Consider the following 123,242-nt stretch of genomic DNA (forward strand, 5'->3'; position numbering starts at 1 on the left):
CTATGTTCAAGTAATCGAGACTGTAGTTGCATAAAGTGAACTAGAAAAATGTTGCTTTAAAGCACCCTATTGGAGGTGTGCACTGCAGTGAAAAGTGGCCATACTTTAGACCAGTACCTGGCAGAACAACCCTGGCACAGCCCAAGGAATACCTGCGTGCATCAGCAAGGTGAAGCCCCTGCAATCTCAGGCAACAATGCAAGAGACACAGACCTGGAAAACCCATCCACCTGTTGTCATTGCCAGACACCGCAGCCTTGCAGCAACCCGCAGTCCCAGTCAAGGACCACGACCTGCCACAGAGATGGAGCAGGTGGGGATAAAGGGCATGGCCACCATCCGAGGTGCATGCACAGCAGGGAAATCATTGGGCTATATTTACAGCTTACAGTAGGAAAGAAAACAAAATCCTCACAAATCTGAGGCAAAAGATACTCCATTTCATAAAGACCTTTATGCTTAGAAGTTCTTGCATGCTACTGGAATTATCGTTTTAATCATTTTATGTCTAAAGACAGGGTAATACTGACTACCTTCTGCCAGTTCATGAGGTAAATCAGAGAGACAAACAGAAAGTTTGTACCCAGACAAAAAAAAAAAAGTGCAGGGAATTTCTTGGTGAAGAGGTGGAGTTGTGGAAAGGCTCTAACCACATAAAATTTTCAAAGTTCCTACTACCTTGCAACTTCACAAGACGGAAAGCAATTATGTGTTTGGAAATCTGACAGGCCTCTCTTTGCAGTGGTAGAAGTGTACACTTCCAGGCTAAAGCATTATGAAATACCTGAACTTAAGTTGCCACAGTTTCAAGACTTCGACATTTCCTGTCCTTGTGCAATGGTGGTAAAGATGAAAGTACTTCTGCGTTGGACTGGCAGTTAAATAAAAAACAAGACGGCTAAAACCAAACACACACAAGGCCTCTGATCAGTTAAATCCTGGATTAAAAGGGACTTACAAAGTGGATGCTAGTCAACTGAAAATACAGTTTATTACAAACACCAATTTTGTACTAAAAACATACACACTGGTTGATAACCTATAAAAACCATGAACAAAATCTGTCCAGAAGAACACTTCTTAATACCCAAAATAAAAATAATCTTCAAAGATTTAACTTTCCTATTATACAGAATTTCACTTTGAAGAATATAATTTATGCTAACCATCCTTTGCAGATTATCTTGCATTTAAATATGTTCTGGGATAAGAGTTCAAGGCTTTGGAATTCTTGGTATGAAATGTAAAGCCTTTTGATAAAAGGAATGGTCCAAACATAACCCACAAAAGCATCCTTTTGATTTAAGCAGGAGTAACTGTATTTGCATGCTGCCAACTGGTTTGTTACAATATCCACGCTGTACCTACACTGCTAAGTAAAAGTTGCAGAAAGGCGTCTATATAATGAAAAAACACTAGTGAAAATGCCTGCCTGTGTTTCTAGCAGCACAAAGGGATGTAAGTCACTCAGCAAGAGCGGATCAACTATGCTACAACCAACCAAAAAGCCCCCAGAAAAAAACAACAACAACAAAAAACTTAAAAACTATTATTTGCAGCACCAAACCCAAGAGAGCGTTTGCCTTTATTTTAAATGAAAGCATTCCAACAACAACTCAGCACACACCAGTTTCTGCTCAATCCACAGCACATACTAAGAGCACTCTGCCTGCCTACACCACATATTTTGTTCTGGACACAGGCCCTGCTCTTGCTCACTAACCACACGTTTGCCAAGGCCCTCGCTGCAGACAGACAGACAGACGCCCACCTTTGTAGCATCTTTTTCCTACTCCTCTGCACAGACCCCTCGGTGGTGGCTGCCTGTCTAATCAAGAATGCTGCTGTGTGTGAGCATGCATGCACATATTTTGAATAACATATACGTACGTATGTCACAGATCACAAGCTTTCAGTATTAGCAAAGGCATTACGGGTGGGCTTCCTGGTGCTCCTTAGAAGAACCAAGGATTATTTGCATCAGCGATGAGCCCAGCATCACGGAACGGAAACCTTACCCCAAGGCTTCCCAGGTACCTGGAAGCCTTAAAAATGGAGGCCAGAGCAAATACCAAAACTGCAACTGTCCTTGGTGGTTGCTTCTCGAAAGTCTGCAGCTGCCAAGCGGAGGCTGTGTAACCTTGGAGTGATGAGAGCAGTACTGAGTACCTGCTGGAAGATGACACTGAACACAACCCCTATGTTGTGTCTTCTACAGTCATCACTGCTTCACCTACTGACTTTTGCTGAGCATTGGAGATTCTGGCCCTATTTTCCATTTTTTCACGGCACCAGCAGAGGTTCCCTTTAGACATGCCACAACACCACCTTCACCAAACGGGCAGGAAAAGCACCGCATTAACACACACAACACCAGCTCATCCTAGAACTGCACCTACAGCACCATCAAAACCAAGCACAGCTCCTGTGGCTCCAGCACTGCAGACAAGCATCAAATACAGCCCTGGTGTGCTAAGGCGTTCCTTACCTCCACACACTCTATGTGTGGCTGTGTAAGAGGATCAGTGAGAGGTGAAAAACATCCAGAAAATTGCAGCTTCTACTTCTCTCTCTCGACAGAGAAAAGGCTCAAATCCAAGTTACCTGCCTCAGCAGAGGACCTGATGTCCTGCTGGACCTACTTGTGTTCAGGATGCAAACACTGCTCATCTTGCTTGAAATGACCTGGGAGAAAAAGCAAAACAACAGGAGATTCTGCACGTTTCTTCTACAAAAGAATTGAGAAGTGAGTGAGCAAAGCCAAGTCAGAGACTATTGGTCTGAAACCCACAGAATTCAGTCTGCATGGTTTTTCGTTTACTTGCTGTTTAAAAAATCCAAATCCAAGTCCTTACTAGACCTAACAGTTGTGCCCGCCTTTCCCCTTCACTCCTGATAACTGCCCTGTCCATTTCTGGACATTTTGGGTGGGGATAACATGACATCAGAGAGTTCTTCCATCAAAAAGGGTTTGCAAAAGCAAATGAAGGCTGATGGACACTGCGTTATTTCCCTGTTGGCTTCCAGGATGAATGCAACCTTGATGCCACAAGGCTTGTGGTCTGTGATCATCCCTCTCAGGCCCACACCACCAAAACTGGACTTTTTGTTAGCAAGCATTCGATGAAATAACAAACTGATGCTCTGAAGCACACGCACGTGTTGGGGCTCTGCTCTCTGCACACCTTCCACACTCTCCCTCATGAATGCAAACAACCTTCATACCATGTTACTGGGATCAGAGACTCTGCATTTGCTGGCTTCTTGCACTGGCCCTCTGCAGAAAGCAGAGTCCACGAAACGTTGGCACGCAACCACTGGCAGGCACAGATAAGTGGAACAACAGACTCCAAACAGCCACAACTACATTTTTGTTAACATGCCTTAATCCAGGAGCCCCTACCCCTACCACCTGTATTCCAGCAGCAAGCCTGCACAGAAGTTTAAGTACCATTTCTGATAGGTATTGAAACAAGTCAGTAGCTATGATATCCAAATCGACATTTTTGTAGCAACCTCACTTATTTTAACAAAAGTCAGAAAGAGAGAGCCTGGACGACTTATTTAGAGGAAAGTCATAATCTTTAACTGTCACTGGCTCTCACAAGTACAGAATGCAAACACAACATTTGAACAGCTGTTTTCTCTAAAATAGCTGAATATTATGGCCCCTTTTTGAGTCTGATTACTATTTGGATGAATTGGTAAGAAACAGTCTTACGTAAAAGATGTAAAAAAAAAAGAGATGTTACATGAAAATGTTGTTACAGTACTTGACTAACATGAGATAAATGATTTTTTTCCCTCTTTTCTTTTTTTTTTTTTTTTGTTTGTTTGTTTTTTGTTTTTTGTTTTTTTGTTTTTTTTTTTTGAAGCCAGTGTGCTGGCTGGATTGTGACTGCTTTGGTTTGTGCGTTCTTTCTGTAATGTAGTCAAGGAGAGTGAAAGCAAGTGGAATTCAACACAACACATAATTCTAAATAAACATTTTGCTTGTGTTCAGCCAGCAATGAAAGAAAGTAGGTCCAGAGATTTAAAAAAAAAAAAAAAAAAAAAACACACAGAAAACAATGGAACAAAGCCTGGTCCTTCCTACAAAAATGTTGAATTCGGAGCAAACACCATGCAGAATTTTACCACAGTGCAATGCAGGTATTTATTAGTTCTCTTGCTGTTCATAAATCTTTGAGACAAGGACTGGACTTAAAATAAAGTACGTCTTTTTTTTTTTTTTTTTTTCTTAAAGCACCTGAAGCAAATCTGGAGAGTATCTTTTAAAAATATTTTATAATGACAAATCATTCCATTATAATACTTGCCAATACACACTCTGCATGTTATCTATCACAAAAGGGTATTTGCAGAACATAATGAGAAAAGAAGCAAGTTCATTTCTAGTCTGTTCAGGTTTTCCAATCTTGTTCATCAGTGACGTTTCCAACCATTAACCATTTTCCTGTACAGCAGTAAACAACATGACTCACCTCTTTATCTTCTTCTCTTCCTCCCAGAGGGGGAACTGTGGAACGCATTGTTTTGGTCATTTCATATACATGCGCATTGCAACTGTGCTTTTATGCTAGACCAGGCAAAGAAACACATCTTGCAGGTGGAACAGGAGGCTGAGAGTGCTGTATTTAAGCTCTTGGGAGTGCCTTTTGCATTCTGGGCTGACCTTTAGGAAAGCCTTGCTTCACAAACAGGAGCATTATTTTACTGCAGATGCTGCCGTTGGGCCCGAGATACGCAAGCAGTCAAATCTATCACCCTACGATCTTTTAGCTATCTTGGACCCAGGCCACAGGTCAACTAGAAGTACTAAGGCACTGAACTTAATACAGAATTTAATGCCAAAACCAGTGTGAAATGGGAGGAAGTGTTTTATGTGATCCTGTTCTATGCTGCTAAATTTCATAAAAGGCAAAGTTTCCAAAGCAAAGTTTAGAATGCTCTATCACTGCAGTGTAAATGAGGGCAGCGTTAGAATGGGGCAGGCTTTAAACTAACCACCCGTGACAGGATGCATTAATTGCAGGTCATAATAGGACTGCATATCAGTAATAAATCAAAGTGTGTTCCTGCGCTTTAGTTGAGCAACCATAAATGGGTATTTCCAAATAGCAGTAGCTGTATCACGTTTGTGAATTCATCACACTTTTCTATCATCAAGAAAACCAGGTTCAGCTTCACCCCGCCGTTCTTTATCCAACAGGTTCTCTCATCTCGTGTTATTTATAGGAGCTGTTCACATACAGTTAGATTTTGTTAGACCTCAGTATAAGCTGCTTGCTGCTAGCTTTCTAACCCATATCCTCCCTTCGGGTCAGTGAGAGGGCACATATGCATGACTCCACACATCAGATCTAATGATAACAATTATCTATCTTCATTTTACTCCTTTTCCCTCCCTTGCCACTACCACATTCAGAAGACACTGATAGCACAAGGCGAACCACGGCAATTGTTGCAGACATCCAGGAGACCAAATATGAATTTCTCCTTGGCTACTGACAGGAAACCACACATCAGTGCTACTAAATAAAATATATAAAAAATAAAAAAATACAGTATGCAAGTTTTATGATAAAAGTCCTACTAAGTGCAGAATACTGAACACTACTTTCTGCTACATGAGTTAGTAGTTTTCGTTTGGTTAACTTCTCTGTCTTTGCTGAGAATTGAGAGCTGATACCAGCACTTGTTGGCTAAAGCTTATTATATACAGAGGGTTTCTTGAACATCAGTCAGACCATGCAGTGTTTGAAAGCAGAAGGAACTGCTTCTTCTTCAAATGAGGCATTGGCTATATCCATCTGAAGCAGTACCTAAGGTTTCCTAAATCTGAGGCCATGGTGAAAATCCTTGATCCGTGATTCCATTAGGGTATCCACTATTTTCTTGTAGGTCAATACACCAAATTCTGAAGCTGTTTGAGAACTTCTCACACCAATTGTGCTTCCCCTAATTCATTGTACTTAAAGCAATTTACCATTCTGGAGGGCTCCTTCGGGAGGAATGCAGCAGCTTCAGTAGTAACAATGGAAAGGTTCCTCCAGCCTGAAAGACAATCCCATGACAGAAGTTCCAGATATTGATATATTAGCTGCAGCCCACACTGACACCACTGAGTTTCTGATCACTAGCCACAGAAAAGAAGCAAAATGAAGTATACTCGTGAACAAAGAGTAAAAGCAGACAATTCAAAATGTAACGTATCTAAAAATCAAGTCTGACATACGGTGGTAGCATACCAGATCCTCCATGCATCCTTTAGCAAGCAAGGTTTTATTCTCCTTTAGTGAGTTCAGAATAGTACAGTCCGTAAGACCTTGTTGCATGATGGAGGTGATGTTTCCTCCTGGTTGGGAGCGAAAATGTGAGAGTAAAAGCACAGACTACTTGGTCATGACCAACTACGAGGTCCCCAACTGAAGCTGGAGATCATGCATGTGATACGACGGGTGTTTATGTTCGACCAAAGGTGAGTATGAAAATCTCGGGATTTTCATCACTGCAAAGAACCAGGGAAGTTGATTGCATGTCGCACAGTATGGCCTTTGTGCAACGCATCTGAGAGCACAGGCACAACTCAGTTATGGGTGAAGTTTCAAAGAGCATTTCAGTGGCCTTGAGATGAATCTACAGTCACAAGGATTGTTCACTTTCTGCAAAGTACAGATTATGCTAATTCTCATAGCATTGCTTGCTCAAAAGATGCTAAGACTGCCAAAATGTTTGAAAAGAACACAACTGGAAGAAGAGGCGTTATATGCATGAAATAGAACAAGAATCTTTTTTATTCTATACAAAGAATGACTGAGTTTTTACACGTAAATTTTGATGTGCAAACGTAAATAGCATAACTGTTCGTACTGAATCGTATCTGAATTGAGAATTTATCTGAGAAAGTCACTTTAAAAAAAACGCATTCTTCACCTATAATTTTAACTTGGGAAGACTTTTATAAAGGGTGTCTATTTTTAATACAATGCAAGTTTTCACTGTTGAGGAACAGGTGGTTCTGTCTCCGTGCATATTAATTTGCATTATAAAACAATGTCATTTCTTTAGAAGAGGTAAAAGCAGAGCTACAAACTGTCAATTTTCTCTTCTGCTGGGAACAATCACTTTAGAAGGCATATTCACTGTGAGGTACTTATATATGAATCTTCCTGACAAGCATCTCCACTGGAGAAAAAGGGCTGTCAGAAGACCTCCCATTGCCACATACCAGAACAGCTCACGGGGAAGAATCTCCTTCAAAAGGGAGGTAGAACTGTGCCCTCAAAAAACACAGGTGTACACAAAGAGCTAGCCTGGAGAACAGTAAGTACAGTGCAAATTTGTTTTTTGACTTTACCAGTTTTGCAGAAAAGCAGCAATTGTATGGCAGACAGCACTGGAAAAGAGAGCTAGCCCGTTGCTCTATTCTCAATGCCCTACTTCCTCACAGGTTCTCCAAAAAGATAATAAAGAGCAAAAAGAAAAAGATCTCCTTTGTAAATGGCAGAGCACCCTGCCAAGAGAGCCTGCTTCTGCTCCAACCCAAGTTTCTTAACACAGGAAACACTGCCATACGGTCTTTTTAAACGTGGACATCTCAAGTAGGACATCTCTAAGAACGATCATTTTAAGAAGAAATTGACTGTCACAGTAACTGTATGGCTGTGCAGCCAGTGGAATATTGCTGTTTCTTAAGTGACCTTCATGGACTTGTGCTTTGAATACGATATAAGCTTCAAATCATGTTTGTTCTGACGGCAGAGTTGTTTCCTAAAGTCCTCCCATTTTTAAACTTGTCAAAGAAGAGATGCAGTTTTATACTTCCATCTTATTCTTTTTTTTTTTTTTTTCCCTCTCTAAAATCCTTGGTAAATCATTCAGGCACTACAAGCAGCAGACTTGACATGAAGACAAGATTAAAGAAAATGTCAAGATACTTGCATAAGGGAGAACATTTTCTTCACCAGCAAGTTTCTTACAGCAGCAAAAAAGCAACTACTAAAAGCTAGTAAAGAGACATTCTATGCACAATTGAAAATGCCCAGGATTGAGAGCTCCTCCCTGCTGTGTTTCTTGTGCACTGAGATTTTCTCACATCATTTCAAGTAGAGACTTGGAAAAAGAGAAGCTTCCTTCTCAACTGCTAGCAGTATGAATTCAAATGAACGTTTAAAGCTCACTTTGATTAAATCCATGAACCATGAGAAGTTTAGTGTTGCTTTTTTTCCAGTTGTTCCACTTTATGTTCTATCTCGCTTAGCAGATGTTGTGAATACAAGGAAGAAAAGGCACATGATTGAAAAGAGAACTACACAGATGTAAGTATTCAAAAAGCCACTGTTGAAAAAACAATATTTTTATGGGTTATAGTTGGTTTGAGTTTTTTTTGTTGTTTTTTTTTTTTTGCCATTTTATCACATTAATGTTTTATGCATCACCTTTAAAATTTTAAATGATTTGGTTTCTCAGTGACTTGAAAGAGAAGGAAAAATAATTCTGAAGTGTCAGTAATTGTCTGCACCAAAGTTTGCAACAAACAGCACATCAAAGAAGAAAAAGTTACGACACTGCCGAGGCTCCAGAGTGCATTCCATTTTCTGGGGAGGATTTGGCTTGATGCAGGGCAGCTTGAATTCTGAAATGTGTTCTCGTTTCCATGGAGTAATTCTTGTAGTTATGTCTAAAACAAAAGCAGATCCACTCTGATGAATATATATATATTTAAATATTTTCAAGTTATCTTTATATTATTGTTCTAAGCAAAACAACTGTAGACAGCAAAAAGCCTTTTCTTCACAAGCTCCTTTGTTGCCTACTGTAAAATACAAGGCATGTGTTTCTAGCCAAACAATGTAGCTCTTTGTTCTTTATTTGTAGTTCTACTGTCTGGCAATTACCAGAAAAATATAGCTTAATAAGAAATTGAATCTGTTCCACTCAATCAAAATATTGAGTCCATATTAAATATCCATAACATCCACTTAGTTTGCATTCAGAAATTAGGTGGTTTTTTCACTCCCAAAGTATGACTGACGAATTTGAACACATATTTTCATTATTTTTTTTCCTCATTTTAACAAGATGAGGAATGTGTGCTAACAGCAAGGATTTAAACATTTTGCAGCAGTGATATGAACCTTTGGTAAGTATGGTAAGGACAGGAATGAGACTGACAACCACTGATAACTGCTAGGCAATGTAGAATGAACATTGTATTTCTAGATTATTAAAAAGCTGAAAAAATTTGTAATTCAAAGATGAAGTTTTAAATTGCCTACATTTGGTACAGTGGTATAAAAAAGAAAGATTTATATTTCAGTGATACCTTTTATTCTGAATACCTATAGTTGTCTACAAGCTACTTGCCAAATCACAATAAAAGAATTTAAGAAACATAATAGAAATAACACCTAGGGAAAAAAAAGTAAAAAATAAAGATAAGATTTCCAAGACTTCCAAAGCAACAGAGGTGGGATCTGCTGTTCCCAGGACCACAGGGAAAATGCAGACCTTACTGGGAACCAACATTTCAACTCCTGAAAAATGGAAACAGAATCTAGATACCAATGAGGATTAGACCATGCTAATATTCTTTTAGTGGATACCATCATCTTCACAGAAACGTTACATCAAGTATTAAGTAGTCTATATATTTTAAAAGCATTTCAGCTCAGAATTCATAATTCAAATCAGTCATGGAGGCAAGCATCTGCCACTGTGGCAGTGTCAATCTCTGCAAAAACAAGGGACTCCTCACCCATCCTACACCAGCTTGGAATTTTATGTATGCAGCACTCAAGAGGCTGGCTGAGGCGTGGAAGTGAATGGGTTGTGCTGCATGCTGATCTGAAACACTTTGGAGATTTTGCTGAAAACTAAGTAGATTTTGTCATGCAGATATTAAAAAATGCCTCTTGTATTTCTCATCAGCAGGCTGATATTCTTGCTTATTGCTTATGGTAATACAAATAGAAATGTTTCCATGCATGATCAAGCCAAAACTGTTTATTATCTCATTCCACTCTTTCTCCTAGAGTTGAAACATTCAAGCCAGCAGCAATACGTGGATTTAGGTCAAGTAAATCAAGCATCATGCACAAGCAGAGCTCATCTCCACTCCTGCCAACAGCAAGCATAATTTTGCAATCCTGAAATCCACCACAGACAATGCCTTCTCCCCCTAGTGGCTGAAAAGACACTCAGCATTTTTAGCTGAAGGCTTATAAACCTCTGCATTCTGATCAAGTATATATAATGCTACAGGTGGTAACTTAAAGGTTGTACTCTTTAGTGACGAATTGAAATAAGACAGCCCCCCCCTTTTTTTCCCTCATTTCCATGAGTTTTTTGAGCATAACAAGCCCGAGTATTAGCCTTTCAAACACTGGGTAACGAGATTTTTAAGAGCTGCTATCTGCTGTGCCCTTCTTTAAGCCAACATCTTCCCTTGAGGTGCCAGGTGAAAGGTGGGAAGGCTGAGCAGGGACTGGCAGCTGTACCAGACAGAGTGAGAAGCTCAGAAGCAGTAATTTCTAGGCTTCTTTTTAAGATTTGAGCAAAGAAACTGAGGATTTGAGGCAAGGCGTGCTTTGAGGAATGTGAAATTGACTGAAACAATTTCCATTGCGTTTTGCTAATGCAATTTTTGCTATTCCTAATAACTTCCATGAGTCCACAGAGAATCAGGCTCATGAGCACAGGAGATTAAGAGCTGCAATATTTTAATTTTTGTGTTGACAGGCTTTTGGCATCAGCTTCAGCAGACTGATTCACCATTCATACATGTTGGACTGACTTGGACAAAAGCTCAACAGAAAAAACTCTCCGCGACTTCTTTGGAAGTTGGGGCCAGAGATCAGTTTTGTAGCAACACACCTGCAGCAGGGGCTGGTGTGATGCTGTGCACTTGGAAACGTGCAACATTTGGCCTCATTCAGCATGCAGGCAGAGAGGTGAACTGCCCTGGTGCAGGATGCCTGAGGGAGATGAAGGCTGTTTGTTTTGGACTGCCTTTTTTTTTTTTTTCTTTTCTCTTTTTCTCCCTCCCTCCCCTCCCCCCATAGAAATCTTGGCTCAGCAGAGAAGCAAAGACTGGGACAGAGGCAAAATTCTATTTTGTTGATTTTATAATAAAGAACATACATGATCCAGTCCAACTATTCCTGATAAACCTACTTGGATAGAAACATCAATCACAACGAAAATAGCAATGGCAGGTGTTTCAGCTGTCTTTCAGATGCGGACGAAAGAACACAAAGATAAACGAAAACTGAAACATCATCTTCAGTGTATTTCATCAAGGAAAAAAACAGCACTGCTAGCTATCAATCTGAGTAATATTATTTCAGCCCTAACACAGAGCTTTGATTTCATCTAATACATCTTCTATGAATAAATAAATAGACTACAAAGATAATTACATTTAGTTACACATGGATTATTCCTTATGGAAGCCCTTGACATTCATATCAAGATCTTTAAAATTATTTTTGCTCTTATCAGAATGGATTGGTAACTCACAGACTGAACGATCAGATAGTGTCTACTACCTGAAAAGGCCCCAGCCAAAACTAGGGCATGTCTGCTTCTGCTGAATAAAGGAAACAATGAGTTTGTGCGGTATTATCATGTCTGCTTCCTACCCATCAGTAAAATAACATACTGACCCGTCAACAAAGACTTTTTAATTGCTTACTTTGCTCTTTCCAGTAGTTTTATTGCTTCTTCTCTTCTATCCTGGTCCAGATACAGTAACGCAAGCTCCAACAAGGCATTTGGAATTAGATAATGGTCGTATTTTATCTTCTTCTCACTACATTGGAAAAGAGAGAGCCTCAAGATCTTGAAACGATATATTATTTCCTTCATTTAAGAGTTCCAAAAACAAATAAATAGGAGATTAGCTAAGATCAGAAAGAGCAATCAATCTTTATCACACTTGTGTTCGCTACCCAAAGCTACCTACCAGGCTATTGAAAGTGTACTTTACATAACTATCCTATACAATTTATCTCGGGATTTTAAAAATATTCCCTTTATTATGAGGGAATTATTTGAAGAGGTGACAATATTATGCATGTATATATATATTATATTATGAAAAAATTTATATTATGAAAATTTTATGCATGTATAGCCCACAAAGAAGAAAAAATCTCTTAGTAAAAAGTACAGAATTACACTTCCTCCTTACATGGCTAACAATACTGGCAATCAAAATTGTGATAGAGAAACAAATGAAATAAATACTAGAGATACTGTACTCCTCCCCTTTGTATTTGTATTCAGGTTGTAGTTACTTGGCAGTTTCTGAGAAATTCAAGAGTTCTCCTGCACACCAGGTATGACAACTTACTTTAAGTAGATGTAATTAAAATGGCCTTCTGCCTCTGCAATCTTGCCCAAATGCTTGAGGCATAAACCCTTTAACAGTTTTATCACGCACTGGTCATCTGCTAGCAATTCTGTAGCTGCAAGATGAAGCAAATGGCACATTTTAGAAAACTTTAGAGCACTGGAGACTTTCCTCCCTACAGAGAAACTTGCACAGGCAGGTGTGAGTAAAAGCTCTTTACTGGAACACAAGACAGAAGGAACTGAATGATCCATTAAGTTCATTAAGAGCAGTTTCCTGCTATCGCAGACAAACTTGTATCACGAAATACTAGCTAATAGGAATTTCTGCAAAATGTATAATACCACATCTTGAGTTATTGAATTTCAGCTTATCTTTACTACTGGAGTCCTTTACCTACTTCTTCCTCTGCCACCCCAGCTGATTAATGCTGACACATTCTACATGGAACAGTTGTTCCCCTTTGGACTGTGCTGTTGGAGGTCCTGATCCAATTGCAGTCACTTGTACATGTATTGCTAAATCCAAAAGAAACATCTATATATAATGTATCACCAAAGCAAAACTGCGGGAAGATGCCCAAAGACTATACAGCACACTAACTTAGAAGGAACAGGAAAGAAGGCAAAAGGTGATACACTGAGTATGTGCCCGGTCAGATGTCTCAGGGCCACAGAAGAGTTATTTCATAAGAAAAACAAAAAGCAGATCAGTTATCTCTCCTGGACATCTGTTCCATGAACATGTTCATATGCATGCATCTCCTCTCCTTCTAATACAGCCTATAAACTGCTCCCAACTGCATAAAAAAATCCAAAACATTTATAAACCTACCCTAGACACAACTGTGCATATCAGATTTCCATTTCTAGATGTTATTTCTGTTAACAGATTGACATCTTATTGGTGTAACACTGTCACGCAGTACTGTTGGTGTGTTTAAAATACATTGCACTTTTCAATTATGTCTCAGAGTGTTCTGCAAACATGAATCAGCTTCCACAAATCCCTGCAAAAAGTTAGTCTTGTTCACTATTTACCAACTAAGAAAAAAAGGAATAGTGAAATAATTCACTTATCCAAAATAAAGTAGCAAAATATGTGACAAAAAGGGAAACAGTCAAGTGACTTCTACTAAGGCGTCACTTTCAGTGAAAATATTTTTCTGTCTGTTCTCAAACAATTAAAAAGGAGATGGCTTTAGCCATTTCTTCAAGCAGCTCTTTCAACTCTAGAAGAATACTTGTGTAACAATGTGCACAGGAAGACCAGGTCCTAGAAAAGACTGCAACGCAGTGACTTAACCCACATTCCTTTGTCAAGATGGGATTGATCCTTTTGCAGGAAGGTGGAATGTAATAATAAGACCAAATGTTTAGTAAGGGGAGACTTAGTGATTACAGAGACTGGCTGCACTTCTCTAAGAATTTGGGGAAGATTGGCAAGAAATAAATGGCAATTCAACTTTCTCATGGATGGCTAATTAACTGACTGACAAAAGATGTGGTAGCAAAGCCTGTTCCAGGTCAATATTAACTCCTTTCTTATGCTCCATTATAGCGCAAAGGAAGCCCATCCCTGATATCTCAGCTTTCAACACACAAATATCATTCAAGTCCACTCCAAGGACACTCCCAATATCACTCCAAGGTCATGTTGTAAGTTGACAGCACTTTTAGAACAGAAGACTGACAGTCATCTTTTCCTCTTTATCCTTCAAAACTGAAATACAGTATCTAAGGATAACAAAGCTTCATGATCTAAGTAATCGAGTCAATTCATATGCTGATTTTGATCTACCAAAATAAACAGTCCTTAATACATGTCATAAACTATTCCTAATACACATCTGTGGGCGGAAAATAGCTTGCTACTATTGTAAGTTATTGCTATGATAAAAGAGGAAAATTAGTCCTATCTGCGCAAACAGTTTATGGCTTCATAATCTACCTTCCTCCTATGATCAGATTAACTTTCCTAACAAGTGTTTCTCTTTATTCACAGATATTATCTTTAGCTATTGCACCGTAAAATACCTGCTTAAACCATATCACTGATTACCTGGACTTCTTGCCAATGCTTCTTCTGCTTCAATTAAAGTCTCTAACATGCCTTCTGTTAGGTTGGGACATTGTCCAATTACAGCATAGCCATTCCAGATATACATCATTTCCTAAGGTCAGGGAGAGAAGACAGCATTGTTAATTACAGTGCTGGATAAACACAGCTATCAAATACTTGTTATCTCTGTATGATGAAAAAGTTACTAATTCCTTAGCTAAAAACTCAGTTCATCTAAACATATTTTCATTGCAAATGGAAGGTAGCTACATTGTTTGTCAGAACAAATTAGTCCTGGAAAACAATTGAAGAGCCATTTACTGCATTTTGACATTCCGACAAACAGGAACTTCTTTCATAATTCAACTGTTCTTAGGGTAACTTTAACTAAAAACTATTGTTTTAATTCCTGGTTGTTATTAGGGTTCTCCCTTAGAGTACATCACCAGACCAAATGTATTGAAGTGGCAACTGCAAAGAGCAATTGCAAAGCTAATGATGCCAGTTTCTATAGTATTTCCCATTGGTCCTCATGACAAGTTTTTTGTTTTTATGACCTAATATGAATTTGATAATTTAGAGCTTTTATTTAAAGTTTCTGTACAGAATAGCTGACTTCTAGAGCTACTGTAAAACAAGATGTTAGGCTAGAATAGATGAAATGATGTTAATGTTAACTGGTGTTGAACTTACTGTAGTTCAACAGTTCTAGTGTAAATTTATTACCATGGCTTAGATTCACAAGTACTCAAACTACATTTATTCTAGGCTAAATATTTAAGACTTCTCTCCTCTCAGCAAGTCCCTTCATATTGAAAAGAAAAATCCTAAAATGGGATTCTGCACCCATTCCACATCCTGAGTGCTTTCAGCTGTTCAGCTGCGGCATCTGCTGCCTCAGAAATGCAACTGCAGCAGAAACAAAGACTGCAGTGTCCCTATCACCCCAAGGAAAGCCTTCAGCACAGAAACCCGCTTTGTTACAACTCCATTAGAATAGCCCAACCAAACTCCAGGTGTGTATATTTATTGACTCTCTACAATTTCTGAAACCTGAAAGGCAAATCAAAAAAATCTCATCATTTCCTCTCATTTCAGCCTCATGACTTGGTTGAAAGTGGCCACCAGTGAATACTCACGCTGTGCTGTACCTTATTTGCAGGAGACTATGTTTGTTCAAGCAGCAGTGTGTCACATAACCAGCTGGTGGACTGAGAAATGACTACTCACTGGTGTCTCCAAGAGGATCTCCTTGCTCAGGCATTTTCTTAAAGAGTATTTACTAATTATCCATCTGTTTCTCAGATAAAACAGCTCAAGGCACTGCAAATGTTAATGCCACTGAACTTAGCAGACCTGTGGAGTCAAAATCTTTTATGTTCTTTTACTTGGTCTTTGCAGACAGATTTTTGTAAGTGCACCATGTGCTAGACAATGGGGGCCTTATACAGTTGATCTTACCTGGCAACTGGGAACTAGCCAGCACTACAGGCAAAAAATAAAAAATAAAAAATAACTGTATGCAATAGCTCTCTGGAGTATCTAAAGAGACTTGGCTATGTTTCATCCTACCACCCCAAGCTGCTTTGAAGAGCACCACATTGCAAACATTCAGGGGCACATTAAGGAATCGCTTACACAGAGCCCCCAGTTCTAGCATTGGTTTCTTGATTTTTTTCCACTCTTTTGTACCTCAAAGTCTTCTTTTAATAGTCTTAGTAACTGACACATGACAGAAGAGACCAAGGGCAAAGTTCCTCAACAGGTAATTAAAAAATACTGATAGGAGCATGCCAGTCCATAGCTAGAATAATGAGTTACACATGCAACACATTTATGTGTCACAAACAACTGGCTTAGTTCCCTGTGGCTGCTGCATGCCCCAGTTTTACAGCATTCCTTGCATTCATTTGGCTTTGTTTTGGGAACATTCCAGTCTCTTGCAGAGGTTTTACCTTAGAAACACGGAAAGATAGTATTCTAATTATCTTGTTTTTGTTTCAATAAATTAAAAAAAATGTAATGGGTAGGGGGCAGGGGGGCAGAATATTTCTAACTTACCAAAGGCGGAACAGGTAAAGGAACAGGGTTTGAAGAAAGATATCGTCGAGCTTTCCGAATGGCGAACTTTTCTGTAGGCAGTGATTTCCCTGCAATTTTCAGTTTCAAGCTGGGAACAATCCTGAAAGTTAAAAAAAGAAAAAAAAGTAAGGAAAAAAAGTAAGGAGTTTTTCCTCTATGAACGTCTGGGACAACAATATTCAAACTCTAAAAAAAATAAAAATAAAAAAATCTAAGTGAAGAGAACTTTAAAAAGCTGCTACACACCCAGCTATTGCTGTCTCTAGGGAAGCAGAGCAATACATATTCACAAAAGCTGTCTTTATGTAGGACATACATATCTCTTTTAAGCTTCCACTTTAATCAAGCAGCAGAAATAAGGACTCTTCCCCACCCAAAAGAATAAATTAGGTGAGGCACCTAACTTATAAATGGCCCATCTTCACAGACTAAGAAAGAGGCAAGCTTGGCTTTTGTCAGTGTTCCTCGCATTCTCCCAAAGACCAAACTGATTCCCTTTGCAATGGATCCCAAATCCAATGAAATCTGCTTTTAATAATTACGTAAGATATGGAAGACCTGAGAAGTATCAATATATTTTAAGCACGTTAAGAAGTGATATTGAAATTTTATAGACACATTCTCAGAAAAACAAAGTAATTAATTTTGTTCGGCCCAGCAAAAGTTAGGCTTTTTTGAGCTTGATCATTAGAAATATATTAAATTACTGGGTCAATAATGCAAACATTTACTTGCACATGTAACTATTTAATATTGGTCCCAGACTCAAAGCCCAAAAATCAAATTGTAATGATTCAGTCTCCATTAGCTGTTACAGGCATCCATCTTGTAACGTAATCCACTAAGGCTTTCAGATCTTACATGCCATTTTGGTCAATGGAAACAATTGAAAAAGAATGTGAATGGTACATGCAACTACACCAGCTACCGTATGGCTGACAGAATTAATACCTGTCTCTAAAGTATTTCCAGGTCAGTAGAAATCTCCTGTCTGAATTCAGGGTCTTTTTATTCTAAGGGTAGTGTTTCATTCTTCAATTTCTTACCAATTCCAATGCTATTTGTGCAGATCTTCCAGACTGCACAATGAGTAATTCTGCCTCTTTTCCATATATACCGTGACTTGATATGAAACTGTTGTTAACTGAGAGTTAACAAATTTTACCTAAATAATTCAACTTCATTGTCTCCAAAAGGACTGCAGTCATCAGGTCCAAACATACTGAGATAAGCAGCTTTCATGTAAATATAGGTAGCCTGCAAATGCAATCAAGAATATCTGTACAGAAAAATGAATTTACAGCATCACCATTATTGATTTAAAGAACAAAACAGTAACAAAGAGGAAGAACTTGCTGCTTTTGCTCACAAATAGAAATAATCTTATGAAATTTTAGTCAGGAGATAAGTATTTAAAAAAAAAAAGGTAATTTTTTAAAATCTTGAATGCCTTTGTTTTCTTTATCAGCTCATGTTCACATTCCAAGAACAAGCGTACAACTATGTATGATGCTTGTATAAAATACATTTTTGTATTACTCTCATGAATACACACTGGAAACCTTAAGAAAAGGTTGGAGAAAAAAAAAATAAACAAACCATATGTTTTATGCGTCCAGTCACAACTTAGTAGCATATCTCAAATATTAAGTTCTAGAAAAAGCACAATAGTTTTTAAAAGGTTTCCTTATTTCAGATTATGAAATGTACTGACTTCACAGGGACTTGTGAGCAATTATATATTCAGCAACCAAGGAAAGCAAAGCAGCAGAGGACATTGCAATATTTGGAACAGCAGAAAATGACAGTTGTGAGTTCTTGAGCAGTCTTAAAGACTGCTTTAAGGAGTCTACATTAACCATAAGTTTCAGGAGTTTTCAGTCAAAGCTTAAAATATTTTTCCTATCTACTTCTAGCAGAATGTAACAGTCCATTTATGTGACCATTATTTACTTAGTTCATGTAGTCAGTATTTTGCTCCTATTAGGTTGTACTTGCAATAGGTTACCTATTGATAAGAAGCACCTTTGCTGCCTCTAGGCCTGTGCAATAAACTAAAGAACTCTACATAAAGTTTAAAAGGACATATATTAATATTAATCCTACAGCATTTCAGGATATTAAAGCTTCTAGTCGGGTAGTGGTCCATCACTAAACAAAAGTCCTGTGGGAGCTATTCAGACCAATGCATCTGACTGAGAGCGTTGCTGGAATACCCAGGGGCATGAATCCCTGCTCCAGATTTTGTCCAACTGTAAGCATTGTGAGAGCTGCTCTCCGGCTGTTTGGACCTTATGTCAGCTTTGGTTGCACTTGGCCAATATATACCATGTGCAGTAGAAAAAAACAGAGATAACACCTCCTTATCCACCCAGAGTGATCACACTGAGGAGAAACAAACCAGTGAACACCAGTTAACCCCACCCACCCACTCACCAGACTTTAAAGCCTGACAGATTTTCCTGTGGTTCAAGTGAAGGCAAAGGGAAGAAGTCTACCAGGGTTCTGGACTTGAGAACTTCTCCCTTTCAGATGCACAGGGCAAGCTGCATTGCTTCCAGTTGCATTTATTATCCTAGAGGCACCATCATGGCTAATCTCACTCATCACCAGAAGAGCTTGTAATGTTAAGAAAGAAATGACAACTTGCCACTAACGGCAATGTGTTGACAAAACAATCAGTTAATCCACAGCAGAACATCTCTAACAGTCTGTTCTTCATCTACAAACAAGGCCCAAAAGGTTTCCATTTGACCACAATCTGTTCAGATTCTAATGTGCACAATTCACATTGTTTTGAAAAAGCCACAGCAGACCTGTATTTGTTTTATAATTTTCACCCAGCTCACAGATACCAAAAGTCAACTCTATTTGATTAAAAGTTAATAGATAATACAGGGCCTTATACCTGTCATTAAATATTTCCTTCTTGTTCTGCTCAACTTACCTTTGACCAAGTGTTTTCTTTGCTTAGCAGATCTGCATAAAAGAACGCCATCTTCCACTGGCGCTTGTAGGTGAAGCACCACATGAGCTCCCAGTAACACATGTGATGAAACTGCTTCCAGTACTGCTGAGCCTCGCAGCATTCTTCATACCTATTAACTGCCTGAACACAGAGATTTCCAAACACTGCCTTAATCACATGTAAATGCATGTACAACAAAGCTGTAACAGACATTTGGTCTTCATGATCTGCTTCCATAGCTCCTGCAGTTTCCAAATTAAAAACAGCCTAGTATTCCCCAAGATCATGTCTGCTGGCTTCACATAAGAGTTCCTTGGCTCCACAGTCATCCTGGGGTTAGCAAGTTTACCCCTGCAACAGAGCTCCCCATTCCTGGAAGTTTTATGGAAGTCCTAAGTACAGGCAAAATGAATGCATGTACCTAGGGAAACTGGGAAACTAAAGTCAGAGGACAGATGCTCAGCTGACATTTGTCATAGCTCCAAAGACTTCAAGGGAGCTACAGCACTGCACATCAGCTGATACTGTGTCTCGGAGTATTTTTGACGTGTATTCTGCAACACCCTAATTCTTGCAAGTCTCGTATGACTCTCCATTCAGACTTAAGGCAAATGATTACCATGGGATGTTGTTAAAGGTACAACTCACTTCAGGATAGGAAAGACAATGACAAAACTGTGTCATTAATAGTAGTGGATTAGGTTATCACCAGAAATCAAGGATAATGATATGAGCTGGTGAAACAAGCTGGTCAAAATAGTTTTCAAAATTCCTACTCGTATTCATGAGCTATAAATTACATACAGGCCAGAGACACAGGAAGCATTAACTAAAACAGAAACGTTGTTCCTGTAGGAGCTTTTCTGAAGCTTTTGAGGCTTATTTTTTCTAAGAGCAAGTGGATTACTTACCGCATCAATGTTACCCTTCAGTGTTTCTATCCTGCCTGCAAAAAACAGGAATATGGCTCCCTGTAATAAATAATAATAAAAATACGAGTATTCTTTAACAGTTTTCAAGCTGACCATACAGTCTAGATCTTTGTTATTTGGCAGGGAAACATTAAACAATCATACCAATCTGAATTATGATTGATTTTACCTTTGGATAGCGAGCCAAGTAAGGTTTAAGTAGCCTTTCTGCCTCCTCAACATTTCCTTTTCCTGTCCCTAAAATGCATAATAATGCAAGTAATAAAAACAGTAAAAAAAAAAAAAAAAAACAACACACGCACATACAAAACACAAAAAACAGGAGGGCAAAGTACTGATTAGCCATCCTCATCTGGCCGATACAGAAGTTCCTCTATCTGTTAAGTTGGGTATAAATACAGTTTCACTAAGCCAGCAAGCAGGAAGATTCAAACAACATTGTGCTTAGTGACTTGAAAATTAATTTATGAGTAGACAAACACACTTTGAAAAAGCTCTAACAGTAGATGACTGGGAAGTATATTCTTTCAGAGAGAAGCTATCAACTCTAAAAAAAGATAGAGATGAGCAAAGTATTCAGGAACTCATCTCACCCACAGCCATGATTTCAGCTTCCCAGTTAATACACCTGATTAGAGAAGAAAGATTTAGTTCTCATGACTTCTTTTGCTACCCCCATTTTCTCCTTTCTTATGCATTAAACAAACCTCCATCTTGTAGATTAAGATACTCTCTTTGGTTATGATCACTACTGTAAAATCACCCCAAAAGGACGTATATTTAATCTGAGTGTGAACAAGTATTTCACTAACAAATAGGTGTTGAAACCATCTTTTCCCCCTTTGTCTCCCACAAGAACTAATCAAATCCAAGAGTTATTATAAACAATCTTACCTAACACAAAGGTCATGAAAGTATGATAGCAAAGCAACAGCATGGTACACAGCACCGACCTAAAGCTGTATGATGACGCTCCTTCTTGAAGCTGCAGCAGACCATGCTCCTGTGCAAACAAAAGCGAGAAGGACAAAGTATTAGAAAAGAACCAAAGCAAATTTTTGATATATATATATATTTATCCTTTGCAGTGTCATCTATAGATTGCTCACTCTCAAATTTCCAAAATACACTGATGTAAATTATTTGTATAGCAATCAGAGAGATTATATTAACAGTTTTTTATGGAGTAACTGCTTCATCTCTGGAAAACATTCTGAGACAGAGCAGCAATTTGTGATTTATTACTTGGTTAATGTAAGAGAATGTGAAACAACTTATCACCATCACCAAAGTGCTGCTAAACCACTTTTCAATAATGAAAAAAGCACGGTTTTAAAATGCCTGGCAAATAATATTGATCGTCTTTGTGCCGTGTGTCCATGTATGTTGTTATTCACTGCAGAAGCAGGTTAAAGACATCAAGAAAACCATATCAGCAACTAGCAGGGCAAAGGATAGCAGTGCAAAAGGATGTCTGTAAGTATGTCAACAAAAGAAGCCTTGCAATGGTGTTGGCCCTCTACCAGAGGTAGGAAAAATATCACAGAAAGAAGAATGGTCCTATTCTCTTTGGGAAGAGCTACAGCAATCAAGTATCGTGCTGTATTCATATTCAAAGGGAGAAATAAGGATTCAAGCTCCTGAGACAACAGTATTTACCAATCCCCTTCTAGGACTGGTTCCCTGGTGTCAATGGTAAGAATATAAACATGCGAACATATCAACCATGAGATTTGCTTCTTAGTAAACACATACAGTAAGATGTTCACTTTGTGCTGGGGAAAATTCCATTTAAAAGTTGCACTACAACTGCAATGGAAAACTACTGGAACAAGATGTATACAACTATAAAGACATCCATTCAAACCAGCTACACTATAAATAGGGACCCTGAGGGATGTCTCTGGAGCCACTGCAGAAGGTATCACAGGGAGCACTCAGTGCATGATCTCAACACAGATTTTCATCTTTTGTGTGTCCCTGCCCATGGAAAGGTATTACACTACATGACCTTTACCATTTACTGTACAAATCCTGAAGCCTGTAACCATATTCTAATTTTGATCATACATGTATGTTTTTACTTAACTAGTGTTTTGTTTTGTTTTTTAATGTAAATACAGTTATTTTGAGTTTTAATAAATCTTTATTTATTTATTACTGTTATGGGGAAAGTAACACGTACCATTAACACACACACCTGCAAGAGAATTAGCATGACATCTAGCCTGGATAAAATAATGAAAATACTGACTTGTACATCACTTCAGAAGAAATTTAAAAGATAGGAAAATCATAACTGAAAATCAATGACTTTATGGAAAGCAAGCACTCTTGAAATAAAGCCAACTTCATTTTCTGCTGAAAGCAGAAGTTTGATTGATACAAATAACTAACAAAATATGATGCACTCAGCTCCTTCCACCTGCTCAGATGAAAACCACAAATACTTGGATTTTTTTTTTTAAAGTAACACTGTTGTACTGCAAGGTAGAAGACAAAACATTTTGTGGAATGAATTTGTCAGAAAAAAAAAAAATCCAAAGTAGACTTCCAAAGTAGATTTTTTCAAATGAAAAATCTTCAGGACGGATATTTTACTGAGTCTTTACAGACGTTTACTTCAGTAGAAGGCCTTACAGTGTTAGATATCTTCCAGTTAATATAAAAATACAGGTAAAATAGCTGCTGCTCATATTTGTGAATAGCACTAAGAATGACAGAGAAACAAACTGTATTATTTATATAAAACAATTTACTTGTCAAGTTGATCTCACTGATGTATTTTAGTCCAAAAAAATGTATTTTAAGATAGCCAAACACAATATTATTGTCTGTATGAACCAGGAAGGCAGCCCATATCCACCCCATCTGGGACAGCATCTGGGAAAGCTGTAACTGTGAAGAAAATCGATTAAGAAATTGCTCATTCTTTATAAAAGACAGCTGCAAATCTGGCATACATCAGCCTAAATTCTTAAACTGAGTAGTTACACAGGTATGGGAAGCTCACTGAGCAAATCAGTTCGCTGTCATGTCTAGAATCCTATTTTGTCCCACACAGGTAATTAAAGACTGCTTACATTTCACTCTGCTACTGGAATACCCCAAGCTTTCTATATTAAAATAACAATATAATCAGTAAACACAGTCTGAACAAAAGAAATCTAGAAGCAGTTATTACTAGTATTGCAATGCTTGCTTGTAGAGAAGGCTGCAACAAAGCTGCTTCTCCTGAAAACACTCTTGCAAACTGCTGTTGCAAGATCTCCAAAGTGGGATGACAAAGGGTTTTGTAAGAAGCACATTTTAGCTACCATGTCCAACCAGACAGACTCCCTAGGCTCCCTTTGTGACTGGTAGAGATAGATTTACTCCTGGAAGGAACGATTCAGCACAGAAGCCCAAGTCGGACACTCTGATTCACCTTTTTTAAGCACCTACTCTTACTCCACAGGGAGCCTAAAGAAATTAGCCAGCAAACCTAATCAGGTAGATGAGGTGTCATGAGTTGGACAATGCTACTACACCCACATGATCCTCAGTGGGGATCAGCTGAGGATCTCAGCACCAAATCACAGACTGCTACTATTTGAGCCTCTGTGAACAAATTATACTCACTGGTGCCAGTCGGTATAATCGAGTACATTACACTAATTGTTAGGACGCACCTTTTAACACCTGTAAATACCTCCCACACCTATGCCACTGGTGACAGGAGCTATGACAAACCACCAGGATGTGCTTCCAAACAAAGTCTATTGCTACAATATAAAACAGATGTCAAGGTAACAAGTAGCAGTAATTTCTCTAAAATACTTAAACAACAGTAACACAAGAGGCAGGTTACCATGAAAAGCATAAGGTATAACACAAAGGAGGAAGCGACACACTTTTCTTACAGACAAATGTCACGACCCAATGCAGTATCCCTTACCTTTCTATGCAAGTTGCTCAGAACATCCTATGCCCTTTTAATTCCCTATACTGTCACTTCATGACAAGGAAAAGCAATATCCCATTGATGTGATCCTTGTTCCAAGACATCCACTATTCTCTCATTCCAGTGTCCCACACAAGCAGTGGAGGATTCTCACAGTGAATGAGGTGCAAACAAGGACAATGCTCAAAACCATCATTAGACAGCATACAGGCTGGTTCCTATCTATTTCAGCTGTGACTGACTAAAATCCATTTCATTTCCTGAAGTGAAAGCTCTTCAATTATATTTTAAATCATTCTTGTTTAATTACAGATCTTTACAAAGGAAGCAAAACAAGGTCACTGTTCATGTCCCATGACTTGATCACATTACTGCAGGTGTAGCAAGTAGGATGAATAATAGCTTTTATGAAGAACTAATTAAACCAGTAGCCTGGGCACTTGAATGTATTAAATAACTTCAGTTTAAAATTTGCAGGAGACCAAAATGCAAATCAAAAAGATGCTTCTTCAGAAACTGGAACTCAATTTATTACAAATTGAGACATCAAAAATATTCCTCAGCTCAGCTGCTTTGGGAAAAAGTGCCCTCCCACATCAGAAAGTATAACTTGAAAGAAGTTGGTTCTATCTGAAAATTCTTCTGCCTTCCCCAGAAATCATGCTGCCAGCTGACCCTCTGACAAGCTGCACTTAACTTATGGTGGACCCATGTCAAACTTTTCTACAACTTAGCACCACAAAATTTGTAGCGTTCTATAAACTAAGAATGACTGTACATGTCAGTCTGAGGAGTCTTGTGATCTCACACCAGAAGTTAGTCACCATTAAGCACAAAAAGTCCAGACGGGACACATTCTGCACCCGCTGCCCAGAGTGGATGAGGCCTGCCTCCCCTGTTAGTGGCCTAGCCAATGCATGATATATACCTCAACCCACAGAAAATTTCTCACGAAATCAGGTGAAACTGCACTCCCATGCCTTGAATCTCAATATCTAAATGCAGGGTCTATGCCACGGAACACAAATAAGCCCTTAGTTTGACCAACGATACCAGGAGAAAGGAGCTCAGACAGTGAGCGTGGCACAACTGGCACTTTTCGGAGCGGAAGGGAACGAGGGTGGCCTCAGGCTACTTTTATACTTTCTTGATCTTATCCTTCCTACTATTCTGGGACGCCAGACTGCTGTTAAGTTGATCATGCTGTCCCCAGTGCCCATGAATGACTGAGGAAGTAATGCAGCTTTGGGCACATCCTCAGTAACTAGCAGACATGACATGTCTGTGAGAAGGAGAGTTGCTAGGGGCAAGTCTGCCAGCTTCAAGGCAGATTAGTTTTGTGGAAGATATCTTAATACAATTGTATATCCACTTCTAATACACACACAATCCACACTAAAAGCAAACTGTCTTTGAGTGAAATATAACTCTTTTGGGTAAATCATAAGCAGCTCAAGGCTCTCTTGGCTTTTGCACAGCCTGATGCTCACCACAAGCATTTAAATGAAAAAACTGTGTGGTCAAACGCTGATGTACTCAAAATTCCTTTTCCTCTGGATGGTGTGCAGCATATGACACACACACTTTCTCTCTTCTCTTTTGTTACTTTCACCTTCAAGCCTCTTGTCTGTACTGCAGAAGACAGATTCCTTCTGCAAGCTTTGGAAAAGCACCACTGGAAGGGACTATGAATGTAATTGCAATCTTGCTTTTCACTTTGGGCATCTAGTTTCAAACTGTCCTATGCAGAAAGACTTTTCTGGGATGTTAAAATAAATGACCATCAATGAACTTTGATCAAAATGCTTAAAATGCACCTTTTTATGGTGTACAGATACCATGTTTTTGCTTAAATTTATGCTAATCTAGGTCATGCTTCAGTCAGTTATTGAAAAACTGGAACAGGAGCTGACTCATCAACACAAATAGCAGCCCACTCATAGCCATACAACAAACCCCAGGGCCAATGGAAAAGAACAGAAATTCTATTAGAGGGAAAATTTTCATCTGCAGTAATAGAATGAGAGTTCAATTCTGAGTATTTTCAGAATTCTGCTGGTATGCAAATTGCCCTTACATTTTCTAGGAGAATATTTTGCTTTAGATGCATTTTGTTTTCATAACTGACAGGTGGAACTACTTGATTTTTGCCTCTACTGCCTGTGAAACAGCTCCTGGTCAAGCTCCCAGGCATTTCCAAGTTCTAATCCATGCCCTTGCAATAGCTCCTTGCTTTTAAACATGACATTTTATTTTCAGATCTAACATCCCTCCAATAAACTAATAAAGTGGCAATGACATTCACCCACATGTCACCTACAAGTGCAGCTCTGATTAAAGAAATATTTTTCTCCTTGAAACTTGTTTTGAAAATAGAAAACATTATAAAAAAGAGTTGAGTTTTAACTTGTTTATGCTTTTGTTTGATGTCCCACAAACACAGCATTTACCTTACCCAAAATTTATGAAATAAGCATAACTGGTAGTTCAGGTTAAGTGAACCTTAATGCTTTTTTAATCCAAGAACCCAAATTTTGATTGAATCTCATAGTCTGGTGGTGGAATGGGAAATAAGGACAGGTAAAAGGTATCAAGGCCAAGATTAAAAAAACAAACAAACAAAAACACTAAATAATTACCCACAGTTTATTATCCTATTTTGAAACAACGTATCCACAAAATACTAACACAGAGAGATTACTTTCTGGATACTTTCTGTGCCTCTGCTGGACAGAGTAAGTCAAGTTTGTGCAAGCTTACTGGTGCTTCGTTGCTAAACAACTGGCCTTAAACTGCATGCACAGGCAACACAGGTCAGACTTGTAACTCTCTGGGGAAAAAAAAAAGCACTTACTCTTTAGGCAAAGAAGATTTAGGTGCCACAGAAATCATTAAAGACATGGAGAAAAATAAATCAAATGAAACTGGAAGTCTTTTTTTTCCAACTGGATGTCATGCAGGAACCTCTCAGGGTCATTCGGATACTCTAATAACCGCAACTATCAAGTAAGATAATTTATAACAGGCTAAGAATATGATTTTGGCTATGACCTTCTAAGCACAAGCATACATCAAAAGACCAGTAACTAAAAATAATAAAAAAAAAACAAAACCTGATTTTGTCAATACCACTGTATTAGCCATTATCTTGTATCATGTTTCAAAAGTGTATTATCATTGAAAAATGATATCACAACCTTTATAATAGTTCAGACAAAAATATAAAGGAATACCGGACTGTATGAAAACAGTGTCAGCAACACACATGCTGTGATACTAATCAGTGTTTCAGAGTTAATGAGAGGAGGAAGAAACTCCTCTCTCTCTCTCTCGATCTGAAAGAAATGTACCAAAAATATTTATTTCACCTTTACCTTGTTTCCAGAAAACCCAACAAACTCCAGCAATCTCAGAATCCGTGCAGGAAACATGGACAATGTCTATAGAAAGAAATGCAAGAGTTACACAGTTACACACTTTCATACCATCAGCCATCCTGTGGTTTGCTACAGAGGACATCCTGTGCCATGTCACCACATCTGACCCCTTGTTTTCCTGACCAGAACACAAGCACCAGCAGCAAACAGTGGCCTGAACAGCATCCCAGGCTCCACTCACGCATCCTGCCCCACCAACTGTCCTGCCAACAGACAACTCCCTGTCCTTGGTTGCTCCCTCAGTGCCAATTAAATAGTAAATGGAAGTCAACAAGCACCAGCACCTTCTGCTCCTGAGCAAGGCTTCTCCCAGCCCTTATCCCCATGGTTCCCTTCTCATGAGGCTACAACCCACTCCTGTGTGCCTCCCAGCACTGGTCACTGGGCTAACCTAGATCACCTCCACTGGCAGCTGGGCACAGGCACTTTGCTATATCATCAAAGAACATGTTCTTAGCCTGTGTCAGACAAGAAAATTGCTCAATTTATAATTTCTCCATCAGGACGTTCACATGGGCCTGCACACACACAACGGTATTGGCATGTTATGGGTAGCAGTCTCTTTATTTCTATAGTGTATAACTATCTGCCGGTGTTAGATCAGAGACTGGGATCCTGCAGGTATCAACACATACACCTAATTTTAACCCCAAGACTAGTAACACTGATGTCTATGGAACTTCTCAGGAAGTTACATTAAGAACATTTTCAGGAGTTTGCAGACCTTGAGCTCAAGAGAAGAACTGCTATTACATACCAAATTAAACGCTCCAACCCCGAGCTTTACACCTCCCTCAAAATGGAGATGGTTCTCCCCTTTGACATAATGTGGAGATTGTATGAGACTGTCCAGCTCTCTGAAAAAACACAAGATTTTGTCACATTGTCAGTAAAAAAAAATGATTAACACTAATTACAATTCAGTAAGAAAGTAATCCAATTACCTTGACCTACACAGTAGTTCAAAAAAGGTGAATTTGTCATCTCACCCAGATGAACAACATCTACAGCATTTTGTTGGATTTATCAACAAACCATTTCTGTCATATTACTATCAACTCAAAAATATGGAGTCCTGGAGATGAATTCCTGTCAAACAGACATAGTCAATCTGCAACCACATTTCTGCCTGAAAATGTCCCAAGACTGGCTTTTGGGATTTACTATTACAAAGAGACGACGGGGCAGTGCAGAAGACAGGACTTCGCAATTTTTTAATTAATTTGATTTGCATTTCACTAATTTCTAGATTATGTATTCCCATTTTGTGCATGTTCAACCAAAAGAACATAGTGTTATATATAGGAAAAGTCAATTGTAAGAAATTTTAAAAAGTGAGCAGGTATATTGGAAATTATTTATATTTCTAATCTTTTAGGTCTCAACTTGGTAGCGTCCCTTTATTGCCCTGTGTAAGCCAACTGGATTTGAAGCTTCTTTTCCCCCAAGCTTTCCACAGTTATGTGTTTTTCACATTATTGTTTTAGTTCAATTTGCTTATGCATAGGGAAAAAAACACAAACAACACTCTCAATCGCAGCCACACATTTGTATGCAGGCTGTCACATTTTTAACAGCTGGTTGTTGCTAATAGATCTAAGACACTTCACTGTAATTGCAGCCTTTACAATGGACCTGCATTTAGTCACCTTAAACCCACATGAACACGGACACTGTCATCTTTCTCCCTTTCAGTACACTTCTGTGGAACCTGGAATGGATACTGTTTTGTCTGATACACGTGACTTTTTGTGGCTTTTCTGAGCCACAAAATTTTAAGTCCTAAAGTAAAACAAAACATGATGCAAATTTAATTTTCATCTTTTTAAATTTTTCATTAGTCTCTACTACCATGAAAATTTTCTCATACTTTTTATGTACTGACAGCAAGCAAATGTTTCATTCTAAATTACCATATTATTTCACTCTATCTTTTTTTTATGGTAACCTTTCCTCCCTGAGAGTTTTATATCTTTGTAATGTTTACCCCTACTATCTTTGTCAGGGTTGCTGTTGTTGTGGATTACCAACCTGTTCTGTTGACAGCAGGGAAAGGAAAAATCACTTTTTTGTATCAGAAATTATTGTGATAAATATTAATCAATCAAAGCAAACAAAGGCTCATTTCCACATTTTTGCTGCAACCTTCTGCACCACACTCTCACCAGGGCTGAAAACAATTACTTCTTGCCACATCAAAGGTACAGTACAAAAATCATAATTGCCAGTCTCACATACAAACTTCCCCTTTGTTAAAGTATGTTTTAGTAATATTGAAGTTGTTATTAGCATTCTTTTGAGGGAGACCACCTAAGTCCAACTAGATTTATTACACTTTGTTTTTACATATAGTAGAGCTGTTCTTAATTTATTGAGGCACAATAGAGTATGCTTCCCATGGTGTACATTTTAATTTACCTTTGCAGAATTTACTACTGCACTTCAAAACACTTTGCACATGTTGAAAACCTCTCTCCATTACCTCCCAAAAAGAAATATGCTTAGGCAGATGTTTTTGGCTTCTAGACACTAAGTAACAGACATACTGTGAGTTTAGATAAGCAACCCTGCTTATCATTTTTAATAGCATGCACCTTCTCTTTAGAGTAGAATAACTGCCATACTTAACCGGATTAAAGGTCCAGCTAACCCAATATTTCACACAGACAGTGGCATATGCTTGGAAAAACATCCTCTATGAATTGTCTGTTCGGGGACTTCATGATGTGGAGAGACTGCATCTGTTCTATCATGCTAATTAGCCCTGATAAATCTATTTCCTGTACATTTGCTTAAATCTTTTTTTGAAGCCATTTATATTTTCCATTGCAAGCTCTTCATTTTATATTCTCTTCATTTTTAGTTTCATGCCTTTATTATGGAATTACTTGTGCTTCAGCTACTGGGTTTGAACGTTCCAAAAAGCTGCAGCAGAAACTACAAAGAAATGCAATTTCATAAGCCTGATGACCTGCTTCATGCCTGATCATATCTCAAGTAGGCAAACCTTGGCAGTTAACAAGGGAAGGGTCCACTACCTCTTTTTTCTATTCCCTGTCTACCTAATGCAAATTTAAAATCCAAATGAACCATAATATCAATGCCTTTTGTTTTGCAAAGAAGGAATTCGTGTGGGCAGAGAAAGGCTCTAGATATGAGGCCCATAATAAAGGCTGCAATAAATATATCAGAAAGTAATTTGTGAATTGGAGAATTTGACCAGCTGCACTTTTTATGGAAAGAGTACACACAATAGTGTCATCACTCTGACATACCTGTATGTTTGGTAACTGTTCCTGACTTTGATGCCTCCTTTTATGAAGCTAACCATATTCTCATCCTGTTGGAAATGAAAGATGTTCGCAATAAGAATTCATAAGCAAATTTATAAGCATTTATAAGCATTACAAACGTCTTCTGTCTTCCAGAGATGAACATGTGCCTTGAACATAAGCATCATTACACTGACAATATAATTCTCTATGAAACAATACATGCATTTATGACTTCTTTTTTATATTAAAACAGTTTTACTCTTTTCAGATATCTGTTGGCTTTACTTTGATGCATTCTGTGATTTGTATAGCCCCTGTGACCTCTGGACCGTTTGAATCTCCCTAATGGACACAGGGAACTAAACTAATGAATAGCATCTACGGTACATGCACTTGTGGCTGTTTCAAAAAATAGCTTTCTTTCATTTGTCCTTCAGCATGGTTAAGATCTGAACATTTCCTGGCTCAGCACCAGATACAAATAACTGCCTGTCCTCAGGAGTCTACAGAATATAGTTTCACATCCTAAAAAGGAAGCAGGGTAAGTAAAGTTATGCAGGATATGCTCTTTCTGGTCTGAATTAAGTGCCTCCGAGACCCATACTAGTGTGGTAGCATGTTACTTTACTAGCTATAATGAACTGAGAACTTACAAAAAAGTGTATCTGGGGGACCTTTAGTTAACTGCTGTATCCCAAAGAGAAAACTCTTTAGTCTCATAAGTTTCTGGTGGTAGTTTCTTGCTTCATTCATCACATCTAATCGGTCATTCTGGTTTGTTTTGGTATCTGCTATTACTTTGGAATAGGAAGGCTACATGCGTTTTAGCAAATGATTTTTCTGTGATGGTATTTTGAGAGGCTGTACAACCCATTGTGGAGAAAATAGCATAGATTAGGTGAAAACAGCATAGATTAGATGAATGTTCAGTTGTTTAACTGTTATTGTCAAGAAAATGGGGCCCAATTCTGCTCTTCAATATGTAAACAAAGAGACAGAACCTGCCCCAAAGAGCTTTCCATCCTTCTGACAGTCAGGAAGATAACCCAATCAAAGTTACAGAAAACTGTGAAGTCTGTAAGAAAATGAATTATGAATTGGTGTAGGAAGCCTAATGGCCTGAACTGAAGGGCAGGGGCTTACTTCTGCAGACTGCAACATCACCACTGACATGTCTTTGACAGCCATCCTTAAGCAGAGTTGTCAAGAGTGATAAATGAGGACAGAACACCCCATAAGCGAACGTGTATTTTCTGATATATCCCCAGAGACTTGAATCCCAGTAACATGCAGACAAAATAATCACAGAGCAATGCGACCCTGTTTTTCTTTGTTCTGTAGAACAAATTGTGTTAGCAACTGGGGAGGGGTTGGGCATACCTATTCATATGTAAAGGTTCAGTTGTATTTTCCTTCTAATAGAAAAAAAGTACATTTTCATTTGAACAGAAAATGGAAGATGAAAGAAGATGATTTTAAAATGTTTAAAGCAAAATATTTAAATCAATACTCAAGATACCAGCAACAGAGGTAACCAATACAAGAATAGTTCAGCCTCCCCCTCAAAATCCTGATGCTAATTTCTATGTTTTTTCAATTCGGTTTGGTCATTTACATTAAGCATCAAAATTAACTGACTGCAGTAGCTGTTGGAGACAAGTGCTTTTGTTTAATTTTTAAAACCAGTTCATGGGTTCATGAAAAATTAAACACAGAGAAAAAGAGGAAGCAAAAACCAGTTATTTCTCATGCAGAAGAAGACAATAAATTATTTTCTTACTCTTAAATTTCTCATGTATTTATAAACATTTTTTAAAATAGAAAACTGTGGAAACAGTGCTTAGAACCAAGAGGCACTGTATCAAACACATTTTTCTTACTGGCATAATGCAGAAGTTCTGGAAAACATTGCGGCCATAGCTTCAGATATCACCCGAACTGTCCTCAGTGCCACAGGCCACTCATCCCAAAAAGTAGGAATATGAAAATAGGTAGATACACCTCAGCCATTTCAAATTCAAGCATCTTACCATAAAGACATCATTATCAGCATCCTGAAAAACTTCAGAAGAAGCTATTTTGATTACTGGCTTTGCCATGAAGCAATAGTTTCTAGTAGAGGGGCAAGGCAGATAGCAGAAAAAGGTGAAGTTTCATAAACTGAACTGCAAGCAACACAAATCAGAGCCCATCTGGCAACTCCCAGTCATTATAAATCCATCGCCTGCATTTCATTCTCTATCAGCATCTCTGACCTAAGAAGCAGAAGCTCTTTGTAAATGTGACTGACTTCTATTATCCCCTCTGCACAGATGAAGAGGCCTGATGTTACATAGCAAGTTGAGGCAGATCAAAAATAAAAATCAGTTATCCAGGCTCTAGATTGCAGCTTACATTGTTAATGATAGTTGGAATAAGTGTTGCTAATACTGATTTCTCAAACAAATCAAGCTTCATTAGTCCAGTCAGATAAAATTCCAAGCAGAGGGAGAGTTCCCATTCTTTTAAAGACAGGCAGCACTATTCAGCAAAAAGAATGTGTAGAGCTTAATAGCTGTGCAGACCATAGAAGCGTTCAAAAACAAACAAGCGAGAAAGAAGTCTTGGGAAAGCAAACACCAGTCTGACTGAAACAAAATCTCCCTTGCATTCCAGCCTAGCCTAGCTTCAATGACCATCTCTCTCTCTCTCTTTTTTTTTTGTTTGTTTGTTTGTTTTTGTTTTTTTTTTTTATGTTTTTTTTTAGAGATCTGATATCCCAGCACACCGTATTTGAAAATCACTGCTTAGCGCAGCAACGTTTCACACAACCAAAGGGGAATGGAGAAGGGCATCACAGGGGACTCAGTCCAATTTCTAATGAGATAAGCCTTTTCAGATAATCATTGGGCATAACAAAACATGTCACTATCTCATCAGCAAATAATCCAGATAAAATCCAGATTTAATCCAGATGAAGGAGTCATAGATCATTAGGTGAAACCACAGACTTCTATTAATTTTAACAAAGGAAATCTGTACAGTGTGTATTATTCTGTAATGAGTCATGCAAAAAAAAAAACATACCTGGAGGAATGTGAGTGCTGCTCTCTGAAGTAAACATTCAGCATAGCAAATTTCTGCATGGATTTCCTCTAGTGTTACATGGAGCAGGAAAAAACAAAAATCAGATGAAAAATAATTTAAAAATACTTAGACCATTAATAAAGGAATAAACTCATAAATCTCAAACTGAGAAAAATCTTTTCTGAATTGGCTGCAGTGTTTCAGTTCTAGACTATCAAATGAACTCCAAACAATAATGATACACAGAGAAATTTTTCAGGAATAATGACTTCCAGAAATTCTTGGCTCTAAAACCTTTCTAGGCATTTTCCTGCTTCTTTCTAGGTATTTCCTTACACAGCAATTTGTGGAAATACTGAGTCAGCAACCAATATAAAATAGAGATTTTATATATGGTGACACAGCAATTACCAAAACAGTGATCCAGTGATGTTGTAAAGGACAAATCAGAAATTTTGTCAATGAGTCAGCAAACTGTAAGAACATGTTGTGTGAACAATTCAATACAATTCCACTTCCAGCAAAAAAAGAGGAAAATTAGAGATAATGTTACCTTCAGTGAAGTGTTCAAGGCTTTGTCTATGCACAAGGTTGTTGATGGAATCAGCTACTGTAGATTTCTTCCTAAATCTGCAGAAAAGTCAGTTTGGTCATTCTGAACGTGAAGCAAGATGAGAACCCTATCTTTCAGCTGGCCATCTATAGTCACCAGCGTACCTGTAGTATTCACCAACCCTCTGTTGTCTCACTACATATGCAAACTTGAGCATATTCCACATAGACCTCGGTCAACATGATCCTCCTGAGATCTGTCTTTTGTCCTTTGTGCACAGAAATCCATTTTGATGGTGGAAGGGGATAAAGAGGCTTTTGATTCATTCTGTGCGTGCATGTGTGTACAGAACTGGGAGCACTGCTGGCTCAAAGACAGATGGCTACAGCACAACCATCACTAAAGGGAAGAACTGTGCTGCAACTGTAAACGGTAAATAGCCTCCAGACACTGCAGAACCAGGGCAACAGATAGGACAAAAAAGTTAATTGACAAGAAAAATCAGATACTGCAGTAAACAAAAGTTTTCAGGACAAGAACGCTGAAAACCCTAAGTGATGTGGTCTAACCTCATTATTGACCCTCCTTTCATCAGGAGGCTGGACTAGATGACCTCTTGATGTCCCTGCCAACTTCTGTTTTCCTATAATTCCTATGAAATTACACGTCTTTTTCTAACCTGGATGTCTTTCAAGGCTTTTCCATTAATGGACTATTTATTGACTGCATTGCCCCACACTTACTTTTGACAGGTGGCTTGAGCTTCTTTCATTGTGTTTCCTGCATTCATTATGTCCTGAGGATCAAATGTCATCATAGCTTGCATTTCCAGTATGGTGGCATAAGTCAGTGCATGATACATACTGTCTTTAGTTCTGCAAGAAAAAACACAAGATTCAAAGAACAGCTGCTTTGATTTCATAATTACTTACCAAAAAAAAAAAAAAAATCAAACTCCAAAAACTAGGTCCAACTGAACTAGAAATCAAACACAAAGGACATACAAACAGTTACTATAATCAAGAAATGCTAACAGATTCAGATTTGTGCAGGAAAACACGACTGCATCTCCAGTTTCAAAAACAGTGCTAAAATGTTCCAGTTCTGAGCTAAAGATAGGTATTTAACATACCTGAAGTACAGGAATTATCTGCATGGCTAACCATTCAGGGAAATCAAATCTTTTTTTTTTTTTTAATAGATTACCTAAATGAACTCTACAGCACGTGACACAAATCCAGACATCATTCTTCTATTTTAGGACAGTTACTCAGGACAGACTCAAGGAGACATGTAACAGAATACTATAATCCTGGCCAAAATAGCATCTTTTTCAAACAGATCTTCCTACCAGAAGCATTCCAGTCTAAACCAAACATTATAGCTTTTTCCTCCTCTCCGCTTCTGCTAACCTTCCGCCCCATGCATTCCTATGAGATGTCAGATGATGCTTCTTTTACAGAAAGCTTAAGAACTTTGACAAGAATGCAAGGGAAGACAAGTAAATTCCATCTGCAGCCATTACCAGCACCTTTTCTCTGTTGGGAAGGGTTTACATATTGCTTGCATTTCCAGCATTCATGCAGTAGCCATGTATGTTATAACCACCTGCAAATGAATCAAAATATCCTCAGGCCTAGAGGTCCAATCAAGATGACTTGGGAAACAGGTTGAAGAGAAAGCTCAGATGAATTCCTGCCACAGGAACTCTGTGGGGCTTGCTAATTCACCCATGACAAACTCCATGACTTAGACAAACACTGCTAAAGAGCTACATTTGTTATTTCCATTGTTTACACTTTTAGAATGGATCAGATAGTTCCCTACTGCAGGGAATATACACAAATACCTGCAATCAAACAGTACGCCTATTCTCCATACATGCACTTCAGGTGTTTGTTTTTCAAAATGAGTGACCTCGTTGTGCTTTTTTTCCAAGCAGAAAGTGATGTGCCAGCAACATGCTCTTGAGGGCTAACAGCAATCTGGGCTGAGACCTTACTTGAGCAGGCAGATGAACAAGACCACCTCCAGAGGTCCCTTCCCACCTTGGCCACTCCATGATTGTGTGATTTTATTTTAAGGAGAAAAGCCACGCTCTAAAGACACCTCAATTCACCCACTTCCTCTCCCAGGAAGACATTTGCCTCCCCAGGTTTTGATACCTGGATTGTACTGAAAGATAATGTTATGGTAGCCTAAGACAACCCTGCATTGATCTGGACAGTCACCCCAACAGTGATCTGGTAACTCACAGTGCTGGTCTGAATCCATGCATTGATTCTTTCGCTGAGTGGAGTGAAAAACCCTGAAATGTCCTCAGGAGTCCCTGATGTTCGGTTAATATTTTCCGGAGACTAAAAAAATAACCTCTTCTATATCTAAAGTAACCCCCTCTCGATGACACTACACAATGAAATCACCAAAAAGAAATCCTAGTGATTATATGATCCTGACTTGCCTCGTTATATGTATGTTTTGAGATTTAGGGATTAAAATAATACCTGGTACCGGCACAGACAGCATTACACAGATACCTGGTGCTTCCCTCGCCACCCTCCATAACGATGCCAAAGGGCCACTTTTTCCAACGCACATGGCACAGAGCAGGCGGGCTGTACCAAAGAAATGTGCAGTGCACATCTTTAAGCCACAGAGCAGTCCATGTTCTGTGACTGTCCTTAATTCCTTGTTGCCCACACCATGTCCACAGGTTACCTAAAAAGCTTCTCTAAGCAACCTCTAAACCCATCTAGCAGAAAAGCTGTGTGGGGAAATCACCTACTGCTGTAAGTACTGGGAGCCCCTGAACTATACTGACAGCCATCTCGTTTCCAATGTGAAAAAAGAACAAACTAATAATGGAGAAATTAACTTAAAATCCAGCAGAGCCATGACAGCTCTGTCTTGGCCTCCTGGATCAAGATTCTTTCAGTAGACTGACAATGCAAAGCAGAAAAAAAAAAAAAACATATTGTAATATGCCAACCTGATGAAGTGTTCCTGTTCACTTGATTAGTCATCAGCCGCAGCGGGCACAAAGAAACACAATTCATCTCACCTTTATTAAAATAAAACCCTTTCCAAGTTTCACATTCAATGCACAGAAAAGGCACTAAAATAGACCTCTTCCAAAATTTTAGAAATTTGCTTTCAAAATCAAAGCAGATAAACATAAAATCCACTGTACTGAAAGGAAAATTTATACTTTCAAGTATACAATGGTGAAGAGGGATTTTTCTCTCCAACAATTTGCTTCTGATGCAAAATCACTCCTTCCCTAATCAATGGTTTCATCTATTTTGCTTATAGTATTTTACAGGAGATTAAAGTAGGTTAATGTTTCTTATTATGCAACTGGTATTTATCAGCATCAAAACTTAGTATTTTTTTTCTTCATCTGGGAGATAGACAGCAATGCAACCATTTGTAAACAAATGTAGCAGTTATCTAAGCTATTTATACTAAATGAATAACTGAAACTGCCAGTTACATTTTGTTTTAAGGCCTGCATTTTATATGGATGGATTCAGGATGAAATATAACAGCCTTTTTTTTTTTTCCCCCTCAGGACATTGTTGGAGGACATGATTTTTATCCAAACACTTTCTAGACCTTGAAGCTACCTCCATGTGCTCCCCCTTACTCTTGTACTGCTCAGTATGACAATCACACACCTTCTTGGCTAGTTCTCATGGCACGCTCCAACACCTCACTGAGCAGCATCATATTTGCTTTTGCTCTACAGTACAAGAACATTTCACCACACAATGAAGGCAGACATTAAAAGGTTCCCATTCAAACCTTAATAACCTTTAAAAACTTAGAATAGAAAAAATAACATTGAATATTGTAATTTGTATTAAAAAAATTCCAGTGATGGTAAATAAGTATTCTAGAACTCCGCTGTGCAGAGTATAACAGTTGTACAAGTAACCAGCAAAGCAGTACCAGAATGTCTCCGTACCCACCTGTCATATTCATACATCACAGGACTGAGCTTACCTTTCAGACGCAGTCTCTCTGGAATTAACATTCTACCGGCATCTGCAGGGGCTTTGGGGAGACTATTTCCAGGTTAAAGTCAACTGCCCAGAATGAATCACTCTCGTTTTTATAATATTGCAAGCAGCAAGACAGATGTGTTGCAGCTTACCCAATGATCCAGATTGCTCTGCGTCATGAATTTATCTTTATTATTTACTATTCTCCCAAGCAATCTGACATCAGCAAACCATCAGGTGATTATGATATGCTTTCCTTCAGGATAATTGTTAAAATATTAAACATTTGTTTCACAGAAGGGAAGGGGAAATCTCACTGTTATCAACTCTTTCAGTGCTAATTATCTGTTTGCAATTACAAGAGAACGAAAACCTAGTCAGCTTTTAATTGATTTGCTGTATCTTGGGGTTGAGGAGGAACAGAAGATTTGTCCCCACCCCCGAGACAAGTCAGTTTTAGCGTTACCCATTGTCACAGTTACCAGGGTGTATATTAAAAATAAACATTTTGTTTGGGAGCTAAATTTAAGGAATTTCTTGGTGTTCTTAGTCTGAATATGAATATTCTATATAAGAGATTAAACTAATTAAACCTACTGCAGGAACCACAAGAGAACCAGAGCAACGAGAGTTTTAATGATAAGAAAGAAAACTAACTCTAAAACTTAAAAGGTAGCTGAGGAAACAAAATGTTACCTAACATGAAGAAAAAACACTAGACTAAGATTTTTATGAAACAAGTCCTCATCTTTATGGAGCATATGTTTTTTTCTAACAGGAAAAAAGAGCTTTATCTCAACACAAGTCTAGACAATATCCTTAGATATTTCTTTTTAAGCTGCTAAGAGAGATCTTCCGATTTTAATTCTCATCCATTGCCAAAATCTGTTCTCAGCTACACATGGTACAAATCAGTTGGAAATACATTTATCGTGGAAGCCAAATGTGAGTAATTTAGTGAATCTGCAGCAATGTAATACAGAGCAGAGTATGTCCTACAACATCTTAAGTGGCAAAGCTGCAAAATTTAGGATAAGATATTCTTTACAAGCGTGTAAAAACTGAAAAGTATTTCTTTAAACAAAGATAGTATGTTTATGGACTGTGAAAACCAATTTCAAATCTCAGCATGCTAAAAGGCAGCAGTGAGGAATTGATGACTCCCAAAGAAAATACTCCATATTACCACATGTGCCCACTCCACAGCTCTTGTCGTTCCCTGAAGAGATGGAGTGTGTTCATAATGGATATCATCTGTGGGGAAATTTAGCATCCTGGTTCTGCGATGCACTTGCAAAGATCATAAGCCTGTATTTCCCTGCTGCCAAAGGACAACAGGAATAAGGCCTCCTCGTAACAGGCTAACATGAAAAACCTGTTTCAAAATGGTTTTGCAATATGCAGCACACTCAGGTACAAAAATGGAATGGCAGCTCATGAAATGTATTCTGCAGGGCCTGACAAAAGCTGAATGGAAACCATATGTAATACAAGAAAAATGGATTTATGGGGTAAAAAAACACCACAGCCACACAAGCTTTTGCAGTGCTTTGGGATCTCCAAAAGTATCTCCCCATTCTGTGCTAAACACTGAGTAAGCATTTCCAGATGGGCACAGGGGCTTTACCATCAGAACTTAATGACAACAATTATTCTTGCCATTTCAATGATATCTTCTGATGATACATAAACACAAAACAACACTGCTGTGAATAAACCCAGTGTTAGTAATATGCCTGAGCCTACCATTTATTATGAATGTCTTCCACACTGTGTACTTAAATGGGTAAGCTACAGATTCTGGTGCCAAAGACTGAGGCCGATAGCCCAGCAAAGCAAAACAGATTTATCCCTGATGCGTTTCTAACACACGCTCCTGCCAGGGCAGTCACAGCTTGGGGAGGACTTGGGAAGAGGAAGCAAAGGAGATGCAGAACACTGACGACTACACTCATGTATAACATGAGCGAGGCGAGTAAAAGGTAATTGGGTGGAAAGGAAGCTGATGCAACCTGATCGACCTGCTGCGCCTGCTGAGGACATCTGAGGCCTCATCCTGGTCTGTAGCAAATGTAAAGGGTCATAATGTTTGCTGAAAAGTGTTTGCATGTGCCTTCTCTGAACTTCTGCATGCCAGTACCCAGAGCTCTATTACGTGACCCATTAGATCACTGATAACCTCAAACACTTCTCAAGTCATGCAGTCAAGGATAAAGGAGAAGACAAATTGAACTGGCAAAAGAGAGGACCTGTATCACCTGTGAATTTTACTTGTTTGATAATCCAGTGACCTGGAAGAATGTACAATGTCATTTCCTGCTAGCTCAAAAATACATGGTGCAAACTGAGGGAAAAAAATGCAAATTAACCACAGACTTCAAGAATCCAAGAGCACAGGTAACTTAAGGCCAGGGTATGAAAAAAAATCACAGAAACTGATGAGACAATTTTTAGAAGTTATTTTTTGACCTCACTGCTTGCAGCCAGGCAACATGTAATTAGGAAAGAGAATGCATGACCGCAGCACTGAACTGTAAAATAAGCTGTGAGAAAGTTTCTGCAAGCAGTTAGGTATTTGAAAATAAATAAATAATCCAGTCACAAAGTAAACTTATAAATTTAAATTCAAACCTACAGTAACACGTCTCAAGCCTGACAACACCCTGTCAGTTGCTGATTTAGGCACAAAACTACAAACTTGGCTGTATGTGAGAAAATGGGGTGGGGGGTGACAGAAGTCAGACTTAATTCTTTCCAGAGTTAAGAATCTCACATACTGTGCTATAGCTAAATGGTTACTTTTCTGGATAGCAATTCAGTACTTTTTGTAGTTACCTTTGATCAATCACATTACTTACTCAACCACATGTAAAACACTTATTCTGTCTTGCCAAAAACTTAATATATTATTTACCATCCCTTTCTGAACCAAAACCATAGCCTTATCAATTATTGATAGAGAACTAGCTGTCTAGGCAATTCTCGTGAGATGGTGAAGCAAGGAGAGATAAACAAAGGAAAACTGGTATAAGTAACCAACTTACTTTGCTTGTAAAGAAGCCAAAGCATCTGAGAACTTGTTGCTAAGAAATAAATCCAGAGCTGCCATGCACTCATGCAATGCCGTGTTGAGGTCTGATGTTGGTGACCTGCCAGAAGAAGAGAGAATAAACTCAGCACATCTGTTCTCCTTCTACCAGTGCATTACTTCTACATTTCAACTTCCCATCTTCAGTGCTAGCCTTCCCATTGCCTTCCTAATTCTAGCAATTTTATGAGCTCATTTCTCATGAACACAGAAGCACTGGGTGACAACACACACTTTGACTGTGTGTAAGGCTCACAGAGATGAGAGGTTAGTTTGATTGCCTCTTTCTTAAGGATGAGATGTTTCCAAACTGCATCAAATTATTATTTTGGCTGCTGCTGTAACAGCTGCTTTAGTTCAGCTCACATTCAGCTTGGTTTCTGCCCAGTAGACTACTACTGCTCACAGGTTGGCTAAAATTTCACATTGTGCGTGCTCCCGGGAACGTCACTGTCCTTAAGAAGTGATGCTGCACTCAAACAAAAAACTGCTGCTGCATCTCAGAAGTCAGAAGATTATCTTTGTGGCTTAGTCTGACTGTACTTTTCTCCTTCACAGCATTTAGATGTCAGCCTGACCTTTCACGGGGGTTCTCAGCTGATCTTTGGGTTACTGGCAATGGGATAAGACAGGCCAGCTGAAAAAATTTGGCCCAACTTCCTCACTATCAGAACTGCTGGACAAAAAACCACAGAAGAAACAAATTAGACCTTGCACTAACAAAGTTAAAGTAACCTGGTCAGTGTCAGGACAGATGAAACATCTGCATCTAATGATCAAAGAGCTATATTGCATTAATATGTCGTATCCAAGTCTGTACACAAAATTACCACAACAAAATTAAAAAAAAAAAAAATCCTCATTGGGTTTCTGACTCCACCAGCCAAAACACACAGCCTGCTGAAAGGAACACCAGGAAGCAAAATCCTGATATCTTCTTAAGGAAAAAAAGATAGGGGAGCACAGAACAAACAGATAGCATCAGTAATAACCGCTTCAGCTGCGTTTCAGTTTTGACTTTATGAATAATGACTGCAAAGAAGAAAGGGCAAAATTATACACAGGAAAATCGGGATTATAAATCTGAGAGAAACATCACACAACGCCGTTCACAGTGGCTGCTGACTTCACACTTGAGATACGCTGCAAGTCGTCCTGCACCCAGGAGACTCCCCAAGTGCTTTGCAAACATTGATTAACCAAGTCTTGGCATCCGCCTCACACAAAATGCAATATCACGTCTGCCCACCTCCTGGAATCTATTCTGAGCCTCGCTTACCGTAATAACTAAAACTTTGCCAATCACTGTTTGTGTGTATTGCAGTTCTTGCATGCCTTTTTAAACCTGTAGCCCTGAAACAAATAGCAGATTTAGAAGTGCATAAAACATACTTTCCTCTGCTTTAAAATATTTAGACTAGCAACATTTTTATATTTTTGTTTTGATATGTTTCCCTCCACGCAGAGAATTACAAATCAAACTCCATTCAATACAATTAAACCTTTTCACAGTACTCCTTTTAAAACAGAAAGATGATTTAAAAAAAAAAAACAACACATGCTGTTGAAGCTCAAAGCACAAACAAGATGCACTGATTACTTGGCATCTTTACAGGAGTAAGAATTATTAGCACAGTGCCACCCCCAGCAGCAGCAAAACCCAAGTTGTGCACCTCCCCGGTGCTCCAGGGAAAGCATTTGATGTAGCTCCCAGGTAAAGGGCTCACAACCTGAACTAGGGCACACGCCTCTCATCAATGCTACAACTGATCGCTTATAGCTGTAAAGAGGGAAAAAAAAGCCAGACTTCCAACTCGAAAATGCTGAGCCTTTTAGCAAAGTGATTAGTCATGCTTCAGCGAGCGGGTTGCGGATCCTCTCCTGCTTTCCACTGTAAGATCAGCACCACCCCTGCCCCAGAGGGGAAGCCGGGAGCCCGGCCACCTACCTTTCCATCAGCCCTCCGGTGTGCTCTGACATCCTCACCTGCACTGCGCCCGTGGGGCGGCCGGGCAGCAGCACCCAGCAGCAGCAGCAGCAGGCACCGGGCGCTGCTCCGCGCATGCAGGGCAGGGCAGGGCACTGAGCATCTCGCTGCTCCCCGCCAGGGCACCACGCTGCCCCACGCAAGGGGCAGGAACCGCCGGGCACCGCTGGTCTGGAAGGTGCTGGTAGCTGCCAGCCTGAGCTGTGATCTGCAGAGCTGTCTGTCACGCAGTGCGAGCGAGGCAGAAGGCAAGCATCCCTGTGATCAGGGAGCCGAATCAATGACAATGACTGCACGCAGCAGAGGACCACGTCGGAAGCCTGGGAGCCAGGAGGGAGAGTCAAGTGAGGCCAGGCGAAACGCAGGAGAGCTGAGGCAGGAATTGCTGAGAAGCAGACAGGTGAGACAAGAATGTGCTTCTTCCCAGCAAGGAGTCTCCGCAAAACAGGCTTGAGTCCACAACCAAACTGCACGTTGCTGGGGGTTCCCAGAGCTTCAGGAGGCTTTCATGCAATCACGGAGTGGTTTGGGTTGGAAGGGACCTCAAAGATCACCTAATTCCAACCCCTTGCCGTGGGCAGGGACACCTCCCAGCAGCCCAGGTTGCCCAAAGCCCCATCCAGCCTGGCCTTGAGCACCTCCAGGGATGGGGCAGCCACAACTTCTCTGGGCAGCCTGTTCAGTACCTCACCACTCTCTGAGTAAAGAATTTCCTCCTTCTAATCTAAATCTATCCTTTTTTAGTTTAAAACCATTCCTCCTTGTCCTATCACTATACCCCTGACAAAGAATCCCTCCCTGGCTTTCCTGCAACCCCTTTAGGTACTGGAAGACCACTATAAGGTCTCCCCAGAGCCTTCTCTTCTCCAGACTGAACAACCCCAGCTCCCTCAACCTGTCTTCATAGGAGAGGAGCTCCAACCCCTTTATCATCCTCGTGGCCTCCTCTGGACTTGCTCTAATACGTCCATGTCCTTCTGGTGCTGGGAGCCAGAGCTGAATGCAGGCTCCAGGTGGGGTCTCATGAGAGCAGAGCAGAGGGGCACAAACCCCTCCCTCACCCTGCTGGCCACGCTGCTTTTGATGCAATACATTTTTTTACAGTCTTGGTAAAATTCTCTCTTTAGAGTCACGCAAAATGGGTTAGCATAAACAATTGAATCAGTGGAGTGAGCTCATCTGGCCGATTTTGTCCAAAATAAAGCAGTGTATGCTCCCCAACTGCTTTGCTGGCACATCGGCAGCGCTGGTCCTGGGCCCAAGGGCAGCAGCTGCAGCCGGCAGCACTGAGCTCGCTCACCAAGACAGCTGGACTGGGCAAGTTGTTCAGTTATGATCTAATTTATCTAAGTCAGTTTCTCCAAGAGCATATAATCTAATGTCAAAAATTATGTGTCCTTCCTCCTGTACATGGTCCTATTTGTTAGATTACACACGGCAATCCTGGAGATGTCAGCTGCTGAAGGAAGACCCAAAAACCAATAAACAAGCAGATGATAATTTCAGGAAGATACTCTGAGACGTTAACACACCTGATTAAATCTCTTGCTGTTTTATGACATCCTGTACAGGAAAAGCCTGTGCTGCATTTGGTATAAAAATTATCCTAATAGAGCCACAGGCTGCCCTTTAATGGCTCCTTACAAGTCTGTAACAGCAGCGCATACCTGGGCTACAACCAGACATAAAAGACATCACTGCTTTTTTCCCCACTTGGGAATAACTGCTAATTACCACTTACAATTAACCAAGGTGCTTCTACGCCATGATCCTGAGCTACTCGGGAAGGACTGTTCATCATTTTCACTAGCTGTTTATCCCATGTCTAGCTGATATTGTATGGCCAAAATTGTCCTTTGGAGCTCTGCATGGTGAGGGCTCTGCCTGTCCCTGCCAAGGTCTTCAGGACTTGAGCTGGCTGGTTTGCCTTTGAGCATCACTTGTCCAGTAACAATTACACTCTCAGACCTTCAGCATGCAGATTCTCTTCCAACATACATACCAATGTTTTCTTTGAACTAAAGGAAACAAACCGAAGAAATTAAGATCAGGAACATCTCCACATTTAGGCTCTTTTCTCTTCAGTTTTGAAAGCTTCTTTCCGTTTCCTGATTTTTGGCTGCAGGTCTTGTAAGGACAATCAGATGGTTCTCATTGTGGCCTGATTATTTATGAAATCATTGTTATCTGCCCTGGGGACCACAGCTGGGGTGCTTCACAAATCACAATTCCAGTATATCCTGTGGCTTAGTGTAAGACCTGATCCCACTGTACTGCATCCCCACTGCCTCTACTCAGAAGCACAATTACTCAGGACAGCTTAGGGCAACGCTCTTTTTGCTTAAACATCAAATGCTTTTTATCCAAACAGCAACATTGAATGAAATATATAAGCAAGCTAAGCAAAATTAAATCCATGAATCTTAACGAAAAGTAAAGCGTTCTCCAAAGCACAAGAACCAGGATGTTTTGCATGGTCAAAAAAAGGGAGGGGGAGATTTTTTGGAGGATGGGGGTTACAATGTTTCTGCATAGGTTTTATTTTCCTGCACGTGTGATGTTCACTCATTTCTTACTGTAAGTTTTCAGCACATATGCTGATATGACTTGTCATTGGCTTTATGGATTTCTTTAATAAAAAGAATCTTGAAACTCATGCTCTACAAAACGCTGAACCACTGACCCATCGGAACTCAGTATTTATCTGACCTTTGGAGAAAAAAAAAAAAAAGATAAGCCTGAAGTTTGTGGCTACAAACCTTTATAATAATGCTTTTGAAAATAATTCAAGAGCTCTTTCAGTATTGCGAAATGCCGAGAGCAAGTTAAATCAGTCATATCAAAAATATGGACACATTTCTCTGCTAAATCTATGTTATCTGTGTAAATCAGCTTAGGTTGTGTGCATGGATGCCTTAATTTGGAGGAGGAGAATAAGAAACAGAGTTGAACAGAACCAAACTGCCCAGTCCTTGATGGAAACCACCCCAGAGAGAACCAAGTGCTGGTGACTCGGTAGCCACCTCTTCCCCCCACAACCAGGAGACACAGGGAGCAGTGGAAGCACCCCCTCTTTTCACAGCCACATCTAGTCACTAACACTTAAAGCAAGTGAGACAAAAGCATCCAAGGGAAAGATTATCTTCCAGTTCCAAAGGAACTTCTCAGCAAAACCTCTGTAATCATACCGGGGACCTTCTGTCGCAGGGCTTGCACAGCATTAGCACAATTGTGCTCATTAATGACTGGCACCGCTTTAATCTTAGGCAGAAACATCAGCAGAGCTACTCCAGGAAATGCCAAGCTGGGTTCTGCCTTCACCCCAGCGGTACCTGCCTGCAGAGCACGGCTGCCTTCTGCTGCTGCTCTTCCACCAAAGCATTTCTGAGGCCAGCAGGGACTGCTCGGCACACGGCCGTGCTGTGCCGAAGGCATGGAGCACGTCCTGTTCATCTGAAGGGCTGCAGATTCAGCTCACAAGTTTGTTTAAGCAACTGTGATGTATGTGCTCAGATCTGATTTAAGACACCTCCAACACAACACAGCTTGGCTTGCCGACACACCGGGTACCTTTCCACTGCACATCTTCAGAAACACCACCACTGAACAGAACGGAACCAAACCAATCTGCTCCATTATCATGAAAAGAAGAACCAGTCTGGTTAATAATTCATTCGCATTCAGTTTTCAGACAATGCACAAACTTTTTCATAATTTGGAAGCAAATAAGTTTATGCAAGAAAATTAATTCTACCATACCCCTTCCTGATCCGTGTGCCAAGCGAGAAATACCTCAGCATTTATCTTTGTGCTCTTGGACACATTTGTGGCCTGTGACTAACACTCCCGGGTGCTGCAGAAATGTCACTGCTTCTACCAACAACACAGCAATTGGAAAGGTTTGAAGTATGGAAACACAAATGCAATGCAATTCTGCAATTCGAGAGACCTTAGTCAGTACTTCAGGTTGCACAGGGACCATGACACAGTCCTTTTCCAGGGCTAACTCAGCTCTGAAAGTGCCAAGCTGCTGGTGTCTCAGCAACATTGGAAACTTTCTGTTAAAAATACGCTCGTGCTTTTGGCTCTCACGTTTCAGAAACAGCTCACAGAACAATGGGATGTGGCAAAAAAGTCATGGGAGAGGAACAAAGTCCAGCAAAGACTTCTGTCGTGCCCTCGGTCCCACCACTGTTTAACTTGCACCGAGCAGGATCTAGGTTGCATTACGTTGACAGTTCTCATCCTGTATTTGAACAGGCAAACAATGCAATAAATTCATTTAGGTAGATTTGTTCAGACAAATGAGAAGTATTTGTGTCACTTTTGTGGCTCCCTTTCCGTGAGCAGGAGTGTTCTACTGCCACAGCTGCTTACGGAGGGCTAAATGCAGCACTGGGGGAGATCAGTCCCAGTTAGTCAAACTGCCTGCACCAAACACAATGAGAAAAAATTAAGATTATCAACCCAACCTCCTAAAGCTGCACTAACTGGTTGGAATGCACACAGAAAAATCAGCTCACACAGGGTCAATATTAAAAGAAAACAAATACATTCAGCATTACAGGAATTTACAGGAACACTGCAACTCAGAGTAAATTTTCATCTGTAAATCAGTCTGCGTTAATGCTTAACTTTTACCAGCTCCTCTTTACCAATTCAAATACTCTACAATTTATGACAATTTGAAACACAAATGTAATTCATATTATGGCTTTTTTTCTTTTTTTTTTTTTTTCCTTCTTTTTTTTTTTTAAGAGTTTTAAGGTATTTAGACAACCTTACAATACACATTTGCCCTTTTTCCCAAATCCTCTGTCTCAGTTTTACTACGTGTGGTCACCCTACACCTCTGATTATGACTTTTTAAAGGCCTAATCCTGTTCTTATTAAAACCGATGAGAATTCAACAAGAGCTGAGCCAGACCATTGTCCTGCACTAGTACTGAGCACACCTAGGTACACAGCATGCACACACAAAAAGGCTTTTGCAAAATGCAAGTTCATATCTGCCATGTTCATCATAAGAAGCCAGAAAATATCCATTATTTTCGATTTTTAAAGTAGTGCAAGATCAGGCTAGAGGTGAAGTTACTGACATAAGATTCAGCGGGAAGTGAGGGAGCGATACTGGAGAATATTCACTTTTGGTTGGATTCTCCACTGCCTACCAATAATCAACTGAATAAAGAGTGATTGGTAGGTCCCAAAATAGCTAGCCCTACATCCTATTTCAGCGTTTTGCAAAGTCTGGTTTGTACTTTTTCATGTTGGCTTACACTCCGGCTCTTTCAGATTTCAATGAGATGAAAATGTGGAAGGGATGAAATATACATTTTGGCCCAAAATGTATTCTTCCAGCCTTATTTATTCTGAGCTGCAATGTTTTGTTTGTTTTGTGTTAAAAATATGCAAATCTTTTTCTAAATGAACTACTCGGTCATGTTTTATTGCAACTTAAAAAAAGAAACCATGTTTTTGTTCCAACTCCATTGCTGAACTGCTTTATGCTCTCATCAAAATTACATGGAGGAACAACACAAAAAAATTTTGCACAAATAGGGGATTGCTGCTTAGCCTTTCATCATTGCTTTGCATGACATTTCAGAGCATATTTCCCTGAAAGCTTCCAATAAACTAACTTTGTGTTTGAGAAGTTATCTGCACAGCATACTTCATGGTACCTTGACCAATAACAATGCCACATTCTCTCCAATTAAATAAAAATTCAAGCACAGTACTTCAATACAACCCTTTTATAATTCTCTTGAACCTGAGAATTGAATCAATACCCAAGAACAGAAAAAAAAAGCACTAGTAGCAAGTTTTCTTGGCAATCAGTGCTTCTAAAGCCATTTTGAACATTATTCTTAGGCACAACCGCCTGAAGAGGCAGACAGTTATTACTCTCCCCATTTCACAGAGTGAAGAAACAACTGAGAAAGTTACATGGGGACTGAAAAAATAAAAAGCAAGGATGATTTGGGACTCGGAAACAGAGCAGTCTGGGAACTTTCTGGCATTTTTTCCATTTCTGACAAGAAACAGACATTGGTCAAAAAAAAAAAAAATGACGCAGATGTAGTGAGAAGATTTCACCAATTCAGGAAAACAATTTTATTCAGAGCCAAAGAGAAAGAAAGTAAAAAGCATGTGCAAGGTCTGTAGTGCCTTCTATCTGATTTGCATTCAAGATTTAAGCCGTTAAGCCAAGTACATCTGAATGCCCACCCTGATATTCAGGCCATCTTTTCACTATTGCTTGTCCACAAAAGACAACTGAAATTTTGTTATTATCAAAGTGAAGACAAAAGCTGAAAATCTGCAAAATGCGAGGTCATTTTCCATCGCCTCTATTAAAAAAAAAAAAAAAAGGCATTTTGTTTTCAGTTCCAAGCAGTCCACTAGACCATCATGTCCTCCAAACATGACCTAATAATTTCACTCTGTTCCCAAAACACGTCCAAAACCTAAGAAACCACAAGCTCAGCCCTACAAAAGTGTTTTCTAGGATCTTCAATGCGGTTTTAAAGGTGCGGTTTTGAGTAAAATGGGAAGTATAATATGGAAATAGTAATATTTTTCCCAATAATTAGTGAAAACCTGAAACATAATGCAACTTGTTTTCAGCACTTTGTAGCACAGTAACTGAAACATCTGAAGTACCTGACATCCCAGGGCAATTCCAGGCTGGAACACGACAGCTGATTCCAGTAGATGGAGCTACAGAAAGGAGAAGAGGACCCAGCACCAAGTTCTCCACAGCTTCACTAGCACACCCTGACTTTTGGGACAGCCTGCCCAAACCAACACCACTCAACAAGCTGCTGCTGCTTCTGAGCGCTTTTGCTAACATCCTTCTGCACGTTCAAAACATCCTGAAGCACCATGAAGCCAGGGTTGCGATCTCTCAGTCTTTTTGCTCCTGCTATTGTCAGTGCAAGCACAAGAGCTGGAAGCACAACAGTCTTCAAACAATGTCATTTAAAATCATCACTGCAAGCATATGACCTAACTTTCCTCCTGGAGAGTAAAATAATAATAATAATAATAAATATTGCTCCTTTAAAGAGTTGTTGAGCTAGAATGTGACACCAACAAAAAATGAGCGCGACTGTATAGCTTATATAATCTAAAATGCAGGAAATATTTTCTGCCACGGTTTCTGCAGACCACTTAAAGCCTCAGACCGATGCTGTTTTCAACGTTAAAACACGAGGAAAGCACCCAGGAAGAGACGGAGCACAACACCTCTTCGACACTTCTCCAAGAGGCACAAATGGACCCTTGACTGCCCTTCTGAGTAGAGAAATGCCCTCCAGGAACCACAGCCCTGCAAGTTTTACCCCACGCAGCCCGTAAAGCAGATGGCTTCAGAAGTCGTGTCAGCCAGGGAAGCCATGAACAGGCCTCGTTGCACCTGCCTGTAACGTGCAACGTGTCGTCGCCACCGAGGAAGAACGTTATTTGCACACTGATTCAGCCTGCGTAGGAACAACTCCCTCAAAGGCACACAGTGCAAGTTTATGTGCTTTAGGGGCAGGGGAAGGCTTTTAGGGGCACACGTGGAAGGGCTAAGAGAAGCGATCCCCCTGCTGCTGTGGGCGGGTGGCGGGGAGCCCTGTGGTGACTGGGGGTGCTGGCAGCTCGGTGGGGAAGGACTCGCTCCACCGGGCTCTCCCACAGACTTCAGAGGCCGAAATCGCCCCGCTCTTGAGTGAGACGGCGAAGACAAAGTTAAATTTGCATGCAGCTACTGCAGGACTGCAAGCGCAGGTAGGTGATTTGCTTACACCTCCTACGCAAAAAAAAAAAAAAAAAAAAAAAGGTACCTACAAGAGCAAGCCGCCTGCTGCCCCCTCGGTGGTCCCGTTCGAAGGGGGGCAGCAGCAGGGGGAAAGCCATGCCCCAGCCGGGCCCAGCCGCCCCCTGTCCCCCCCTATAAGCCGGGACGGGGCCGTCCCGAGCCCGCAGCGCCGCCCCCGGCCGCCCCCCGGCCCCCTCAGCGCCGCGCTGAAGGCGGCTCCCGCGCCCCGCCTCAGCCCCGCACCTGCCGCCCGCCGCGGGGGGCTCCATGGAGGCGGCGGCCCCGGCTGCAGCCGCTGTGGTACGAGAGGGAGGCCGGAGCCGAGGGCGGCCGCTGCTGGTACTGCTGCTACTGCGGGTACTGCTCCTGCTGCTGCTGCTGCTCCCCGGCGCGGGCGGCCGCCGCAGGCAGCTCGCATGGTGTGGAGCGGCGGCGGGCGGGAGGCTCGGCGCATGTTCGGGCAGGGCCGGGCCGGGCCCCGCCGCGGGGCCGCCCCCGCAGGTGAGCGGCTGAGGCAGCGCCCGCCCCGGGGAGGCGCCGCTGAGGGGCTGGGGGGGCACAGGGCGGCCCGGGGAGAGGGGGACAGGAGGAGGTCTGCGTGCTGGGAAGGGGGAGGTGGGCAGGTGAGCTAATGTGGCACAAGCCCCTTCACCTCAAGGGCACGTTACCAGCTTTTCAATTCAGCCCTAAGCTATGAAGCGTTTCCAAACACAAACTGCGAAGAAATCATGCGCTATTACTTAATACACTCTCGGCTAATTAAAAGATTGTTTTTAAGTTTGTTTTTGCATTATTGATTCCGTTGCGTTAACATAGGAGCCATTAATTCCTGTTGTGAAGAAACGGGAGCAAAATATAATCCGTATTTCCCAAAGTTTTGAATCAACCTACACTGGGTTAGCACTTGTAAAGGGGGGTTCACGTGCAGCCCCCCACACAAGGTGAGCAGGTTGTACTAAACAATTACCACAGCAGTGCACACAGCTGAAATGTATCAGTTAATGAGCAAGTGGAGAGTAAGTTCAAGAACAAAGTAGGGAAAAAAAAAGCAACAAACTACACCCCGGTATGGAATACTGACACAACTGTTACCATTAGTTGCATATATTATAATCAGCAGTCAGGGAGCTTCAGGCTTACAGGGGTAACAGGCTGTGGAAGGAAATGAACAGGGGAAAGAAGAGAAAGGTACACACAGAAGAGGGAGTGGCAGGACAAACAGAAAGGACGTGGTTGACATAATGAAACAATGGGCACATTAATAAGAAGGGGGTGGATGAGGTTAAAAGGAAAAAGAATTTGTTAGCTGAACACTGACAATGTGGTTCACGAAGTGTGAAATACGAGGTCGGTGGCACCCCTGCCTAAAGCTCCACTGCACAGGGTACAGTTTTTTTGAGAGAAGCCAATTGAGAAGAATGCATTTGATCAATTTGAACATGATTTGTCTTAGTCTTAACTAAGTCAAACACTTTAAATAAATGAGGGGCATTATAAGAAATGGTGACAAGCACCTTCACAGCTACATGGCACAGATGCAAAAAATACATTTTTTCAGCATAGGATACTTGTAACATACATAATGCTTTCCCATAGGTGTCAGTTCCCTAGCAGTTCTGCACTGCCTATGTACAGCCCATTTTCAATAGCTAGTTGCATTTCATTAAAAACTTTTTTAATCAGTAGTCACCCCAGCACACAATTATGTTTCCCCCCCCCCAACCTTTAGGAATTCATTGTTGTAGGGACAAAGTTAAAAAAGCTAGAACAGTAAAACAAGGGTTGCATCAATAACTTAACTGCAGTTTAAATGTGTTATTTTCCTGAGTATATCATTGTACGTTCATGAACACACCAGTTACACTTTCATTATCTGACGCAGAAATATTTTCACAAAAATGAATAGCATATTAAAGGAAATTAGAGGTTTTTAATCTCCAACTCTAATATTCAGCACATATTTTACATGCAATTTTCAGGCCTCTACCAAGCTATTTATTCAGTAAATGAATATTAAATGTGAGCCTAAAAATGGGATTTCATACTACAAATTTCTCAGAACCATTTAGAACTCAGAAACATGAATCTTTTAGAAGAGTATTTAAGAACAAGAAGGTGTTGATAGAGCTTCGTGTCATTTTCCTTAACACTTACAAGATGGATTTCACCTAAAGATCCTTTGAACTTTTCAAAATTAGTTTATGAGTTATGTAAACCAGGTGTGGTCACATCTCAAGTGTGACTGCAGTCTGTGGAAAGTGATCCTAAGGACCTTTTGGCTCTGAGTAATACATTTTTAATGACAAAGATGCATATAAGAAGTTTTAACACTACAGTCGCAATGGAATAAATACTGAGTAAATACTGAGTCTGTCCACACAGGAAAATCAGTCTGAATAAGTGGATCAGAATTCTTTTATTGACTTGGGCACTGTCAGACACAAAAGAGAAAGCTGTCAGTATGTAAATGTCCTTACAAGGATCTCTTGCTGGCCAATGGCAGCTGGAACAGACCTCTGAAGTGAAGGTAAGAATTTCAACCTGAATTATCAGCAAACTAAATCGTCAAGCAAGAATATCTTGCTCAGAGAGGTGTTTCTGCCAATTTTTTAATCTAATTCCAGTTGTTTGTATAGTCCTGGAGTGCAACTGGCTGATATACTAACAAAGAAAAATACCATCTCTCTTAACCTTAGAATACGCAGAAATAAAATAGGTTTATATTGTTTCTACTCTGCACAACAACATCTTTCTTACTTTCAGCAGTTACATAATACACTATCTGACCCTTTGTCATTTAGAAAACAGGAAGGAGATTAAAATTAAAAAGTATTTTGTCCAAAATCATTCAATAATTCAGTGAGATAAGTAGAAACAACATCCTGACCTCTTAAATACACATCCAAACAATGCAGCATTTTCCCTATCAGCTCCTTGATTACCTTCTTTAAAAACTAATGCTTTTCATTTTCCATGTCAGGTCCTGCCAGTTCAATGTGTCTCAATTTTGCACAAGAAGAATTGTGTTCTGAGCAAGAAATGGCAATGCAGCTGTTACTGATAGCCCATCACGTGATCAGTTCCTGGTGGGAATGAATAACAGGGAAGATGGAAAGTTCCTTCACTTCTTTCTGGGATATAACAGATACAAGCCAATTCAAAATTCTTTCATTTCAAAATTCAGCTCAAAATTCTTTGAGAGGCTTCCCACAAAAATTCCGAACTAGGAATTCTCATGCCTCACTATCAATATATAAACACAAAAGTATTGGTTTTTGTTTCTTTTCTTTTGTCTCCCTGACTTTTCTGCACATAGAATTCCTTACATTGTGCTGTCCTCTCTCCCTACACAGGTACCAAATTACCATTCGTACAGGGCAGTGTGTGCAGACAGTGGCTTTCCTCTAACCGCAAAGCTCCCTGGAAACAGGAGCTCTCTAGCTCTCTTGATAGCTTAAGAGTTTCACTAGATCAAATGCCAGACACATCCCTAGGGCAGAAAGATGTGAAGATTTTGTTTGCACAAGCATCAGGTGTTACAGCTTGGAAAACCTGTATCTGCCCAACTGGAAATTGTGCCCTTAGCCTCTGCTTCAAAGATTTGTTTTGCCCTCCCCTCACTGCCCTTTTAATTTTAACACTTACATCATGCTGCCAACAAGGAAGGCAACATGCAAGTTATCCTGCACAGAGTTCAACAGGTCAGTAACACCCATATAGGTAAAGTTCCACTCTACTTACCAAAGGAGCGTATTTCAAACTTGCAGAAGGTTACTGTCTACTTCTAGTTCTAACTGTTGACAATTTGCTTTTAATTAGAATTTTTCCTGTATTTTTACAATTGCACAAGGTAAATCCTCTTCCATTTTACAGTAATGAATGGATACATTGGAATGCCAGCCATCACCCTAAAAATGAAATTAAATTCAAGAGTATTCACTGACATATTATGGAATTCTAAAGACATGTCTTGAATTGCCAATGTTTTGAACAGATAAGTTACTTTTCTCATTTTATCCTTTTATATGTTAACCCTGTTCCCTCTATATCATCATCTAATCATCTAAAAATACCACTCTATCGGTATTGCAAAACACGAGGTAGCACATCTGAAGATTGAGGCTAAAGCATAACTAGAACACTCCACTACTGAAGTTGTAGTTTTGCTAAAAATTCAAATTCTGAAACAGTGAATTTTTAATTTCAGTAGCTAAATTGTTGAGAAGTTAGCAGGGAAAAAACAGTAGGCAACATGGTTCTGCAAGCTGATGTTACTTATGCAAAGAAGTGACATGCAGCTGTAGTGTCAGGTGGAAAGGGTGGCAGGGAAGTCTACAAACCTAAGAAAATGTTATGCCCAATATTGAGATCTAACACAACAGATTTTAAGTATTAAGCAGAAGGGCTTGTCACATCAGGTTTCCTCGCTTAAAGTCCTCGATGCTGAACCTTTCTAGACAACTCAAGTCAACTCAATATGTCAGGTCCTTTATTAAGCACCTTTATCACCACTTTATTCCATGCCAATACTTGGCAGTGATGTAACAGATCTTTAACATTAATTGCCAGCATATACCACTGATACAATTTTTAATTAAAAGTTACCTTGCATTGGAAATGGCCAATTTGTCTGCTAGACATTAGATTATCTCTTACATAAAGAGTACAATGGTCTGCTGTGAATTCAATGAACTTTTACATGACATAACCTCATAATACAGTAAATTAGACAAAGATGGTGAGGATATCAAGTTATTGATATGAAGGAGGCATTATGCTGACATATTGAAAAGGATACACTCTGGGTCAAACTAAAGATCTGCCAAACCATATGAATCTGCTTTATGTTGCCAGCAGCTAGTAGGAGATCCGTACATATGTCACAAATGAATCCTAGACACATAAACATCTCGGCACTGCAAGCTTTGTGCAGGCAAAAATCCTTGGGCAAAAGTAGTCTGAATTTTTCTTTGAAGCTGCCACAATTCCTAAGAAAGCAAGTGACAGATGGGATTAATGTGCACTTCAGCTAACCACCAAATTCAAGCAATTTGTTTCTCTGAAAATTAACCACCTCCCATCAGACTACAAACAGAAGACCTTGTATCATTCACATTACATTTACATTTTATTTTACAGCTCACAGCACCCTTTTGAAAAAACAGGCAAACATTTCACACTTATGTACTTAAATTTTATTTCTTCATAATTACAGGCTATTGTTAGAATTTTTAAACAAAAGTCTATAAATAGAGGCTAATCCCACCTGAACAAGTTTCTTTAAAAAAAAAAAAACAGTTAAAACTTCATAAGTAATGCCATTTAGCTCACAGCAGTGGTTTGTTGGTAGTCTGAGTAAAAGTACTATAGTCAGAGTCAGTAACATGAAATGTAACATCAAATGACTCAAAACTTTAAATTCCATAAAGGAAAGCAGGAATATATATATATAATATATACATAATAATATTGTGTTGGTCCACTGAGTATACATTTTTAACAAAAGATAAGAAACTATGTAATCCAGTTAAGCATATGATTTGCAAGATTAGTGTACACTCATTACAAAGATGTATAGATAAGTTACAACGATTTAATCCTTGCAAAATTTTAAGTTACCTTTTTGAGCAGGTGGTTAAATGCTCATTTCCCAGTGCAAAAGAAAAAAAAACCTCTCAGTCTGGTTACTTATTTTCCTGAAAAATTGAAAACTACCAAACTCTTTCAACAGCAGCATTGATAGGTAATAGGAAGAGCTTAAATATACTGAAGCATGGCTGAGTTCTCCCCCCCCTACTCAGTGCTGTGCGTTGAAACTTTTCCATTTTCTCAACAGAAATACCACAAGTTAAAAGTGCAAGAAAAAAAATCTCTTGATGCTTATGCTGTTGTCATCCATTTGTCTAAGATAGGGCAAAAGATTATTCTTTTTGGAATTTTAGTGAAATTGATTCTCCAGAATGGAGTTCTTTCCAAAGTGAACAATAAGTTATTTTCATTAAGTTATTTTCATTAACATTCTATCAATCCTACTCAGTGACCACAAAGAAATTCAGTTTAAGGTGCAACTATCAGTTGGCATTTCAATAAATTATACATACAGGAAAAAAAAAATGTGGTTTAAAAAAAAAAGTCAGACTACATGTTTTCTTTCTATTCTCAATCCCATTTCAATTTCAATTTAGCATCTTGCCAGTTCAGCTGCATATTTCACAGGCAAAACTGGCTCAAATAGCTGTGGGTTCTTGTAATTTGACCGTCATCTTGGCCAACAGCAAACGCACATGAATCTTCCATGTAATTTCTTTATAAAACAAAATAACTGGTCTTAAAACCTATGGCCATGCAAGAAAAGCATTAAAGGTTTCAGTAAGACACACACTTTTTTTTTTTTTTTTAAACTTAGACTCTATGAAGATTGTTATTGCAAGTCCAAACATAGAATCTTCAATGAAAAGAAAAATCTATATGCATACATATAAAATGAAGCACTCCACAACTCTGGCATTACTAATATCTTTAGAAGAAGGATAAAAGGTTTCAAATGGCTAACTGCTTGACAGGAGACAGCCAGCCATGGCAAAATAATTGCTATGTTCACTTTATGCTCAATTACCAACTGCTGACAGATTACAGTCAAACTACAATCTCATTTGCTGCATTTAAAACTGATTTGCTTACAACTGGGAAAAGTTCCTTGTTCTCCTGAAAACTTGAGTGGAATTGAATGCTAAAATTAAGTTATTCAAACAAAAACAAACAAAAGGATTGAATTTAGCAGAAACATTCACACCACTTTCAGAAGTTTAAAACCTTTCTTATTTTCCTGTATATACGTATTTTCTGATTAACATTTAAATAGGTTAGGTATTCAGGAAAAGGGACAGAAACAGTTGACATAAGACAAATCTTATTCTAAGCTTCATGCTTCTGATATTTCAGATTTACTGAGTGCAATAGCCAGTTCCAAGTCTTCTTGCTCTTGCTGTTTTAGTCTTGCCAATCTTTCTTTCTCTTCTCTCTCACTTTCCCTCTTAGCCCATTCAATCATGTCTTCCTCAGTAGAATACTGCATTTTAAAAGACAAAATAACCAGATTAATAATGCAATAACAAATCCTGTTCTTGGCTTAAGTGACACTTACAGTTTTTCAAAACACTGGACAAACTCTAGCCTTCAAATTATTTGTGTTTTATTCTCAGCATGCTATCACTATTAGCTTAGCTCAAGGTTTAACCATCAAGAAATGCACTGAAGATATCCTATTGCTATATTGTGTGTTGTTTTGTTTTTGTTTTAACGAAATACATTGAGTTTCAAAATTCATTAAGTTTCTAAACAGTTACTGGAGAAACAAGTGCTATAATTTAAATGCAAACCGATTTGGATAAAAGCCAGCCTATGCAAGAAAAAAAATTGAATAAATCAGGAGAACATATTGCAAAATAAACCCACATCCAGCACTATGGAACACCCTGATTAATCCTACTTTCATTAGGGATGATTATTCCAGATGACAGTGACTGTAAAAGTTAGCTGTAGAACGACTCTTTATTTGTGCAACTGAAAAACACTTCTGCCAAGAAGGAGAATATTAAGGTAACTGTACAGTTAGAAGCCTAGCAATAATACAGAGAAAGGTGTGACACGAGGAAAAGAAAAACCAGATTCATTCTACATACTTAGACGAGAACGGTACGTTAATTGAATTGCTGTGGTACAATGATTGTTAGGTCAGAAACAGTTAGGGTATGATCATAAAACACAAAAGATTATGCTAAAGTTTGTTTCTATTCAGCATGCAGGAAAAAGCAGAGGTAGGTGAAGCCCGCGTCTTCATGAATGTCCCCGTGTTAAGTCCTAAAAGGTTATCATTATATACTACGGTTAGTTTCTGCTTTCGCACTGCTTCTTTAAGGAATAAACATAGAAAAGCTTGAGTTTTCTCCATAGTTCACTTAGTGTTTTCGGTAATTGCAGATGGAAAAGAATGCTTTTTCGTCTATGAAAATAATGAACACTTGTCCTTCCCCTCCACAGTTCACATTCTCTCCTCTGAACTAACTTCTTAGTTCCTTTAGCTAGTTAAAGTGATAATATGTCAGATAATAGTATGTCAGAAATTGTCATGCCATAAGACACATCAACCAGTGCAAGACAATTTTGAGAGCCTGTCAATCCTCAGTTTACTTCAATAAAGCAAATAGTTTATTATACCTGAAAACAATACAAGCAATACGATTACTGTGAATGCAAATTGCATTTAACAGATATCAAGCTTGAAAGTGAAATGATGCCTTCCAAAACTCCTATTTGCAAAAACTCTAAATAAATAAATAAGTAAATAAAGGCATGCACAAACCTTTAGATTTGCTTCTACTGCTTGGACACCACGACTTCTATGAAATGGATTCTGGTTACAAAGAGACACTTACTACTTTTCACTGCATCATACATAAGGTCTGGAATTTAGTAGCCATTCAAAACTCACCAAATTAGATCTCATTAACACACACCACTCCGATGCTATTTATCCGTATTTCAGTCATATTTCAATATTATGACTAAACAGTTCAGTGACAAAATTAAAGTCACACCTTTGGTTGTATTTTTAACAAATAAATAACAGTGTGCTTTATATAGATTTATATTTTATATCTGCTACATGCATTGATAAAATGAACAACTCTGAGAACACGTATTTAAAATGTCTTCTAAAGGTTAGGAGGCCTTCATGAGAAAAGTCTCAAACTCACAAAAGCAATACAACTTAAACATTAACTACATCATTCTGCAGTGTTTTACTTTAGGACAGCCTCAGTTGTAAACTAAAAGTAAATACAGTTTTACCTGGAAGCAATATCCCCTTTGTATGTGGGATATGTTTTAATCTTTTTAATTAGACTGAAGACTTCAGTGTGAACAATTCAAAGCTGTCAGTATACTGAAACAAATGTAAAAATTGTTTACTCACAGTACTGAAGTTTGCAAAATTGTTGGGGTCAGCCTCTTTACTGACGCTGGTGGGAGCAAATGGATCACAGAATAGATCTGCTTCTTGTTCTTTGGGAATGTCTGGGGTGGGGAAAGGCTGAAATGGATCGCTCGGTTTAAAGGAATCTGAAGAGTCTATTTGATTGATAGGTCTTTTCCCTTAGATTAAAATGAATTTAAAATGAATTTAAGATAGCAGGTAATAACATGCCAAAATAGTTAAAAAAAAAATCCAAAACTACTTGGAATGCAACCTCTTCTGGAAAATTAGTGGAGTTGTAATGAATTCAGAGGAAGGGTTGCTAGTTTAAAAAATGAGAGTATGGTCCACAGCTTCTTAAAGCATTATCTGATCAAAAAGGAACACATGTATGTTAATGATTCAAGAGCACAGTTATGTACTGATGTAACAGTATTTGGGGAAGAGAATTTCTAAGTCTTGAACCCCTATTCTCTTAGCACAGTAATTATTCTTCTGTTTATCAACAGAATGTCCGTGCTAATTCCAGCTCCTTTTTATTATTTGTTTGGATCAAAGTAACACAATTTGATTCAGGACAGTTGTATACTTGTATGTCTTCAAAACAGTAAATACAACATCTTCTCCTATGCTAACACCTAGAATTTCTGTAGTTTTTAAACTAAGAAAATGAAGCCATACAGCAATCACAGGCTATTTTGTTAATCCTTGCCTAAGTAGCTACAGATATAACAGAACCAGACAAGAGCCCCCCCTTTTTCTTTTTTCAGTTTAACCCCAGTCAACTTTCAACACCTTTGAGTTCATTAACCCAAATCCTTCCAAGATCAAGACAAGCTGAGCTGAATTTCTTCCCACCATTCTTCCCAGATGTTATTACTTACAGAAAAGGTTTCATTGCAGTTTTTTGAATTTTTGAACATCCAGAAAAAACATTTCTATAGGGAAATTATACTTCATATCCCTACAAATGTTAATCCTACCTCCAAACCCACAGAAAAATCATGAAATGGGAGAGCTTATCAGTATCGGGAAAGCCAGCGGATTTCAGAGACAAGCAAATAAGCCTTCTGCACACTTTCCAGTATCATGTAGAATTAAAAGGACAGGCAGTTCCTCAAAATGCATTTTCTTGTTTTGTATTAGACTAAGAGATTTACTCAAAACAAACACACTTAACTATCACAATTTATGACTTACATAAGTAAAGTAAGTTATTAGGAATGGCTATCAAGGTATCCACAGTATCATTTTTAATATGTGCAAACCAAAACAGGCTATTTTTCCAGTCATCTATCAACAACGGCGCTGTTGCTCTGCCACTTGGTGCTTGCATTCTAAAACCACATCTTTACACCACTTTGTAGGCACTTCCTAAAGAATGAAGTCAGAAGTCTCCACACCCCCTTTTGAGGGGCCTCCATAAACAAAAATACTATAAAACATTCAAATTATCACAACTAGTCAACTGTTTTAACGTTACTTACAATTCAACTGATTATTTACAAGGCATGAGCCAGATCTCCTAATGGCAACATTAGAAATTAGGACCTGTTTTTAAACTTAGTATTAAATACTCCTACATTTACTGCACTCCCTACTTTTGAGGAAAAAAGATGAATTTAATTTTTCCTAAACACCTTAAGATTCAACTATATAGTGTAATAGTGAAAAAATATGACGCAGTAGTTGTTTGTTTTTTTAAAGAGAATGAAACAGCGGATGGAGAGTTAAAAGAACACTAATATATTTTCCAGTTTGCTATTGAAGGCAAGTAGTGTGTTTTAACCTTGTTATAAACGTAACTTGTTGTAACCATAAGAAGGTGTTATCTTTGACAAGCATGGTGTTTTCTGGAAAAGAATGGTTTGTGTCATGGAACAGACCAGAGGATTCAGCTATCTCTGAACAGAAAACAGCCTGGGTTTATTACTATTATGTTGGCTAGATTCAATACTACAGACCTGGCGAGGCCATCTGGAAAAATTTGATCTGAAGATCTGAGGCAGTCATGTTATCCCTAGTTAATTCATTTTACTCCAGCCATGTAAGCGCTAAATAGTTTTAATATTTCTTTAAAGACAGAATTAAAACCAGAGGTTTTGCAATGGGTAAAACACAATGAATTCTCACTTGAAATATAATTTAGTATGCTATTCATTCAGTCTATCACATTACCAACCATTTAATCTGTAGCCGCTCTGTGTTCTTGCGGATATCTGTAACAACCCTATATCCTCCCACTTTCTAAATCCTTCTTCTCATCCCCCCCCTTCAAAAATCAAAACAGCAACCAAAAAACTGAAGGTCTGCTCCTAAATGCCACACAAAATTTAACTCTGAGGAAAACAACAACAGATCTGGAACAGACTTGTTTTATACCTTCCTCATTCATTCTTAGTTCAGTGTATTTCACCATCCCCTTGCAATTGTCGTACCACCAATATTGAAGAATCTAATGGTTAACAGCATCTCAGTTTCAGCTCTTACCAGGTGGTGGTGGACAGGGCCTTGTGGGAGTTCCTGTTTTAGGGGGCAATGCAGGAGGAACATCCTCGTTTTTGGATGGTGGTTCTTCAAATAAGTTTTTAGTTATGACCACATTGTTGCTGGAACCTGATGTGGAAGAGCTAAAGGGATCCTCGGTGCTGGCCTTCAACAAAGAAAACAGTAACATACACACTTTCAGCGCAATTCTACTTATACTTTCTTTTTTTTTTATTTTTTTATTTTATTTTTTCCAATACTACAGTATTTGTTTAAAAGTGCAAGTTTGGACTAATACAAAAATACTTTTGTTTGTTTTTAAAGACATCATCCAACTACTCTGGGAGATACTAAAACCCCACACTGATGAAAATTATATGAAAATCAGGAATGTTTAGTGTGTACAGCAATAAGAAGTTGAGTACAGTTATAGATGCAAAAGTAACACTTTTGCAGTTACATTCAGCAGATTTTCAAGAAAAAAATTGTCATTTCAAATACAGAGAAAACACTTACAAAGCCACAAAGATTACTTTGCATTTTTCAGTGACACTGCAAGATAATTTACTGTTAAAAACTTTTTCAAGGAAGTTAACCATTATAAATCATTATTAGTGGCAAAACTGTAACAATAAAAGCATCAGAATAGAGAATGTTTTTAGTCTTGTCACTGCAGAGTTCCATGCGTTTTCTGAGTGACAGTTGTTCCACATTACCTTTGACAGTGTGCTGAAGTCAGCAAAACCACTTCCAAAGGATTCATTTCCAAACAGAGAGGCAAAGGGGTCTGTAGCTAAATACACACAAATCAAGCAAACAGAACAGGATTATAAATTAAACATTGAAAAGAACATTGAAAGATCCCACAATAGGAAAAAAAAAAAGCAGCTGTTACTTATCTTGCAGTATAGACTAATTCAAGTGAAATATTTAATGAGCGGGACACTCACTATTTAAGAAGTTTTTACAAAAACTAAATATTAACAACTGACTAAGAACAGTAATTTTCCTGAACAGGTTTAGCTGAGATATCTGTACACACACACAATGTGTATTTTGTGTGTGCATCTGTGGCTGTGAACACACATGAATATGACCATGACAAAGAGCTCACTTCCAACTGTAAGCCCATTTGTGGAATAAACTTTTTAAACCTTTTATGATCTCAGTCTGTAATTCAACAGTGCAATTCATTTGTATGTGCCACAAAACACAAGGAAAAAGTGCCTTATGTCTTGGATTCAAGTATTTCTCAGTAAAACTTTGGGAAGAGAGACTAGAAACAAAAATCAGAAAACGCATGTAAAGTATGTTTGCTGTATATAGTCTACTTTTACCTAGATCATTTGATGTAGTAACAGTTGTTCCACCAGGAGCAAAAGGATCATTTTTCTTCAATATCTCTGTCTAAAATAAAAAAATAACTTTAGAGGGAAATGTGGTTTTCAGCTTAAACAAGTCCTCATACTAAGAATACAATCAAAATTTATTTCAGTTAAAACATTAGTCCAGCACCAAAAGAATTAAAATATTCCATTTTCTTCATAAAGATATTATTACAGGATGTCAGTAACACAAAGGTGCAGTAAAGTATTTAGGATGAATGCAGCTTCAGAAATACAGTTCTCTCAAGAATCAACTGCTACAGACTGTGAATCCCACACTACAGCTCTGACCACTTTTTTTTTTTTTTACTCCTCTATACTTCTTTTATTGTCAGACTGTAGTATGACTAAGAATTAGTTGTATTAGAATATTGTGACTTGGGAAACAATAGCGTGCAGAGTAAGTATTGAAGACTTTTTTTTTTTTTTTTTTTTTTTTTTTAAGGTTTGAGGAGTAGCCTGTAGTGTGTAACATGACCTTGTGAACAGCTAGAAGTCACACCTAAGTACCTCTGAAAGAGCATGCTATTCAGTAATAATCTCCACATTATGGCAAGGTTTCAGTAAGTCTTATTAATAAAAGACCACAAAACCCAAAGCAACATATATCAAGTACAAGCTGACTTCTCAAGGGGAAAATCCTATACCACATCAGATTTTAAATAAGATATAACATACTTATTGATCCTATAAGCTTTGGAAGCAAAAGAGTCAAATGTCTCAATATAACCTGGTCAGATTAATCTTGGGTTTCTTTCAATGTTTAATAAGTTACACCAGTTATCAATGGAGCTTAGCTCACTATACTCAAAAGGTTCTAATTTGTGTAGCAATGAAGCTCCACACTGAAACATTTTTTTTTTTCTTTATTTTTATCTGTTCCCGTTTCTAGAAAGCAGAACAGGAGACAAGACAGAGCCATGGGGTGAGAGGTACCTTTAGTCTACATCACTTCTGAATATCAGCATTTCAAGGCATGTCCAAATGCACAAAACAGTTCATTTTGTCCAAATTATATACAAAAGTAAAAGGCTTGCTATCAAAACTTACTGTGGTATTATTACTGTTGCCAGCAGTGTTAAATGGATCAGTGCTTGCAGTCACAAAAGGATCAGTGGAGGACTGTTTGAAAAAACAGTCAGCTGCAAAAGGATCTGAGCCTTTGAAGGGATCACCACCAAAGGGATCTAAAAAGTAAACATCTCATTACCATTTCTGCTAGTTTTATTTAGCTTGGTGTCTTAAAAATGAAACATTATATTGCTGCTTTCATACTGCAAGAAGGTGACACATTTAAGACTAAGTATTTCTGAAGCATCAAATGTATCTACAAATAATTTGCATACTGTGGTTCAAAAATTAGACAAGCCAACATCTTCCACACATGATGAAAAATGGATCGTAACAATCGTTCAGCTCCAGAATCACTTAAATATATAGTTTCTTTAATCAAACTCTCTTAAAAAAACAATTAAAAAGAAGTATTTTTACAAAATCTAGTTTTTTTTTTTTTACCACTCTCCTACCTTCCTCTCCTTCACTCCCCAAGCACAGTTTATCACGCCCCAAGGCACATTGCCTATACAGCCAGTCTCAGTAGAGACTTCCCATGGCCTCTTTCATGCTGAAAGCGGTAACACTTCTCCCCACATACTGTTCTACTAGGAATCCTTTACAAAAATAAATAAAAAAAATTCTGAAGTTACAAAATTGCTTACCAATTTTCCCAAAGGGATCATCTTTGAAGGGATCACCTGTTTAAAGAAAAAAAGTGACTTGTTTTTTAATCAGAAAGCATGTACTGAGTCACAGTCCTCTGGACACAAAATCATTCCTAGAGCTAAAATTTCACAATCACAGAATGCTATGGGATGGAAGGAACCTTAAAAATCATCTAATTCCAAGCCCCCTGCCATGGGTGGGGACACCTTCCACCAGACCAGGTTGTTCAAAGTCCCATCCAGCCTGGCCTTGAACACCTCCAGGGATGGGGTATCCGCAGCTGCTCCAGGCAGCCTGTTCCAGGGCCTCACCACCCTCATGGGAAAGAATTTCTTCCTAACATCTAATCTGAATCTACACTCTTGCAGTTTAAAGCCATTATCCCTTGTATTATCACTACATGCCCTTGTAAAAAGTCCCTCTCTAGCTGTCCAGTAGGCCCCTGTTAGGTACTGAAAGGCCACTATGAGGCTCCCTGGAGCCTTCTCTTCTCTAGGCTGAACAACCCCAATTCCCCCAGCCTGTCTTCATACAGAAGAGGTGCTCCAGCCCTCTGATCATCCTTAGATGGTATTTGGGGCTCACTCCAATAGGTCAATGTTCTTGTGTTGGGGAGCTGGATATAGGTGGGGTCTCATGAGATGGGAATGAGAGGGAAAATCACCTCCCTTTTGATGCAGCTCAGAATATGGTTGGCTTTCTTGGCTGTAAGTTGCACTCTGTTCATGTTGAGCTTCTCATCAGCCAACAACCCCAAGTCCTTCTCCTCAGGGCTGCTCTCAATCCATTCTATCAATTTCTCACACTCAGAATAATTTCAATGTTTTCAGAGAAACTATAAGAGCTGGTAGTAGACAAAGCAAATATTCATCACGTAGCTTATTACCAACATGAAGCACACAAAAGCAGCCGTCTCTCAAAGATGCCTCTTTGTCGGCTGTTGTCAGTGACCATATTGTGCAGTATTTACCACCACAGTAATCCAAGCTAACCACTGACAGCAGCCTAGTCTTAGTTTTGGCAATTCTCACAGCACCATGGATGGCAGCTCTAAAGCATTCCTTTCTGTACTAGATGCACAGTTCCAATTGCATCAATTTACTCCCTCATTTCATGTATCTATGGTCTCTTAGCTGCAGGTAACTACCAGTAAACATACAGATCACACAAAGTCCAAAAGTTTGACTACCAGCAGCCATACCTTCTCCTCTGAAAGAAAGGTTGTCACATCCTGTAAGTAAGGCTACTTCAATATAAACAAAAAAAGAAATATCTACATGGAAACACTGAAGCTGTTTTAAATTAGTTTAATTTACCCATTTAAATGTATTGAAATCTGCACTGACGTTCTTTTAGAAGCCAAGCGATATGAAATAAATTTAGCTTATTTTCCTTCCAAAGCAATCTGAACTAAATTGGTTAGACCATGTTGACTCCAAAAGCCTGTCAAATCATATTAACGTAGCTGAAAACAGCTGCTTCAACTGCTAATCCAAATTAGCTCCCCTTCTCCCATACTCCAAGTGTCTCCATAGCTCACAGACAGATCACTCCTTCCAACGTTAAAAAAATCAGAGCAACAGCATCCTTAAGTGTCAAGTTCTTAAAATAAAGCACGGCACTTCCATAAGATGAACAGATGGTGCAGTTCCACATTACCTTTTTTTGAGCGCCAAACTCACCGTAAGTAGGCCACAGCCATTCACTCTCAGCCACCCACATCCCCCCCACACCACAGCTCACTGAACCCTCAGTTGATCTGTTTGTGGCTCTGCACTGCTAACTAGATCATTGACATCACATGTAGCACAAGTACACCCACACCTTTAATACCAAAATGCAACCCCCAGGAAAGGGGGAAAAAAAAAGGCCCTCAGGAAGACCAGTGAGGGAAAGTTACAATTTTCACAATTAATGAGAAAGTGCAGGATGAATTTGGATGAGACATGTTCCCACAAAACACATTTCTGCAAATCTGCACTTGTAGAGAAGTTTACTTACTGCCAACAAAAGGGTCAGACTGGAAGAACTCTAAGCTGGCTTCAGAAACTAGATCAGGCAATGGATGAGACTCAGCATCAAATGGATCCTCCTGAAGAACATAAAAGAGAGAGGTATGAGGTTCAAGACACTTGTCTTGTTACCATTTATTAGTTTCTTAAAGCTGAGAGTTTAAATTCTATAGAATTAATCAACAGAGATTCAAAGTATTTCTCAGTAAAAATCAACCTGCTACATAAGATGAATGCTTTGATGACATCATACTCTAATTAAAAACAGTAACAACTGACATTTATTTCTCTGATGTTCCATAGCCATCAAGTAAGTGACATGATGCAAACCTCAAACAGTTTAACTAGGTTATGTTTTGTTGGTGGTAGGGTGTTTTTTTTTTTTATTACATTTTTTCCTCCCTCAGATTTGATCAAACTCACTTTTTTGGTAATAGTTGCAGCTGGGATCTCTTTCTCTTCTTCCACAACAGCAGCTGTTGTTTCAGGACTATTCCTTGCCTATGTAAGGATAAAAGCAATTCAGTATAAATAAATAGAAGACTACACTACAAGTACTATTCTAAGTATCACATAGCTGTAAGAATATGTTAAAAGATACCTCAGTAGGTTCATAGCTATAATAGAACACACTGAAGTGTTCCATAAACCCTGTGAAAGTTATTAAAAAAAAAATCAGAAAACTACTGAGACAAAGAGGGACGTTTAGAAAGCAAGACGTCTTCAGATATTCTGTCCTCTTCCTCATTCCATTTCTGCTGCACCAACTGGAAAACAGCTGCTCTTCTTTAATATTAATTCTATTCTTCAATTTAAGACATTTTGCTTTGGAAACAAATAGACAAATTTTTGTTGCCACTTTCCAGCCAAGCTAACATTGCCTCTTTTTCTGATTATCAACTTTCAGATCCTGAAATACTCCCTCAGAATAACATCCTGAAAGTTCACTTCTACAAGTGTTTAAAAACAAAACATAATCCATCTTAATATATATTTTAATTTATTTTAACTTCACAGCTGCATTGCATTATGATCAAGCAGGCAAAACACTGTACTCACTGGAGATGCATTGTTTACTTGTTCTTCTTCTGCTATACTCTCCCTTTCAGCATTCTCATTAAGGTTAGCAGTTTCACTGCTGCTGTTGCTAAGACTAGAATGATCCGCAGTTCCATTAACAAGTATGTTATGAGTCTGAGAGTGCCAACTAAATTGGTTATTTTCCAATTCTTTGAGCTCAAGAAGTTTCGTCTGCACCTGTAAGCAGAAATAAATGTATATGTATCTATACAGCAGCACACAAATGCTAGAATATAACCATACCTTCTTAAACATAAAATGGAAGACGTGTATCTAAAGTTCTTACTTTCCTTAAGCAAGTATAATAAAAATCATGTTCTTTCAAAGGGTGACATTTGAGAAAGCAGTACAAATCAGGCCTAGAAGAAATGTAGCATAGTTGAAAGAGAGACCTGAGAACCTTCTGCCGAGGAAGCAGACCATATTGCTGGCAGTCACTGGAAACATCAAGACTTGTTCCCTTTTTTCCCTCACTCAAACTCACAAGAAGAATTCCCTTGCAAAGCTTTTTTTTCCTTTTAACTTACTCATTTGAAATTGCCTTAAACTCCATAAATTAAAAAGGCTGCTTAAAAAGAATTCTTGTCTTCCAAAGAAAATTACAAATTCATTATCGAATCCGTAATATATCTTCCTAAGCAGATAGCTACATCCATGTCGTTATTTCAACAACATGCATAATGCAGTACCTCATAGCAAACATCTAAAACAATCTGCAATTTCTGAAGAAATTACTGAACGTGGCAGATTATGCAGAAGGATGCACACAGTTCAGATATTTAGGCATCTACATCCCACTGATTTCTACTAGGTCAATCACCTAATAGTGTTTTCCTTGATTTGCACATCACAGATCAGGTGACAGCAAAGACAATAGCAAGGCATCTTTCAAATATGCTGATTTCAGATCAACCATTAGAAACTCTTGCCTAAAGCATCAAAGGACCTCTTGCTCATTTTTTCTGAGCCAAGAGCAATGAACTCAGGAGTATTTATATGAAAGAAGTCTACAACAAAAACAGGTTTTTAGTACAGCCAGGCATAACCAGTCACTTACATAATTGCATCAGATCCATTAATTGCAATCATCTCTTGTTATGATTATTAGTTATTGATATTGAAATAGCACTACCTTCCTTCTACCTCTGATAAAACAACATCAATTTTTTACTCCTCAGTTCCTAGAAGAAATTCATAGTTTTTATACTTGGTTTTGTGTATGTCATAAGCCTCTTCAACAGAGGAAAGTGTCCTAGCAGTGGAAGTCTTTATAAAAAAAAAAAAAAAAAAAAAAAAAAAAAAAAAGACTGTTAAGAAGTTAGATATGAATCAAGTGAAGGAACTGATCCAGAAGTCAGCCATTTCTAGGGTTCAAAGTTAATAGAAAGGTTGTTTTCAACTTGATAATGACATGGCTCCGGCTCACGTTAGCAGACTGTGGGTATGCGAGAGAAGGAAAAGAATGGTAACAAAAGGGTGCACAAGCTAAAACATCACTGAAGTAATAAATCATCGATTGCACACACAAAGTGCAGTTCTGTGCTCAAAATCAGTACAGCAACCTGTTTCTCAGTATTTAGTCTCAATACAATTTTTTCTTACATTCACTTCACTTTCCTCCTTCAAAAATACACTATGTCATTAATAATTTTATACCAACATCATGTCAGTTAAAGAATAGCAAGACCATGCCCCAGGCCATGGCTAAAGACAAAAACTTAAATTCCCTACACATGTAGTAGGGAATCTAAAGAGGCACTAGCCATTTGTCATTCATTACATTAAGAGAAATTATTTATGAAGTATAATAAATTCCCTTTTATTATCAAAACTTGGAGAGATATCATTAAATACCTTGAGCAATTTAAGTCAGCCTCTAAGAACCCTAACTACTATACAGACATTCTGTGCAAGCAGTGGAAAGGCACGAGCAAACAGTGAAGAAATAAACAAGTGCCTTCCCCTTATGAAAAAACACTAAAGGTTGTCAGCTAAAACATTTTGGGTTTTGTTCCTTTGTTTTTTTTCCCCTCATCTTTTCACACTGCCTTACGGAATTGATTTCCTGTTGTGAATCCTGCAGATGTTGCTGAAGAGGTCCCAGCTGTGCTTTCCCAGACTCTATGCAATGCTCAAGCTCTGCAGTTTCTTGCTGCAGACGACTCAGCTCCTCTTGAGCTTTGGTCAGTTCATCTTCATACGCTGAAATCTTTGACTCCTGGCTTGTTATTTCAGCCTTCAGCATGGCAATCTAATGCATAAACAAATATTTCAAGGCCAAATTAAAAAAAAAAAAAAAAACTCCAAACATGTCCAGCAAATATTGTTTATGACCAAAAGAGGTATGAAACCTCTACTGCAGATATTATAGATCATACCTGAACAAGAGGTTAATTCAGCATTGGTCTCAATAAACTATTCAAGTTGTTCTCCTAACCAACACTGGTATTTCTAATATTGAAGATAACATTTTAGACAGCAAAGAAATACTAAAGATTTACATTAGAAAAAAATCACTTTTTCCCCAAACTCTCAGGAAATCAGTCCCATTGTGTATTGCTTCTAATTTCACTTATATTGCATTATAAATTTGCAGCATTTGCTTGCACACAGTCTTATTTTAGTGATATACATTTGTACACAATGTAGCATCGGTGAGCACCAAATATCACAAACATTGCTGAAATCAGAGATGTATCTCCTATTCTCTATTGTCCACAAAATCCTGAAATTCATGCTGATTATTCTTTAAATTTTTTTCTCCTTTCCCAACAGCTGCAACACACTGCATGGCTACATTCTTCAGAAAGAGGCATTTTCTCTGTCAAAGGCCTTACCAAATGGGCCTCCTCTGCACACTTCTGCCTGATATCATTAAGTTGCTCCTCCAACTTGGCCTTCTGCTCATCAAGATCATTAAGGATTTCCTGGGCTTCCTGTTTCTGAGCTTGCAGCTTTTGCAGATTATTGCTCTCCCGCTTTACTTCATCTTGTAGATCCTGTAATAAAAAAAAGATTTGCTTTGTATTTGTTCCCCAGTCCTTCTTACCACTGAATTCCAAAGTATAAATTGAGGTAATGATTGGTCAGATTTCAGAGTATCACTAAGTTATCTTTCAAAGAATAGTATTCAGGCAAGCAAGTATTCTCATTTTAATTTTAAGACAGAAATAACCATGTTATTTGCTTTTTCTTTTCTTTAGTAAAAATATTCTCACTGCAATATTGAAGACCACACCTCCACACAGAGATTAAGTGTTTTACTCCCAGGGACATAGGATTCTATTTCAAATCTGTAAGTTGCATTTGTTTAGCCTATGTTATCTCTCTCTGGTATTTTAGCAATACATTTTCACAAGTTCCTTAACAACAGAAATTCTTTATTCTGTTCCTCTCCCCTTTGAAATACCTATTCCAAAATACAAACTTGCTGGAGCAGCATGGTAAAGAAGAAAGCCAGCGCCTTATTAACTCAAATGTACTTCCTTCAATATCTTCCCAAACTCAAATTTTTTCCACAAATCAGCCAAAATTTTGTTTTCAGGTAACAGTAATTGTAAGAAATGAACATTCCACACATGAAAATAAGATACATTTTAATTTAAGAAACAGCTGTAGTTACGTATCTTGCATTTTAAATGCATGAAGTAGCATCATACGGTAATTAGTTCGCTTCTGAGCAACAGCAAAGTTTAGACTTGGTTAAACTCCAGAGATAACATTTAAAAGAAAAATCAAGACAAGAATTTTGAAAGAAGAAAGAATTGTCAAAGTCAAGAGGAAGAGGTAATACAGAGAGATCAAAAAAATATTAATACAAAAGGAAAAGTATTAGATGAAAAGAGAAGATTGCAGCCTTTCCAAGAAAATATGGCAATTGAAGGAAGAATCATATACAACACTAAAGAAAGAACAGAGATGAAAGAAAATTAATGACAGTAAGAAAACAAGCTGACATGAATTTCTGATTAGATCATGCATGTGTGTGCTGTTCTAAGCTAAGATCCTGTTGTCATTTTCAGGTGATTTTTATTTACTTATTTTTATTCTGTAGGTGAGACAGTTAATCCACACATGTTAACACCTCCAAATAATCAGGACAAAAAAAATGAGAGAAACAGAAAGGCAGTCGGATGCTAGACAAATGGGGGACCTCAAGACAACTGGAAGACTACCTAAAGAAGCTTCATAAATGCATTTGCAAAAAAAGTTCAAAAACCTATGTATCAAGTTAAGTAAAAACATTAATAGTTAAACATTCCATCCATGTACAGCAGTCAGAGTAGATGACTTACTAGTTATTTCTAATTTATGGAAGACACACCAACACGCACAAAAGGCTCTGACAGCAGCTAGCAACTTAAATAATTGGGAAACTGTTTTGATGCATTTGTTTTTCACATCACTTTGAAAATCATATAGCAGCTGACACACAACATAAGCAACCAGGGCAAGAGGGGGTGGATGTGGAGGTGGAGGTAACACCTTAAAGAGATTTCAGTCTCTTTTCCTCTAAAGGAAGCAAACACTCACATACACACAAGCTAAATACAGATCACCTCCAACCTTGCTACTGCTTCTTGAATCCCAGTAGCTGTCCTAGCCATAGCAGGAGAGAAGCAGCTCTGAAAAGGCCTGACTAAGCCTGATACCTCTCAGAAGTGAGAGAAAACAAAAAAGCAAACAAAAAAAATTAACACACATATAATAAACAAGACCATGATCACGTAGCTACTCCAAAAGTAAAGGTTAGAGTGGACACAACACACAGACCTGGTGCAATCCTCAAACATACATCTTCATGAAGTAAACCAGGCCCCAACCCAAGCACTGAACTTTGCACACACAGTTTTAATTTAACAAATGTCTCAATGTAGGACCTCATTCAGAGCTTGATTGTTAAGACGCTTCTCCCATTGAAGGTGTTCTTTGACGTTTAATAGAAGCCCAGTTTACTTCATGAAGATCGAAGTATTACCCCCAGTGTAACACATTTGAGTACAAACTAGTATTTTTATTGGTAATCCCGGTGTTAGGTTTATGATTATTGTAACTCTCCATTGTAGTGGCAGACAAGGAATTGAGTAGGGATCTCTATTTCCACAGACAGGCAATAGATTTAATAGCTTGCCAGTCTCATACTTAACAAGAAAGAGTAAGGACAGTACAATGTTGAGGGGGGATACTCAGAGGAAAAAAAAAAATCTGCTTATGAAAACTCAGGCCAACAAAGAAGTCAAAAGGCTAGAAGAAAAGGCCAGACTGCTTGGAAGGACATATTCCCAAAATGCTTTTCACTTTTTTGTTCTTCTCTGAAATGGCACTGCAAATGCAGATACATTTTCTTTCCTCCACAGATGTGAACTTATATTAACTAACTTTTGTTCAGGAGTTGCATGCATTTGTTCTAAAATGCTCTTTACAAAGTTTCAGTGTTCCATTTAAAATGGGAAGCAAACCTTTTGGCTTCATGTCAATAAAATTCTAAGGAACACAATCCTTGTTGGGAAAGCCAGGAGAGAATCACCATTTATTTCAGAGTCTTCGTGGGTAGACTGTAAACCCTACACACATGAAGTGCTCCACAGAGGATCTGAGTCTTGCAAAGGTAGCCAAAAGCCCATGGCTTGAGGCAGCACCCAGTGCTCCAACCAATACCTGGCTCTAGAAGAGCAAATGGGTGGCTGGAGAGAGAGGGGATACTTGCTTTCAAATGTTTTCTTACAAGGATCGCACACCAAATAACACGAACTCCACCACAGAATAAATGAGGGAAATGCCTCAGTTTCTCATGATCTTTGCTACTCTTCCTATAGCTTCTTATGAAAAAACACATCCCTTAATCGTTGCTAAGAGAGAGCTAATATTTTAATAAAATAAAATATGTATTAAAATTTATCAATATGTTGTTTTCCCTCCAAGTCTTTTTCCATTTTTGCCTCTTAGCCTCAATTTACATAGTGTATAAATTATTTTATGGAGAAAAACACTTAACCTTTCCTTCCTCCCATACAAATCTGTTCAATCCATCACAAACCTTGGCTATTCGTGAGCTTATAATTTGTGTCTGTGGATACAACCCTGGTATCATGAAACCTACAGTGTGATACCACTAAATTAGCTTTATCAAAGGTGGCAGATTGGAACACTGTGGAACACTGTGTTTGTGAAAACCATCTCAGAAATATCACCATTAGAATAAAAACAGAAAAACATGATGTAAAGAGAACACGATGTAAAGATATTCTTAGTCTGTCACCACTATTCTGTGAAGTTCTAGAAAGTTTCATGAAATATGCAGGTTCTCCAGCATTCAGGAACAAGAAGGAGACCAGAGGTAGGGGGCCACCAGTTCGAATAAATGCTGCAGTCACATCCCATTTGATCCTGATGCTTTCCCATTTTTCTGACAATCCAGTAATAGACCGTTCCTTCTCTGCAGACTGACAGAACTCCAGCTCTACATTTAACCAGATATAAATAGCTTATGTGATCACTAAGAGGTTAAAGATCTAAGACAGTTGCTTCCAACAGGACTGCTCTGGATACAATGATTTCATTCATTCTGTGATGTTGCTGACTGTCAAACACTACACAATAAACAAGCAGATCACACTAATATTGTTACGTTTTAGGCCTTCTATCATTAAAAGTAAGGATTTAATTTAGCTTTGTACAAAGGCACCACAGAGCTCAACCTTCACATGAAGGCAAACATTCTACAACAAACTAACAAAATCACCCTCTGTTCTCATAGAGAAATGCCCAGAAGAATTTTTTACATTGTGAAAAGGGAATCTGCATGGTGAGGAGAGGAATGACTAGTGCATGCACAGACAGAATCACAGACTGGGTCAACTTCTGCATGCATTCCAGCAGCTGCTGAATCTGGCTGCCATTGTGACAAACAGGCCAGCATCTTATTATCTTCCAAGAGGTCACACTATTAATTATCACCCAGGCTTTAAGGATATTAAATAGCCAAGCACAAAAGTCACAATGGTTGTAACACATTGGCTTTCTTCCCCAACCTCCCAACCTCCAAGGCAAAGTAAAATGCAGAAATTTGCATTATTTAGTCTTAATCAAATAACAAGTATTTGAACTAATAAAGATTCCTGAAACAAATGCACAAATAAATGTAAAGGATCAGATATAACACTGAAGGTTTTTTTTTTTCTTAATGCAGCAACTCCATCTGCTTTTGCACCTCGTGATTAATTGAAACATGCTTTGCAGCATTTAATTCAGAGCTTACACCGTTAGCATCCTATACAGTGATGTTGACTATATAATTTTTTATTCATAAAATACTTGTAAAAATCAAATTTTCTATTCAATTATGAAAAGTTCAATATAATCCTTCTAAAAAAAATGTATTTGATTTTATTTAAAATTCACTTATGTTAGGCAAAATTAACTTGTGGCAGCATTCCTCTCAAGCAGGTAATTATTACGACTCTTAAGTAGCAGCCCCATATCCAAGTCCTTTTAACTCAGCTACTTAAGTTTACTAATTTGCAGTACTACAGTATGTTCTTCAGTTTTAATTAGACATTAGCTAGTCTTGCTTAAAAAAATATTATGAAATATTTTTAATTTAAAACTCCATGTAGCCTATATATTTATTTAAATTTGTGAGCTTCTAGAATATACAGACCCTCACCAATCCACATTCATATATCAAATACACTTCAGAGTATTTTTTTTTTTTTTAATTAGCTACCACTCAGTAAGTGATGTGATCTAAAGATTCAACAATCTCATTGCCATTAAAACATCACATTGGTCGGTATCAGATATCTGAGCAATAATTCTGTGCCTTACTTACCTGGACCTCACTCGTCCTCTGTTTGATGGTATCTTCTTTTTCCTTCAGGTCTTGTTCTACATTATTCTTTTCCCTAGAAGACCAGCAAACAATGCAAGAATACTTCAGAACATCAGCTACAGCAGGTACAGTTATCCAGCCTCCTAAACCTGTATCTCTCTTTAAATACATAGTGAAACATTAAACACAGGAGATGCAAGGGATTTCTGCTTTCCAAATTATTTACAAGACAGAAGCCCACATAAGCTTTTTGCATAAAAAAAGATGCCTCTTCAGCCAACTGCACTTTAGTGATAAGAATGGCTCAAAAACGGAAGGGGGCGGGAGGGAGAAATCAATGAAATACTGTCTTCAGTGATCTCACTGTTGCTATGGAGCACTTGTCTAATGAAAACTGCTGGGAAAAGTGGGAGGGATTGCATCAGATTCCATCTGTTAACCCCTGCAAATACAGTAATTCCTACACTAACAGCAGCTAGAAAACATTTCCAGGAGGCCAACCTGGTGGATTATTAACCTTGACTATCATATTTTAGATGTATCTGTTGATAAATTCACTCAGAAGAAGAAAAGTTAGCTTGCCGTAATCAGAGTATGCTTAGGGGACTCCGCACATAGTTATTTGCTGTGTCATATCAAGTCTGTCCCTACAGCCATTTATGCAAACTTAAACGTGACCGCTGATGACAGGGGAATTATCATCAATAAATTCTTGGCAGTCAGATAACAATAGCTTTATAAAGGAAAAAGCCACACTACTCAGAAGTGCTTGTTTAAAAGAAAGCATATGAGAATTAAGAGACTAAAGCATTACGCTTTACAGATTTAGCAACAGCTTTTCTATATAGATACCCACTTTTATAGATTGTTATTAAATTCTGACATATATTGAATAGAATTTGAGCAGTGATGACAGACCTAACATATCTAAATGAAGTACCACAAGGAAAAGCTATCAAATGATATTACTAACGCATATTAAAATTAAGGTAACTTTGTCTGTTAATAGCAGCAGATTGGTAAACAATCCAAAACTGTTAATTTTATTGTTTACTCTTCTCCAATAAGGAATAAGATATTTCTGTCCACCAAGTAAAGGGGGTATCTGCTCTGAGAAAGTTGTCTTTACTCAGGCTAAGCCATGGTTGTTTGCTGTTAAACCATACGCAATGAAAGATGAAAAAAACAGGTGTCACAGATGTTAATCTTTTCAGAGCAAATGCTTGTTTATTACTGTATATTATGTTCTACTATTGTTTGTCTCAGTATCCGATTAACTTGATTGCTGTGCCTAGAGGCAAGGCTTACATGGACAAGAAAACACAAGTTGCAGAGACACTGCAGAACAAGGCTAGTTATTTTGTTAAGTGTGAACCTTCCAGTTCCACATAACTTCTCACTCCGATTCATCAGAATGAAATCATCATGTAAATATGACACAGATCTGCCATTTTCATCAAAGCTATAGCACATTTCTCTAACAAACCAATATTTATTGCATAGTTTTACTTAGATATTTGAAGCATCACAGGGTTGAAAAAAATTCTGTTGATTTTTGCCTTCTGTAACTTTCCATAAACAAAAGGGCTCGATCTCAACAAAGCACTTCCACAGATCTAAACACAAGTCAAGTTGAAAAACGCCATCGAGCTCTCAGATGCTTATCAAGCACAGCAGGCATTCAGGCAGATTATTCCTAATTGAAGATAAAAGATTGAATAATTGATTAGGTAAAAACAAACAACAAATAGTTGTTTGGTTGTTTTTCCAGCCTGAGTATGAAAACTGAGCAGGAAATAAATGCCAGCAGGTGAGCATGACTTAATATACACTGTCACTCATCTATGTGAGGAGACTGCCAGAAATAAAGCTCACTTCCCTTCTATTTCAAGGGAAGTCAGGTACCTAAATCTTGCTATCTGGATGACCCTAAGCAAGCAACAGGCCATGACACCCACTCACAGCCAGCTTACACTGGCAAAATCTTAACACAAACAATGAATTGGAACAAATCAAGTGAAAGAACTATTGTCAGTCAGCACAAGGACAGCTTAGGCAGTAGCCTCAGGCAGAGCAGAACAAACTGAGCATATATAGTCTAAAAAAAGTGTCTACCCTACCCACTCCCACTTGGAGCAACGTGTCTTTGTTTCAAAAATAATACCACAAACCTACTCAATTTACTAATTCTTCTGAATGCTTCTGTTTCTTTTACAAATTATCTACTATATGCCTGTAGGAACGCCCAGCAACTGAAAGAATCAAAAGCAGGCAACAAAATTGATTTATTGGCCGTGTAAGATTTCCTGGATCTTGACGTCCCATACCACAGCACTTGAAAACAAACAAAAATACCTGTGGTCTTGACAAAAACATTTGTAACCAACTTAAAGTCAATTTACGAAAGCAATACAATTTCCCTACATATCTTAATTGCAGTCAGGTCGAGAGACCCTTTTATCAAATAAATTAAAAGGGATTATTAAAAATTAAAAAACAAACACAACAAAAACAATACATGGTTTCTCTAATGCACATACACCATGATTTACAAAAGAAATAATATCAGTAACTCCAGAAGCTTTATAACAATTTGTGAATGGAGAAGTATTTATGAATGGGAGCCAGCATATTTGAAACATTTGTGATAGCTGACAACTGAGGAGGTCCTTGTCAGTAGCGGCATTTTTAAGCTACATAGGAAACAACCCTGGCCAGGCTTCGTGGAGGCTAACGATTAGAACCCACATTAGTTGAAAAGGCAGAAAAATATCAGAGTTCTTCTTCATAAAAAGTGATAGATAACTGCTCATAGAGCTGATAGTTTCATAGAGTTGATAGTAAAATTCTTACCACTAATTTGCTATGAAGCTGTAGCTTTTAAACAAAGTCTTGATGTGAACATATGGCAGGGAGAGGTTGCCCTGTTTTTCTAGAGACATTTTGCCATTTCTTCACTTTTCAGGGACTGACTTACCAGCTATGCAGTCCTTCTAACCTGATTTGTATTCAAGACAATGTAACTGCTGCTGTCCAACATGTGCGAAGGATGGCACCTCTGGTGAGGCATACCTAGTTAAGTTCAACCATTCACACTTTTAGAGCAATGTGGTATTGGTAAAGCTTGAAAGAATCCCACTCATTTGTGGGCTGTAGCTAGCTTTAAAGCACAAAACCAAAACAGGGTTTGCTGGGGGAAGAAAAAGGTTCTATGGCTCAAAAAAATATTAAGAACATCTGGTCTGGCCTCCCACAATGCTGATCAAAAAAGTTCACAAATAGCCTTCCAGAAATATAGTGCAACTGAAACGGAACTTTGAGGCCTTCCGAAGAAAACAGAACTGCTGACAGGTTCAAAACGATTCAGATTCCACAACTTCCCTAAACAAGTCATTCCCTGTACCAGAGGGGATTTACCCTCACTAAGAAGTATTCTGCATTTTTTCCTCATCTAATCCTAAACCTCGGTCTTCTTCATGTTATGTTTTTATTGAATTACATTAAAAAGCTACTGGCCACCAGAAATTTTCCCACACACACTGATGAGCCACAAACACATCACTTCTGTATTTTGTTGTTCAGTCTCTCAAAAAGCTAAATTTTCAAAACATTGTCATTCTTTTGAAGAAATTCCTCTGGTTGTTCTTTTTGTTTGTTTGTTTTAAATGTGCACTTCAAAAATAGACAATTTCTATTACTGGCTCTCAGAATTTCATTGGCTTGCATGTTAGGCTGCAAACACACATGGTAAAAAAAACAATTTGGAAATTGACACTAGTGAGCATTTTCTCTCTAAGATAATATTGGCAAATATATATAGTTGTAAATCAAATTTTAGGTTAATAAATGTATGAATCCAAAATTGGTATTAATACTACCTAAGGAAGAACAGAGGAAACCAGAGCAGGGACAAGCCAGGAGGCAGTGGGAGTAAAAAGGAGTTGAAGCAAAAAACGTTTATCTATTTAGGAAACAGATTGTGCTTTGACACATCGCACAATTAATTCATTCCTACAAGTGACATGAGTAAGACACTCAGATTTCATCATGACAACGCACCTTAACTGACTGTTCTTGACAGAAGGAATTTACAGTAAATTTACAATAGTACCAAAAAATCACTGAAGAAAAATATCTGCTGTCTTGAGAGTATGACAGAGACTACACAGTATATATGAACTTGATTTTCTTAGTCACTTGAAATCATTATCCTAATTACCTTAGAAATAATTTTTGGAAACCAAAGGTCTGCAGACCTCTAATTAAAACGATTTTTCTCAGTACAACCATACAGAAGGGAAGGATTTACATCTTTATCCCCATCAAAATCCTAGCCAAGGTCCAAGTGCAAACTCTCATCTTGCCACTCTGTCTCTGTATTGTTCTTGAGCCTTCCTGTCTCACTTCCCTGCCTCCATTAAGAAAAAGCCCTTAGGATTCCCTCTATAAATCAAGACTTACATGTATAATGCCAATTTGTCATGGCTCCCACGCCCTACAGATCTGCTGTATGCTCATCTACTAATTAAGATGAGCAAGAGTATTTTGATCTCAGGATGCGAGAATATGCAGTTTCCTGAAACACCCAGAACACAAGACAGATCTTTCACTATCTTGCTGTTAATAAATGCACCCATCTGAGATAACAAAGAATTGAGGGGTTAAACAATATTAGAATAATTTTACAGACCTGCTACCATTGATTTTAGCAAAACAAACTACATTACCTTCTATTTTTTCCTCTTACGTATTTAGTTGGCTTAACAAAAACAAATAAACAAAAAAACCAGTAAGCATAACAACTGAACCTGAGGCAACTGTAGCTATCCCTCCTTTACCTACCTCTGCAGATCTACTATTTCGTTGTTTAATGTATCAAGTTCTTTAATTGCAGAAAAATCTGCTACAGAATTGAGTCCTTGAGTACCCTGAAAGATAAAGAAAACATACTGTTAGTTTATAGTTTATGCAGTCTGACAACTATCTTCACTTTAAAAAATAGCTTGCACTATCACAAGAAGTAACAACTGTTCGTAGCATTATTTTGCTAATCTTTAATCTTTAAAAAAATGTTAAAAACAGTCTAAATTAACAGAAAAAAATGCTAAATTAACAGGAAACACCATACATCAAACACATCTACTAATTCAAACAGTTTATCTCCTGTAAACTCTTGAAAGCACGTCTTCCACAAAAGGACATTTCATCATACCAAAAAGTCTTAACTGTAAAATACATTTCACTTTAGAACTACAGCTTATTACCATTCATTTAAAACAGTTTAGTTTGTTTACTACTAATATACATATTTCTTCAACCCTGGTGATCCTCCTGTTGCAGAGTATAGACACTTCATTTGCAATGCTTTAAGTCGTATCTACGTAGGTTAACACAAATCTCCAGAGTACTGACAAACTTCAATAATACAAAGTCATAGCCCATGAGTTCTTATTTCCTTAATATCTTTACAATAAGACAATTACTATGATACAAATTATTTCCATTTCAAAAAAGTATATATAAAAGACTACAGAACAAGTTCTGAAGACACAAATTAGCAAATACTGTAATTGTTCTAGTCTGCCTTACCACAACATGAACATATTTAGGAAGCCAGAGTCACTGTAACTGTGTTCTATAATACATTCACTCCTTGAAACTTTGAATAAAGTTAACCAGGACAAACACAAAGTTCAGAGGAAAGGCATATACATACAGTTAAGAGGCAGGTGATACCGCAAAAAGAAAAAAAATAAATAAAATAAAAGCCTATATATTTTTTCAAGCCTATACTGGGGGAAAAAGTAACAAAGCTTTGGTCAACAAAAGACCTAACCAGTAAATCTGAGCACACAGCAGCAGAGAATATTATTCAGCAGAACTACACATTATTCATGCATATTTTACTAAAGCAAATGGCACGTGTTAAAAAAATACAGCTATTCTTAAACTGGTTAGTGTACAGCTTCTCAAACTGGCAAAATAGCTATTAAGTTCAATTCTATCCCGAAAAAATCAGAGGAGTTTTGCTGAGTTGCTCATGGTGTTCTAACGAGGAAGTTTTTCTTTCTCCTAAGAAGGAGGAAGGAAAACTTGGTGGTATCAGCTACAACTACAAATTCTTTCTGTGCTTCTCTCTCTAGTCAATTGAAGAAATTCTACGCAATAATTCAAACTTCAACAAAACATAGTACAATCTCATCTTCAATTCTTCATAAGAACTTTAGGGAGAGAGGCAGTCCACAAAAGCCAAGTTTAGCTTTAATTTTACAAGTAAAAAAAAAAAAGACAGGAATTGGAATTATTTGCTGCCATTTACCACACTGCAACACCCATGCAAGCAACACTTCAGTTTTTAACTCAAAATAGCAATAAAAGTCAATTCCTGTCAAAATTCCAGAAAAGGAAATTGCATATAAAGTAAAATTTTATGGCTAGTAATACAAGCTCAAGTTTTGTGACTACAAACAGTTTTAGGTAAAGAAATGGCAACAAATACTAGACTGCTGCTCTGTTTCCAATTTATGGCATCTGCATTCAAGCTTCACAATTGAAATAAAAGTCATACTACTGTGGTAATGAAATTCTGTAAATAAACAAAACTTCAGAGAACAGAATTTGTATGCACGTATATTGCTGAACATCCACCAAGAAGGACAGCAAGTTAACTTTCCATACTTCAAAAATATAATGGACTACCATCATAGTTACTGATATTCCTGCTACTACTCTTATATAGGTGAGTCAGAAGAGGAAGCCTAAGTGTTTTTTACTATTTAAGCCACACCACTTCAAGAAAACAAGCTAAAATCCTGTTTCTGCACACTGCTCTTATCCTTTGGTTCAGTTCTTGAACAATAATCTTGCAAAAAGAGTTCTTTCATATCAACCAAGAGGGTAGCATCTCTTTGGAAAAACCTCAAAATGAGCTAGACCTCGAGCTCAATCTAGTAAAATGAATTCTTGCTGAGGATTTACAAAGCTATCTAGAAGGCATCACTTACCTTCTTTCATAGTATTCTTACTCTTATGTTTTATGTTAGCAGTGCAAAACCACTGCAAAATTCAATTGACCTCTAAGAGTTCTGTGACGACAACGTACATAGAGTAGCAGTAAACAATGCTGATCTCATCTAATGTGTTCTGACCACTACATTTTCTGAAATATAATCAGCAAAACCATGGGTATCAGTCCTAATGGAAACCGTCAACTGTCACACCGGGCTACTACTCTGTCATCACTTCCCCAGCAATTTCAACCGAGCAATACAAAGCATCTTCTCTTAAGTTTAAGCAGCACACATTGCCGACACGTAACAGCCACAGAAGTCCACCCCACAAATCATTTTCTGCACAGGAGCGAATTAAGGACACTATGGCAGTTCAGATATGCAAAGCACCTTGGAATTCTTCCAGATGAGGAAAACTGGAAAACCAGCAATAATCTGAGACAGCAACATGTTGTGACACTTCAGAAAAGTGCTGTGCTATTTCAGTGATTATTTAAGAGTCTTAGAAGGATGTTCATTATTAAACCAACAGACAGTAAATATTAGAAAAGCAAAGATTCTCTAACCTTGAGAAAGCAGAGTTAACAAACTGACAGAATAATAAAGATGAAAAGCAGAGTGGTGCAGAATGGAAAAAACAGTCCAAACTAGAAAAGAGACATAGAAAGGAAAGCAAACATACAAAAAAGATTAGTAGAGTTGCAAATAAAGCAATTACTTTTTAAAAACAGAATGTAAAAAGAAATAAGATACCAGTTACAGAAACTCAAAAGTAGTGCCAAATTTTGAGTTTCTAAATTTTTTCAGGTGTAAATTTCTCATTCTGTTCAAGAAAGTTGTAGAATTAGGTCAATGTTTTGCACAACCAAGAAAAGGTAACAAACATAAGACTTTATGATGTGTAAAACAAGTAGGAATTTGCAATGACCTCTGCCATTCAGATAAATATAACTTGAACTGCTGAGATATAGTCTACTGTTGGATTCAGATAGATGGCAATCAACAGGCTATGAAGACATTTAAACTATCTGTGAAGAATAAAATGGTGAATCATTTACTTTTAAAACTTTAAGTATTTAAACTTTATTCAGTTTTGAGACTTTTTGAAAAAGAGAAATGCAAAAGAGGTAATTGAGAACACATTAGGACAACAACATTTAACTTGTGCGTGTTACTTCAGATGCAAACTAAGATTTCTTTAGACAGGAAAGGAATTATTCTTTCAAAATAGAAAATAATGCTTTCTCAACATAAGATCTCTCCGCTTGGTTGGCAGGTGTAATAAATGACAGCTTCATTTCGAAACATGAATGGAGCAGTGTTTTGTCACTTCTTTGCAATCAAGACTTGTTTTCTTCCTGATATTATGATATACTTAGGTCTGCCAGTACTTGAGGTGTTTCCTGTGTAGTTTTTGAAATTAACCTTTTTTGTTTGAAATTTATACCAAACATGCCAAACCTGTCCTTACCTTCTGTAAACTGACATTTCTGTCTGAAGGTGGAATCATCTCTGGAGTCAGAGCCTGAGGTGGATCAATGCCCTTTGTTAATTTCTGATTGATTAAATAGAAAGCCAAAGCAAACTGTTCCTTTGAAAGCTTCCCGCAGTCCTTTATGTCACAGAGAGCCCTGGACAGAGATACACATGAAATAAATCATATAAGTTTCCTGTACTTGCTGTTATTTAGAAATGTAACAATTGCTACTGTGTGATCTCCTCTCCTAAAAAAAATGCAACACATAAGTACAGCAACGAAATAAATACAAAACATTACACAAACATAGAATGCAAAGAGAAAGTGGTTGTGCAATTTCCACAGCTGTTACAGCAATTTTTCGTCTCGTAAAAGGCAGAATCAGGACTGAGTCATAATACCAGAATATTTGTAACTGAAGTTACTGCTGAACTAAAGCACTTCTCACAGCCAACACAAGTTTGTCTAATTTTTCTGACTTCCCTAAATAAAGTTATGCTAATCATGCCTTGAAAAAAATGACATTTTTCCTACCAGTGTCGTGAAATAGTTTATACATGTAGTGGGGAAAAATTTAGAAAAACACACCATCACACAGCAGGTGTCATTACTGACTATAACGAAAGATAAACGAGTCACAGAGTTATATGGGCCATAAATCTTACATGCTAAGAATTTTACACAGATAATCCTCAGATGGCTAGTTGCTGTGCATCTGAATGCTGATACATTATGTTGCCTTAAATCAGGTATTCAGCTAAAGTGTAGTATTTGTTTGTAACCATCTGTTCAGGTTCTTTACCTCCTCCAGCTAGGAAATAACTCACAGCATAAACCTGTTCCTCACCCACCACTTCTGTCCATTACTAGAAGCAAGTAAGTTACCACTGTTAATAAAGATGCCACGCTATCATATACAAAAATAACAGCTTCCACTTTTCATGAAAAGTGCTAGGAAAGAGCAAGAACCATGCCATCGTCTAAACAGCTGTCAAGGAAAAATAATCCCTACCAGATATGTGCAAGAAGAGCAGAAGGCAGTCCTGTCTTCAAGAATAGTTCTCTGGCTTCCACACCTGACACAAATCCATCCATGTCCTTGTCAGTTTTCACAAAGATCTCATCGTACTTAATTTTGTCTGCAGGCGATACAACCCACTGAGGGGAGGGAAGGGGGAAGGAAGAAGAGGGGGGAAAAAAATAAATGCTAAGATAAAGACAGCTCTGTCAGATAGTTATATGCTTTCAAAGTTACATAACTCAAGGACTATAGCACATATTTAAAAAGTAGTATAGATGCCTAGTTTATGAACCAGTTTTACTGCCCAAAATAGTCCTGTACAGACATCCACATGCAACTCCAAAAGCAGAAGTATTTATACCAGTGAAACACCATGGATGATTGATACTGCTCCACCTCTTTGCCTATCCATTAGAAGTATTCCTTGAGGTCCGTATCTCCTAGCACTGAGTTGTGCCCTCATCACTGTACTCAAAGCCCTGCTTCCAGGCTGGCTCCATCCATTTTATTCCTCTTTACAGCTGGAGAGCTTTAGCTGCAGGGACTGAAGAACTGGTCAAGCATGGAGTTAACAGTTGGGACGTTCTATATTGTAGGTTTGAAGCTCTCATCAATGTAAAGATGGGAACTAGAGCCACAAGTCTTACTTCAGCAATTTTTCCAAATACCATACTATTTATTATACAGAGATAGGGTGTTTGTTTGTTTGTTTGAGTGAAAATGGCTTCAGCTGCTGCATACGTGCATGCTCGTGGAGGCTAATTAATTTCAGCGTATAAACACACAATATATGAATTCCAAATGGTACCGTACAAAAAACATACACCAAGACGCTGATCCAGAATGGCACTGCTTTGTAATACATATTGTACACAGGCTTATGTCAGTCAAGCAAACTGACAGATGAAAACCTTGGAACCTCCAGAATTAATGCTGATTTTTTTTTTATTGATCACTCAAATACAGGTGCCCAAATATCCAGGCAGCATCTTATGCATAAAGTACTACAGTTCTTACCTCAGATTCCCTTCTCAGTAATTTTTTCTTTTGAATATAAACAGTAAATTATAATCCACTTGTAAAGACACATTCCCAATTTCTGGATTCTAAAGTGACCAGGATTAAGTAAGATGCTTTTCTGGGTGAGTTAATTTTTTTAATCATTACATTTAGAACACCGGATCTCTGTATTTATGTGGATATGCCAGACCTTTAGTCTTCTTTTATCCATAGCTTTCATTTATCTATTCTGCTTCTCTATTCTGTTTTAATAGCTTTTTCAAACTACACTCATACACAACATACATGTACGTACACATGCATTAGTACAATTTGTTTTAAAAAGTGGCCATATTCAAATCAGTCTTCAGCCAGAACACTTACGTTCTGCCTAAGTGTATTTGGACTACATTCACAAACTGTTTCCTTAGTAATCTGACCTTTGGGTTGCACTTCATGTTTTGAAATAATTTATTTTTTAAATATCTGAAAAATCTTTACTAAATAATTCTTTTATCCAACCATTTATATTTGAAGGCATCTAAAAACAGTAGAAGATAAATTTTGTGCTATCCTTTCTCTTAACCTGGTTTTCCCATCAGCCTCCTCAACTTTATCAACAAATCAATAGGACAAGAAGGAAATTAAAATCGTATATCAAGACGCTTCACATAGGCAGACCTCAAAGCACAGCATTAAGAACAAATCTTTCAGCCCCAATTCACTTCAGAATTGTACCTGTGATAATGGTGTTTTGGCAGCTAAAATGCCTACAGGTGGCAAGGACTGATGTGAATCTTTGGTTGATGTTGAAGATGGAATTAATGGCATTGCTCCTGGAACACTAATGGGTTTTCTCTTGGATAGTGGCACCAAAGCTGCAGGCAAGGACATTGGCACTGGTTCTTTCTCCAACGCACAATACACCAAAAACATTGCCTGAACATAAAAACAAACCATGTGAATACTGGAGAAGGGGGGGACGACACTAGTTAAGACATAAATTTGTAGCATGTTTTCCATTATGTTTTCTGTTATGTTTCTCCTTTACAAGCCCCTTGAACAGAGTTGCAGCTTATTGTCTTCCGACCTGCATTTTTTATTACTACTTATTTTTGAGTCTCACATTAATTTAATACTAAGACTTGATTAAGGTTGTAAATAAAGGTAATAAATGAAACCATACAGGCAAAAGTTAACATACAACTCATCCATTTTAAACTTGTCATTAGACTTCCAAAATCCCAAGACATACTTACCACTGCAAACTCATCGCGATCCAACATTCCATCTCGGTCAATATCACTCAATTCCCACACCTACCAACCAAAAGCAGAATATAGGGATTTTTGCCAGAACTGTACTGTTTGCCTATTTACAACCTCAATAAAAACAAATGTGAGAACAGCCTCCCCCAAGTATATCCAAAGTTCTATTAATCTAACAGCATTAGTTTTCAGTGAGCAATATACATTCATAGAAACCATGCAAAGGAAGAGAATCTGAAGATGGAGACAGAGTGTGCTAATGACACCCTGTCCTAAACAAAGTGTTACAGCATACACAAAACTGGTACATTAACAGTAAGATGCAGTCTCTATCAGAATATCAAAGATTATTTTTGCATTTTCTCACTCTGTAAGACAGTAGTTACAAGTTAGGTGCATTACTACAAACAGTCTGAAAAACAGACAATGCTGAGTGTTGCATAGTTATCATCTGCAAATTAATGATTAATTAAAAAGATTCTTACTCGTCCTAAGATATCCACTGGCAGTTTTGAGTTAAGGAGTACAGGTTTCACCTTATCCCCTGACAATAGTCCATTAATGGGATTTAGGCTGTCAAAAATAGCATCATACTTGGCCTTGTCTTCCAGCTGCAGGAACAGAAGAAAAATACTAATTATGGAAACAATCACTCACAGTTTAAGAAGCACTCGTTATTTCAGAAGTAGTAAGCTTTTTTTTTTGACAGATTTTTTTTCTGTATTTTCTTTTGAGTCATAGGCTCACACAACACCCACTGAGATTTAGTCTTTCACTTATTTTCATAGCTTCAGGTAACTATTCTGAATAAATCAGATTTTTCCCAAGGTTTCCCAAGTGTCATTCCCTTCCCCTCACCCAATCAAATCAGGTCTACTAGACCAATTACAGATTTGACAGAAATGGCAATTTGTCATACTTTGTGAACTATAGTTACCAGCATCATATTTTTCTCAAGATTTGTTTGCTTGCAAACCACATCATAGTTCTAGATCACAAACCAATATTGTATTTACCTTAACAGCCCATGGTACATCACTTGATGCTGTTGCATTGAGTAGCAAAGGACTGCTAGTATCAGTCTAATGAAAAAAAAAAAAAAAAACAGGAAAAAAAAACACATCAGAAGAGAACTGGTTCTGACCTTTCAAAATAACTCCCTTATTTGAGAAGTGACTTCTTCTCAAAGTCTGTACTGCATTTTAGTCACCCATATCTTAAGTGAAGGATACCAAAACTTAGAATAAGAATTTTAAAAAGTTTTTTCCATTAAGGAAAACACTAATAGAACAAATACCATATATATTCTAATTTTACACAATTATATATTTAAGTCCCTGACCAGAACACATAGCACCTTACTCTAATTCTGGATTGTCCTGTTTTCCCCTGCCCTACAACATCACTTCCAAAAATATTTGGTATTTATACTAAACCCTAATTGTTATCTTCAAAGCAGTTCTTATTAATGAGTTAATATGATCATTTAAAATAAATACATCAGTCTTACAAATCTTGGTGGAGGAACAGGCAAATTAAGACTACTCAGGGAAACATCCAATCCATTCTGCGCGCATGCTACAAGTCGTAAAGCCACAAAGAACTCCTACAGGGAAAAAAAAAAAGGTGAAAATTTTGTTACATTCAAACACACAAGTTTATGAAGAGTTAGGAGTTTTTCTAGTATCATTATGTATACAAGGGCCACAAAGGGCTGGGGGGAAGGAGGAGTGGTATGTGTCACAAAATGACAGTGAGCAGCAGTCAAAAACTGATTAATTCTTCCGGCGAAGTAAAGCTTGTAATTACTAGCTCCAAGCATTTAGTAGGTTCCTGGCTAGTGTAATCAGCTCTCCACACTATGTTCTTCTATGACAGAGCGGTGAAATTTGAAGTAGCAATTACAGCTGTTTATCTTGAAGGAACTGAGCTAATCTCAAAGGTGACAGTTGACAGAGGAGGAGGAAAGAAACATACAGCATACAAGAAAGGTGAACTCAAGTAGAAGGCTGATGAAAGATTTGTTTAATAGATGCTACAATCATCTTTTCCTACCGTGGAATAAAGCAGCTAGCTCTCTGCAGGCCATTATTTAAGTAACTGTGCTTCAAACCATCAAACAGAAACATCACATCAGAGATTTTCAGCAGATCACACCGCATGCACCACTGATACGGAAGTCTGACTGACACTGCTCATAGCTGCAGCTTTGAAAGAACAGCTCCAAACAGAATGAACTGATGTGAAACCCACCAAAACTAGATCAAGAGAAATTTTGAAGATTTTACTAGAATTTTAATTTTGGCATTACATTCCCCCCCAAGATTCAGAGGAAAAGTTACCTTAATACAGACCATTAGACCTTAAGTTACTCCTCAGTGGTACTGCACAGCTACGTAACAGCTCATTTTGTGACTTCAAGAGAAATAAATGAGGTAGCTGAAGGCTGCTTAATTTATTGTAGCTTACAATGAAATGGGGAGTACATACCTGAAAAGAATCCCACTATAAAAACTGCTTTCCTGAACCAGAAATGTTAATGTTTATATTTTTTTTCTAGATTTGCTAATGCATAGAGTAACTTCATTCATCATAAAACCGTACCTGTTTGTTCAGGATTCCTTTGCCATCAGTATCAGCTAAGTCCCAAATCTAGAACATAAAAACAATATTCACAAAGATGTTCTACAACACTGAAAGGAATCTGGCAAGTTCTCACTCAATTTAACGATGATATAATTCTTGGATGAAAGTTTAGTTCTTAACTTCCATGATAGAAGTTACTTACGGTAACAAATTTAAATATTGCTTTAATTTCCATCACAAACAACACACACATTGCAATAAGCAGAGCTGCTCAAGTTTGAAAGGGTTAGATAGCACAACTGAAAACACGTTAGGGAAGTTCATGTATCCTGTGCTACCACTCTAAGTATTTTAATTTATAAAGGATACTAACTAAAGCAAGAGACAGCAGAGTTAAACAATTGTCATTAAATACCTTTCCAAGTACCAAATCTGTCAATCCAGACTTTTTCAAGAAAACAGCTGCATCAGAAGCTAATACTCTTCCAGTATTGGCAGAGTCAACCTAGGAGCAGAAAACAATTCATATCACAAAACAGCTTTGTAGATTAAAAATATAGATAATCTTCAAAAGCAGTCTTCCTATCCACGAAGAACTGAAACTATGTAGAATTTGAGACGTGATAAACATTTCAAAGGACAGAAAAGAAGCAAGAGAGAATGTTTTCTACACTTCCTAGAGAGGAAGAAACAGAACCAAAATTGAAATTGTACCAATAAATCTATGTGCATGGAAAACTGAAGGACATACTAGTAACTTAACCCCAGCATTAAATTTGCTGGTACCCTCTTCTGAAGCCCATTGGTTTTTAAGTGCTTGCTGACCACTGAGTCATCACGGCTGTCTTTGGATTAGCCTGAGAATAACTAGCGTGAATGATGCTTCACACAGAACAGCAAGACTGAGTAAATACAGCAGAACACTTGGTGATGATGCAAAGCCATCACCTACAGCCCCACAGATTTCTTTAAACAAAGCCTATATTCAGTATTTTGTTTCAAACAAAAATCCAATTTTCAAAGTTCACACATGAGGTGCTCAAAGCAAACACCTCCCAAATATGTGTTTAGAACTAGAAAGCAAAAGACTTGCAGAGAATTTATTATTTGCAAAGCATGCTGAAGTGGATAAAGATTGAAGATTGTCTTCTCTGCTTCTAAAATACATCAAAAAACTCCAAAAGCATTCCTGAAAACATTATTTAATAGGTTTGAAACAAAAGATGTTTTCACTTTCACAGCTAATATGGCTGATTAGGAGAGGTTGTTAATTAGTTGTAAATCATTTGTTTCAGTTTGTGTGGGAGAGCTGTTCATAATATAGGCAAGGAGTTGCCAAGTCACTGCAACAAGTCCCATTTTCAGTTAGAGGAGCCCATCTTTCACATAAGCCAAGTACTCTTAGCATCCACTCAGAAAGCCTTTAACCTAGGATTTTTCTTAGCTTTCAAGAAAGTCAGAGCAATACAATATCATCTGTGTTTATTTTTAATTTCCTACCTTCCAACCCAAAGGAAGGAGATTTTGAGGGATTTAAGCAAGCTTCTTACTTAATCTGATGTGGATACAGTTTCTTTTCTGTTCAAATAATTCCTTAAAATGAAGGTGGTAGGGGTTTTTTTGTTAAAAAAAAAAAAAAAAAGTCTGATTTCCATTTCTTAACAAACTATTGACTCCTGTATGCTGGGATGGAGGTACTTACGAAGTATTAAAATAATGCAGAAAATTGGCTTATGCTTGACCATTGCACTGAGCAGATTGCTGGTATTTATCAGCTTGGTACAGCTTTCTTCCCACCCCAGTGTGCAAAAGGCAGGAGTTGTTTTTTTCATAGCTGTATCAGCCAACAACTACCTTGCTGCAAATTGTCTTTTATGGGGCCAGAAATGATTAAAACTTTAAAATGTACGTGACCTCTTTAGGTCACAAGGTAACAGTGAAAAGTATTTCAATTCAGACTCATCAAGAATTCAGCAGCAGCTCAGGCATACTGCTTACCTGTTACAATGCAGCACAAATAACTGCCTGCTAATTTATCATACATATTTAAACATATCCTTTAACCTCATGCTGTTTTGAGCATCAGTCTAGGTATGGTCAAGCAAAAAAAGGAAAACCAAGAACTTATTCAAAAGAGAAATATCCCTATTGACAGGTTAAGGTTTCAACCGCATTCTAAGTACAAAGCCCAGGATTTAATTGCCATTTCACAATACACATTATGTAAAATGAATGACTAACTCTGTGACAGAACTGGCAGAGTACTAAGCATCAGAGCTATTTCAGGTGATGAATTTATTCTCAATTTGTATGGAATGCTCTTAGGTGCTTCTGGTATGAAAGAAGCAAGACATGCTCTGCTACTACTGGAAGACAGAGGGAAATGTCTTTCTCACATGGCTATTCTGAAAAGCTGACATATCCTTATAAAAGAGGGAGAAGGAAAAAGTTATCTAGTGCAACTGGAAGTGTTTAGACATAGTACATTCCAAAGCTACTCTTTAGGAAAAACGCTTGCAGAAAAAGCATTTGGCTGAGCAAGTCAGAAGACTAATCCCACGGAAAACAAATCCACTGGCACAATATAACGAACAGTAACATCAGGTTCAAGGAATCCCCGTGACCGTACGCTGCCAGACAACAAACAGTGCTCTGATTTCATCAGGCTGTGTAAGCCAATGAATGCAAAATGTTAAGTGACTTCAGAACCAGGATCACACCTGTGCTGAAATTCACTTTCTGTACCCATCTTTTGGTTTCACACGTCAATGGTTAAACAATTGCAATTAAGTGGAAGAGACAGACAAGTTATGTGACAAAGATTATGCAAGGCAGTGACACAGTCAGTAGCATTGGGCTAGGAAACCTAACATGGAGAAAGGCGAGTTTCTTGCCTTGTGACCTTGTAACACTCACCACAACATGGGATTCTCTAAAGGACTTTAATTCCTAGGGACAGATACACAGCAGATTTGTTCATCAAATTGAAAGACAATTTTGCGAGGGTGATACTGTCTCCTTCAACCTTCAGGAGCCATCCCAGCTTCAATCAAGGTAAACTCTCTCTTACTGTTAAGCAATTTCAAAACTGCTACTCCCATTTAGTGGAGAAAAATCCTTAAAGTAAGAGCTCAAACTTTTGAGACATCACAGGCTGATCCAGTTTTATGCACTTGAGAAACGGATTAATCCTCTAAGCACAATCCAAAAAGAGTGTTGATAGGAATCACGGTTTTCTTTCTTCCCTAGCAGAGCAGCTTGCATTCTAGTGTTGATAACCAAAAGAAGTTCTTAAATAAAAAGGTCATTATATGCACTATATCCTGTCTTACAACAAACCAACAGGAACATTATCAGTTGCACAAAAGGAGAAAAAGCATCCTACTAGGTTTCTTCTGAGGTTCGATAGCTATTGAAGTCTTTATATATACAGGCATATTTTTTATATAATTCATATAGGCGTTTCTTTAAACGTTATCATATATCTGTCATTACATAATTAGATGTGCAGAATACAAAATATTGATGTAATACAGTAGCTTAAATGGCCTTCTTTCCAAAAAGCTATATTTATACAAATTAGTACACCTTACTGTTGCAGGATCTAATTATAACAGATAAGCAATGAATAAAATTCCCACGTCAGAAGATTTATCTGTTGAGGGGAGCTGCAAGAACTACACATTCATTTCAGCATTCAGTGGCCTTCCAACCAAAGTTCACCCCTTACAGCAACTGGTAAGAACCTTGGGGCGTACTTTAAAAGAGACTCAAGTCTGACATAAACCTATCAGGACCGCAAATACAAGAACACCAGCTTCATTTGTACAAAGGAAAAGGAAAAAAAAAACATATCCCCACAGTATTTAGCAAGGATATACTCCATTCCAACAGCTAACAGTCTGGTATAACTGTAAAGTAATGGATGTCACACACACAGCAGTTTGCTAACACATTAAGTCATCTTATAACTACATTTATACTGATATAGCTCAGACCCAAGTGTTAGTTACTACAAAAATATATTGTGAAGTGTTTGCCTTGGAATTCAGTCATTTACACACTGCTAGCCATGCTGAAGTCTAGCATGGAATAATATTCTGTATAAATTTCATTTTCTCAACAAGAATATACATACCTGTCGGTAGAATTTCTCATACACAGGATTTGCACTTGACAGCTATACAAAAAAAAAAAAAAAAAAAGAATTAACCATAAAATCCATACTTCAACTGTCTTCAACCTATATAGCTAAAGTTAGAAAACACTTTTTCTGGTCTTCAGGGAAACATGAAGCATTTATATAATTCTATTCTGCAAAACGATTAGGACTATGACTGCTCTTTATACAGTAACTTTTAGAAGACTTCTTTTCTGGAGGCAGCGATACTAACCGCTATCAGATTACTATCAGATGGGTCAGCAGGCTAGGCAGTACGAGACAGCAATTCCTGAGTGACATCAAATACAGACAAACGAGAAGAAACCTGAAGTGACACAGTCTAGGAAGTGCTCACTAATAAATACAAAGCCAGTTTTATTTCATTATCTACTACGTCATTCTTTAGAATTTAGTGCCATACACAACTAGTCTGCAAAATTTGCAGATACCCAAATTAGTTGGATTGACAAGTAAATCCAAATCAATGATGCCAAAAAAATATATGTTTTAAGGTCTTTTTTTTTTTTTTTTCCAGTTTGAATCATTGCCAGAGATCACTTCTGCCTTAAATCCGCTGCCACCTACCAGACACTTAGCGTTCACCCAAACTTAGGAGAACAAAGATAAAATGCCATCTTTGGTAAAGGCTTTTTTTTTTTTTTTTTTAATTGAACCATTCTTAGAAACTCTATTCAGCCAAACAAACAAACAAAAAGCCTGAAACCACAAAGAAGTTAGTAAACTAGTATCTGTTCCTGTACCAAGGACCTTTGGTCAAGAGATTCCCCAAAAGTGTACTGATAGGGTTCCCTCACTTTCCCTGAAGTAAGAGGCACAAAATTAGATACTGCTTTCATGAAGTACACACTGCATGAATTGTGTATTGTGTGCATGACTGGGTGCATTTATGCAGAGGGTGAGCCTAGAATCATTGCAATGGGGGTGCCGTTGCAAGCCCAGTTGGAAAACATAAGCACAACAAAAGTTAAAGTGAGTTCCACGTCATAAAAAACTTATTTTGAATATGATCCAAAAAACTAGAATTTTCCTGTCCCTTAAGAGGAATGTGATCTTAAAGCTCTGGGTCACACGCACAGACCTTTGCAGAAACTGAATCCAAACAAGGTAGCTTCTCCTGGTTTAAAGTTTAGAAATTTGCATTGAAAGACGGAAACCAACAATACGCTAGGCTCTGCCAATCACAGAGCTAGAGAAAAGGCTTCACTACAGCACATGTAAATTGCAACTATTTAAATACAAACACATGTTTTCCTATAACAACAGCTAATGAAGCTGCCAGACTTCCACACATGCTGATTATCAAAGAACATTTATTGAGAAAAAATATTTACTGGGAAACTTTGGTTTCAGAAACTATTTAGAAATGGGGGGTTTTAGTGTGATCCTGTTCAAGTACAGGAAGCGTGCTGTATTAACAGAGCACCTCACGAGGCAGATGGCAGAATAGCTAGAGATAACAGCAGCACCTGCTTTCAGATCTTTAAACCTGAATATTCAGCAAGAACGCTGCCCCAGAGGCACTCCGTTTCTAAGAGCCTTGCAGCATTGCTTGGTCTCTACTTTTGGGGGTTTTTGTTTACTTCTTTGGGGTCACGGTGGTAACAAAATTCCACATGCTGGGAAACCGCCATCAGTACCCAAAGGTTTATTGTTTCAGCCACCACCTAGGCAGGCATTTACATACCCCTCAAACCAGCCTGACGAAATACATTCACGCTTTGCCAGACCTGACCACCGCAGCACCAACACGCCACCACTTTCTGTCACTTTCCAGCGTGCCCCAAAGCACACTTATATTTACTGAACGACAAATGCTCTGCTTACCAGCTCAGCTACAACTTCAGTGGCAATCTAGAGGAGCACCTCTCCTGAACATTCAGATATTTCCTAAGTTCATTAATTCATTGTAATGTAACAGCATAGACACAGAATTCAAGTTAAAGCTACGACCAAAATAACTGGAGCAACGTTGGCCAGCACGCACCCTCGAAGCATCAATCCATCACCCCTCTTGCCCAATATCCCCCTTTGTTCAGCCAAATGTTTCATTCTTACAGCCAGACCTATCACTGTCACTCCTGGAAATATCGAGTCCTGCCACGAAAACACTAAGTGCAAAACAATCTCTTCATTCAGCGCTTGGAGCACAGGCCAGCAATTCTTGTTGATTTCATTAATGTGTCCAATACTCATTTGACCATCAGTATCGCTGTAATAACTGGAATTTCCTGTGACGACAAATAGAATAATAGTAACAAAAAAATTCCCAGACTATTTTTTTTTTTTTTTTTTTTTTTACTAGTTACAGACTTATTTTTCCTGTGAAGTATAAAATAAAAGATATAAATGTCTGGGATATTCTTGATCTTCTGAGAGAAGAAGAAAAACACTGTTCTACACTCTCTACAGCGCTGCTGTAAGATTTTCTAGTCAGCGTTCTTTTTGTGGGATTTATAACGCGCAGTTGCAGACAGTAAATTCAACTTGTTTTCAATGCAGAAAGGAAGGAGGGAGAAAAGGTCAGATTCCACTGCACACAAAAATAGAATTACGTTATTAGGATTCCCTTCAGAAGTTCATCACTTCACAAGAGTCATGTCTGCTCTAGTAATTACAGCCTTTGTGACAAAACCAGCTTCAGAACGCTAACCCAGGAAATAAAAGCCACCTTCAGGGACACCTGCCTTTTCATCTTGTGGTGCTAGTCAAGGCTTCGTGCCCCCAGGTTCTCACCCCCCGGCACACTCACATTTAGGTGTAACACAACACTGCTGCCAGGCTGGCCACCCCGCCATCCGCAGCCTTCCTTTGCACTAAGTTAAAGAGCCCAGGGTGGGAGGCTGTCTACAGAGAAAAACAGCTTCCAGGCCAAATGACACAACCTGGCAATAAGTGTCCTGCATGAAGACAGCCTCTTGCTCTTTCCTGGGTCCCAGGCAGCCTTAGGGTGGCAAAAAACTGTTCCTCTGCAGCACAGCACGGACCCTGGCTCTCTACTTCCGAAAAATAAAAAGGAAGGAAGGATAAAGTACAAGTAGTTCCAAGGAGTTCCTCTCAGCGCTCTTCCACCACTAAATGCAGCTCCCTCAAAGTTTAAGAATGGCATGAAATTAACCCAGAAAGACAAATGCAACATCCAAGGATTATTCCGCCTGGAATCCCTTCTACAGCAGAGTGTAGGAATACAAGCAAGAGCTAAACAAGTAAGGAAAAATAACAGGCAGAAAGCCGAAAAGCAGGTAAGTTTAAGGCAAGCTGGTTTTTATTATGATGCCCTTTCCAAAGGACAACAAAACGTTTTCCTGTTGTTTTTCTCTCTTATTTGAAGTGCCTCACTGCAAAGCTTTCTACCACTTTCTGTTCTGTGACCAAGAACAACTCGACTTCAGCTTGGAGTCGATGTGCTTGGTTATAGGACATACACACACAATGCGTCCCTTGAAAGAAGGATCTGAATCCAGCCTTTGTGTATTATTTTCCCCCACACACACTATAAAACTTCCTCCAAGTACTGTCTTTTTATTACTACACTGACATTGGTACTATTAGTCTCACAGACACAGAGGGAGCTACAGAGTCACTGTTCCAGGCCATACAACACAGGACCAAAATGACAAGCATTGGTGCACATTCACTTGTTTCCATCCAGTCTTAGATTTTATCCCACCTAGGTGAAAAAAAATCCATGCTGCTCCTCTACAATCACTTGATGACACAGCGTTAGATATTCCAAAACTGTTAAACAAGAGCAGACATTCTCTCCAGATTTATGTGCTTGTACTTTAAGTAGCTCATTCGTTGCTGCAATCACATTGTTTCCCTTACATTTACGTTGAGGACATTTAACAGAGCTCTTGAGTGAAAGCTTCCTTGAGATTAAAGTTTTCCCCTACAGCAATAACACAAGATAAGAAAGTATTTATAGCAAATTTATATGCACATATATTGCCATGCACTTCAGAGTCAGAACCTTCATTCCCCTTGAACAGCTGAAGCATGCGCAGAAACTCTGCCACCTTCTCTTTGCGCAGATGGCTGTCACTGCCTAATTAAATATGGTTCAATTCCATTTTCAAATCACTACAGGAAGCCTCTACTATCTTATAATCAGTACTGAACAAAGTCTGTAAAATGTGAAAACGCAGCTCCACTGCCTTTCAGCTACTATCTAACATGGCTGGTGCGCTATCAATCAAAAATTTAGTTCTACCTGCTTTTTAGGAGAGGCTGACTGGTCATGCACAAGCTTAAACACACATAAACGCGTGCACACAGTCAGATTTCTTCATCTTTCATAGAGGACAAAGAGGAACACCAGATTTCTTACTCCTGTAAAATAATAATAAAGATCAAGATCCTGGTTCTATTACTGTGTTGATCCCTAACAGAAATAGGAAGTTTGCCACAAACCTCAGGTGAAGAAGAATTAAGTGACTGGTAAGCTTTGCTTTTTGGCTCTGCATTACATCATACCCGTTACTACAAGACTCATTCATACTGTGTTTACATCCTATATACTCCAGTAACTGGCAATGCATCAGACAGGTGTCTACCTTAGCCTGTTATAATACAGAGCATCCCTTAGACAATGAAACACAGCGCTCTGGACCTGTGACAAGATATTGAAGTCTGAACTGAGACACGGGGTATGTTACAGGGTACGTAAGGGTCACTTGTTACGTGACCGTCTTGTTTATTCAAGGAGCTCAAAGCTACTTTTTAAGGTGACCACCACTTTTTCACAAAAGGCGTATTTCATAATATCAGGAAAGCAAGAAGTTATCTTTCTGTTCTCCCTGAATACTTCGGGAGAGACCCACCTTAATTTCCTCAAACTTTCAAACACAAACGAGCAGTTTCTCTGAACTACCACTTTAATTTTCAGTGGCAACAGGAAGTTTTTGAATGTCCACATTGCACCAGCCTTCAAACATCGCCCACACTCTTAATACGTATTTTCTGCATCTTCTGTCTTCACTTCCTTCCTCTGTAAATTAATTAAACCAGATAAGCAGCCATATTTGGAAGATCAAAAATAAAATAAAATTCTTCTCATTGGCTATAGCTTAATCTGAGTTTCCCAACAAGGGATGACTGCTAGATATGAACAGTTCCTTCTCACTGATGCTGTTTCCAAGCTGAAGGCAACCACAACAAAACATTCACTTGGTACAAGTTTTCTTAGAAGTTCCACACTTAATTCAGTTCTGCTCAGACCACGACACTCACCCAGCAAATGCAAGTGGCAACAAGATATTGCTTAAGGGATTCAAAATTTGGAGAACAAGATACTTCAGATTAAGTATATTCATTTTGCAACACTCTTCAAGCATGCTTGGTGTCATGAATTTCACTACAGCTACACAGGCCTGAAATATTTCTACTTATCAACCAACAGAAAACTCCATGTTACTTAAACGAAGCTGTAACATTCAAATAAACAATGGGCAGCACTCTCAGACACCGCAGCTGCAAAGCCATCTGAAAATACCCCAGTCTGATTTTGGAAACACCCGACTTCCTCGTTGTGTTAAATCGGTCACAACCACATGGGAAGGGAAAAGAAAATCTGAGACAACTGTGAGCTCGGCTGCAAGTCAAGCAGAACTGCCTCTTACTCTCTGCACGCTGTTTACAGCAGAAAGCACCATCCTGCACAGTTTGTCTCGCTGGTGTCAGTAATCGATCTAACTGCAGCCAGCAACCATCCCTCCCACCCCCATACTCACTTTCACTTCCTCACACTACATCGGAATGGATTCAGAACACTTCAGACTTTTCGTAACTCTAAAATGCCTGAAATTAGAGCCCATATTGAAGAAATGATCTTTAGGCTTGCTTGACTTTCTTAGATTATTTTTACTCAAAGCACGCACCTCCTCTCCCCACTCCCCAAATAAGAACTCCCCACACAAATGGTCAACAACAACAGAAATAGCTTCCTCAATTTAACCGCTGGTGTAAGCTGTAGTCACAGTGGTTTTAAGGACACTGGCCATTTTTCTGCTCCTGTCAATGTTATCACATTTCTATTTAGTCCCCGTTTCACGTGACAAAAAAAAAAAAAAAAAAAGTGTGTAAATTCTACAATGAAAGGATTACACAGCCTGCAAGCAATGTTTCACTGTAGAACTGTATCAGGCACTCCTCCCCTCTCCCCAAAAAAAGGGCCAGAAGAGCCCATACCCACGGAATAGCCCATAGAATTAAATTACTGGTCTAGGAAAACTTGGTACTTCTTCAACAAAGGCGTGCTTTAAACATTTTTCTTTTGCTTGAAGACCGTTAAAAAAAAAAGATACAGAAAATGCTAACCTAACATTTTTGACTATCAAAGCATACTTTCACAGAGAGTACTGTTACCTTCACAAGTATGTTTCTTTTATTTCTTTAGACCTTTAAAGACATGCTTTCTCAATGTATTTGAGAACACTGAGTTCATGTTTTCAATGAACAACCCTTTCTTTTCTTGAAATGGTTGAGGATTTCCTCACAAGTCAGCTACAGAATGGAATAACTGCCAGCTGAGTAGTCTGGCTCTGAACTTTTTGGTTTCCTCATGCATGTGTAAGTGAGTCACACTTCTTTACCAGCTTTTACATACGTGTGACAACTGACGATCAGACTGAAGCATTCCAAGCAAGGAGCGTGTGCACTGACAGGCCTGCCTCGGGCTTGTGTCAGGTAGAAATGAGAACTTCTCATGTTCCTGCTACATGAAACAAAACAGTACCAGAAGTACAGTCTAGTACCTAACAAATCTCTGGAGAATACGAAGCAGTCTCAACAGGGTACAAGCATGCACATGGAGGAATTCTACTACCATCGAGAAAGAAATTCAAGCAACAAAGAGGTTTAGGCAAAGAGATCACCTGGACACTAAAGATGCCCAAATTGTCCAAGCTCTAGGACCATGCAAGGTCCTTCATCACAAGGACCTGCAAAGCCCTTCACCATTAGGCACCTGTAAAGCTAGCGTGCAGAAGGGGTGCCCCCACACCACACAGCTAACAAGAAAAGAAGTAAAATGACTTCCAAGGCGATGTCTTTGGAGCTAAGACACCGCTGCAACAGGCCTTTAAGCGACACCCTCGCAGCTGTTCTGCACCCAGCGCAACCCCAGCACCCCCGAACCCTGCCCGAAAGCTCCTCGGGCACAGCCGCGGTGCCCCCCACGCCCCCTCCACCATGCAGGGGGCAGGTTTGTTTGCTTGTTTTTTCTGTTTTGTTTTATCTGCGCCCGGCGCCCGCTGCCTTTCCCCGAGACAAAAGACCGAGGGCGCTGCCAGCCGCGGCCCCGAGCTCCGCGGGCTGCCCCGGGGCAGAGGCACCTGCGGCCGGGCGGGGATCGCCGCGACCCCCGGGGCTCCCCCTCTCCCCTCCTTCCCTCACACGGGGGGTCCCAACCTCCCCACACGCCCCCCTCAGCCGCCACCTGACAGCGCCAGCGGCCGTTAGGCGCCCGTTAGGCGGCGGGGCAGGCTGAGGGGCGGCCGGGGCGGCAGCGAGCCGCTCCGCTCCTCGCTCCCCAGGGGCCCTGAGCCTTCGAACCTCCTGCCCGAGGGCTGAGGGAGGCGGGCGGTACCTGCGTGAGGGAGAGGTGGGCGGCCATGCTGCTTCCATCATGCACCGGCCGGGCCGCAGGAAGGACGCGCCGCCGCCGCCGCCCGCCGCCCGCTGCCCAACTTCGGCAACTTCCCCGGCCGGGCCCCGGGCAAAACCCGGCGCCGGATCCGCGCCCGCCCGCCCGGAGTCGTTGGAGTCGGAGCCCGCCCCCGGGGAGGAAAAGCGGGCGGTGGAAGCGGCTGGAGCCGGAGCGCGCGGGAGGAAGCTGCAGGGAAAAGGCGGAGCCGGGCGGGGGGTTGGTGCGGATCGGAGCCTGCCGCCTTTTCTCGTGTGGGGCTTTGTGGGTGCTTCTCGCCTGCCAAAGTGTTATACCCCGCTGGGTTAGCCATCAGCTAAACCGTCCCAAACTATATGGCTGTGGGGTTTTGGTTGTGACAGAACTGGGAACGGGGCCCAGAGGAAGCAGTGTGAGGCGGGCAGGATGAGCTGAGCCAACGCGTCCTCTCATGGCTCCACACAGCTGGGGTCAGCCCTGGCCTCCTGCCTCTGGTCCTGCAGGAAGGGAAACGCTGGCCGAGGCGCCCGTCGCTCCCCAAGGCTCTCTGTGCTTTCTCCTGCTGGGGAGAAAGCACAAGGAGGGGGGCAAACAAGCCTCATGGGAGAAAAAAATGTGAGGAAACATCACAGTGAGACAAAGAGGAGCAGGCAGGAGTGGAGAACCAACAGCACCACACCTGAACCTTCAAGAAATGCTCACACAGACTGTCTGAAAGCAACATACACACCACCGGCTATCTCTGCCCATGGCCCTTCTGTCCCTCCTGTACCTGCTCGCTTCCACCGGCTGGCCATTTTGGCTGCTTTCCTGACCCCCTCGTGCTACCACCTCGTACATCAGCCACTGAGGGTGGAGGGAAAACACCCCTGTTTCTGTGCTTTAGCCAAAGGTGGACCAGGCGTGAATCTTTGCATTACACATTCAGACCAATAAATTATCAGGAGTCACACTGACTGGAAAGGTTTCACAGTGTGCATTGTTTTCTTCCTCCTTTCTTCATTCTCTCTACCACTGCTGTTTTTTTTTTTTTAATCTTCAGCTCAGTTTCATGCTTATGCTAATGTTCACGCCCCACCTCTGCATCCCGTCATTCCTCAGCCAGCAGTCATTGTTAGCTGCTATTCACATCTGTCATGATACATGTGGGATCTCACCCACCTATTCTCTAACAAAGGTTTTCTAGAAGCTCTACGTTACTGACCTCTTTCTCAGTCATCATTTCTGCAAGAAAAAAGATACAAAAGAGAAGAATACAAAAAGCAAATAGTATAAAAATAAAAATATTCATACCATTCACGCTGACGTTCACACCTCTATTCCACCTCACACTCATTTCCTCCTAAATAAAAACCCTAAAAAACAGCAGAGGCTATTACCTCTCTAGGTTGATTTTTTTCTTCTTTGATTAAAATTGGAATACTATCCCATAATAATATTATCTGGAAATTAAATCAGGAGATTGCAAGCCACAGCTTTGTCTCCAGGGGACAGCAGCACTGGAGCCTGTCAGCATTTGTGGGGGGGCCACAGAAGAGAATCAGAGGGCCTGGGTTCCTGTTAATTGCCACAACCTCTCGTGGATGCCCTTTGCTCTCTGTGTTGTTTTCCCCATCTTGGTCTCCTCTCCCCAGCTGAGAGCAGCTACAAGTCGGCAGCAGACTGGCAGCCCCTTAGGAGGGGGCCGGTCACGCTGAGGCTGACATCTTCTCACTGCAAATGGAAGGAAAGTGCAAAACAGGGTAATGGGAGCTGGCTCTGGGGTTACAGGCTTAATGTTGGAGGCTGTTGTGAGCAGGACTCTGTGGGCAGGCTGCCTCACTCGGCAGATGTGTCCCTGCTGCTGGTCCCTGGCGCTTTGCTGGGTCCTGCATCCAGCTGGTGCAGGCCGAGACCCACTGTGGTTATTGAAATGAGAGTGCAGGGTGGGTTGGGAAGGAACACCGCAGACTTGCACGGGCACTCAGCTCTCCCTGCACAGCCCTTCATGCAGAGCAGCCTCACCCAGAGCACAATTAAAAGTCACAGGTCCCCTCTGGGCACAACGTGCTGTCCAGGAGATACGTGTGTGAGGGCCTGACCTTCCAGAAACCTCTGCGTTAGGCAAAAAAAAAAAAAAAAAACAGCAAAACCCACTATTCTGCTCCCTCAAATTGAAGAGCACAGCAGGCTGCTGATCCAGCAAGGGTTTTCATACCACTGCTGAGCTCTCCTGGGCAGCATCAGCAATACAGGCTGCCCTCGCTGCTCCCCCAGTGAGGGTAGGAGCTAGCGAGCAGTGCTGGAAATGTGCCTACGTCCCTTCGCGCCCTGGCCATGTGTATGGCAGGTTTGGTTCTTCTGAGAGGTAGGTAGCTTTTCAAAACACACAGTGATCACTCATGACTGTTCTGTCCAGAGTCGGAGTGTGAGAGTCACTCAAGGTAATCACTGTGGCCTCTGCAAATTAAAATAATAACGAGTTCCATTCAGTCAACACCGGATTGGTGTGGTCACGTAGGTCTTTGCTGGGGTTAAGTGTTGCATGCCTCCTGCAGGCAAATACTGTCCTGGAGGCCTTCAAGCACCTGAGTTAAAGCAGCTTGCTCATGGCCTCAGACATCTCTGTAAAAATTGCAACAGCACTTGGCAGCTTGATGCCAATCCACCACTGTATGGCAGATTGGTGTGAACCTGGAATGAAAGCTCTTGGGAGGAAACAGCTATCTGCTTCTATGCTGTAATAAAAACTTCATGTCCTGATACGGAGTCATAAAAACGAACTTCATACTGTGAAAGTAGTAGTAACCTGTTACTGATTATTTTCTATAACGAGAACAATTACTACAATCTATCCCAAACCTTTTGCAGGACTGCAAAACAACTACTACTTCTTTGGCTGAACCAAGAGCAGCTCACTAGGGCTTGGCTGGGGTGGAAATCTGGGACTGGGGGAGTTTCTAAACATGGAAACCCTGTTTTCCTGTTTCTCCCTTTGCTGACCCCATGAATCTTACAGCCTTTTGCGGTATCTCCTTCTCTGAGAATTATGTAGTGTGGAAGGGGGTGGTGAGATTGTGCTAGGTTTTGGGGGAAGCTTGTAAAGAACTTCAGAATGTCAAAAGGCCAATGAACTAGGTAAAAACTAAAATTAACAGTTTCATTTTATGTATTGTCACCTTCAATAAGAATTCTGCGGCAGGAAAGCTGTTTATGTGTAATCTGCTCTGTAATAAATGTAATAACTGCTAAATGTTGATCTACTTGCCATAAGATCCCCTATTACAGGACACTTGATATCAAAAGAACATGACAAACAGTATTAGCATGCTATTATTTCTAAGTATAACAGGATTTTGTATGGGTATTGTAGGTATTGACATTTTGGCAAATGGATACCAGATCTCAGTGTTCTTTATTGTTTCTTTAAAAGCAAAATGCCCAAGGTTAAATCTACATGGGACAAACAAGTGACTACTAATAAATCAACAGCAGGCAAATGGTTTGTGAAGGATGGGCTTTGCACCAGCATAGCTACAATAGCAACAGCATAACTGTTTCAGTGCAAATCCCTTTTTATAAGACACTGTGTACGTATATAAAGTGACTTGTTCTAGAACAGTTGAATTTGAAACCCTTGCTACACAGTTTAAAAAGGCTTTTATACAGGTGAGAATCAGGCACCAATGACCTCTGTGTTTTATGCACCTCTTACAGTCACCAAATACTTTTAGTAAGGCTAATAACATTTTAATCAGATCCACTGGTCTCTTGGAAATAACATCTTAAGTGGCCATGCCTTCCTTTATCTTCCTTTATCATAGCTTTGTTTACTTTATGGCTCAGCACACAGGAAGCACTTTTTTTTTTTTTTTTTTCTCTTCCAAAACAGCACATACGTATTCAGTGTGACCTGTTCTGCTTGTTCCAGGAAAAGCATTATTACAGCCCATGAACGCTCAGGAGGCTGACTACAGGAGTGACTCACTCCTGCCTCCTGCATACCCAAACATGAAATGACTTTGCCAGCTTTCTGGAATTTCAGTGCAAAGCAGATTAGCTCCAGTATTGCAAATACCAAATGAAGGATCTACCTAGCAGAAGGTTTAAACCATTTGGATTTTCACAGGACAAAAGGAACCATATGCACAAACACAAAACATCCTGGCAAAAAGAGAATTACAATCCTCATATCAAAGAGTGGAAATGAAAGAGAACTACTTATAGGTAAGCAAAAACTAGCTTAGGTTGCCCAGGTTTCAGAAAGCCAAGCCACAGCTGGACTCCTGACACACACCAGCAGTTACCACACCTCTGGTATCAAGAGTTCCCTCCTGAGAAATGAGGAAGATCAGCACAAAATTTCAGTTACCTTTTGGACTGAAGGCATCTTTTATCAGAAATCTCAAGTACTTTCCAGGACTAATGACACAAGTTGCTTTAGGAAATCCCAGCTACAGGCGTGTCTCTAGTAATACGCCCCAGCTTTATGTGCTCTTTACATTATATGCAGCTACAAGTTTCCTGGATGTAGGGTTACTGATAGGCTGGTATGTTTTAAGGCTACAGGGAACCATCATTAAAACAGCTGGTTTGTCCTTCTTCATAAGGTTTTCCACAGTTATCTGTTAATTTTTTTTGTATAAAGCCCATGATGCCTGAGTCCTTCGGTGTGTCTTGTAGGGAGATGCCTAGTTACTAGCCAAGGTACAGCGATCACTATGAAAACTGCATATGAATGACTAATCTCTGCTAATTCTTCATGTGCTGTGCTCTTGATTCCTCCTGGCAGTTTGCAGGCTTTCAAAGTCATAGCTGCTTTGAAAATGTTTTAAAAGAGGTTGTGGGATGATCAGATTTAGACAAAACCATAGCAGTATTAAAGAAGCATGAACTACGATGTTAAGGCATCTTTGCAAATTTGTATCTTTGCACATTTACTCATCTGAACAGTGTTTTCTGCTCTGGTAGTCTTATGTCACATAGGAATAGAGTACAGGATGGAGTGATTGTTTTTACCTCTTTGTTTTTGGAAAATGATACAATTTGTATTGCAAATATTCAGAATCCCCCCTAAAAGTATTTTTTCAACTATGATAATTAGAATTTTTATTCAGAGACAGGAATGTTACAGTTGATAAAAACCTAAATAAGGCCTGAGTGAATCTCTTCAAAACAATTATGTTTGATGGAAAAATTAGCAAACTTAAAATGCAGGAACACTACAGCCTCATCTACACCATTAAAATTATACACAATTTATCTTTTCATTAAGACTGTAAGCATATTTTCTCTAATTTGTGTGAGTCAATCTTATGGGACTACACCTCATGCTCCCAAAAAATTAAACAAAATGTGGATATATAAAAGAGGCTAATTTGTTCTCTTATGAGCTAGATGGATGACACAGAGCAGAATGACATTTTTTACACAAGACTTAATTTTTCATTCAAGATCATATTTGAACACCAGAAAAATCTTCAACAAGCATTGATTTGACATGATGCCCAGCTAGTATAGCAGTTGGAGATGTAGCCACTCCTTGTACAGCTTAATATATGCTCAGACAAAAATAGAAAAAGCAATACCACTGATGAAACAGCAACAGTCTTCATTATAAATTAAAAACATCAATATTGTAATGTGTATTGCATATTCGACAAAAATGAGGATTGAAAACTAATATGTTTACAAAGAAACAAGCAGAAAGGCTTGTGCCAACAGTTTCTTTTGTTCTCTTTTTCCTGAGGCATATTGTCTGTACCGTAAGTCCAGGGAATGCATGAGTTGCCTTTCTAAAACAATTACAAGTCTATTATGTTTAAATAAATATGAAGTGTCTTCTTAAAACCTACACACTGAATTCCCAGCATTCTCCTAACATATAACTAATTCACTCTGCACATCAGAAAGATGATTATTTCATTTCAGAATTATAAGGTACATGAAGGTATTAGGTAAAAGAGCGTGTTACTGACCCTTAAAACTGTCTTCCTCCCACAGATTGGTTTGTCTTTATCTAAGACAAACTCATGACTATTTATGGCATCCTGCTGTTTTTAGGGCATTACCGTAAATCTTGAGCCTCTCCTTTTTATTGTCCTCCTGTTTCTTTTTCTCTTCTTATATATTCTTAGCTTCTTCTCAGTTTTCTTTCATTTTCTCCTACTCTTAATTACAACTCCAAGAATACCAAAATGGTTTGGAAATTATGGAAATAAATTAGTATTGATTAAATAATATGGGTCATAAGAAAAAAAAAAAAAAAGTTAACTTTCCCAAATCACTGAGCCAGTACCTGCAAGCCACTCTTCAAGCTGAGCAATGATTCAAGCCCTAACATAACAAAACACTTAAATGCATGTTTAAATTCATCCCTGTTCAGGACAGCACAATAGTCACGTGTTAAATTTTACACTAGAATTTAAAACCTTTCATAAATTTAAATCACATTCTGCTTGGTTTCAGCAATAATCTCTCATATACACGAACTACAGTGACAAGACCACTGGTGACAGAGCAGAGATGTCAGCTGGATTGTGGTACTGTGACTGTCAAAAGGATGGTGAGAAGATGGGTCAGAAGCCTGTGATGATGGGAAATCAATGATATTTGACAAGGTGTTAATGATTTTGCTCTCAGTAGACAAGGACAGGGCTGATTTCACTATTTTAGCTAACCATCATCAATCTACATTTAAAAGTGAGCTAATTTAAAAGTGTTTCAATGTCTTTGTTGCTATGGAGAAGATCACAAATTATTGACAATACAGGGAGAAGTGAGAGCAAGGCATTACTTGCCTCCATCAGCACCAGGCATATATGTGTAAGGGAGACTGCAGGTTGTGCTTCATGAAGGCTGTCAGATGGCAGAGTGCAGACCCTTCTCCAGACAGAAGGAATTTGGGGTGATTCAGTGGGAATTTCTTTCTGCTGCTCTCCCCCTGCTCAGAACCAGTCCTGCTGTATGTCCATAAACCAGAAACCTCCACCTTGTGGGATCATTTTTGATTTAATGCTCCGTAGCAGGGAGAGGAATCTGTTCTGTTCCTTGGCCAACTATTGCACAACGCTGGCAGGCAAAATGTTCCTTTAAGTGCAAAACAAATAATCCCACTGGTGTCAGCATGTAAGAGTGAGAAATGTTGCTTTAAAATCTCACTCTCTTTTGTAGACTCCTGAACTACTGACATGCAATTAAAATACCTGTGTTCGCACCACCTTTCCTTCTTAATTCTTCTAAATCAGTTCGGTGTTATGAACCTTAGTACTGTAATATGACTGATGAGACCTAAAATAGGCTCCTTTATGCAAAATATTTTAAACACATACAATGAGTAGCTCTGTTAAATATCAAAGCCTGAATATTATCTCATTGCTGCAAAGTGCAGTGCAAAGTTCAGCATTTAATATATATTCTTCTTTGGTTGCATACACATGCAATTGAAACATGAAATACCCTCAGAGATGACCAATTTATTCCTTTACTGACTCATTTGTTTTCTGTCTCGTTTTGTTTTGAGATCAGGTTGCAAAACTAATGCAACAATGATTCAGCCTTAATGGAACTGTTTAAGGTGTGCACATGACTGATCAGATGCAAAAGAACACGAGTGGAACTTGAACTCCATCAGCTGACAAGGACTTGCATGCCTCTGCGTGACCTTACATTTCTTTTCTATCATTCATAGTGAGAAGTAAAAGCCATTGCAGCAGCTTCACCTGTTTCATGTAACAGCCATAACTACAAAGGTCTGGAGACCATTCATTAAAAGAAAAAAAAAAAAAAAAAAAAAAAAAAAAGCCATCTTTGCCTGAGTTTTAGCAGCATTTGAAGCAGCCAAGGAAAACAGTTCCAGTGTAGTAATCACTGTGACTGAGAAAATTACATCATGGATCTCAGTGGTTTCATGACAGCTTTTTGATGAAACTTGCTAGGTTAACAAATAAAATTATATTTAAGTATATTCTGGTATTCTGGCCTTAAAAATACATTCCAGAATGTGAAAGATGATCCAAGTTAATTCCTGCTGGTAATATTAATTGAAATGAGAGGCACATAAGCTAAGAAGCAACTGAAGAGTGTATCCGTATATTTATACATACAAATCTGCATCGGATTTCTTAAAGTTACTGATGATGTACAAGTATGAAACCAGTCAGATTTTCAGATTCCCATGTCAGTTTAGTTTGTGTAAACATGACAAATTTGTCCTTCTTGGAAGAAAAACCAAAGTGCTCACAGAACAAACAGATATGAAAATGACACAAAGACCACTGAGGCCCAAAAGAGGAAAGTAATGAGGTTTTCAGTATAAAACAGAGGAAGAAGCCATGTAAGCTAGATAAGATCAGATAACTATGAAAGTTCTGCAGAAACAAAGGATGTGCCTTGCTAAAAGAATCCCCATGATTCAAAAGGCATTCAAATTACATTCAAGGCTGAAACACTTTTGAATGTCAGTCTCTTCCTGTTTACTGGAGAGAGATAATTAGTTCCTGTTCAAATCAAGTTTACCCTAGTGAATTTACTTACAGAAATATTTGTAAAAAAAATGATTGAATGAGCTTCTGTATTGTTTCCTTGTGATAGCTCTAGATGATGGTAAATTACATATATACAGAAAAGCAGGAGAAAAAAAGCATCAGTAGAGCTACTTAAAATGAATATATGAGTTACTTAATTTATTTTAAATTTTCCTAAGCAGGGAATAAGTCCAAGGCTAGAAATTAGCTGTGGGTCTCCTGAACAGGACTACAGAACAGATCTATTAGCCAAGTGACATAAACATCAGCTCAAAAATACGAACCAGACAAGTACCTGACAGAGATCAAAGTCAAGAAAACCTATATTGCTGCATTTATCAATATAAGTACCTGGTGTTTATTTTTGCTTTTCCAGTCTCCTTATTTTTGTAGTTGTGATTCTCAGGTACACAAGATATCTAAGTCTAAATGATAAAAGTTTGTGACAAAAGCATTAAAGCTTGGACCGCTTCCTTGGGTTTCTAAGGCACTCGACAGGTACATTTCCAGTCAGGTAATGGAGTTATTTTTTAATCCAACTTCTACTTCAAGAAATGTGTTCGAGGCTGGACGGGGGGCTTGGAGTATATAACAACTAGCACAGACAAAAGCCAGCCAGATAGCGTTAGTCTAAAAGATTTCTCTTGTCCAAAACATACCCTTGGCACGTTCTAAAAACAGCAGAGAATCTCTGTCTTTCTCTTTCCCCTTTACCATTATTATATATCTGACATTTTTACTTGTCTCCTACTCCTGTAGCTTTGAAGCTACTTGACAAATTGTTCATATGAGAATAGCATTTATTCTACTAACAAGATCCCAAAAGGCACATTTTTAATTAAACTTTTTTTTTTTTCTCTCAGGTATCTCGATTTGGTAACATGGCTGAAATAACAGTCATCAATTCCTATAACTTTTTGGGGACTGCTAATTTAAAAAGCAATACAACTTAATACTTGAATAAGCAATGTAATGTGAAGACCTATTTTTATCAGATGACCAAATGAAATACATTACAAAAAGTAAAATTCCTAAAATTTTAAGTATATAAATTTCACACACACAATTATTTGATTAAATGAACAATGTGTGCTAATTTTAGCGGAAATAAATATTTTCAAATACCTCACTCAACCTGACGTCATAATGAGACTCTTCATGTACATCACATTGAGTAAGATCTGCCCAAATAATTTAATGGATTCACCATTTGGTTAAGGCTCTGTTCATGATTTATTATAAACTCTATTACTTAAGTCTGATCCTCATCACCAGAACACTCAAAATTTGCTGATAATGCAGTCAATCTGTTTGTAGTAGTCTAGAAAGAGAACCTAGACAAAATGACATTTATCCCTCAAGTCTCCTGGCTGGTTCTAGATTTACCATTACTTCCATCACTAGATTATATGAGTAAAATTTCTTTCTCTTGTACACATCTGCTACTCAAGTCCATAGTTTTGGTATATTCTGTGAAGAGAAGAGTTTATGGTCTGTGCAGCCACAACAGAGCTGCCCAGTGCTGCTGAGAGGGAAGGATGGTGTTCCACTGGAAACTGGACAAGGAAATGCCTAAAACTGCAAGCTGGCTGAAAGAGTAAAATGAATTGAGTCAGCGTTCTGGGGAAAGGAAGGAATAGGGAAGGGTTGAACAAGCAGTATGTTATGACAAAAAGAAAGTATATTCAAAGTAGATAGCATATGAAAAAGTGAAGTGCCACTAGTATGCCAGGAATAATACAAAATTTACCTAATGTACCACTAAAGTTTATGGATCAAATCCTCTTTCCTGGCCAAGATAAACTGTAACCAACAAAGGCTCTCAGAGAGTTGGTTATAGCTTTCTAATTCACTACCCAGTTTGTCCCTCGCACTGTGCTGAGGTTGGAGATAATTCATCAATGGAGGGATCCAAATTGCACTTTCTCTACCCTCTGATTTCTTTAAGACACTGTTAAAATGGGCTGTAAAACTGGTTACTATATTGGCTCCTAGTCCATTAAGAACTTCCCAATCTACAAGAGAAATTTCCTACCTGGAGACATTGGGTGATTTTCTCTTTGCACTTCCTGAGCACTGTAGGAGGGACACAAAACAGTGAATATGGCCTAAGGCTCTGCACTCACATCCTTTCTCAGGTTTCTCCAGCTATATGAATGGTTCCATCTGTCCAAAATGAACAGAATTTATTTGGATGTATGATTGCATATCCATGTTTACAGAGAGCTAGACTGCAAATCCAATCCAAATTTCTTGTGTTCTGGGGAACTGTGTCCCTGGATGCAAAGTGCCCTCTGAGGAGGCATAATTTGTAACAGATGGTTCAACAGATGAGCTGCCAAACATACAAGGCTTGCTCAAATGCCAACCAAAAGTAAAAGTTAAGTGGGATAAAAGTTTTCCTTGTCCCACTTTTAGATAAAAAAGGCCTACCTGCTTGGAAGATGCTCTTTGCTCATTTTCTACCTTTCTACTTATTTTGCTCAAATTTGGCATGCTCTAGAAAACAAATTCAGCTTCACCAGCTACCAAGATTTTGTATTTTCCAATTTCTTGTTGGTTTGTTGTTTGTTTGTTTGTTTGTTTGTTTTTTCTAATAAAGCTCCAGCCCCTGGAGTTAAGAGCTTGCATGAGTTATTTGAGTTTTAATTAGGAAAAGAAAAACAACAGCAACAACAAAAAAAAACAGCAAAACACAGGACCTTTCTGACCTTCCAGGTTACCAAGGAAAGCTTGAAAATATAATGTAAATGAATAGTGAAAGTTCAGAAACCAAAATTCTCTTTAAACTCATGCTTTGGTTGGCAGGCCTTAAGCACAAACAAATAACTTAAAGTGCCTGGAATATGAAGTCTAATGATTTCCCATTTAAACAGTCCAATACAGAAACAGTTACCAGAAAGTTCTCCCCAGCTTGTAATACTTCCTAGCCTTCGCACAGGACCCCCTGCCAAACACTTGGTTCCCAGCTTGCCTTAGTGGATGGAAGCACTGTTCCTGCAGGCATTATTATGTCTCAGGCAATAAATCCACTGTAAAGTGAACTTGATTTAAAGCTACCATATGTCTTGATTTGCCCAGATATGCCAATTTGTTCCATCTGGAATTTCTTTCTGAGGACACACACATCTATCTACATACATATCTGTCTGTTAATCTGTCCATCGCCCCAACCTCTATCTGGTTGTCTGAATTTCTTACCATCATGAACCCTGGCGTAGTACAGTCAAAAGCCACAGAAAGTGGCATATTGCATACGGCAGAGTTTCCTATGCATGACAAAAATCAATCATTTCTGAAAAGCAATTAGTCTGAGCATTCACTGTGCAGAATATGTGCATATTGCTACCGGGAACAGAAATGACAGCCATCACTCAAGTCAGCCAAACGCTACTTAAATCAGCTGCTCAGTGGAGTGCTACCTAAGCTTCACGCAAGCACTGTAACAGCCAACGTTGCACTATCCTCAGAAATCTTTAAAGTACTATAATGCTAGAATTAAGGATTTGTGGGCATATGGGATTCAAGATTAAAAAAATGCAAAGGAACTGTAAATTGAGTTAATTCTACAGCCAAGAGATAGACTCAGGGTAAGGCTGGTCCACTACCTGCAAGAAAAATAACACTGCCCTTCTCTTGTTTTAGAAATTCAGTGCAATGAGTAAATTTAAAGCAAAGACTAGTAATTAAATGTATGAGACATCACTCTTGATATTTAACAGATTAAATTCTCATCCAGAAGTGTAAAGCCAAGTAGACATGACATTTTACACACAGAACAGGCTAATGTTATCAATATGTAAATGAGACTTGGATAAGGGAAACTGTGGGTTGGATTTTGTTTTGTCTAAAATTGTCAGATATGTAAACTAAAATCTGTAACATTGATAAAACAAACAGTTCAGTTGCTACTGATTTTGCTGTATTCAGAAGAACTGCACTTTTCTCTAGCTGCCAACCAGAAACAGTGCAATTAGAACTAATCAGCATAAACCAGGGAGTGTAATACTAACAAAAAGCTCAGATCCTCCTCTTTTCTTATGCAATATGAATACCAGAGCTTAACTTTGGCTATTTACATGCTTTAATCTTTAAGTCAGTGGGATAAATTTTGTTCTTCGTTATGTACACATAACCACATCAACACCAATGGAAAGCACAAGTACGAACAACTTTTGGCCTGTTAGGCCTGAACTGGAAACACCCGACTGAAGTCATGTTCTCATTTTTTCATATCTTATTTCAAAAGACTTAATGCTGCTAATCTACAAACTACACTGCAAGCCTGGCCAGTAAATTAAAACAAACTATTCATTATTTATACCTCAAGTTAATACACAACTGTAAGAAACTTTTAAGTACTAAACTTCACCAACTTCAATTTCTGCTATGGAAATTATCGACTCTCTGTATACTGCAAACTGTTTTATAGTTAGACTTGCTTGTTAATATATTCCTCACAAGTATATTTTCAAAAATTACCTCCCTTGGGCAACAGAAAGCAAATGCTGTACCTCCCCATTTTCTGACAATCATTCAGATTTTGGTTAACTTCAGTAGCATTTACAGATTATAATATTAGTTATTCTAGCATTGGCTTACAAGTTATGCAGCAATTACTATACAGATTAGATAGTTTATTAGGGCACAGAGAAGTACGGATAGAACAGACTGAACTTTTGAAACTTGGAAACAAATAAATGAAATTAGGCCTGGATTTTCATCAAGTTCCTGGCTTTCAAACTGATTAACAGAGCTGCCACATCTCTCCTACCTGCTTCTGTATGCTTCTGCCCACATGCTGAGTAAGATTCCTTTTGTTTCAGTCCATAGCATCTGGGTTTATTTCAACAGTTCTGAGCTTCAGTGAAAGTCTGTGAACCTGGAAATGTTAGAAAACACGCAAAATAAGGTTCTACTATTAAAGTGTAAAATTAGGCTATAGTACCATTAAACATCCCCACAGAAATTCCACTCTTTTATTGGACAAGACAAACAAACAAAAAAACAACCCTCCTTGGAAAGGCATCTTTAGAGTCTCTTAACTAACCATGAAACTAAGAATATTATTTAACAATATAAAAAGTGTCTCAGAACAAATGTCCGAATCACCTGTATCCCATCTCCAGCAGTAGCAACAGTTATGGAAGATGGTAGGAGTAGACAACCATGTAGTGAGACTGCCCCGATGTATTTTCCAAACCTTCAATGACTTGCAGATCAGAAATTACCTGAGCTGGAGTTGTTTAATTGGTGTGAGTGGTTGTTTTAGTCTAGACATCTGATGAGCATTTGTAAAATGTCCCAGGCTGTCCCAGGCTTTTGCCATCATAATACTAGGGTTGGAAACCTAGACAGGGTGGGCTAGGGCTTTCCCCTGCTCTTTGAACCTGGGTTTTCTTCCTGCTGATAGAAAGTTTGTGAAGCTGCAGGAGATGCTGCTGTGAGCCCAGGTCTCACTTAATTTGGGGATCAGATGCTGCTGCCTTCTGCATGTTTGTAAGCTAGTTCACACACTGCTGAAGTAGTCTCCTGACAGCTGCAAAATAGCAATATGTCCATCTCCTCTCTAAACTTGAGGTCCAAGTGCTGACCATGATTTTGGGGGAGCAATTTGAGTTTACTCTGCAAATTCTGATAGCTACTTTTTTTTTTTTTTCTCTACAAAATCAATTTTCTGCTCGTTTATCCATTTCTGACAGAACAGAGAGAGTTGAGTAAGATGAACAAATTGTTTCTGCATTTTTGCTTTCATCAGAACAAGTACAAAGCAAATCCCTTAAGCAGGCACCAAGAGGGATTATTTTCATTCTAAGATAAGAAGAAAAAGCCTTCTCGAAACTTATGGCATGATAAGCCTTGCTACCTTTGTCTCCCAGTCCTTGGACAAGAAACAGTAACTCTAGAGAAAGATCTTTTCAACATTCCAAAATGAGGACAGTTAGATGAGGGATTATACTTACACAGGGTCCCTCCTATGTGCAAACCACCGGGAGTGATTCTAGATATAAGGAAAAACCATTTGGCCTTAAATTCCAGATCTGAAATGTAGAAGGAGCCAGGAATTGATTCTGACTTGACACAACTGAAGCCTAGTTTCAGCAGGTACCTCTTTAATACTGCTAGCTATGGAAAACAGTGAATAATAGAAGCACTCATGGGATAGTGCTCATTCTACATACTTGTGTTTTATGATTGATTGCTCAGCCCTAGGTCTCCTTGACTTTCCTTTTATCTTCCTTTTCATCTCCTTAGATTTCCTACCTAGTACTCTAAAAATTACCATAGTCAGATTTATGCTTGTTTACTACATTATTTCTGCTATTTACCTTGACAAAAAATAAAAATTGAAAAAAAAAAAAAGAGAGAGAGAGAAGAAAAATAAATGTTTTTCCTCTAGTTTTTAATAAGACTTTGTACCAGGCACCATGGATACTGCTCATAATAGCCTCATAATATGCATATATTTTGGAACCTACTTGTATATGTATATATACTAGTTCTAAAAATGTTGATATTGCAGTATCCATTACTAATAAAAAATGATATATATATAATGAATATATAATATGATAAGTATAATTATAATGAAAAAAAAAGAAATGCTCCTTGCTGAAAATAATCATAGCATATAATGCTTATAATTCGGGGCAATACATCATTTCTTACCTTTTCCCTTGCTAAATTTGCTATGCACCAAACTCCTCTGTAAATATGCTAAGCTTTGTGAGCAGACAATGCATCTATTGCACAGTTGCAAAATTGACTACAAGGAGCACGTAACTTTATTTGAAACATATTAATAGGCCAAACACTATGAAAAGAGGTAATGGTGGAAAAGCTTGGGGAACAGAGATTATGCTTATTTGCTTTTTTGTATCAGTGGGCTGCATACGGAGGCTGCAGGGAAGTAAATATTCCAGTTGAGCAGCATTCCTCTGTATCTCCTCAAAGTCTCTGTGGAGACTAAAGTAGAAATCACTTATTTGCGGTTGAGAAAATAGCATGGACTTCTGCATTAAATTTTAAATAAATTCTGCCCACAAGATGATAAGATGCTTAAATCAAATGCTGAGACATTACCCATCTGAGCAATGCATTAGGAGTATAAAATGTGATTCAGCATGCTGTGAACTCTAAACTCTCGTACTCAGCAAAGATACTGGGCCTGTTGTTCTCAAGACTAAATTATGATTTGTTGTAAGTTTTATAATAAAATAATACTAGTATGACAGTGAATCATTCACCCTGCAAAATTAATTCCAGCATTTCTCTAATTGCTAGACTGATTTCCAGAGTTTAAGAGCTCAGTGTATATGCAGATGGAAAATAGCTCGTATTTCTTCAGCATAAAGGCAATTCAAATCTTTTAAATCTTTTGGACTAGATTTGTAGTGTATTTAAGTTACAGATTGTTAGAAAGTGCTTTCTGTATTATATTTGTGTTACTGTTAATGCCTCCATCTCTGAACACTAAAAGATCTCCAGCGTGTTGGGGACATGTGGGGGGAATTCTTTGCCCTTCTCTGTATAAGAGGAGTACAGAAGACACCCATGTTCCTAAATGGCAAAGCCCCTCAGCAAGTTCAGAAACGTACTTCTTGAAGAAATGTTGAGTCCTAAAATGTCAGTTTACATCTCTTGCAACTCCCAGATAACATTATGTCAAATTGTCCTGCAAAACTGTCAACTGTAATCTGAATTTACTTTTATATGAGATCAGAACAAAATGAAAGTTATATTATTGTTATAAAGCTGCTTGAATTTCTAATGCTCTTAAAATGTGTTCCTCTACAGGCCTTATAATAGGATTTGGTCGTTAAGTGAGTCATTCAAGTTGCTTGAGTGAGTATCATCACACCCCGTTTTTAACACATACTGCAACAGCTGACACACGTTTCCTAGTGCTGTAGGGGCCAGATGGGTGAGCTAGCTGCCTTTTTGCTGGATTGACCCCCAGACATACAGCACCACTAGAGACAACTCAATAACTAACAGTAAAATAAATCTTTGTTTCAGAATCACCTCTATCACTGCTTTAAATACAAGAGATAATCTTCAGCCCTTTCTTAAACGGTACCATATTTTGGCTGAACCCATTCCATATGTTTTCAGGAAACAGCTCCAATGTCATAAAACTCTCCAGCGCAGCTCCAAATGTGCCACAAAAGGAAGAGCATCTGGACAGTAGTGAGGCTGATCTTTATTATGTTCTGAAAGAGAAGTCCTTCTCCTGAGAAAACTCAAACCCAACACAGCTCTAAGCTGTAAGTAGAAACAGAACAGGGATTCTCAGGCCCAAGAACTTTAATTCCATTCAACCCATGGTAATTTCATTTCTTCTGCTGGATGCTAACATGTAGTCACTTAGAAGAGTCAGAAAGGTCTGCTTAGCCCTCAGCAACCTGTCCTCAACCCTGACATACAGGAGTTTACAACAATTCATTTGGATGGGAGAAAAACTAGAAGAAATTGGACAGGACTGGGAAAATTTACTGCTAATAGCTTTTATTTGCTGGGACTGTACAGGAATAGATATTGGCAAGAAAGGCCCAAGATGCAATTATGTTTGCCTTAGAAAGACAGAGAACCAGCTACTATTTTCTTGACACTTCAAATGATGATTTTTTAATAAGCACTTGTATTAAAAACAGTGACAGCATAATAAATCTATTGAGAAAATCTACTTATGATGGCCCTTACTGGCACACTTAATTTCCTTTAATTATCCTCTTTTAAGAATGACTATTTGTCAGGTAAAGGTGATTCTCTCCTATTTATATTCCTCTTCCTAATCTTCTGAACCAAACATAATTCTGAGGAAATAAAAATGTTCAGGCTCTGCCATTGTTTCCATTCTTAGTGTGGCTGGTATATGCGCAGAGGGACCAGAAAATATCTCTACAGGACAGTAGCAGGAGACTGAAGATGGTGCAGAAGGCTTCATCTTCTTCTTACTCATAATTTATTAGTGTGTATGTAACACAAATCAAATGAAGAGTTTATTTTTTTTTTCCTGAAGTTACAAATAAAAGACATTGTCTGCTATCAACAAGCAGAAAAAGAGTCATCCACCATCAGGCTAAAACATAATTTCTTAATTACAATGACTGTTATCATTGGTGACACCATGACCCGATAGGGTAAGAAACACAAAATGAAACGAACAGCCTATTCCTGAAGTGGTAAAGGAAAGGGAAACAAAATGTCATTTGTTCTCTCCTCAAATGGCTTCCTTATGTTCTGCAGAACCCCAAGCAATTGCAGCTGTTGGGAGAAGCCAGAGCTGCTTTCACTGCTGCCAGTCACACTGCCAGACACCCTTAAGGAAACCCACAAGCCACACAATTTCAGCCAGCACTGAGGTTCTTCAAAGTTAGCTCAGCTATCATTTCAGGCAAATTTACAATACAAAAGCATTTTCGCCCTCAAAGCATCAGACTTTCCTCTGGTATACTCCCGCTTCTCGGTCCCTCTACTCTGGTCCACTGGTATTTATCCTAAATCAGCAGTGTCTTCCTCTTGGCTAGAAACCATACACAATTAAACTGCAATGACCAAAAACCAAAAACAAACAAACAACAAAACAAAAAAAAATCATAGATGCAATTTACTGGACAAGCTTTGACACAGGTAAAGAAAATAGACCAAATGAAAAAAGTAGGGTGGAAGTTGAGAAGTCCTGGAAAACAAAGTAAGGATTGGGCATATCTGAGGTTTCCCACTACATTCTTGCTCGGACAGTCTGAGTACTTTGAAGGGCACTTAATGGGCATTGTAGAGCCTTGTGGCTGGGACACCCCAGCAAAATGACTTACTTGAGGCCTTGGTGTGGCAAGAGAATGAGGCTGGACAAGATTTGCAGCTGGTGGAGCAGTGATGGAGCAGAACAAGGGCAGCACCAGGTAACAGCTGCTGCTTTCTGCTCGGCTCTGTTGATCTCTGTAATATGTAATCCTCTCAGATGACAGTAAGCACCCTACTTAATGTTAAAGACAGTGACATACTGCTCTAATTCAAGTTTTGCAAAGTATGGAGAACATCACAATAAAACTGTCTATAATTACAAAAAATATCAGCTTTTTGTAACTGTTCCAAATTGAATACAGACGAAACATTTTAGGGCAAACTAAATTCTTCCATTAAGGAAGTAACTTACTTCTATTTCAAGTATTTTTTATTCAAAATTATTGGTAATTACGATGTAATATACTGAGCATATAGAGGCAAGTTGTCTCACAGTTGTGGCTGATTTCATTTTGTTAATTGCTTACAATTAAGGAACGCTTACACTGATCTCTCAAAACTGTTTGAATGTACACTTAGAGTCTTGATCGGAAGGAGCAAACCAAGTCTAATCCCTTCAACAACACCATTACGTTCAAGATGTAGGGGAATAATTGGATATACACAGACACATCATCCTGGCATGTCAAGAAAGTTCAGAATACTATTTGATATTGTAACCTGAATGCTAATGACAGACTATAATTTGATATGTATTTATTTCATTTTTTATTATTATTAAAAATAACGATCCTCCGATCTCTGCCAAATCACCTAAAGAGAATATCCACGCTATCTTTTAAAAGAAATCTCAAGATGAATTCCCTTTAACACCTGCTAACACAACTTCTCCATCTACCGCAGGGCTTTTGTTAGTCAAGCTGAGCTAGCTAAAGTACATGTGTTTTTTTTTTTCAAGCAAAGGCAAGTCTTTGGCACACTTCCCCTCAAAAAAAGTCAAAGAGAACAAAGAACAAGTAAGATTTCCAGTGCATGCTGAAGTTTAGCAGTTTCAGCCTCTGGCAAACCAAGGTGAATAGAAAGCTCTTCTGTTGAGAATTTCTCATTGAGAGCGTTCTGCTTACAGACAACCCTTTCACAGTTAAGCCAAGAGTTTTTTGCACAAGCTCTTTGCATAGTTTCAAGGCTTGTGGTACGATGCAGTGAAAGTTGTGATCTGAGATAATAAAGCTCCAGTCCAACTGAAGCTTTACATGGTAGTACTAGTAATGTTCTGGCACCATCTGATGTTTTTTGTTTTGCTTGCCTGGGTATAATCTCTAGGCAGCCGTGCTTTGTTTAGTCAGTGAAACTAAAGAAGAAAACAGACCTCTGAGGTCATATGGAGCTTGAAAAAGGACCGTTATCAAAATGAACAAACTGGGCTTCAAGACTGAATTGTACATTAGCTAGATTAAACCGGCACCACTATGCATAAACACACCACCAGCTGACTCCAAGGGGCATTGCAAAGTCAATGCTATAAACGCCACTTGGAAACAAACTACTAGGTAATGTGATGCAAATGGGAAGATGAATTCGAAATACTGGAGTATTTCTTATTTTCTACAATCAAACATAGATACTCTGCCTTGGACTGATGCTTTTTCACAAGGGGGAATCTGTGGTGATTTTTCTATTAAAATTATCTGAATTCAGTACACAGGTCCAGTATTGTATGACACTATATCCACTTCAGCCCTACCATAAAGGGCTCTTCATATTAAAATCATTA

The 123,242-nt window shown here is 38.7% G+C and overlaps 2 protein-coding genes across 10 annotated transcripts; both read right to left on the reverse strand.

Moving 5' to 3' along the window:
• Positions 1-4,335: 4,335 nt before the first annotated feature.
• On the reverse strand, positions 4,336-51,995 carry TTC39A (tetratricopeptide repeat domain 39A). Its single transcript, XM_082765998.1, has 18 exons — positions 51,805-51,995; positions 41,724-41,828; positions 35,419-35,550; positions 34,676-34,752; positions 34,123-34,190; positions 31,057-31,121; positions 28,539-28,638; positions 27,719-27,784; positions 21,296-21,404; positions 20,571-20,638; positions 20,381-20,440; positions 19,449-19,610; positions 17,667-17,758; positions 16,481-16,601; positions 14,420-14,531; positions 12,359-12,473; positions 11,699-11,815; positions 4,336-8,683 (listed from the first exon to the last, which is right to left on the reverse strand). The coding sequence occupies exons 1-18, from the start codon at positions 51,828-51,830 to the stop codon at positions 8,563-8,565; spliced, it is 1,716 nt and encodes a 571-aa protein (XP_082622124.1). The 5' UTR covers positions 51,831-51,995; the 3' UTR covers positions 4,336-8,562.
• A 4,738-nt stretch (positions 51,996-56,733) lies between these two features.
• Positions 56,734-103,413, reverse strand: EPS15 (epidermal growth factor receptor pathway substrate 15). 9 transcript variants are annotated; one of them, XM_082766355.1, is made up of 26 exons: positions 103,182-103,413; positions 95,552-95,593; positions 91,829-91,918; positions 91,432-91,479; positions 90,338-90,433; positions 89,844-89,909; positions 89,313-89,438; positions 88,819-88,878; positions 88,298-88,498; positions 86,552-86,697; positions 85,534-85,693; positions 81,895-81,980; positions 77,053-77,125; positions 72,059-72,220; positions 71,275-71,472; positions 69,201-69,398; positions 68,565-68,642; positions 68,131-68,221; positions 66,126-66,161; positions 65,458-65,594; positions 64,360-64,429; positions 63,739-63,815; positions 63,026-63,188; positions 60,536-60,636; positions 59,924-59,974; positions 56,734-58,630 (listed from the first exon to the last, which is right to left on the reverse strand). In XM_082766355.1, the coding sequence occupies exons 1-26, from the start codon at positions 103,206-103,208 to the stop codon at positions 58,484-58,486; spliced, it is 2,730 nt and encodes a 909-aa protein (XP_082622481.1). In that variant the 5' UTR covers positions 103,209-103,413; the 3' UTR covers positions 56,734-58,483. The 9 variants fall into 9 exon arrangements, with proteins under 9 accessions (XP_082622481.1, XP_082622479.1, XP_082622482.1 ...); XM_082766353.1 differs by having other exon boundaries at positions 60,536-60,714; XM_082766360.1 differs by having other exon boundaries at positions 58,490-58,630; positions 59,924-59,957; positions 103,182-103,412.
• Between the last annotated feature and the right edge of the window lie 19,829 nt (positions 103,414-123,242).

The sequence above is a fragment of the Aythya marila genome (assembly GCF_965140915.1).
Source record: "Aythya marila genome assembly, chromosome: 8".
NCBI classification, from domain to species: Eukaryota; Metazoa; Chordata; class Aves; order Anseriformes; family Anatidae; genus Aythya; species Aythya marila.

Excerpts from the sequence above, each read along its gene's own strand:
- TTC39A (XM_082765998.1), bottom strand. The coding sequence starts at position 51,830 with ATGGAGCCCCCCGCGGCGGGCGGCAG. Across the intron at positions 20,441-20,570 it reads ACTTGGCTCGCTATCCAAAG|GGAGCCATATTCCTGTTTTT; the intron begins GTAAAATCAATC and ends TATTTATTACAG. Across the intron at positions 12,474-14,419 it reads AGCATTGGCAAGAAGTCCAG|CTACAGAATTGCTAGCAGAT; the intron begins GTAATCAGTGAT and ends TTCATCTTGCAG.
- EPS15 (XM_082766353.1), bottom strand. The coding sequence starts at position 103,208 with ATGGCCGCCCACCTCTCCCTCACGCAG. Across the intron at positions 89,439-89,843 it reads ATGTACCATGGGCTGTTAAG|CTGGAAGACAAGGCCAAGTA; the intron begins GTAAATACAATA and ends CTGTTCCTGCAG. Across the intron at positions 69,399-71,274 it reads CACAACAGGAAATCAATTCC|GTGCAGACGAAACTTCTTGA; the intron begins GTAAGGCAGTGT and ends TTCTGCTTACAG.